General features: G+C 41.4%; 1 protein-coding gene across 1 annotated transcript; it reads left to right on the top strand.

Moving 5' to 3' along the window:
- Nucleotides 1-24,986: 24,986 nt before the first annotated feature.
- Nucleotides 24,987-137,031, top strand: LOC138265055 (receptor-type tyrosine-protein phosphatase eta-like). Its single transcript, XM_069212602.1, has 12 exons — nt 24,987-25,002; nt 26,163-26,417; nt 27,608-27,862; nt 29,045-29,299; nt 30,490-30,744; nt 31,925-32,179; nt 33,376-33,630; nt 43,521-43,775; nt 45,770-46,024; nt 90,137-90,391; nt 126,361-126,440; nt 135,341-137,031. Exons 1-12 carry the CDS (start codon nt 24,987-24,989, stop codon nt 135,413-135,415), a joined length of 2,466 nt encoding a protein of 821 aa, XP_069068703.1. The 3' UTR covers nt 135,416-137,031.
- The last annotated feature ends 7,148 nt before the right edge of the window (nt 137,032-144,179 follow it).

Here is a 144,179-nt window from a genome sequence, read left to right as displayed (position 1 = left end):
ATGTGTGACATTAGGGGTACATTGATTCAAGTTTATCTAGCAAATTGGTGATGATGTTTCACATTTGTGTAATGCTCATTCCATTTTAATGAGTCCCTGAATTTAGATTAGTCCACAATTTTGTGGCAGGCAGTAAATATACATTAATTTGTTGAGGGAATGCTATAACACACATTGTTGTGGTGAAAAAGGCACAACTTTACTTTTTCAAAATATAGTCATTAAGAAGCGATAGTCTCTAAAAAAAAGTAATTTGCTGCTGAGTAACTCTTGTTTTCTTTTTCTGTTTCAGTGCCCAATGTAACCAACCATCTTAAAGTCACAGATGTTTCAGTAGATTCAATTTCACTGAGCTGGTTACCACCAACTGGTACCAAAAGCTTCTATTTTGTGCAAGTGTTAGGAAATCCTGCCTTCAATTTGACATCTTACACTGAATTTGTGCTCATCACAAATTTAACACCTGGGAATCACTATGCACTCTTAGTCTCAGCTGTGGCTGGAAATAGTGTACTGGGGAACAGCAGTATCATAACAGAATACACAGGTGAGCTTGAACAGCTTGAGACTGAATCATTTTAAAGGATGATCTATTTTGCCATAGATGTGTGTTCTTCAAGCTTAAAATACTGTAATCTATGATGGTCTCCAAACCCTGAGTTTGATAGACAGATTACAATTTAAAAAACAGACCCCACACTATCCCAATATCCCAACACTTGGTATCAGCATTCACTACTTATTTCCTTTTACAAGAACATTTGAAATATCAGATGTTTCATGCCTAGCTAGAAATTCTGTTGAGTGTCTAAATATTAAATATATGCAGAGAAAACAAAGTATTTTCTGTATTGGCTTATTTTGTCCACAGATAGAAATGTGCAATCTGGGCTACTTAGACATTTAGGGCAGAGTTTGGACCCTTGAACAAAGACTGATGTGTTTTTAGATCAGAATTATAAGTTGAGTGATAGTTAACACAACCTCATTTTCTTCATCCAATACATTTTGGCAACCGAAGCTTGCTGAACTTTGTTAAGGTGAAGGCCCAGATATAAGCCAAAACTTGCATGTTTTTTTAAATGAAATATCAATTTGTGCTATTTCTTATTTGAATTTTGAATACCTGGAGTATGAGACATTTTTTACATACAGTAAATACATCAGTCAAGTGCAGCACTGCTATTTGGTGTGTTCAATAACAACAGAAATTGTTAAAGGTTCTTAGGCCTCAATTTACAAAGGCTATGAATGAAAATTCAGACCATTAATTATCTGATATAGTTTTATCTTTAGAGCCTATTTCTGACTTTTTAGTTGTTACAATTACTTCCTCTATTAGTACTGTGAAGTCAACAAAGATATGGTGTTTCAAGTTCTTTTCCTGATTACGTTTTATTGATGTAAAGTTTCCTGCACTCAGTTGCCTTCGCCCTTGATATGTGAGATTAGGGCAACATTGATGCAATTTTTTTCTCCCCAATTGGTGAGGATGTTTCACATTTGTGTAATGCTCTTCCATTTTAATGAGCGCCTACCTCTGAATTATCCCACAATTTCATGGTGAGCAATTAATAGGAATTAATTCCCTGAATAGATATTTGTAAACTTTATTAAAACAGATTGTTGAAGTCAAAAAGCCAAGGCTGTACTTTTTATCTAATAAGTCTGTTAAGGACCGATATTTACCATTAATATATAAACTAAATTGCTCTCTCCTTTTGCATTTCAGTGCCTAATGTAACCAACAATCTTAATATCACAGACGTTTCAGTAGATTCAATTTCACTGAGCTGGCTACCACCGACTGGCAACAAAAGCTTCTATTTTGTGCAAGTGTTAGGAAATCCTGCCTTCAATTTGACATCTTACACTGAATTTGTGCTCATCACAAATTTAACACCTGGGAATCACTATGCACTCTTGGTCTCAGCTGTGGCTGGAAATGGTGTACTGGGGAACAGCAGTATCATAACAGAATACACAGGTGAGCATGGACAGCTTGAGACTGAATCATTTTAGATGTGAACGTTTTTGACATACTTTTGCATTTTTGAAGCTTAAAATGCTGTGATCCATGATAGTCTCAAACCCTGCATTTGACCTGGACATTACAGTTTCAAAAAGCATATCCCACACTATCAAAACTCTTTTTCTGCATTCTCTACTTATTCCCTCTAGCAATACAATGTTAAATATCAGACTTTTGAAGCGTTGGTGGAATTTTTTCATTGAGTAGCTGTATACTAAATGTATGCAGAGGAAACAAAACGGAATGTGTGGTAGGTTCTTTTGTTGATGGATAGACAATGTGCACTGTGTGCTGGTTAAACATTTAGAGCTAAATTCTGATTCCTCAGCTGACATCTGTACGTGTATCAGAACACTGAGTTCAGTGATACTTAACACAACCTCACGTTGTTTACCCAATAGATTATAGAAACTCAAGCATGCTGAGCTTTCTTAGGGGGAAACCCCAGATTAAATGGAAGCCATCCATTCTCTTGTATTAAATCCAATGTGTGCTCTTCCCCATTTGAAATGTGAATGCCCAGAATAGGAGGTATTCTCAGTGCCAGTCACTAGAACTCTGCAGGGCAACACTACTATCTGGTGTTTTAAGTATTCTTTCTACTTTGCAGCATTTATCACTAGGGTCTTGGTCCTCAATTCACAAACACCCGGCAATTTAAATTAAGATAGTTAATTTTTGGAAATTGGTCCTTTATTTAACCCTTTATCTGACTTTTCAAGTTTTGACAACTATTTCCTAAACTACTGCGGTGAACTCTGCAAAAGGGATGGCATTTCAAGTTCCTTTCAGAATTATCTTTTATACTGTAAACTTTCCAGGAGTCAAGTTACTTTTGCCCATGATGTGTGACATTAGGGGTACATTGATTCAAGTTTATCTAGCAAATTGGTGATGATGTTTCACATTTGTGTAATGCTCATTCCATTTTAATGAGTCCCTGAATTTAGATTAGTCCACAATTTTGTGGCAGGCAGTAAGTAGACATTAATTTGTTGAGGGAATGCTATAACACACATTGTTGTGGTGAAAAAGGCACAACTTTACTTTTTCAAAATATAGTCATTAAGAAGCGATATTCTCTAAAAAAGTAGTTTGCTGCCAAGTAACTCTTGTTCTCTTTTTCTGTTTCAGTGCCCAATGTAACCAACCATCTTAAAGTCACAGATGTTTCAGTAGATTCAATTTCACTGAGCTGGCTACCACCAACTGGCAACAAAAGCTTCTATTTTGTGCAAGTGTTAGGAAATCCTGCCTTCAATTTGACATCTTACACTGAATTTGTGCTCATCACAAATTTAACACCTGGGAATCACTATGCACTCTTAGTCTCAGCTGTGGCTGGAAATAGTGTACTGGGGAACAGCAGTATCATAACAGAATACACAGGTGAGCTTGAACAGCTTGAGACTGAATCATTTTAAAGGATGATCTATTTTGCCATAGATGTGTGTTCTTCAAGCTTAAAATACTGTAATCTATGATGGTCTCCAAACCCTGAGTTTGATAGACAGATTACAATTTAAAAAACAGACCCCACACTATCCCAATATCCCAACACTTGGTATCAGCATTCACTACTTATTTCCTTTTACAAGAACATTTGAAATATCAGATGTTTCATGCCTAGCTAGAAATTCTGTTGAGTGTCTAAATATTAAATATATGCAGAGAAAACAAAGTATTTTCTGTATTGGCTTATTTTGTCCACAGATAGAAATGTGCAATCTGGGCTACTTAGACATTTAGGGCAGAGTTTGGACCCTTGAACAAAGACTGATGTGTTTTTAGATCAGAATTATAAGTTGAGTGATAGTTAACACAACCTCATGTTCTTCATCCAATACATTTTGGCAACCAAAGCTTGCTGAACTTTGTTAGGGTGGAGGCCCAGATATAAGCCAAAACTTGCATGTTTTTTTTAAATGAAATATCAATTTGTGCTATTTCTTATTTGAATTTTGAATACCTGGAGTATGAGACATTTTTTACATACAGTAAATACATCAATCAAGTGCAGCACTGCTATTTGGTGTGTTCAATAACAACAGAAATTGTTAAAGGTTCTTAGGCCTCAATTTACAAAGGCTATGAATGAAAATTCAGACCATTAATTATCTGTTATAGTTTTATCTCTAGAGCCTATTTCTGACTTTTTAGTTGTTACAATTACTTCCTCTATGAGTACTGTGAAGTCAACAAAGATATGGTGTTTCAAGTTCTTTTCCTGATTACGTTTTATTGATGTAAAGTTTCCAGCACTCAGTTGCTTTCGGCCTTGATATGTGAGATTAGGGCAACATTGATGCAATTTTTTTCTGCCCAATTGGTGAGGATGTTTCACATTTGTGTAATGCTCTTCCATTTTAATGAGCGCCTACCTCTGAATTATCCCACAATTTCATGGTGAGCAATTAATAGGAATGAATTCCCTGAATAGATAATTGTAAACTTTAATAAAACAGATTGTTGAAGTCAAAAAGCCAAGGCTGTACTTTTTATCTAGTAAGTCTGTTAAGGAGCGATATTTACCATTAATATATAAACTAAATTGCTCTCTCTTTTTGCATTTCAGTGCCTAATGTAACCAATAATCTTAATATCACAGACGTTTCAGTAGATTCAATTTCACTGAGCTGGCTACCACCGACTGGCAACATAAGCTTATATTTTGTGCACGTGTCAGGAAATCCTGCCTTCAATTTGACATCTTTCAGTGAATTTGTGCTCATCACAAATTTAACATCCGGGAATTACTATACATTCTTAGTCTCAGCTGTTGCTGGAAATGGTGTATTAGGGAACAGCAGTATTATAGCAGAATACACAGGTGAGTATTGATATTTTGAGACTTAATCATTTTAGAGGTGAACGTTTTTGGCTTACTTTTGCGTTTTTAACGCTTAAAATGCTGTGATCCATGATAGTCTCAAACCCTGCATTTGACCTGGACATTACAGTTTCAAAAAGCATATCCCACACTATCAAAACTCTTTTTCTGCATTCTCTACTTATTCCCTCTAGCAATACAATGTTAAATATCAGACTTTTAAAGCGTTGGTGGAATTTTTTCATTGAGTATCTGTATACTAAATGTATGCAGAGGAAACAAAACGGAATGTGTGGTAGGTTCTTTTGTTGATGGATAGACAATGTGCACTGTGTGCTGGTTAAACATTTAGAGCTAAATTCTGATTCCTCAGCTGACATCTGTGCGTCTATCAGAACACTGAGTTCAGTGATACTTAACACAACTTCACTTTGTTTACCCAATAGATTATAGAAACTCAAGCATGCTGAGCTTTCTTAGAGGGAAACCCCAGATTAAATCGAAGCCATCCATTCTCTTGTATTCAATCCAATGTGTGCTCTTCCCCATTTGAAATGTGAATGCCCAGAATAGGAGGTATTCTCAGTCCCAGTCACTACAACTCTGCAGGGCAACACTACTATCTGGTGTTTTAAGTATTCTTTGTACTTTGCAGAATATATCACTAGGGTCTTGGTCCTCAATTCACAAACGCCCGGCAATTTAAATTAAGATAGTTAATTTTTGGAAATTGGTCCTTTATTTAACCCTTTATCTTACTTTTCAAGTTTTGACAATTATTTCCTAAACTACTGCGGTGAACTCTGCAAAAGGGATTGCATTTCAAGTTCCTTTCGAAATTATCTTTTATACTGTTAACTTTCCAGGAGTCAAGTTACTTTTGCCCATGATGTGTGACATTAGGGGTACATTGATTCAAGTTTATCTAGCAAATTGGTGATGATGTTTCACATTTGTGTAATGCTCATTCCATTTTAATGAGTCCCTGAATTTAGATTAGTCCACAATTTTGTGGCAGGCAGTAAGTAGACATTAATTTGTTGAGGGAATGCTATAAAACTCTTATAAAACACATTGTTGTGGTGAAAAAGGCACAACTTTACTTTTTCAAAATATAGTCATTAAGAAGCGATATTCTCTAAAAAAGTAGTTTGCTGCTGAGTAACTCTTGTTCTCTTTTTCTGTTTCAGTGCCCAATGTAACCAACCATCTTAAAGTCACAGATGTTTCAGTAGATTCAATTTCACTGAGCTGGCTACCACCAACTGGCAACAAAAGCTTCTATTTTGTGCAAGTGTTAGGAAATCCTGCCTTCAATTTGACATCTTACACTGAATTTGTGCTCATCACAAATTTAACACCTGGGAATCACTATGCACTCTTAGTCTCAGCTGTGGCTGGAAATGGTGTACTGGGGAACAGCAGTATCATAACAGAATACACAGGTGAGCATGGACAGCTTGAGACTGAATCATTTTAAAGGATGATCTACTTTGCCATAGATGTGTGTTCTTCAAGCTTAAAATACTGTAATCTATGATGGTCTCCAAACCCTGAGTTTGATAGACAGATTACAATTTAAAAAACAGACCCCACACTATCCCAATATCCCAACACTTGGTATCAGCATTCACTACTTATTTCCTTTTACAAGAACATTTGAAATATCAGATGTTTCATGCCTAGCTAGAAATTCTGTTGAGTGTCTAAATATTAAATATATGCAGAGAAAACAAAGTATTTTCTGTATTGGCTTATTTTGTCCACAGATAGAAATGTGCAATCTGGGCTACTTAGACATTTAGGGCAGAGTTTGGACCCTTGAACAAAGACTGATGTGTTTTTAGATCAGAATTATAAGTTGAGTGATAGTTAACACAACCTCATGTTCTTCATCCAATACATTTTGGCAACCAAAGCTTGCTGAACTTTGTTAGGGTGAAGGCCCAGAGATAAGCCAAAACTTGCATGTTTTTTTAAATGAAATATCAATTTGTGCTATTTCTTATTTGAATTTTGAATACCTGGAGTATGAGACATTTTTTACATACAGTAAATACATCAGTCAAGTGCAGCACTGCTATTTGGTGTGTTCAATAACAACATAAATTGTTAAAGGTTCTTAGGCCTCAATTTACAAAGGCTATGAATGAAAATTCAGACCATTAATTATCTGATATAGTTTTATCTTTAAGCCTATTTCTGACATTTTAGTTGTTACAATTACTTCCTCTATTAGTACTGTGAAGTCAACAAAGATATGGTGTTTCAAATTCATTTCCTGATTACGTTTTATTGATGTAAAGTTTCCAGCACTCAGTTGCCTTCGCCCTTGATATGTGAGATTAGGGCAACATTGATGCAATTTTTTTCTGCCCAATTGGTGAGGATGTTTCACATTTGTGTAATGCTCTTCCATTTTAATGAGCGCCTACCTCTGAATTAACCCACAATTTCATGGTGAGCAATTAATAGGAATTAATTCCCTGAATAGATATTTGTAAACTTTATTAAAACAGATTGTTGAAGTCAAAAAGCCAAGGCTGTACTTTTTATCTAATAAGTCTGTTAAGGACCGATATTTACCATTAATATATAAACTAAATTGCTCTCTCCTTTTGCATTTCAGTGCCTAATGTAACCAACAATCTTAATATCACAGACGTTTCAGTAGATTCAATTTCACTGAGCTGGCTACCACCGACTGGCAACAAAAGCTTCTATTTTGTGCAAGTGTTAGGAAATCCTGCCTTCAATTTGACATCTTACACTGAATTTGTGCTCATCACAAATTTAACACCTGGGAATCACTATGCACTCTTAGTCTCAGCTGTGGCTGGAAATGGTGTACTGGGGAACAGCAGTATCATAACAGAATACACAGGTGAGCATGGACAGCTTGAGACTGAATCATTTTAGATGTGAACGTTTTTGACATACTTTTGCGTTTTTGAAGCTTAAAATGCTGTGATCCATGATAGTCTCAAACCCTGCATTTGACCTGGACATTACAGTTTCAAAAAGCATATCCCACTCTATCAAAACCCTTTTTCTGCATTCTCTACTTATTCCCTCTAGCAATACAATGTTAAATATCAGACTTTTGAAGCGTTGGTGGAATTGTTTCATTGAGTAGCTGTATACTAAATGTATGCAGAGGAAACAAAACGGAATGTGTGGTAGGTTCTTTTGTTGATGGATAGACAATGTGCACTGTGTGCTGGTTAAACATTTAGAGCTAAATTCTGATTCCTCAGCTGACATCTGTACGTGTATCAGAACACTGAGTTCAGTGATACTTAACACAACCTCACGTTGTTTACCCAATAGATTATAGAAACTCAAGCATTCTGAGCTTTCTTAGGGGGAAACCCCAGATTAAATGGAAGCCATCCATTCTCTTGTATTAAATCCAATGTGTGCTCTTCCCCATTTGAAATGTGAATGCCCAGAATAGGAGGTATTCTCAGTGCCAGTCACTAGAACTCTGCAGGGCAACACTACTATCTGGTGTTTTAAGTATTCTTTCTACTTTGCAGCATTTATCACTAGGGTCTTGGTCCTCAATTCACAAACACCCGGCAATTTAAATTAAGATAGTTAATTTTTGGAAATTGGTCCTTTATTTAACCCTTTATCTGACTTTTCAAGTTTTGACAACTATTTCCTAAACTACTGCGGTGAACTCTGCAAAAGGGATGGCATTTCAAGTTCCTTTCAGAATTATCTTTTATACTGTAAACTTTCCAGGAGTCAAGTTACTTTTGCCCATGATGTGTGACATTAGGGGTACATTGATTCAAGTTTATCTAGCAAATTGGTGATGATGTTTCACATTTGTGTAATGCTCATTCCATTTTAATGAGTCCCTGAATTTAGATTAGTCCACAATTTTGTGGCAGGCAGTAAGTATACATTAATTTGTTGAGGGAATGCTATAACACACATTGTTGTGGTGAAAAAGGCACAACTTTACTTTTTCAAAATATAGTCATTAAGAAGCGATAGTCTCTAAAAAAAAGTAATTTGCTGCTGAGTAACTCTTGTTTTCTTTTTCTGTTTCAGTGCCCAATGTAACCAACCATCTTAAAGTCACAGATGTTTCAGTAGATTCAATTTCACTGAGCTGGTTACCACCAACTGGTAACAAAAGCTTCTATTTTGTGCAAGTGTTAGGAAATCCTGCCTTCAATTTGACATCTTACACTGAATTTGTGCTCATCACAAATTTAACACCTGGGAATCACTATGCACTCTTAGTCTCAGCTGTGGCTAGAAATAGTGTACTGGGGAACAGCAGTATCATAACAGAATACACAGGTGAGCTTGAACAGCATGAGACTGAATCATTTTAAAGGATGATCTATTTTGCCATAGATGTGTGTTCTTCAAGCTTAAAATACTGTAATCTATGATGGTCTCCAAACCCTGAGTTTGATAGACAGATTACAATTTAAAAAACAGACCCCACACTATCCCAATATCCCAACACTTGGTATCAGCATTCACTACTTATTTCCTTTTAAAAGAGAACTTTTGAAATATCAGATGTTTCATGCCTAGCTAGAAATTCTGTTGAGTGTCTAAATATTAAATATATGCAGAGAAAACAAAGTATTTTCAGTATTGGCTTATTTTGTCCACAGATAGAAATGTGCAATCTGGGCTACTTAGACATTTAGGGCAGAGTTTGGACCCTTGAACAAAGACTGATGTGTTTTTAGATCAGAATTATAAGTTGAGTGATAGTTAACACAACCTCATGTTCTTCATCCAATACATTTTGGCAACCGAAGGTTGCTGAACTTTGTTAGGGTGAAGGCCCAGTTATAAGCCAAAACTTGCATGTTTTTTTAAATGAAATATCAATTTGTGCTATTTCTTATTTGAATTTTGAATACCTGGAGTATGAGACATTTTTTACATACAGTAAATACATCAGTCAAGTGCAGCACTGCTATTTGGTGTGTTCAATAACAACAGAAATTGTTAAAGGTTCTTAGGCCCAATTTACAAAGGCTATGAATGAAAATTCAGACCATTAATTATCTGATATAGTTTTATCTTTAGAGCCTATTTCTGACTTTTTAGTTGTTACAATTACTTCCTCTATTAGTACTGTGAAGTCAACAAAGATATGGTGTTTCAAGTTCTTTTCCTGATTACGTTTTATTGATGTAAAGTTTCCAGCACTCAGTTGCTTTCGCCCTTGATATGTGAGATTAGGGCAACATTGATGCAATTTTTTTCTGCCCAATTGGTGAGGATGTTTCACATTTGTGTAATGCTCTTCCGTTTTAATGAGCGCCTACCTCTGAATTATCCCACAATTTCATGGTGAGCAATTAATAGGAATTAATTCCCTGAATAGAGTTTGTAAACTTTAATAAAACAGATTGTTGAAGTCAAAAAGCCAAGGCTGTACTTTTTAACTAATAAGTCTGTTAAGGAGCGATATTTACCATTAATATATAAACTAAATTGCTCTCTCTTTTTGCATTTCAGTGCCTAATGTATCCAACAATCTTAATATCACAGACGTTTCAGTAGATTCGATTTCACTGAGCTGGCTACCACCGACTGGCAACAAAAGCTTATATTTTGTGCAAGTGTCAGGAAATCCTGCCTTCAATTTGACATCTTTCAGTGAATTTGTGCTCATCACAAATTTAACACCCGGGAATTACTATACATTCTTAGTCTCAGCTGTTGCTGGAAATGGTGTATTAGGGAACAGCAGTATCATAGCAGAATACACAGGTGAGTATTGATATTTTGAGACTGAATCATTTTAGATGTGAACGTTTTTGGCATACTTTTGCGTTTTTGAAGCTTAAAATGCTGTGATCCATGATAGTCTCAAACCCTGCATTTGACCTGGACATTACAGTTTCAAAAAGCATATCCCACACTATCAAAACTCTTTTTCTGCATTCTCTACTTATTCCCTCTAGCAATACAATGTTAAATATCAGATTTTTGAAGCGTTGGTGGAATTTTTTCATTGAGTATCTGTATACTAAATGTATGCAGAGGAAACAAAACGGAATGTGTGGTAGGTTCTTTTGTTGATGGATAGACAATGTGCACTGTGTGCTGGTTAAACATTTAGAGCTAAATTCTGATTCCTCAGCTGACATCTGTGCGTGTATCAGAACACTGAGTTCAGTGATACTTACACAACCTCACGTTGTTTACCCAATAGATTATAGAAACTCAAGCATGCTGAGCTTTCTTAGGGGGAAACCCCAGATTAAATGGAAGCCATACATTCTCTTGTATTAAATCCAATGTGTGCTCTTCCCCATTTGAAATGTGAATGCCCAGAATAGGAGGTATTCTCAGTCCCAGTCACTACAACTCTGCAGGGCAACACTACTATCTGGTGTTTTAAGTATTCTTTGAACTTTGCAGAATTTATCACTAGGGTCTTGGTCCTCAATTCACAAACGCCCGGCAATTTAAATTAAGATAGTTAATTTTTGGAAATTGGTCCTTTATTTAACCCTTTATCTGACTTTTCAAGTTTTGACAATTATTTCCTAAACTACTGCGGTGAACTCTGCAAAAGGGATGGCATTTCAAGTTCCTTTCAGAATTATCTTTTATACTGTAAACTTTCCAGGAGTCAAGTTACTTTTGCTCATGATGTGTGACATTAGGGGTACATTGATTCAAGTTTATCTAGCAAATTGGTGATGATGTTTCACATTTGTGTAATGCTCATTCCATTTTAATGAGTCCCTGAATTTAGATTAGTCCACAATTTTGTGGCAGGCAGTAAGTAGACATTAATTTGTTGAGGGAATGCTATAAAACTCTTATAAAACACATTGTTGTGGTGAAAAAGGCACAACTTTACTTTTTCAAAATATAGTCATTAAGAAGCGATATTCACTATAAATATTTTAAGTACTTTGCTGCCGAGTAACTCTTGTTCTCTTTTTCTGTTTCAGTGCCCAATGTAACCAACCATCTTAAAGTCACAGATGTTTCAGTAGATTCAATTTCACTGAGCTGGCTACCACCAACTGGCAACAAAAGCTTCTATTTTGTGCAAGTGTTAGGAAATCCTGCCTTCAATTTGACATCTTACACTGAATTTGTGCTCATCACAAATTTAACACCTGGGAATCACTATGCACTCTTAGTCTCAGCTGTGGCTGGAAATGGTGTACTGGGGAACAGCAGTATCATAACAGAATACACAGGTGAGCATGGACAGCTTGAGACTGAATCATTTTAAAGGATGATCTACTTTGCCATAGATGTGTGTTCTTCAAGCTTAAAATACTGTAATCTATGATGGTCTCCAAACCCTGAGTTTGATAGACAGATTACAATTTAAAAAACAGACCCCACACTATCCCAATATCCCAACACTTGGTATCAGCATTCACTACTTATTTCCTTTTACAAGAACATTTGAAATATCAGATGTTTCATGCCTAGCTAGAAATTCTGTTGAGTGTCTAAATATTAAATATATGCAGAGAAAACAAAGTATTTTCTGTATTGGCTTATTTTGTCCACAGATAGAAATGTGCAATCTGGGCTACTTAGACATTTAGGGCAGAGTTTGGACCCTTGAACAAAGACTGATGTGTTTTTAGATCAGAATTATAAGTTGAGTGATAGTTAACACAACCTCATGTTCTTCATCCAATACATTTTGGCAACCGAAGCTTGCTGAACTTTGTTAGGGTGAAGGCCCAGATATAAGCCAAAACTTGCATGTTTTTTTAAATGAAATATCAATTTGTGCTATTTCTTATTTGAATTTTGAATACCTGGAGTATGAGACATTTTTTACATACAGTAAATACATCAGTCAAGTGCAGCACTGCTATTTGGTGTGTTCAATAACAACATAAATTGTTAAAGGTTCTTAGGCCTCAATTTACAAAGGCTATGAATGAAAATTCAGACCATTAATTATCTGATATAGTTTTATCTTTAAGCCTATTTCTGACATTTTAGTTGTTACAATTACTTCCTCTATTAGTACTGTGAAGTCAACAAAGATATGGTGTTTCAAATTCATTTCCTGATTACGTTTTATTGATGTAAAGTTTCCAGCACTCAGTTGCCTTCGCCCTTGATATGTGAGATTAGGGCAACATTGATGCAATTTTTTTCTGCCCAATTGGTGAGGATGTTTCACATTTGTGTAATGCTCTTCCATTTTAATGAGCGCCTACCTCTGAATTATCCCACAATTTCATGGTGAGCAATTAATAGGAATTAATTCCCTGAATAGATATTTGTAAACTTTATTAAAACAGATTGTTGAAGTCAAAAAGCCAAGGCTGTATTTTTATCTAATAAGTCTGTTAAGGACCGATATTTACCATTAATATATAAACTAAATTGCTCTCTCCTTTTGCATTTCAGTGCCTAATGTAACCAACAATCTTAATATCACAGACGTTTCAGTAGATTCAATTTCACTGAGCTGGCTACCACCGACTGGCAACAAAAGCTTCTATTTTGTGCAAGTGTTAGGAAATCCTGCCTTCAATTTGACATCTTACACTGAATTTGTGCTCATCACAAATTTAACACCTGGGAATCACTATGCACTCTTAGTCTCAGCTGTGGCTGGAAATGGTGTACTGGGGAACAGCAGTATCATAACAGAATACACAGGTGAGCATGGACAGCTTGAGACTGAATCATTTTAGATGTGAACGTTTTTGACATACTTTTGCGTTTTTGAAGCTTAAAATGCTGTGATCCATGATAGTCTCAAACCCTGCATTTGACCTGGACATTACAGTTTCAAAAAGCATATCCCACACTATCAAAACCCTTTTTCTGCATTCTCTACTTATTCCCTCTAGCAATACAATGTTAAATATCAGACTTTTGAAGCGTTGGTGGAATTTTTTCATTGAGTAGCTATATACTAAATGTATGCAGAGGAAACAAAACGGAATGTGTGGTAGGTTCTTTTGTTGATGGATAGACAATGTGCACTGTGTGCTGGTTAAACATTTAGAGCTAAATTCTGATTCCTCAGCTGACATCTGTACGTGTATCAGAACACTGAGTTCAGTGATACTTAACACAACCTCACGTTGTTTACCCAATAGATTATAGAAACTCAAGCATGCTGAGCTTTCTTAGGGGGAAACCCCAGATTAAATGGAAGCCATCCATTCTCTTGTATTAAATCCAATGTGTGCTCTTCCCCATTTGAAATGTGAATGCCCAGAATAGGAGGTATTCTCAGTGCCAGTCACTAGAACTCTGCAGGGCAACACTACTATCTGGTGTTTTAAGTATTCTTTCTACTTTGCAGCATTTATCACTAGGGTCTTGGTCCTCAATTCACAAACACCCGGCAATTTAAATTAAGATAGTTAATTTTTGGAAATTGGTCCTTTATTTAACCCTTTATCTGACTTTTCAAGTTTTGACAACTATTTCCTAAACTACTGCGGTGAACTCTGCAAAAGGGATGGCATTTCAAGTTCCTTTCAGAATTATCTTTTATACTGTAAACTTTCCAGGAGTCAAGTTACTTTTGCCCATGATGTGTGACATTAGGGGTACATTGATTCAAGTTTATCTAGCCAAATTGGTGATGATGTTTCACATTTGTGTAATGCTCATTCCATTTTAATGAGTCCCTGAATTTAGATTAGTCCACAATTTTGTGGCAGGCAGTAAGTATACATTAATTTGTTGAGGGAATGCTATAACACACATTGTTGTGGTGAAAAAGGCACAACTTTACTTTTTCAAAATATAGTCATTAAGAAGCGATAGTCTCTAAAAAAAAGTAATTTGCTGCTGAGTAACTCTTGTTTTCTTTTTCTGTTTCAGTGCCCAATGTAACCAACCATCTTAAAGTCACAGATGTTTCAGTAGATTCAATTTCACTGAGCTGGTTACCACCAACTGGTAACAAAAGCTTCTATTTTGTGCAAGTGTTAGGAAATCCTGCCTTCAATTTGACATCTTACACTGAATTTGTGCTCATCACAAATTTAACACCTGGGAATCACTATGCACTCTTAGTCTCAGCTGTGGCTGGAAATAGTGTACTGGGGAACAGCAGTATCATAACAGAATACACAGGTGAGCTTGAACAGCATGAGACTGAATCATTTTAAAGGATGATCTATTTTGCCATAGATGTGTGTTCTTCAAGCTTAAAATACTGTAATCTATGATGGTCTCCAAACCCTGAGTTTGATAGACAGATTACAATTTAAAAAACAGACCCCACACTATCCCAATATCCCAACACTTGGTATCAGCATTCACTACTTATTTCCTTTTAAAAGAGAACTTTTGAAATATCAGGTGTTTCATGCCTAGCTAGAAATTCTGTTGAGTGTCTAAATATTAAATATATGCAGAGAAAACAAAGTATTTTCTGTATTGGCTTATTTTGTCCACAGATAGAAATGTGCAATCTGGGCTACTTAGACATTTAGGGCAGAGTTTGGACCCTTGAACAAAGACTGATGTGTTTTTAGATCAGAATTATAAGTTGAGTGATAGTTAACACAACCTCATGTTCTTCATCCAATACATTTTGGCAACCAAAGGTTGCTGAACTTTGTTAGGGTGAAGGCCCAGTTATAAGCCAAAACTTGCATGTTTTTTTAAATGAAATATCAATTTGTGCTATTTCTTATTTGAATTTTGAATACCTGGAGTATGAGACATTTTTTACATACAGTAAATACATCAGTCAAGTGCAGCACTGCTATTTGGTGTGTTCAATAACAACAGAAATTGTTAAAGGTTCTTAGGCCCAATTTACAAAGGCTATGAATGAAAATTCAGACCATTAATTATCTGATATAGTTTTATCTTTAGAGCCTATTTCTGACTTTTTAGTTGTTACAATTACTTCCTCTATTAGTACTGTGAAGTCAACAAAGATATGGTGTTTCAAGTTCTTTTCCTGATTACGTTTTATTGATGTAAAGTTTCCAGCACTCAGTTGCTTTCGCCCTTGATATGTGAGATTAGGGCAACATTGATGCAATTTTTTTCTGCCCAATTGGTGAGGATGTTTCACATTTGTGTAATGCTCTTCCGTTTTAATGAGCGCCTACCTCTGAATTATCCCACAATTTCATGGTGAGCAATTAATAGGAATTAATTCCCTGAATAGAATTTGTAAACTTTAATAAAACAGATTGTTGAAGTCAAAAAGCCAAGGCTGTACTTTTTAACTAATAAGTCTGTTAAGGAGCGATATTTACCATTAATATATAAACTAAATTGCTCTCTCTTTTTGCATTTCAGTGCCTAATGTAACCAACAATCTTAATATCACAGACGTTTCAGTAGATTCGATTTCACTGAGCTGGCTACCACCGACTGGCAACAAAAGCTTATATTTTGTGCAAGTGTCAGGAAATCCTGCCTTCAATTTGACATCTTTCAGTGAATTTGTGCTCATCACAAATTTAACACCCGGGAATTACTATACATTCTTAGTCTCAGCTGTTGCTGGAAATGGTGTATTAGGGAACAGCAGTATCATAGCAGAATACACAGGTGAGTATTGATATTTTGAGACTGAATCATTTTAGATGTGAACGTTTTTGGCCTACTTTTGCGTTTTTGAAGCTTAAAATGCTGTGATCCATGATAGTCTCAAACCCTGCATTTGACCTGGACATTACAGTTTCAAAAAGCATATCCCACACTATCAAAACTCTTTTTCTGCATTCTCTACTTATTCCCTCTAGCAATACAATGTTAAATATCAGATTTTTGAAGCGTTGGTGGAATTTTTTCATTGAGTATCTGTATACTAAATGTATGCAGAGGAAACAAAACGGAATGTGTGGTAGGTTCTTTTGTTGATGGATAGACAATGTGCACTGTGTGCTGGTTAAACATTTAGAGCTAAATTCTGATTCCTCAGCTGACATCTGTGCGTGTATTAGAACACTGAGTTCAGTGATACTTACACAACCTCACGTTGTTTACCCAATAGATTATAGAAACTCAAGCATGCTGAGCTTTCTTAGGGGGAAACCCCAGATTAAATGGAAGCCATCCATTCTCTTGTATTAAATCCAATGTGTGCTCTTCCCCATTTGAAATGTGAATGCCCAGAATAGGAGGTATTCTCAGTCCCAGTCACTACAACTCTGCAGGGCAACACTACTATCTGGTGTTTTAAGTATTCTTTGAACTTTGCAGAATTTATCACTAGGGTCTTGGTCCTCAATTCACAAACGCCCGGCAATTTAAATTAAGATAGTTAATTTTTGGAAATTGGTCCTTTATTTAACCCTTTATCTGACTTTTCAAGTTTTGACAATTATTTCCTAAACTACTGCGGTGAACTCTGCAAAAGGGATGGCATTTCAAGTTCCTTTCAGAATTATCTTTTATACTGTAAACTTTCCAGGAGTCAAGTTACTTTTGCCCATGATGTGTGACATTAGGGGTACATTGATTCAAGTTTATCTAGCAAATTGGTGATGATGTTTCACATTTGTGTAATGCTCATTCCATTTTAATGAGTCCCTGAATTTAGATTAGTCCACAATTTTGTGGCAGGCAGTAAGTAGACATTAATTTGTTGAGGGAATGCTATAAAACTCTTATAAAACACATTGTTGTGGTGAAAAAGGCACAACTTTACTTTTTCAAAATATAGTCATTAAGAAGCGATAGTCTCTAAAAAAAAAAAAGTAGGTTGCTGCCGAGTAACTCTTGTTCTCTTTTTCTGTTTCAGTGCCCAATGTAACCAACCATCTTAAAGTCACAGATGTTTCAGTAGATTCAATTTCACTGAGCTGGCTACCACCAACTGGTAACAAAAGCTTCTATTTTGTGCAAGTGTTAGGAAATCCTGCCTTCAATTTGACATCTTACACTGAATTTGTGCTCATCACAAACTTAACACCTGGGAATCACTATGCACTCTTAGTCTCAGCTGTGGCTGGAAATGGTGTACTGGGGAACAGCAGTATCATAACAGAATACACAGGTGAGCATGGACAGTTTGAGACTGAATCATTTTAAAGGATGATCTACTTTGCCGTAGATGTGTGTTCTTCAAGCTTAAAATACTGTAATCTATGATGGTCTCCAAACCCTGAGTTTGATAGACAGATTACAATTTAAAAAACAGACCCCACACTATCCCAATATCCCAACACTTGGTATCAGCATTCACTACTTATTTCCTTTTATAAGAACATTTGAAATATCAGATGTTTCATGCCTAGCTAGAAATTCTGTTGAGTGTCTAAATATTAAATATATGCAGAGAAAACAAAATATTTTCTGTATTGGCTTATTTTGTCCACAGATAGAAATGTGCAATCTGGGCTACTTAGACATTTAGGGCAGAGTTTGGACCCTTGAACAAAGACTGATGTGTTTTTAGATCAGAATTATAAGTTGAGTGATAGTTAACACAACCTCATGTTCTTCATCCAATACATTTTGCCAACCAAAGCTTGCTGAACTTTGTTAGGGTGGAGGCCCAGATATAAGCCAAAACTTGCATGTTTTTTTAAATGAAATATCAATTTGTGCTATTTCTTATTTGAATTTTGAATACCTGGAGTATGAGACATTTTTTACATACAGTAAATACATCAGTCAAGTGCAGCACTGCTATTTGGTGTGTTCAATAACAACATAAATTGTTAAAGGTTCTTAGGCCTCAATTTACAAAGGCTATGAATGAAAATTCAGACCATTAATTATCTGATATAGTTTTATCTTTAGAGCCTATTTCTGACTTTTTAGTTGTTACAATTACTTCCTCTATTAGTACTGTGAAGTCAACAAAGATATGGTGTTTCAAGTTCTTTTCCTGATTACATTTTATTGATGTAAAGTTTCCAGCACTCAGTTGCCTTCGCCCTTGATATGTGAGATTAGGGCAACATTGATGCAATTTTTTTCTGCCCAATTGTTGAGGATGTTTCACATTTGTGTAATGCTCTTCCATTTTAATGAGCGCCTACCTCTGAATTATCCCACAATTTCTTGGTGAGCAATTAATAGGAATTAATTCCCTGAATAGATATTTGTAAACTTTAATAAAACAGATTGTTGAAGTCAAAAAGCCAAGGCTGTACTTTTTTTTTTTTTTTTTATCTTGGAAAGGGATCATACAACAAATACATATGAAAAAACGACACAAGTTCAAACCCGAAGGGGAAAGACTTTTGGGAGAAAAATGTCCATCACTTAAATAGTGACATACTATTTTGTTTTAAACATTTAGTCATTATGAGCCAAAATCCAGTCCTGAAATGCCCCCCATATAAACTTCCCTTTCCTCCTAGCCTGTTTCCCTTTATGTTCATACAATGCTATCTCCAAATAATATACAGACAATAATCTGGCCAGCCATTGCTGCCAGGATGGAGGTCGTATGTTAAGCCAAGCAGATGATATACACAGTCGATATACCGCCATAGCCACAAAAATAAATGCTCTATGTAGATTATCCGTTTCACCGCTAACCCCTAAGACCATCGTCTCGGGGGTAAGAACTAGATCATATCCCAAAACTCCTTTCAATACAGATTGAATGCCCTCCCTCAAATCCTTTAATTCCCCGCATGTAGCCATCATGTGTACAATATCTGTTCCATACATCCCACATCTTGGACAGCTTGTTCCCGATAAGCTGCCCCATTTAGCAAGATGAGCTGGGGTATGATACAGATCAAACATGGTCTTATAATGTTGCGCTTGGAGGGAGGAGGAAAGTAGGATGGTATGCCCCAATTCTAATGACCTTAAAAAGATCTTACTCCCATCTTCCAGTTTCTTGTTCCACTTTTTCCTATTCTTCTCTAGGTCATCAGGCTGTTCTGCGATTAGTGATCGGTAGATTGACCTAATTTTTATATTAGGATTAGTCAAAATATCGTCCAGTAATTGATCACTTCTAAATCCCTGCACACCTCCTGTTTTCTTTACAAGAAAATCTCGTATCTGTAAGTATTTAAAAAAATCCCTACGCTCTAAACCATAGCACTTCTGTAAATCACCAAATGCTTTGACCCCAAAATTATCAAAGAAATTACCGAGCCTTACTATACCTACAGAGGCCCAGCTTGCCATACATTTATCCTTAAATATTTCAGGGAGCGCTGGGTTCTTTTCAATCATGGTGTAGCAATTATATCTGCCAAATCCTTTATTTTTATACCATGGCCGCCAGTACTTATAAGCTGCCTCCAATACCTTATATCGAGTTTTCTTGTAGTACCCGGGCTCGTGAAATGTTACCAGACACCCATTAGCTACTGCTCCTATCTGCAGTTCATATATGTTAGGACAATCCTCTTCCGGAATCCCTTCTTTCTTAGAACCCCATAAAGGGCGCATATATTGAAAAGCTGCTGCCATTTGTGATAATTTTACATTCGGTAAGGACCAACCCCCTCTTTCTCGAGAAAGAGACATGAATTTACTTGCTCTTCTACACTTGCCATATGCCCAGATGAATCTCATAACCACCCTATCTATCTCTTTGAATCTGGGATTAGTGAAACTCAGCGGTACAGCCCGAAACAAATACAGCAGCTTGGAGAGGAAAATCATTTTTACCATATTACACCTTCCCATAATAGTTAGATGTAGATTATTCCATCTGCACATATCTTGTCTTGCTTTAGCAAGTATGGGATCCAGATTTAATTTAACAATTTCTCCTACTTGCGGCGTAATATCTATACCCAGATATACTGCATGATCCACCCTTCGGGTATCCTGAGTGTTTGTATATTGATTAATCAATATCTGCGTTTTAGCTCTGTTTAGGAGATATCCAGAAAATCTTCCAAATATCATTGATACTTTTTCAACCTCTCTCAATGCCGGGTCAGGGGTGGGAGTTAATATAGCTATATCATCTGCATAGGCTAAAACTTTTGTATCCCATCCCTGCCTATGAATCAGTGGAATCTTATTATTTTCTTCGATCTGTCTGAGCAAGGGATCTATATATACAGCAAACAGGAGCAGAGAACATGGACATCCCTGTCTAGTACCTCTCTTAACCTGAACATTCTCCGATTGTCCCCCCATTAGTTGAATTTTCACTACCGGCGATCTATATAGGGCCCTTATTGCTGCGATAAATTTCTTCCCTAGCCCATAATGCTCCATTACATGCCATAGATACTTCCAGTTCACCCGATCGAATGCCTTTTCTGCATCTAATAATGCGACTGCCATCGGCTCCTCGGCCACTTCCGTAGCGTCCAAGAGTGCAATAACCCTTCGAATATGATCAGTGGGATCCCTTCCTGGCACAAACCCGTGCTGTCTAGGGAGGACTATCTTCCTAATCACCCGAGATAATCGAGTGGCTAATATCTTTGAATATATTTTAGTGTCGCTATTGATTAGTGTAATTGGCCGGTATGACGCCGGGTTTGATTGGGGTTTCCCTTTCTTCAAAAACATTACTACATTAGCCATATCCCACGACGGAGGGATTGCCCCTCCATTCTGCACCTGAATAAACAGCTCTATCATTGCCAGAAGCAATATAGCTTTAAACGTTTTATAAAACTCAAGGGAATTGAATCAGGGCCTGTGGCTTTTCCAGTGGCTAAATCACCCAGTGCTTTGTCGATTTCCGAGATATCTATCTGTTCCCCTAGATATAGAGTATCACTCTCCGGTAGTTTATCCCCTTTTATGGGGCTTAAAAATGTCAACATTTCTTCCTCTGAGTATATAGATGTGTCATCATACAATTCCGTATAATATCTGTGGAAAACCTTCCTAATTCCATCCACATCTACCACTGTTTGTCCTTGCCAATCTTTAATCTCTCTAATGATCCCGGATGCTATTTTCTGGCTTGCCCGTATTGCTAGTAAACGCCCAGATTTTTCTCCATACTCATACCCTTGTGAGCGTTGCGCTAGATATTTCTCCGCTATTCTTTGGGTCATAGTCTCGTTAATTGCTGCTTTAGCTATAACAACTTCCTCCTGGGCCCTTTTTATATCACCCCCAGTTTCTATTGCAATAACCAACTGTCTTTCTAGCACCCTTAGTTTCATTTGAAAATCTTTTATTCTGCTTTGGGTATTTTTTTGCTTTTTAATGCTGAAACTCAATGTTTCACCTCGTATTCTGGCTTTTAAAGTATCCCAAACCATCTCTACCGGAGCTGTCCCTTGGTTGAACCCCAAGAATTCAGCTATCCACTTGCTCATATATGTGCAATATTCCGGGTCCTTAAGAAGCCCTCTTTCAAATGTCCATCTCCTAACCTTTGGTTCTAATCCATCCAATTCCAATTCTAGTACTAAGGGATTATGATCTGATACAACCCGTGGATATAACTCAATCCTACCCTGGTTCAATAATACAGGAGAGATCAAAAAGTAGTCAAGTCATGCTAATTTCGCATGTGGGGACGAATAATAGGTATATCCAGGGTCTGGTTTGCATAATCTCACCCATGCATCCACTAATCCTAATTCTTTCTGAATAGCGACCATTGCATTATATACTCGAGGTTTACGCCCCTGGTACTTCTTTGTAGGCGCTAAAACATCTTGTAATCCCGCCCAAGAGCCATTAAAGTTGCAGTCACCACATAGAATATACGGGGGAGCCCATCCTGTTAATTCTATAGCGAGATTATCTAAAACTATAGGATCATCCGTAACTGCCCCATATACAGAGCATAGTGTAAAGCTACCATACCCATAACTACATTCTACAATTACCCATCTCCCTCCCCTGTCCGCCTTCTGCCTAGTAAAATTTAATTAATTAGTCCGATCTAATATCGCCACCCCTTTAGTTCTAGCCTCTTGTTCTGACCGAGCAATTACTTTCATACCGAGTATACCCAGAATTCCGGCATTTTTATATTCCACATGTGTCTCCTGTAAACAGTAGATGTCTGCCTTAAAAGTTTTTTGTTCCTCCGCTACTCTACTTCTTTTACGAGGGTCATTTAACCCACATATATTAATTGAAGCGATTCGAAATCTAGCCATTTACTATTTTTGGTTTCCTTTCTTTCTTCTTTTTACTCTCCCAGATTTTTATATCCAACTGCACTTTCTCTTGAATTTTCCTCTCAATTTGTTCCCCTCCTTCAATTTTACTCTGCCCCTGCTTCTGTTGCTTTCCTTGTTGCATTCCTACTTCCATTCCTTTCCATTTTACTCCCTCATTTTCTATCCCTTCCCCCCTTTCCTCCCCTCCTTCTCCATATCCCCAATCCCTCCCTCATTCCCCACCCCCCATCCTCTGCCCCTCCTCCCTCCCCTCCTCTTCCCTCCCCAGACCAGTCTCTTCCATCCCCCTCCCCTGTTACCTTAATAAACAGATTGTTGAAGTCAAAAAGCCAAGGCTGTACTTTTTAACTAATAAGTCTGTTAAGGAGCGATATTTACCATTAATATATAAACTAAATTGCTCTCTCTTTTTGCATTTCAGTGCCTAATGTAACCAACAATCTTAATATCACAGACGTTTCAGTAGATTCAATTTCACTGAGCTGGCTACCACCGACTGGCAACAAAAGCTTATATTTTGTGCAAGTGTCAGGAAATCCTGCCTTCAATTTGACATCTTTCAGTGAATTTGTGCTCATCACAAATTTAACACCCGGGAATTACTATACATTCTTAGTCTCAGCTGTTGCTGGAAATGGTGTATTAGGGAACAGCAGTATCATTGCAGAATACACAGGTGAGTATTGATATTTTGAGACTGAATCATTTTAGATGTGAACGTTTTTGGCATACTTTTGCCTTTTTTTGAAGCTTAAAATGCTGTGATCCATGATAGTCTCAAACCCTGCATTTGACCTGGACATTACAGTTTCAAAAAGCATATCCCACACTATCAAAACTCTTTTTCTGCATTCTCTACTTATTCCCTCTAGCAATACAATTTTAAATATCAGACTTTTGAAGCGTTGGTGGAATTTTTTCATTGAGTATCTGTATACTAAATCTATGCATGGAAAACAAAATGGAATGTGTGGTGGGTTCTTTTGTTCATGGATAGACAATGTGCACTGAGTGCTGGTTAAACATTTAGAGCTAAATTCTGATTCCTGAGCTGACATCTGTGCGTGTAGCAGAACACTGAGTTCAGTGATAGTTAACACAACCTCACGTTGTTCACCCAATAGATTTTAGAAACTCAAGCATGCTGAGCTTTCTTAGGGGGAAACCCCAGATTAAATGGAAGCCATCCATTCTCTTGTATTAAATGCAATGTGTGCTCTTCCCCATTTGAAATGTGAATGCCCAGAATAGGAGGTATTCTCAATCCCAGTCACTACAACTGAGCAGGGCAAAACTACTATCTGTTTTTTTAAGTATTCTTTGTACTTTGCAGAAATATCACTAGGGTCTTGGTCTTCAATTCACAAACTCACAGCAATTTAAATTAAGATAATTAATTTTTGGAAATTGGTCCTTTATTTGACCCTTTATCTGACTTTTCAAGTTTTGACAATAATTTCCTAAACTACTGCAGCGAACTCTGCAAAAGTGATGGCATTTTAAGTTCCTTCCAGAATTATCTTTTATACTTTAAACTTTCCAGGAGTCAAGTTACTTTTGCCCCTGATGTGCGACATTAGGGGTACATTCCTTCTAGTCTCTCTAGCAAATTGGTGATGACTTTTCACATTTGTGTAATGCTCATTCTATTTTAGTGAGTCCCTGAGTTTAGATTAGTCCACAGTTTTGTGGCAGGTAGTGGTAAGACATTACTTTGTTGAGGGAATTCCTTTAACTCTTATAAAACACATTGCTGTGGTGAAAAAGGCATGACTTTACTTTTTCAAAAATATATCCATTAAGAAGCGATATTCACTATAAATATTTTAAGTGCTTTGCTGCCGAGTCACTCTTCTTCTCTTTTTCCGTTTCAGTGCCCAATGTAACCAACAATCTTAAAGTAACAGATGTTTCAGTAGATTCAATTTCACTGAGCTGGCTACCACCAACTGGCAACAAAAGCTTCTATGTTGTGCAAGTGTTAGGAAATCCTGCCTTCAATTTGACATCTTACACTGAATTTGTGCTCATCACAAATTTAACACCTGGGAATCACTATACACTCTTAGTCTCAGCTGTTGTGGGAAATGGTGTACTGGGGAACAGCAGTATCATGACAGAATACACAGGTGAGTATGGACAGCTTCAGATTGAATCCTTTTAAAGTATGAACTACTTTGCCATAGATGTGTGTTATTCAAGCTTAAAATACTGTAATCTATGATGGTCTTAAAACGCTGAGTTTGATAGACAGATTACAATTTAGAAAACAGACTCCACACTATCCAAATATCCCAAAACCTGTTCTCAGTATTCACTACTTATTTCCTTTTACAAGAAAATCTTAAATATCAGATGTTTTAAGCCTAGCTAGAAATTCTATTGAGAGTAAGCAAAGCATTTTCGGTATTGGGTTATTTTGTCCACAGATAGAAATGTGCAATCTGGGATACTTAGTCATTTAGGGCAGAGTATGGACCCTTGAGCAAAGACTGATGTGTTTTTAGATCAGAATTCTAAGTTGAGTGATAGTTAACACCACCTCATGTTTTTCATCCAATACATTTTGGCAACTGAAGCCTGCTGAACTTTATTAGGGTAAAGGCCCTAATATAAGTCAAATGGTGCATGTTTTTTGTTATTGAATATCAATTTGTACTATTTCGTATTTAAATTTGGAATAGCTGGAATATGGGACATTTTTTACAGACAGTAAATACATCAGTCAAGTGCAGCACTGCTATTTGGTGTCTTCAATATCAACAGAAATTGTTGTAGGTTTTTAGGTCTCAATTTACAAAGGCTATGAATGAAAATTCAGACCATTAATTATCTGATATAGTTTAATCTTTAGAGCCTATTTCTGACTTTTTAGTTGTTACAATTACTTCCTCTATTATTACTGTGAAGTCAACAAAGATATGGTGTTGCAAGTTATTTTCCTGATTACATTTTATTGATGTAAAGTTTCCAGCACTCAGTTGCCTTTGCCCTTGATATGTGAGATTAGGGCAACATTGATGCAATTTTTTCTGTCCAATTGGTGAGGATGTTTCACATTTGTGTAATGCTCTTCCATTTTAATGAGCGCCTACCTCTGAATTATCCCACAATTTCATGGTGAGCAATTAATAGGAATTAATTCCCTAAATAGATATTTGTAAACTTTAATAAAACAGATTGTTGAAGTCAAAAAGCCAAGGCTGTACTTTTTAACTAATAACTCTGTTAAGGAGCGATATTTACCATTAATATATAAACTAAATTGCTCTCTCTTTTTGCATTTCAGTGCCTAATGTAACCAACAATCTTAATATCACAGACGTTTCAGTAGATTCAATTTCACTGAGCTGGCTACCACCAACTGGCAACAAAAGCTTCTATTTTGTGCAAGTGTCAGGAAATCCTGCCTTCAATTTGACATCTTTCAGTGAATTTCTGCTCATCACAAATTTAACACCCGGGAATCACTATGCATTCTTAGTCTCAGTTGTTGCTGGAAATGGTGTATTAGGGAACAGCAGTATCATAGAAGAATACACAGGTGAGTATTGATATTTTGAGACTGAATCATTTTAGAGATGAACGTTTTTGGCATACTTTTGCATTTTTTAAGCTTAAAATGCTGTGATCCATGATAGTCTCAAACCCTGCACTTGATGAGGACATTACAGTTTCAAAAAGCATATCCCACACTATCAAAACTTTTTTTCAGCATTCTCTACTAATTCCCTCTAGCAATACAATTTTAAATATAAGACTTTTGAAGCGTTGGTGGAATTGTTTGATTGAGTGTCTGTATACTAAATGTATGCAGAGAAAACAAAATGGAATGTGTGGTGGGTTCTTTTCTTCATGGATAGACAATGTGCATTGTGTGCTGGTTAAACATTTACCGCTAAATTCTGATTCCTGAGCTGACATATGTGCATGTATAAAAACACTAAGTTCAGTGATACTTAACACAACCTAATGTTGTTTACCCAATAGATTGTAGAAACTCAAGCATGCTGAGCTTTCTTAAGGGGAAACCCCAGATTAAATGGAAGCCATCCATTCCCTTGTATTAAATCCAATGTGTGCTCTTCCCCATTTGAAATGTGAATGCCCAGAATAGGAGGTATTCTCAGTCCCAGTCACTACAACTCTGCAGGGCAACACTACTATCTGGTGTTTTAAGTATTCTTTGTACTTTGCAGAATATATCACTAGGGTCTTGGTCCTCAATTCACAAACGCACAGCAATTTAAATTAAGATAGTTAATTTTTGGAAATTGGTCCTTAATTTAACCCTTTATCTGACTTTTCAAGTTTTGACAATTATTTCCTAAACTACTGCGGTGAACTCTGCAAAAGGGATGGCATTTCAAGTTCCTTTCAGAATTATCTTTTATACTGTAATCTTTCCAGGAGTCAAGTTACTTTTGCCCCTGATATGTGACATTAGGGGTACATTGATTCAAGTTTATCTAGCAAATTGGTGATGATGTTTCACATTTGTGTAATGCTCATTCCATTTTAATGAGCCCCTGAGTTTAGATTAGTCCACAATTTTGTGGCAGGCAGTAAGTAGACATTAATTTGTTGAGGGAATGCTATTAAACTCTTATAAAACACATTGTTGTGGTGAAAAAGCCACAACTTTACTTTTTCAAAATATAGTCAGTAAGAAGCGATATTCTCTAAAAAAGTAGTTTGCTGCCGAGTAACTCTTGTTCTCTTTTTCTGTTTCAGTGCCCAATGTAACCAACAATCTTAAAGTCACAGATGTTTCAGTAGATTCAGTTTCACTGCGCTGGCTACCACCAGCTGGCAACAAAAGCTTCTATTTTGTGCAAGTGTTAGGAAATCCTGCCTTCAATTTGACATCTTACACTGAATTTGTGCTCATCACAAATTTAATACCTGGGAATCACTATGCACTCTTAGTCTCAGCTGTTGCTGGAAATGGTGTACTGGGGAACAGCAGTATCATAACAGAATACACAGGTGAGCCTGGACAGCTTGAGACTGAATCATTTTAAAGGATGGTCTGCTTTGCCATAGATGTGTGTTCTTCAAGCTTAAAATACTGTAATCTATGATGGTCTCAAAACCCTGAGTTTGATTGATAGATTACAATTTAAAAAACAGACCCCACACTATCCCAATATCCCAACACTTGGTATCAGCATTCACTACTCATTTCATTTTACAGGAAAATTTGAAATATCAGATCTTTCATGCCTAGCTAGAAATTCTGTTGAGTGTCTACATATTAAATATATGCAGAGAAAACAAAGTATTTTCGGTATTGGCTTATTTTGTCCACAGATAGAAATGTGCAATCTGGGCTACTTAGACATTTAGGGCAGAGTTTGGACCCTTGAACAAAGACTGATGTGATTTTAGATCAGAATTATAAGTTGAGTGATAGTTAACACAACCTCATGTTCTTCATCCAATACATTTTTGCAACCGAAGCTTGCTGAACTTTGTTAGGGTGAAGGCCCAGATATAAGCCAAAACCTGCATATTTTTTTAAAAGAAATATCAATTTGTGTCCTTTCGTATTTGAATTTTGAATACCTGGAATATGAGACATTTTTTACATACAGTAAATACATCAGTCAAGTGCAGCACTGCTATTTGGTGTGTTCAATATCAAATTAAATTGTTATAGGTTCTTAGGTCTCAATTTACAAAGGCTATGGATGATAATTCAGACCATTAATTATCTGATATAGTTTAATCTTTATAGCCTATTTCTGACTTTTTAGTTGTTACAATTACTTCCTCTATTAGTACTGTGAAGTCAACAAAGATATGGTGTTTCAAGTTTTTTTCCTGATGACGTTTTATTGATGTAAAGTTTCCAGAACTCAGTTGCCTTCGCCCTTGATATGTGAGATTAGGGCAACATTGATGCAATTTTTTCTGTCCAATTGGTGAGGATGTTTCACATTTGTGTAATGCTCTTCCATTTCAATGAGCGCCTACCTCTGAATTATCCCACAATTTCATGGTGAGCAATTAATAGGAATTAATCTCCTGAATAGGTATTTTTAAAATGTAATAAAACAGATTGTTAAAGTCAAAAAGCCAAGACTGTACTTTTGAAATAATGTCTGTTAGGTAGCGATATTTAGCATTGATATGTAAACTAAATCGCACTATCTTTTTGCATTTCAGTGCCTAATGTAACCAACGATCTTAATGTCGCAGACGTTTCAGTAGATTCAGTTTCGCTGAGCTGGCTACCACCAACTGGCAACAAAAGCTTCTACTTTGTGCAAGTGTCAGGAAATCCTGCCTTCAATTTGACATCTTTCAGTGAATTTGTGCTCATCACAAATTTAACACCCGGGAATCACTATGCATTCTTAGTCTCAGTTGTTGCTGGAAATGGTGTATTAGGGAACAGCAGTATCATAGAAGAATACACAGGTGAGTATTGATATTTTGAGACTGAATCATTTTAGAGATGAACGTTTTTGGCATACTTTTGCATTTTTTAAGCTTAAAATGCTGTGATCCATGATAGTCTCAAACCCTGCACTTGATGAGGACATTACAGTTTCAAAAAGCATATCCCACACTATCAAAACTTTTTTTCAGCATTCTCTACTAATTCCCTCTAGCAATACAATTTTAAATATAAGACTTTTGAAGCGTTGGTGTAATTGTTTCATTGAGTGTCTGTATACTAAATGTATGCAGAGAAAACAAAATGGAATGTGTGGTGGGTTCTTTTCTTCATGGATAGACAATGTGCATTGTGTGCTGGTTAAACATTTACCGCTAAATTCTGATTCCTGAGCTGACATATGTGCATGTATAAAAACACTGAGTTCAGTGATACTTAACACAACCTAATGTTGTTTACCCAATAGATTGTAGAAACTCAAGCATGCTGAGCTTTCTTAAGGGGAAACCCCAGATTAAATGGAAGCCATCCATTCCCTTGTATTAAATCCAATGTGTGCTCTTCCCCATTTGAAATGTGAATGCCCAGAATAGGAGGTATTCTCAGTCCCAGTCACTACAACTCTGCAGGGCAACACTACTATCTGGTGTTTTAAGTATTCTTTGTACTTTGCAGAATATATCACTAGGGTCTTGGTCCTCAATTCACAAACGCACAGCAATTTAAATTAAGATAGTTAATTTTTGGAAATTGGTCCTTAATTTAACCCTTTATCTGACTTTTCAAGTTTTGACAATTATTTCCTAAACTACTGCGGTGAACTCTGCAAAAGGGATGGCATTTCAAGTTCCTTTCAGAATTATCTTTTATACTGTAATCTTTCCAGGAGTCAAGTTACTTTTGCCCCTGATATGTGACATTAGGGGTACATTGATTCAAGTTTATCTAGCAAATTGGTGATGATGTTTCACATTTGTGTAATGCTCATTCCATTTTAATGAGCCCCTGAGTTTAGATTAGTCCACAATTTTGTGGCAGGCAGTAAGTAGACATTAATTTGTTGAGGGAATGCTATTAAACTCTTATAAAACACATTGTTGTGGTGAAAAAGCCACAACTTTACTTTTTCAAAATATAGTCAGTAAGAAGCGATATTCTCTAAAAAAGTAGTTTGCTGCCGAGTAACTCTTGTTCTCTTTTTCTGTTTCAGTGCCCAATGTAACCAACAATCTTAAAGTCACAGATGTTTCAGTAGATTCAGTTTCACTGCGCTGGCTTCCACCAGCTGGCAACAAAAGCTTCTATTTTGTGCAAGTGTTAGGAAATCCTGCCTTCAATTTGACATCTTACACTGAATTTGTGCTCATCACAAATTTAACACCTGGGAATCACTATACATTCTTAGTCTCAGCTGTTGCTGGAAATGGTGTACTGGGGAACAGCAGTATCATAACAGAATACACAGGTGAGCCTGGACAGCTTGAGACTGAATCATTTTAAAGGATGGTCTGCTTTGCCATAGATGTGTGTTCTTCAAGCTTAAAATACTGTAATCTATGATGGTCTCAAAACCCTGAGTTTGATAGATAGATTACAATTTAAAAAACAGACCCCACACTATCCCAATATCCCAACACTTGGTATCAGCATTCACTACTCATTTCCTTTTACAGGAAAATTTGAAATATCAGATCTTTCATGCCTAGCTAGAAATTCTGTTGAGTGTCTACATATTAAATATATGCAGAGAAAACAAAGTATTTTCGGTATTGGCTTATTTTGTCCACAGATAGAAATGTGCAATCTGGGCTACTTAGACATTTAGGGCAGAGTTTGGACCCTTGAACAAAGACTGATGTGATTTTAGATCAGAATTATAAGTTGAGTGATAGTTAACACAACCTCATGTTCTTCATCCAATACATTTTTGCAACCGAAACTTGCTGAACTTTGTTAGGGTGAAGGCCCAGATATAAGCCAAAACCTGCATATTTTTTTAAAAGAAATATCAATTTGTGTCCTTTCGTATTTGAATTTTGAATACCTGGAATATGAGACATTTTTTACATACAGTAAATACATCAGTCAAGTGCAGCACTGCTATTTGGTGTGTTCAATATCAAATTAAATTGTTATAGGTTCTTAGGTCTCAATTTACAAAGGCTATGGATGATAATTCAGACAATTAATTATCTGATATAGTTTAATCTTTATAGCCTATTTCTGACTTTTTAGTTGTTACAATTACTTCCTCTATTAGTACTGTGAAGTCAACAAAGATATGGTGTTTCAAGTTTTTTTCCTGATGACGTTTTATTGATGTAAAGTTTCCAGAACTCAGTTGCCTTCGCCCTTGATATGTGAGATTAGGGCAACTGATGCAATTTTTTTCTGCCCAATTGGTGAGGATGTTTCACATTTGTGTAATGCTCTTCCATTTCAATGAGCGCCTACCTCTGAATTACCCACAATTTCATGGTGAGCAATTAATAGGAATTAATCTCCTGAATAGGTATTTTTAAAATGTAATAAAACAGACTGTTAAAGTCAAAAAGCCAAGACTGTACTTTTGAAATAATGTCTGTTAGGTAGCGATATTTAGCATTGATATGTAAACTAAATCGCACTATCTTTTTGCATTTCAGTGCCTAATGTAACCAACGATCTTAATGTCGCAGACGTTTCAGTAGATTCAGTTTCGCTGAGCTGGCTACCACCAACTGGCAACAAAAGCTTCTACTTTGTGCAAGTGTCAGGAAATCCTGCCTTCAATTTGACATCTTTCAGTGAATTTGTGCTCATCACAAATTTAACTCCCGGGAATCACTATACATTCTTAGTCTCAGCTGTTGCTGGAAATGGTGTATTAGGGAACTCCAGTATCATAGAAGAATACACAGGTGAGAATTGATATTTTGAGACTGAATCATTTTAGAGGTAAATGTTTTTGGCATAATTTTGCATTTTTGAAGCTTAAAATGGCGTGATCCATGATAGTCTCAAACCCTGCATTTGACGGGGACATTACAGTTTCAAAAAGCATATCACACAATATCAAAACTCTTTTTCAGCATTCTCCTCTTATTCCCTCTAGCAATACAATTTTAAATATCAGACTATTGAAGCGTTGGTGGAATTTTTTCATTGAGTATCTGTATAGTAAATGTATGCACAGAAAACTAAATGGAATGTGTGGTGGGTTAATTTGTTCATGGATAGACGATGTGCACTGTGTGCTGGTTAAACATTTAGACCTAAATTCTGATTCCTGAGCTGACATCTGTGCATGTATCAGAACACTGAGTTCAGTGATAGTTAACACAACCTCACGTTGTTCACCCATAGATTTTAGAAACTCAAGCATGCTGAGCTTTCTTAGAGGGAAACCCCAGATTAAATGGAAGCCATCCATTCTCTTGTATTAAATCCAATATGTGTTCTTCCCCTTTTGAAATGTGAATGCCCAGAATAGGAGGTATTCTCAATGCCAGTCACTACAACTGAGCAGGGCAAAACTATTATCTGGTGTTTAAATTATTCTTTGTACTTTGCAGAAATATCACTAGGGTCTTGGTCCTCAATTCACAAACTCCCAGCAATTTCAATTAAGATAATTAATTATTGGAAATTGGTCCTTTATTTGACCCTTTATCTGACTTTTCAAGTTTTGTCAATTATTTCCTAAACTACTGTGGTGAACTCTGCAAAAGGGATGGCATTTCAAGTTCCTTCCAGAATTATCTTTTATACTGTAAACTTTCCAGGAGTCACGTTACTTTTGCCCCTGATGTGCGACATTAGGGGTACATTCATTCTAGTCTCTCTGGCAAATTGGTGATGATTTTTCACATTTGTGTAGTGCTCATTCCATTTTAGTAAGTCCCTGAGTTTAGATTAGTCCACAGTTTTGTGTCAGGCAGTGAGAAGACATTACTTTGTTGAAGGAATGCTTTTAAACTCTTATAAAACACATTGCTGTGGTGAAAAAGGCATGACTTTACTTTTTCAAAAATATATCCATTAAGAAGTGATATTCACTATAAATATTTTAAGTGCTTTGCTGCTGAGTCAATCTTGTTCTTTTTTTCTGTTTCAGTGCCCAATGTAACCAACAATCTTAAAGTCACAGATGTTTCAGTAGATTCAATTTCACTGAGCTGGCTACCACCAACTGGCAACAAAAGCTTCTATTTTGTGCAAGTGTTAGGAAATCCTGCCTTCAATTTGACATCTTACACTGAATTTGTGCTCATCACAAATTTAACACCTGGTAATCACTATACACTCTTAGTCTCATCTGTGGCTGGAAATGTTGTATTGGGGAACAGCAGTATCATGACAGAATACACAGGTGAGCATGGACTGCATGAGACCGAATCCTTTTAAAGTATGAACTACTTTGCCATAGATGTGTGTTATTCAAGCTTAAAATGCTGTAATCTATGATGGCTTTAAAACGCTGAGTTTGATAGACAGATTACAATTTAAAAAACAGACCCCACACTATCACAATATCCCAAAACCCGTTATCAGCATTTACTACTTTTTTCGTTTTACAAGAAAATTTTAAATATCAGATGTTTCAAGCCTAGCTAGTAATTCTACTGAGTTTCTAAATAGAAAATATATGCTGAGAAAACATAGTATTTTCGGTATATGCTTATTTTTTCCACAGATAGAAATGTGCAAACAGGGATACTTAGAAATGTAGGGCAGAGTTTGGATGCTTGAGCAAAGAGTGATCTGTTTTTAGATCAGAATTCTAAGTTGAGTGTTAGTTAACACAACCTCATGTTTTTCAGCTGATAGACTTTGGCAACTGAAGCCTGCTGAGATTTATTAGGGTAAAGGCCCAGATATAAGCCAAACCATGCATGTTTTTAATTAAATATCAATTTGTACTATGTTTTTTATTTAAATTTTGAATACCTGGAATATGAGACATTGTCTACATACAGTTAATACATCATTCAAGTGCAGCACTGCTATTTGGTGTGTTCAATATCAATACTATTGTACAGAAATTGTTATAGGTTCTTAGGTCTCAATTCAGACCATTAATTATCTGATACAGTTTTATCTTTAAAGCCTATTTCTGACTTTTTAGTTGTTACAATTACTTCCTCTATTAGTACTGTGAAGTCAACAAAGATATGGTGTTTCAAGTTATTTTCCTGATTACCTTTTATTGATGTAAAGTTTCCAGCACTCAGTTGACTTTTGCCCTTGATATGTGAGATAAGGGCAACATTGATGCAATTTTCTCTGCTCAATCAGTGACGATGTTTAACATTGGTATAATGCTCTTCCATTTTAATGAGCCCCTACTTCTGAATTATCCCACAATTTTATGGCGAGCAATTAATAGGAATTAATTCCCTGAATAGATACTTTCAAACTCCAATACAGCAGATTAATGAAGTCAAAAAGCCAAGACTGTGCTTTTTAAATAATATGTCTGCTAGGGAGCGATATTTACCATAAATATGTAATGTAAATCGCACTTTTTTTTGCATTTTAGTGCCCAATGTAACCAAAAATCTTAATGCTACAGACATTTTAGTAGATTCAATTTCTCTGAGCTGGCTACCATCAACTCTCAATAGAAGTTTATATTTTGTGCAAATGTTTGCAAATCCTGCCTTTAATTTGACATCCTACTGTAAATTTGTGCTCGTAATACCTGGAAATCACTACATATTTTGAGTCTCAGGTGTTGCTGGAAATGGCGTATTGGGGACCAGCAGTAGTGTAGCAGAATACACAGGAGTGCATGGTCATTTTGAGACTTAATTATTTTAAATGATCTACTTTATCATAATTGTGTGATCTCGAAGCATAAAATACTGTAATCTACGATTGTATGAAAACCTGGGTTTGACAGAAATATTGCAATTTTTAAAAAATAGACTCCATCCAATTCCAGTATCGCTAGATTCTTTATCAGCATTCACTACTTATTTTCTCTTTTCAAGAAAAGTTAAAATATCAAACTATTTAAGCCTGGCAGAACTTTTTTGTTGAGTACTCGAATCCTAACAGTATGCAGAAAAAACAAAATGTATCTTGAGGTGTGTTTATTTGTCCATGGATGGAAATTGTGCATTCTTGACTGCTTGGACATTTTTGGCTAAATTAAGAACCCTCAGCAAACAGAGAACATAGATCAGAATTCTATATTGAGTGTTTGTTAACACAACCTCGAGTTGTTCACACAACAGACTTTGGCAACCAAAGCCTGCTGGGTGTTATTGGGGTAAAAGCCCCAGATAAAAAGCAAACCATACATTTTGATGTATTAAATACCAATGTGTATTATTCCTCATTTAATATTTGAATATCTGGAATCTGAGGCAGTTTTAGCATTCCAGTAAATACATCTCTCTGGGTCAACAGTACTATCGATTGTGTTGAATATCCATTCTGTTTTACGGAAATTGTGATAAGTTCAACTTTCTCATTTAACAAAGTCCAGCAATTTATATTCAGACAATTAGTTATCTGATATTGTTCCTTCATTGCACCTATTTGTGACATTTGCAGGTGTTGACAACTACTTCCTAAAGCATTGCTGTGAACTCTACAACATATATAGCATTTTAAGTTCCTTTCATTTTTACCTTTAATTGATGTAAAATTTCTAGCAGTCAGCTGACTTCTGCCCTTGCTGTTTGAAATCAGGGTGACATTGATGCAATGTTCTCTGCCCAATTGATGAAGATGTTGAACATTTGTCAATGGTCTTCTTATTTTAATAAAGCTATACCTATATATTAGCCCAAAGTTGTATGGCTTGCATTTAATCAGAATGAATACCATGTACAGATGCTTTTAAAGTCTTATAAAACATATTGCTGAAGACAAAAAACCATGACTGTACTTTTTCGATAATATATTTGTTAGGAAGTAATATTTATTATAATTATTTAAAGTTAATGGCACTCTCTTTTTGTATTTCAGTGCCTGTTGTATCCAGCAATCTTAATGTCCCAGGTGTTTCAGTAGATTCAATTTCTCTGAGCTGTCTACCACCAACTAGCATAAAAAATTCTATTTTGTGCAAGTTTTCAGAAAATCCTGCCTTCAATTTGAGATTTTACACTGCATTTGTGCTCATCACAAATTTAGAACCAGGGAAGCATCATACTTCTTAATCTTATCTGTTGCTAGAAATGGCATATTGGGGAATAGCTATATCATAGCAGACTACTGAGGTGATCATGATTTTGATACTGAATAATTTTAATAGCTGAACCATTTTAGCATAATTTTGCATAAGTGAACCTTAAAATACTGTGTTCCACTATAGTCTCAAAAACCTGGCGACACCACACTAAACGAATATCTCAAGATTCTTTATCAGCATTTTCTACATATTTCCTCCATCAAGAACATTTAACAAATCATACTATTCAACCCTAGGTAGAAATGTTTTGTTAAATATCAAAATAGTAAAGGTATGCAGTGAAAACAAAATGGAATCTGTGGTGGGTTCTTTGTTCATGGATGGAAAATGTGCAATTTGGCATAGTTAGACATTTTGGGCTCAATTCTGATACCCGAGCAAATAGAGATCTGCTCATAAATCAGAATTTTGAGTTGAGTGATAGTTAACACAACTTCATGTTTTTCACCTGATAGATTTTGACAACTCAAACCTGCTGAGCTTTATTTTGGGGAAAAAGCGGATTAAAGGCAAACCATGCCTTTTGGTGTGTGGAATTCCTCATTTTAAATATAAATACTCAGAATAGCAGGTATTTTCTACATCCTGAAATACAGCTCCCCAGTTGCGGAATTGCTATCTGGTGTTTTAATTATTCATACTATTTTACAGGTATTGTGATAGGGTTATAGGCCTCCATTCACAAAGACCTGCAATTTAAATTAAGACAGTTAGTTTTCTGATACTGGTCCTCTATTTGACCCCATATCGGATTTTTCAGGTGTTGACAATTATTTCCTAAAATACTGAGGTGAACTCTGCAAAAGATATGGCATTTCAAGTTAAGTTCCTTTCATGATTATCTTTTATTGATATAAAGTTTCTAGGAGTTGATTTACTTTTGCCATTACTGTATGAGATGCGGGGGGATGCTGATATAGGTCTCTCTCCCCCATTGGTGATGATATTTCAAATGTGTGTAATGCTCTTCCTATTTAGTGAGCCCCTTTGTTCATATTAACCCACAATTCTATGGCAAGCAATTAATAGATTTCAATCTCATAAACAAATTATTTTAAACTCTTATAAAAATTCATTTCTGAGGTGGAACAGTCATTAGTGCACTTTTTCAATACTATGCCCCTCATTACAACCCTGGCGGTTGGAGTTAAAGTGATGGTAATACCGCCAACAGGGCGGTGGTAATAAATGTGGGATTATGACCACGGCAGAAACAGCTCAGACACACAGCCACTTTAGCACACCGACCGCCAGGGCGGAATCAACAGGTACCATGGCGGTAACTGCCAACAGCCAGGCGGAAGACAATGTTCCGCCCACTGTATTATGACACACCTATCCGCCACCTTTTCCGGGGCGGTCCAACAACAACAAAAGCCTGGTGGAAACACTGCGCAGAAGGGAAACGTCTCACCTCTGGAGACTCAAGGAAGAACCACGCTGCCATGGAGCCCGAGTTGCATGCCTTCCCCATGCTCTTCTACGTACTGCTCCACTACGAACACCCATGCCGGCGAAGACGACCACGTGATTACTGATGCCTAGCACAGAGGGGAGGGGGAGAGGAAAAAGAGAGTGACACACACACGCAACACCCCCACCCCAACACCATACACACAAGCACATGCAGTTACATAACATATACATCCCGTATCCCACAGGAATAATGCAAGGACAACTACTATAGAGCAAAAAATAGTGTAATAAGACATAAATAGTAGAAATACGTGCATCCATATAAAAAAGTATATACATATTTACAATGCAAGGGACACTGCCCAGTCCTCAATGTCCGTGGGCCACAGGGCCACATCACAAAGTCCAAGGCTCCACCTCACTCCTGCAACAACACTGAGAGAACACTGCAGGGGCATCAGGACGACAGGGAATGGGGGGACACCTCAACCAGAAGATGGTACAACGCCGCTGGTCCTTGAGGGGGCAACATGCCCTCTGCTCGGTCCTGGGGAGTACAAGGCCACAGTCTCTCAAGTGGGTGACTTGCCCACTGACTTGTCCTGGGGAGTGCAAGGCCACAGTCTCTCAAGTGGGTGACTTGCCCAATGCCCTGGAGGGGGCAACATGCCCTGTGCGCTGTCCCGGGGAGTGCAAGTCCACAGTCTCTCGAGTGGATGGCTTATCCACTGGCTCTGGAGGGGGCATCCTGCCCAATGAGCTTCATCCTTGGGAGGATAGGGTGAGTGGATGGCTTCACCAATGGTTCTGGAGAGGGCATTGTGCCCTGTGTTGCAGATCTTGGGGAGTGCAAGGTCACAGTCTCTCAGCTGGGTGTCATACCCACACAATTCGCAGGGGCCAGGCCGCACCACAGCCCATGGACGCAGGACTACACACTGTCTGCTGGCGGTGACGGCTGCTCAGTGGTGGCAGTGGTGGTGCTGTTGCTGGCAGTGGTGGGGGAGGGTCCAGCCCATTCTCTGCAGCCTCGGACGGCTGCCCACTGGGGCTGCTGCTGCTGGTGGCTGTGCTGGTGGCGTTGCTGGCAGTGGTGGGTGGGAGGCTCCAGCCCATCCCCTGTAGCCTCAGACGGCTGTCCACTGGGGCTGCTGCTGCTGGTGGTGGTGCTAGCAGTGGTGTTGGTAGCAGAGCTGAGGCTCCAGCCCATCCCCTGCAGCCTCGGATGGTTGAATGTGTGGGCTTCGACTGAGTCCCAGCACCAGGTCTCTTGTCCTTTCTGCCTGCTGGTGCAGGCCCCTTGCCCTTCCTTTCAGCAGTTGGGGATTGCTCCTTGCCCTTCCTTTTAGAAGCTTGGGGTGCCTCTTTGCTCTTCCTTGCCACAGCTGGGGGTGCCTCCTTGCCCTTCCTTGCAGCCCTTGGTGCAGGCACCCTTTCAGTGTGGCTGCATGATGCCCGGGATCCTCTCCCACCTGGAGTAGCTGTGGACACTACTGTGCCCGTGGACTGGGTGGCTGAGGTGCTTGACTGGGTTTTTGTCACCCTGGCCTGACGTGAGGAATGGGGGGAGGAGGTCATTGGTGGAGAGGAAAAGCTTATTAGGGACATTTGGGCGGGAAGAGGGAGAAGGTCTGGGAGTGGAGGAACTGGAAGTGGTTGTAGGAGGTGTTGGTCTGCTGTGTTTGGGTGCACGTACATGGGCTGGATGGTGTTGTGAGGTGGATGGCTGTTGGGTGTCTGAGTGCCTATGTTTGTGTACTTTGGGAGGAGGGGGGCACAGACACAGTGGGTGAGGACACAGAGGACGTGTGCATGGATGTGGGGGTGGTGACTGCCAGTGAGGTTTGTGCTCTGATAAGTGTTGTGGTGATGGTGGTAGTGGATGAGGATGTAACGCATGCAGGTGTGAGTGGAGACGCAACTGGGAGGGAGATGGAGGAGGAGGGGGACACAGTGGAAATAGTGGATGTTGGTATGTCTGCATCTGGATTGTGTTTGTGTGAGTGCCTGTGGGATGATGTGTGGTGCTTGTGTTTGCCATGTCCCCTCTTGTGTGTTGTCCTAGGTGCATGGTCGTCTGCCTGTGTGCTTGGGATAGGTTGAAGTTGAGGGGAATGGGATTGGATAGAGGAAGTTGGAGGGGAATGGTGGAAACAGGGACAATGGCTGCCAGCAGAGAGGAGGCCAGAGCCTGGATTGATCTCTGTTGGCCCGCCAAGCCAGTGTGAATGCCCTCCAGAAATGCATTGGACGGTTGCATTTGGGCTTCCAGCCCCTGGATGGCCTTCACAATGCTTGACTGCCCAGTAGAGATGGATCGCAGGAGGTCAATAGCCTCCTCACTCAGGGCAGAGGGGCTAACTGGGGCAGGGCCTGAGGTGCCTGGGGCAAAGGAGATGCCCACCCTCCTGGATGAGCGGGTATGGGAACCTCGCTGAGGGGCTGCTGGGAGGGTGGTGCTTTTACGGGGGTGGCAGCTGCACCTGTAGCAGGGGTGGGCACAGAGCTGTCCACCACCACCATGGAGATTCCATCGAAGGAGGTATCCGTGTCGGAACTGTCCCCTCCATTCTCTCCGTGGTGCTCCCCTTGCCCTCCATCCCATTGGTGCCCTCAGCATCGGTGGTCTCTGCCTCCTGGGTCCTGTGGGATGCAGCTCCCTCTGTCGCCGGTGCCTCTGCTCCCCCACCAGATGATGCTAATGCACATAAGGACAGGGTGACAAAGCACACAGTGGGGGGAGACAAAGAATGCACTTGGTCAGTGGCGGCACCAACACCACAGTTGGCGTACACAGCACCCTCACACACAGGGAACAGCCCTACGCATTAGGCAATGCACTACCAGTCACAATGCTAGTCAGCAACCCATGGATAGGGACACCTAATGCCAATTGCAGCATACCTGAGACCCACAGAGCCGTGCCCAGAAGTGGATGCCTACTAGCTTGGTTGGAGGATTTTCACATCAGAACCCTGCCCAACATGGGAGCTACTTTGCAATGTCAGGCCTGGCCTAGGAGCACCCACAGGCCCACATCCCCAACCCAGATACCACCCCACCATGTGTAGGTAGTAATGAAGGGCACTGTACTCACCCCCTTGTAGCTGCTGTGATGCCCTCAAGTGCCCATCCAGCTCTGGATAGGTCACCGCCGGTATGCGGGCCATCTTCTGTGCCCAGCATCACAGGTCCTCCCACTGTTTGCGACAGTGGGTTCCATCTGCCGTCGACCCCCAGGGTCCGCACCTTCTTGGCGATGGCACCCCATATACCTTTCTTTTGATGGGCGCTGACCTGCACAGGAAATATATACAGGGAAAGGTATTAGTCTGACCGTCCTGCCTGTTACACTCATGGCCCACTGTGCCCCATCCCATCCCCATTATCACAGACATGGCCCAGCATACATGCTGCACACTGCTCAGGCCCCCCCACATGAGGCCTTCACACACAGCACTACATGCATACACACCACAAGCATCGTTCTCACGGTGTTCTCATCTGTTGGTCTGGAGGCCCATACAGCAGTCAGTACTGGGGTAGGACCCCATCCACCAATCGCTCCATCTCCGCCAAGGTGAAGGCAGGGGCCCTTTCCCCATTAAGACGAGCCATGGTCAGTTCCAGACACAGGTCACAACAGCACATGCAGTGTAGGTCCTCTCCTGTTGAAGGTCTGGTAGCAAATGAGTGAACAGATAGAAAATGGCTGTCACGTCCGCAGCGGTGTGTACCGTCACCGCCAGCATACATCAGTATTGGCCACTGTACCCCATAGGACCCAATATAAACCAATGAGGAGTTGCACGGCGGTTCTCGACCGCCTCCCTCAACGGCGCACAACGTCAGCGGAATTACCTCATTTCCATATGCCCCTTCATACAGGACAGGCGAATGCCATTATGGGGGGGGGGGGGGCAGGCCATGGATCCTACCTGCTTCACAATACACATATATAAATTATGGACATATCCCACCACAAAATTGAGACAATCACAAAATCCATTGCACTGTAGTGGTTAGAATGTACAGATAATGGTCAACTACTCACTCTTTTGCCCCATAGATTGCAACCGTTGCTGATGAATAGGAGATGGAGACACCCCCCAGGGTACAGACCCCTGGTGGACTTGGCAACAATGGAGGACAGGCACATTATCCTCTCCTATAGACTTGACAGGGCCGCAGTCACAGAGCTGTGTGCCCAACTGTAGCCTGACCTGTTATCTGGTTTCCATCACCCCACTGGGATCCCCCTCTTGTGCAAGTTCTATCAGTTCTCCATTTCCTGGCAACTTGTCCTTTCCAAGCGACAGTGAGCTCGGCAGCAGGAATGTCACAGCCAATGTTCTCAAACGTGCTGACCAGAGTGTTGTCTGCCCTGATTCAAAAACATGCATATGTCAGGCCTATTACATTAAAAAAAGAAGACCCCACAATATCCCCCCAAAAAAAAGAAAATATCAGTATATTCAAGCATAGGTGGATTTTTTGTTGATTATCTAAGTAGTAAGGCTATGCAGAGACACAAAATGGAATCTGTGGTGTTTTTTTTTTTTTGTTGATGGAAAGGAAATGTGCTCATTGGGCTAGTTGGACATATAGAGGTAAATTCTGATTCGTGAGTGAACAGAGATCTACGCCTATATCAGGATTCTGATATGAGTAATAGTTAACACAACTCCATGTTTTTCACCTGACAGATGTTAGGAACTCAAACCTTCTAAGCTTTATGTGGGGGAAAACCCCAGATTAAAAGGAAGCCACACATTTTTTTGTAATAAATACCACTGAGTTTTCTTTCTCATTTGAAATTTGAATTCCTGCAATAAGGGGTTCTCCCCACAGGCAATAAATGAAACTCTCGGGGGGAACAGAAACATTATTAGGATCTTCGGCCTCAATTCACAAAGGCCAGTAATTTAAATTCACAGAGTTAGTTTTCTGAAATTGGTCCTTTATTTGACCCTTTATCTGACATTTCAGGTATTGACAATTATTTCCCAAATGACTGTGGTGCAAGGATTTGGCATTTAAAAGCTCCTTTCAAGATTATCGTTTATTGATGTTCCAAGAGTCGGTTGACTTTTGCCCTTACTATGTGAGTTCAGGGGTACATAGATATACGTCTTTCTACCCATTTGGGGATTGTATTTCCCATTTTAGTAATGCTCTTTCCATTTTAATGAGCTCCTACATTTAGATTAGTCCACATGTTGACTATTATTTCCTAAATTAACGCAGTGAACTCTGCAAAAGATGTGATGTTTCAAATTCCATTCATTATTGTCTTTTTTTTATGTAAACTTTCCAGCGTGATTTTACTTTTGCCCTTGATGTGTGAGATTAGGGGTACATTGATACAGGTCTCTGTATCCAATTGGTGAGAATATTTCACATTTGTATAATGCTCCTCACATTTTAATGAATACCTACATTTAGATTAGTCCACAAATCTGAGGCAGGCAATGAGTTTTTCTTGAACAGATGCTTTTAAACTCTTATAAAACATACTGCTGAGGTCAAAAAGTCATGACTGTACTTTTTCAATTATAGATCTGTTTGGAAGTGATGTTTACTATAAATACTTATTGAATATACTGCAGAGTCACTCTTGTTCTCTTTTTCTGTTTCAGTGCCCAATGTAACCAACAATCTTCAAGTTACAGATGTTTCAGTAGATTCAATCTCACTGAGCTGGCTACCACCAACTGGCAACAAAAGCTTCTATTCTGTGCAAGTGTCAGGAAATCCTGCCTTCAATTTGACATCTTTCAGTGAATCTCTGCTTATCACAAATTTAATACCAGGAAACCGCTATACATTCTTAGTATCAGCGGTTGCTGGAAATGCTATATTGGGTAACAGCAGTATCATAACAGAATACACAGGTGAGCATGGGCAGTTTGAGGCTAAATCATTTTAAAAAATGAACTATTTTGGTATAACCGTGCGTTTTTGAAACTTGCAATACTGTGATTTACAATAGTCATAAAAACTGGTTTGACTGGCATGTTACAATAAAAAAAACTTTTAAAAAACTACACCACACTATCCAAATATCTCAAGACTCTATTGGCATTTTCTACTTATTTCCTCTTGAAATAAAATGCAAAATATCCAACTTTTTGGCTTAGTTAGACATTATTTTTTGAGTATCTGAATAGTAAAGCTATGAGAAAACCAAACGATTCTGTGATGGGTTATTTTGTTTATGTGCTGAAAAGCAAATTTTGTGCTACTTAGACACTTAGGGCAGAGTTCGGACCCTTGAGCAAACAGGGATCAGTTCATAGATCAGAATTCTGAGTTGAATGACAGTTAACACTACCTCATGTTTCTCATCCAATAGATTTTGGCAACTGAAGCCTACTGAGCTTTCTTGGGGAAACGGGCGAGATAAAAGGCAAACTGTGCATTTTGTTGTGTTAAATACCAATTTGGGCTATCATCATATAAAGTTTGAATACATGGAAGAGGAGGCTTTTTCCACATCCAGTTAATACGTTAATTAGGGGCAGCACTGTTATCTGGTGTGTCCATTAGCCATACCATTTTACAGAAATTACTATGATAAATTCTTAGGACTCAATTTACAAAGGCAAGCAATTAAAATTCAAACAGTTAATTATCTGATATGTTTTTTTAATAGAGCCTAAAATTGACTTTTCAGGTGCTGACAATTACTTACTAAAGTACTTATTTGAGCTCCACAAAAGATATGGTGCTTCAAGTTCCTTTCCTAATTACCTTTTATTGATGTAAAGTTGTTAGCAGTCAGTTGACTTTTTCCCTTGATTTGTGACATTAATGATTTGTGACATAGGGTGACATTATTGCAATTTTCTTTGCCCAGTTGGTGACCAGGTGTAACATTTGTTTAATTCTCTTCCATTTTAATAAGCCCCTACCGTTATATTAGTCCATAATTCTGTGGCAGGTAATTAATAGGAATTAATTCCATAAGCAGATGCTTTTAAACTTAAAAGATTGTTGAAGTCCAAAAGCCAAAACTGTACTTTTTAAATAATATAAGTTTTAGGAAGCAATATGTACTGCATATCTGCAAAGTAAATCACACGTTATTTTTGTATTTCAATGCCCAGTGTAACCAACACTCTTAATGTCACAGATGTTTCAGTAGATTCAGTTTCTCTGAGCTGGCTACCACCAACTGGCAACAAAAGTTTCTATTTTGTGCAAGTGTTTGGAAATCCTACCTTCAATTTGACATCTTACACTGAATTTGTGTTCGTAACAAATTTAACTCCAGGGAATCACTATATGTTCTTAGTCTCAGCTGTTGCTGGCAATGGCGTGTTTGGTACCAGCAGTTTTATAGCAGAATACACAGATGAGCATGGACATTTGGAGACTGAATCGTTTTAAAAGATGAACTACTTTAGCATAACTTTGTTCTTGAAGTGAATCAAGGCGTATGTAACAGGATAAGATGTTTACCACATATTTGACAAGCTAGGCTAATTATTTCTTGAGTGTATAATTGAATTGTATCTAAACACAGTACCAGTGATCAATTTTGGGAACTCTTCTCCAGTAATAAAGGGGATAATCTGCAGTTGCTCATTGCTGAGGGCTGAGAAAAAGTTATCATACCTCAAGTCATTTAATTGGAAACTTTTTTATTGCACTTTTGGGAAAATATGTTCTTGATTTAAAATCTCAATTCCCAATTATACAATTAAAGAGGCAATGAGTTAGGAAGCATCTCCCTCCATTGAGAGATCTGGCATACTTTACATTAATGTTGATGACATGTAACATTTGCTTTTTTTCTGTAGGTTATCTATTAAGAAAAATAAGTTCTGATAATTATGTAAATACTTTTATGAGTAGTATTTCACGTTCTCTGTTCTTATTTCAGCACCCAATGTAACTAATGACCTAAATGTGACAGACTTCACCATTGATTCGATTTCTCTAAGCTGGCTACCACCAACTGGCAACAAAAGCTTCTATTTAGTACAAGTTTTAGGAAATACAGCCTCAAATGTGACTACATTCAATGAAAATATGTCCATTACAAATTTAATACCTGGCAGTCAGTACACATTCAGAGTCTCTGCTGTGGGTGGAAATGGTTTACTGGGGAAAACCAGTATAATATCTGAATTCACAGGTGAGCACTTTCTATGTATTATTTCATGTAACTGCATGTTTTTCAAGTTTACAAAATGCTGTTTTACCTGCCTCTAACTGCAGGAAATATTACCACTTCAACAGGGAAAAACAATGCCAACTCACCTTCATAAAACCGGAACATGAAGATTTGCTATTTTCTACTTGCTTGCGCGATGGTTTGCAAGTGGTGAAGCTTATCCACAGGGAAATTTTGAGTTTATATTCCATAGAAAGGAGGTTCCCAGACCACAATTCTGTTTAGAGTTTGAATTTAAGCTGTTAGCTATTGGATATCATTTCATAAGAAAATATGTTGTGTGTTTGAGGCAGTTACTGATTTCGCAGGTATCCTTAAATAGTTCCTGTGGCAAACCTGCTTAATCTACATTAGCAATAGATTTTCAGGAGTACTCAAATAATAATATTTATGCATGAGGAAGGTTCACTATATTGGGGGTTTTACCAAAAAAATGAAAATAATGCTAAATTAAATATTTTTTTAATTTTAAAAATCTTATGCATCAACCAATTATATGATATCAATGCCTCTTTTCTCAAAACTATTGCAATCCCAATCATATCAGAAATGCAGTTTCATGCCTTGTGGTAATCTATCTTCCTAGCTTAATGAATGGCCGCAAATGTCAGGGAAGTAATAATGTTTTGCTGGATATCAGTAATACATACACCGCTTCCCTATAGGCATAGGTACATAAGTCAAATATTTCACATTTGCAAGTCTTATTTACCTTATGGCACTTCTCACCAGTTTTGGAGTTTGTATTTTAAAACAATTTTTTGATCTATCTTTGTTGTGTTAGAGAGATTTATTTATAGTTCTAAAATGAGTTTATCATGCTCATGGAAATACCACTTAATTCTTTAAAGTGCTAAACACTAAGTTGTGGGAGCAATTTGTATCTAGGTACATGCACCTATTAGAATCTTATAAAAATATGTTTTACTGAGCAGAAAAGAACACGATTCATAATAACAACAGAAAAACACTTTTGAAAAAGAAGCATTACGACATGTAGAAACAGTTAGACTTTCCCATCTCCAGTTAAGGCTAAAGCTCTGGTGAGCTCAAATTGTGCAAATTCAATTTAGCAACGTCAAAATATATGCCTCCAGTGCACTTTCCTTTTGTACAGAAGTCAAAGACGAAAAATTAAAATAAGATTCCCAACAATTAATGCCAGAGATCTAATAAAATGAGCGTGTGCTAAAGTGCAATCACCCTTCTGTGGCAATCTCCATGCAGGGATCCACTAGGTAAAGATACAATTTTAAAAGTTGACAAAGTGCAATTTTTATAGGAGTCAATAGAGTCCTGGTGGGGGAAAGTGTTAGCATATTTAACAGTTAAGTACACAACTTACAATTCCAGTCTTCAGGGGTTAGGGTGTCCACATTTCAAAGGTCAAGTTGACCCCAAAAGTGCACCACCAGCAACAGGAGGCTGGTGGAGAACAGGTGCAGGGGGCCACAGGGGGGGCCCTGTACTGCCCATGCACAAGGGATGGGCAGTGCAGGGGTCCCCCTGCCCAGCACCATTGCAATGTTCACTTTCTGCTTTGCTGGTGCACCCTGCTCACTACAGCATTGCTGTCGGCTCGATTACGAACTGGCGACAATGCTGTAGCCTGTTTCCTGCTAGGCCAGTGGGCAGAAATTGAGGTTTCCGCACGCCGACCTAACAAGAAACTCTTAATGACTCCGGCAAGGAGGTTGTGCATATGCAGCGACCACCCTGTTGGGAGTTTGACAGATTAAGTTTTCCATCAGCCAAAATCTCAATGAGGCCCAAAGTGTGTGCCATGGGAAGCTATATAGATTTTTAGTAGTACAAAAATTAAGAAAATAAGAAGAACAGTTTGAGGAATCTGCCTACCTGATTTGTAAAATTTCAGCATCTCCGAATTGTACATCAAGAATGAAATTATTATGTATGTATGCACATTTTAAGCAAGAAGATAAACTAATCTCTTGTTTACCACATATTTCCCAAGCCAGGATTATTATCTGCTGAGTGTATATTTGAATTTATTCAAGCACAGTACCAATGATCAATTTTGGGACGTTTCCTCCAGAACTAATGAGATTTATCTACAGTTGCTTATAGTTGAGGGTTGAGCAAATGTTACCATACCTGAAGGCATTTGATTGGAAACATTTTTATTGCTCTTTTGGGAATATATATTTGTTAGTTAAAATCTCAATTTCCAATTCTAAAATTGAAGAGGCAATGGCGTTAGGAAGTATCCGCTTCTATTGTGAATTCTGACATACTATACAATTAATGTCGATGACATGTAACATTTACACTTTTTTCTATAGGTTATCTATTAGGAACAATATGTTCTGACAATCATGTAAATAATTTTATGAGTAGTATTTCATATTCTATGTTCTTATTTCAGTACCTGATGTAACCAACAATCTAAATGTGACAGATATCCCCATTGATTCAAGGTCTCTGAGCTGGCTTCCACTGACTGGCAACAAAAGCTTCTATTTAGTACTAGCCTTGAAAGTGACAATTATGTAAATAGTTTTATGAGTAGTGTTGTGAACTGTCCTTTCTGGATGGTCACCGCTCCACTTTTTGCTGCTTGATACTGTCTTTATTGATCTGAAGGTGCACTGAGGCCTGCTAATCAGAACCCAATGTCAGTGCTCATTCCCATAAAGTGTCCCACTTCTAGAGGTCAGAATAAAGACTTGTGCCAGAAGGAGGTCGCACTTCTGCCCTGCCAGGATGGCTAGTGATTAGGCCCATCATGTTGGTGAACTTCAAAGGCTGCACCACTGCTGCTGTGCAAAGGAATTTGTCCTCCACTCGAAGACACAGCCTCCTCCTGCCCCAGGCACCTTTTCAGGTTGGCAGGCAGGAGAATTAGCTAGTACGTAGGCAGACACTTTCCTAAGGCTGACTACTTCTGCAAGCCTTCCCACTCGCACAGGTCAGCTGTGCTCTGAGCAACTCCATCAGTGGCATACTGTAGGTGTCTTAAAATTGGGGGATTTGTTTCTGGACAGCGAGCTACTAAATTTCAAAACCCTTGTGGCAGACTACCATTTTCACCCTGGTCAACTCCTTACTTACAACCACCTTAAACAATCATTAAATGCCCTTTGTCATGTCTGCCACCTATCACTAACCCTACATGAGGTGTGCCAGAAGCTCTATTCCAGAGGGACTGGTGACAAACTGGTAGAATGGGTGTACAGACCTTTCTTGCAACATGGAGACCATTCCAGGTCTTCTCGTCATACTACCTGGATGATTGATGTGGCCAAACCTCTGCCAGATACAGACTGGATTAAAGTAGTGGACTTTCCCCACAAAGTATCCCATGGCTGTCCCTTTAAGTACATTCATCCTTGGGAATGCATTCCGATTGTTGCTTGCCATTGGCTTTGTGGTTTGTAACTCACATTGCTTTGCTTTCAATTTGCTGGCTTTATTTGTTTTAGGGTATGCAGCATGAGTTCGTCCTTTCCCTTGCCAAAACCTTATTTATAGTATCCTTCCAAGTGCTCCCTTTCTGTAAACAGGCCGGTAAATCTTGTTCTTATCTCATCACATTTGCTGTGCATTCAAAGAACAAGTTCAAATGTCAGGCTTTGTCGTCAGTGGGATCTTAGTGTTTACTTTTCTCTCTCTGACTTCAAAGTGAGAGGATTTATTTAACAATCTTGCTGGAAACGGGAGTTAGGAAAGAGTTTTTTCTGTCACATGACAACATTTAAATAAAGTTTGGAATATATCAGAATTAGGAGTATAAATGAAGCAAATTTTTATTAATTCTGAACTGTGCTGGAAACAAATACCTTTGTTTGATTAAAACAAATCATTGCAATTTCCACACGTCATCGTCAGTGCAATGAATAGTTTTATTTGGAAAACTGTATGTCTGTGTTAATATAATGGTCATTTCAATCAAAAATGTGTTCTCTGTAATGGCAGTGTATTACCACACCATGCATAATCCACTCCACTCTGCTTTGCACCACTTCACCCTACTCTGCATCAATCCACCTTACACCAATCCGTGCCACTGCACTGTGGCACACTACACTCTTCTCCACTCCACTCTATGCCACTGCACTCTGTTACTTCACACTACACCTCTCTACTCGGTACCACTCTACTCAATGCCAATGCACTTTACGCCTCTCTACATCACTGTGCTCTGTGCCTGTGCACGCTATACCACTCCAGTCTAGGCAACACCAATATAGTCCGCACAACTCCACTCTATGCCACTCTGTAACACTGCACTGTACGCCACTGCACTTTATGCTAATACACCCTAGGATAATACACTCTATGCTAGTGCACTTTACTCTGTAACACTCAACTCTATGCCCCTGAACTCTATATCAATACACTGTACATTACTCTCATCTACTCCGCACCACTGCACTATATGCCATGGCACTCTACACCACTTTACTCTATGCCATCACACACTATGCCACTCTACACAACTCTACTCTACCCTGCACCTCTCCACTCTACGCCACTTCACTCTACTGTGAAACAATCCACTTTACACCACTGCACTCTGCCATTGCACCCTACCCAATCTGTGCCACTGCACTCTACTCTGAAACAATTTATTCTACGCCACTGCACTCTACACCACTCTGCCCCACTGCACTCCAAACCACGGCACTCTACGTCAATGCACTCTAAACAACTGCTTTTTACACTACTGCACTCTGACACTCTACTCTGCAACACTGCACTGGCCACCACTAGTACTCTGTACTACTGCATTCTGCACCAATATACTCTATTCCACTGCACTCTATACCAGTCTACTCTTCATAACTCCACTCTACACCACTGCACTTTACAGACTATACTCTGCTCTGCACTGCTTTACACTACTCCACTCTGTACCTCTCTACCTCACTGCACTCTATGCCACTGCACCACGCTACACTATTGCACTCTGCCACTCTATTGTATGCCACTCTACTCCACTGCACTCTATGCCACTCTACTCTGCCCCATGCCACTGCACTCTATGCCAATGCACTATAAACAACTGCACTGTACTCTAAGTCACTGCTCTCTGTACCACTGTACTCCACTCTACACCACTGCACTGACACTCTACACTGCAACATTGCACTCTCCACCATCGTACTCTACACTACTGCATTCTATGTCACTGCCGTCTATGCCACTCTACATCACTCCACTCTGCCACTGCACTCTACAGCACTATACTCTACACTGCACCACTCTACACTATTCCACTCTGCACCACTCGACGGCACTGCACTCTAAGCCACACAAGTCTACTCTGCACTCTATGCCACTGCACCACTCTACACTACTGCACTCTGCCATTCTATTGTATGCCACTCTCCTCCACTGCACTCTATTCCACTCTACTCTGCCCATGCCACCCCATGCCACTGCACTCTACCCCAATGCACTTCAAACAACCGCACTGTACCCCACTGCAGTCTACTCTGCACCACTGTGCTCTGTGCCATTGCTCCTATGCCACTCAACTCCACTCTACACTACTATGCCACTAACTTTTAGCCATGCAGAACAGCAGCCACTCTGGTGTACAATATGACTAAAACACATTGGCAAAGCCAATAACTTTTGCGTAGGCTAGACCTATTGGCTTTGCCAATGTTTGTTAGTACTATGAGGTACCGAGGTACCTGAAAGAACTGTGAATGTGTAAGTACTTATTTTAAACATGCATTACACACAATATAATTTAGGCTGCTAAAAATATGCAAATACATTTTGGTTAAATAAAAAAAGTCCTTCTAAAATACAGATTTGAATAATATACAGTTTAGACCTAGTACTAACATTTTTTACAACAGTCCATTAAAACCATACACTCCACAGCTCACCTTGGAATACCATTACAGTATCTCTTTGAAAGGAAATATCTTCAAATGTCATCGGAAAGCTTCAGGTGACTCCTTTGATTAAAGTCAATGCAGGTTTACAAGCCCCTTTGCATTTGCATATTTACCAGTTGTGCACATTTGCATTTCTTTAGGGAAGGAAACACCCTAGAAAGCAGGCCTGTTTCTTAACTGTCTGCCCCTCCCTCCATCAGAGCACAGGAGACTCCCTGGCTTTCAGCCCAGCTGGGAAAACTGATCTGTCCTCATTACATTTAGGTGAAAGGCTAAAATTATGGACAAATGCTATCCGTTAAGTCTTTCATCACAGACAACGGACGGCAGGGAGAAATTACGGGCAGTCTGTGAAAATAATGGATGGGTGGACACCCTAGCCTTTGGTGGAATAATGGATGGAGGAATAGATGGATGGATGGATGGGTCAAGGCAAAATGCTGAATTAAATAAAATGAGATAAAACATTTTTGTAAAAAATTAAAATCCTAAAAAAAAAAAAAAAAACAATCACAATAAAAACAGGAAATTAAAAATGAAAATAAAATCATTAAAATTAAAATATTTCAAAAAATGAATATTAAAATAAAAAGTTTAAAAAAAAAAATACAAAGTTAAAATATAAAGTCAAATTAAACTAATGATCACTAATTGCTGATGTTTGTATGCAAGCCTATGGCAAAGGGACACTGGCTGGATGCACAAGTTGGCCTCCAGCCACATGGCCAAACAACAACAATAAGGAGCAGGGAGGCTTTGCAAACAAAGAACGCATGCAAGCCTTTGGCAAAGGGACTCTGGCTGGGTGCACAAAATGGCCACCAGCCACATGTCCAAATAACAACAAGGAGGAGAGATGCAGGGCAAACAAAGACCAAATGCAAGCCTATGGACATAGACTATGCAAAATGGCCCCTGGCCACACAACATGGAGAACAAAGTCAAATGGTGGACAATGACAAACACACGTGCACACAGCCACACTCTGGCCATTACAGGAGGCATGGTGATAACACTGAAGAAAACAGTACCATTAATTCAGCAATGCAAAAACGAAAAGTAACTGAGCTATAGAAATTTCAATACACATCCTCCTATGTCATCAAATATTACCCCACCACACATATACACTTTTTGCAAAATAAAAAACATGAAATGCAAACAATAGCCAACATTTCTAATGTATTCTAATGCCATCCCTGCCCTAAATGAAGTTTTAAAACATATAGCACTGAAACATTTATTTCACACACTGATACTAGCACTGGGCTACTGGCTAGATGGCCCTTTGGAAATCTAGGCCACAAACTAAAATAATATAGCAAATGTTACAAACCTGTAGAAAAGGTAAGGATCTATGCAACATTTTTCCTTTAGAAAAGGTAAATAATCATTGAAATGCAAAATAAATTATAACTAGGCCCGTACTTAAACTCCAGGCCACCCATCACTTTAACTTTTTAAAAATCAAATTAAAGAAAAAGGAAATATTGGTGCATGCTGAAGGAGGCAAAAAACAACCTTATACAATATATTTTTTAAAGTAATTGAGTGATTTCACTAAAACAAAATCCTTAAATCCAAAGATATATCCAGGAGGCAAAGAGAGTGATCCTTCCACCTCGAAATCAAAGTGAAAAGTGACCAAGAGCTGGGCAAAGCACTGGGAGGAGCCTGCTGGACAGGAACAGAAATTTGGAGTCTCCGGTGAACTTTCTTCCTCTTTGGGAAAAAAAAGGTTTCTCACACTAAAAAACTATGTATTCAGTCCATTGGAGAAGAAAATCCACTCAAATTCCTCTTTTTTACTATATTTAGATGCATCTTGAGTAGAAAATCTACTCAAGATGCCTTCGCGCTCACGAGTTGGACTGTTTTGGACACCGTTGCGGCTGGAAGGAGCACAAATGAAACTGAAGTCATGCACTCGCTAGCAGCCCAAGAGTATTGCGGCGCGAATGCCAAAAACAAATCTTGTGCATGCCTACGATCTCCGCTGTGGATGGCGGAAATTGGGAACTCCGTGCTGCTCTGTGTAGCACAAAGTCCCCAAATTCCACATACTCCGCCAGCGCTGCAGAATTCAATGCCCGGGCCTAATATGTACCTAACTTCTCAAATAAAATCCCCACAATAGAGAATGGACAGTGCCTCGATTTGTCCATCCTGCTAGCACATTGGATAAGTGACCTGAGAGACTTGTGCAAAGTTAGGGGCATTAGCTTTAGAGCGACTGCCAAAACAGAAGACCTTGAGAAAGCCCTCACCTCTAATGAGAAAAACTAGCCTAGGGAAGATGCCCTGGTCCAGAAAATAAAGGGGAAGAAGAGGAGGTCCTTGACTCTCAACCCTTCCCCAGGCCTCCTTCACCAATGGGAAGTGACAGAAGTCACTCTAATAGCCCACCTACTGGCAGGGGAGCTAGGACTCTTCAGACCAAGCTGCAGCAAATCACCCTGGAGGAGAGGAAGCTTGAGCTGGAGGAGACTAGCCCTAGAGATGAGAAAAGTTAGATTGGGATTAGTTCCCAAGGGTGGTGGCAGAAATATAAATAGGGAAACAGAGGACCCTAAGATCCCCAAAGGGATTGTCCCTAAGTACAGTGATGGTGATGACATTGATAAATGGTTTGCAGCAATTGAGAGGGCTTCAAAATGAGGAGGATAGGTCACCTACACTGGGGCTCTCTACTTTGATATTTATTCTCAGTGAAGGGCAGACATAGACTTCTGACCCTTAATGAGGATGTGACTGAGTCCTATCAGCACATGAAGGAGACCCTCATAGAAGGGTGTGCACCCACCACAGAGGAGTACACAGTCAAGCTTAAGGATACCCATAAAGGCCAAAACCAAACTTGGGTAGACTTCGTTGACTCCTCAGTCAAGGCACTGGAGGGCTGGATAAAAGGCAATAAAGTGTATACATATGAAGGGCTCTATAATCTATTGATGAAAGAGCACATACTGAAAAATTGTTCCAGCAAAAAAATGCAGAAGCATCTGGTAGTTTGAGTTGTCTTCTCCCAGAGAGCTGGGGAAGTTAGCAGACATATGGGTCAGATTCAAAGTTACCCAGAACAAGACCCATAGTGGAGGTAACTCCAAGAAGGGTGCTCAAATTTCCCAGTACGGTAAAGAGGGGGGCACCAAGAAGGGTAAAAGGACAGCATCTTCTGCAGGACCCCTAAAGACATCTAAGGAGTGTGGACCCCCGAGACTCTTCCCTGTTCAAAGGTAAGGGGTATCAGGGTAAAAATTGGGATCACAAGTAGTCTGGGATGTGGTTTGACTGTCAGCAGACGGGGCACTAGAGAGGTGATGCAGTTTGTACCCAGAAGTCTCCCACTGAGGGACAGTCGAAGCGTATAGTTAGTGTTAAGATAGGAGTAGAAGTGTACTCTGGAAAGGCCATAGGTCACACTGAGACAACTTTGTTTTCCCTGAGAAAGGGTGGACAATTGAAACCGTGGCAGTCTTACCTCCAAGCCTGGAGAAATACAGACAAAGTCCAAGAATCAATGGGACTGTAGTAGAGACTCTGAGGGCTACATGTGCCACTGTCACCATGGTGACAGCAACACTGGTTTCCCCAGACCAAAAGATCCCTGGTGCCAGTCGCCTGATTGCCAACACTGATAATGAAACTAATATTTATCCAATGGCTTTGGTGAACTTAGAGTGGGGATGAGTTACTGGCCCAAAGAAGGTGATTGTGTTTCCTGCCATACCAGTGAAGTGTCTGTTAGGTAGTGATCTGGAGACTTCTGCATGGGCAGAAGTAGAAAGAAAGGCTCGTGCAGAAATGTTGGGTCTCCCTGTGTGTGTGTGTGTGTGTGACAACTAGAGTACAGGCTGCTCGGCAGAGTCAAGGTAAAGAGCTAAGACCTGAAACTATGGTCAAGCACTTTCAGAACAAGAGGAAGGGAAAGACGACTGCTGACACAGCTTCTGAGCCAAAACAATATCAGGGAGAGAACTCACCCCAGGGAGTGGCCCTGATGCCTAAGGAGGGAACTGCAATTGAAGAGGCCTGGTCTGACCTGGCAGAGTTTCTCAGTGCATGGGGACCATCCAGAGAGGAACGTTGCCAAGAGCAAAGAAGATGCCCAACTCTTGAGAGCCTCAGGCAGCAAGGTACCAGGCAAGAGGAGGGAGCTATCAGTGGCACTGACAGGGTCTACTGGGAAGATGGCTTTCTGTATGCTGAGGCTAGGGACTCCATACCAGACACAGCCAGGAGAATAGTGGTTCCCTAAGCATACAAGGAGTTCATTCTAACTGTAGCCCATGACATTCCCCTTGCTGGACATTTGGGACAGACAAAGTATTGGGACCGGTTGGTGGCCCATTTCTATTGGCCCCAGATGTCTTAGAAAGTAGAGGAGTTTTGTCGCTCACTTCTGCACAACTTGTCAGGCCAGTGGCAAGACAGGTTCACAAGCAAAACTTCCCTTAATTCCCCTACCTGTGGTTGGGACTCCCTTTGAGAGGGTAGGGATCAACATGGCTGGTCTCCATGATCCCCTTACTGCATCTGAAAACAGATTCATTCTAGTAGAAGTGGACCAGGTATTCAGAGGCAATCCCACTTAGGACTGCAACTGCCTCTGCACTAGCAAAGGCCGCCCTTGGTATTTTTACCAGATTTGGATTTCCTAAGAAAATGGTATCTGATAAAGGACCAAATTTCATGTCTGCATACCTAAAGGCTATGTGGGATGGATATGGTGCGAGTTACATATTCACCTTCCCCTATCACCCCCAGACTAATGGCTTGGTGGAGAGATTCTGCAATACCATTAAGGGCATGATCAAGGGACTCCCAAACTCAGAAGGAGACGGGATGTCCTACTGCCATGCCTCCTGTTTGCATACAGAGAGGTTCCTCAGATGGGGGTTGGATTCAGCCCCTTGGAACTTCTGTTTAGACACCCTGTAAGGGGTCCTCTTAGTCTAATAGGGGACGGTTTGGAGAAACCTTTCAAGCAATCCAAACAAGACATAGTGGACTATGTGATTGGCCTTCACTCAAACATATCTGAGTTCATAAAGACAGCAAACAAGAATTTACATCCCAGCCAGGAGCTTGTTAAGCACTGGTTTGCTTAGAAGGCAGCCTTGGTTGAGTATCAACCTGGTCATTTGGTGTGGGTGTTTGAGCCCGTGGCTCCCAGGGCCATTCAGGACAAACGGACTGGGCCATACCCCATTGTGGAGAAGAAGTCACCTATCTGGTTGACCTAGGCACCCCAGGAATCCTCGCAGAGTGATTCATGTAAATTGTATAAAGCCACACAAAGACAGGGCTGACATGACAATGCTCATGGTCACTGAGGGGATCAGGAGGGAGAGAGTGAACCTTTCCCTGATCTACTGTCCCCAAACCTCACACCGAAGGTGGTAAAATTGAGATGAGATTTGATGTAGATTGAAGAGGGTTGAATACAGTGACCAAGAGAGATCCACACCCCATACCAGGAGCAGATGAGTTTATTGATAAGCTAGGGGCAGCCAGGTTTCTCAGTACCTTTGATTTAACATCAAGGTACCAGCAGATGGGTCTGAAACAGAGAGCCAAGGAGAGATCTGCATTCTTCACCCCAGAGGGCCGCTTTCAGTTTAAGGTCATGCCCTATGGACTATAGAATGTAACTGACACTTTTCAAAAGTTGTAAATAGAATTTTTTCAGGTCTGGAAGACTTTAGTACAGCATTTCTGGACGATATAGCTGCCTTTAGCTCCACTTGGGAGGATCACCTGGTTCACCTGAGTTGTTTTGCAGGCCGTGCAACAGGTGGGCCTCACTATCAAATCCAGTAAGTGCCAGATAGGGCAGAGTTCTGTTGTCTACTTGGGTCAGCTGGTAGGTGGTGGCTAAGTTAGACCTCTTCAACCCAAAATCCAGACAATTCTGGATTGAGAGCCATCCAAGCACACCCAAGACAGAGACCCAAGTCAGGGCATTTCTTGCCTCACAGGGTACTACTAGAGCTTTGTGAAATGGTATGGTACGGTACAATTGTGGCCTCTTTCACTGAGTTAACCTCATACAAACATTCAAAAAAGGTCATTTGGACAACAACTTGGCAAAATGACTTTGACACATTGAAAGCAGCCATGAGCTCAGCGACTGTCATAAAAGCACCAGACTATGGGAAACAGTTCATTGTCCAGACAGGGGCTTTTCAACATGGGATTGGCTCAGTATTGTTACAAACTAACGATGAGGGTCTGGATCAGCCAGTACTTATATTAGCAGGCAACCTCTCCCTAGAGAACAGTGTTCAAGTGGCATTGAGAGGAAAGCAGCTGCTGTAGTTTGGTCCCTGAAAAAGCTGAGACCATACCTGTAGCGAACTCACCTCAGAGTTCAAACCAACCACAGGCCTCTCAGGTGGTTAATGCAGATGAGAGGAAAGAAGCCCACATTGTTGAGGCGGTCCATTTCCCTACAGGGGATAGACTTTGTACTGGAACACAGACCAGGGTCTGACCATGCCAATGCAGATGTCCTTTCCAGGTTCGCCCACATAGACGATGAGGGCTACCAAAAGGGAGGTTAGTTCTCATCCCCTTTTGTCTGTGGGGGCATGTTGTAAAGTGTCCTTTATGGATGCTCCCACCTCACACGTTTTGCTATTTGAAGCTGTTGTTTTTAATCTGAAAGTGTACTGAGGCCTGCTTGTCAGATGCCAGTGTCAGCGCTCATTTCCTTAAATTGTAACTATGATTGGTAATCTCAATTGGCAAGGACTTTACCACCCCCATAAGGCCCTAGTAAATGGCACCAGAGGTACTGAGGGCAGGGATGGTAAAGGGATCACCGGCGCTGCTGCACTGATTGTGCCACCCTGAATGACCTGAGTAAAAGCAAAGTCTGCAGAGCTTCCATGTCAGCATCCATGAACAGCTCCCCTGCTTGAGTTCGACTTTACCCACACCAGGTGCAGGCAGAGGCACCTCACTGCCCATAGCATAAGTTAGTCACCCCTAAGGTAGGTCTCCTATAGCTCAGGAGACAGAGTATATTCTGCTACAAGTGTGGACATATATGTGCAGGCATACAAGGCCCTGTGGTAGCATTTAAAATGTAATACTACTTGAAGTGACCAGTGGTCCATAGGATAACATGGACTGTCACTCTGGTAAACCCGAGATGTCTAGCTCAATGATGACCCAACTAAATCCCCACTTGTTTGGTGTCAAACACTGAGCTTTTTAACCCTGAACACAATTGTCATGCCAAGGTTTAACTAGCATGTACCCAGGTGGCATCCTCAGAGGATGCCCACTGGGTTGCCAGCTTTCCCCTACCTTGGCGGGCTTTCCCAAGTGAGTATCACTAAGATGAAGTTCTGACCACTTGCTGGGAAGTGTGTGCCACTCCCAGAGGTCAAAACAAAGACCTGTGGAAGAAGGAGGTTGCACCTCTGCTCTGCCAGGATGGCTAGTCATTAGACCCAATATTGAGGCGAGCTTCAAAGGCTTCACCACCGCTGCTGGACAAAGGAATTTGTCCCCCACTTGAGGAAAAAGCCTACCCCTGACCCAGGCACCTTTTGAGATGGGAAGGTGGGAAAAATAGCTAGTCAGGAGGCAGACGCTATCCTAAGGTTGACCACACTTCTAGGGTGGGGCAGCTGGAGTGTACCATGGAGATGACTGGTGCCATCTTGAAAAGGCTAAGAAATAGTGGGTTCTGGGTAGTTTAGTGACACACTCACACCAGATGTGATAATCTCAGACGGCGGATTAGCCACAGGACTAGATGCCCGTTGGCCATTGGTCCTCACAGCCCTTAACACCCCTAAAACTAGGAATTAAGGAGCACCCCTGACACCAGAACTTTAGATCTGATGGGAAACAAGAATAAACCAGACTCCACAACAAGGCAGAACTACACAAAGAAGAGATGCATTGCCTGCACACTGCTGGATTTCGACTTGCCCCGAACCAGAGAAAAGTTCCAAAAAGAAGGTGTACTCTTCAGCAACTGGGACCCCTTTACCAGGATTCCCTAGGATTAGAAGAACTAGTCCCCGGACAATGATGCTCCAGGCCCATGGAACAGTCCTCACTGTGCAACCATCCACCTCCCTTTATTGCCGGAGCTGACATACTATACATTAGTTTTGATGATGTGTAATATTTACACTTTGTTTCTGTAGGTTATCAATTAGGAAAAATAAGTTCTGAAAATTAGGTAAATAATTTTATGAGCAGTATTTCACATTATACATTCTTATTTGAGAATCCAATGTAACCAGCAATCTAAATGTGACAGACAGGACCACTGATTCAATTTCTCTGAGCTGGCAACCACCAGCTGACAACAAAAGTTTATATTTATTGAACATTTTAGAAAATAAAGCCTCAAATGTGACAACATTCAGTGAAAATGTGTCCATCACAAATTTAATACCTGGCAACCAGTACACATTCATAGTTTCGGCTGTGGGTGGAAATGGTTTACCGGGAAAAAGTAGTATATTATCAAAATTCACAGGTGAGCGATTTTTTATGTAAAATAGGAATCATTTCTACAGATATGCCATTATTTCATGTAATTACATGCTTCTCATGTTTACTAAATCCCCGTCTTAGCTGCCTACATACCTGTAACTGCTGGAAATAATACCACATCAACAAGTAGAAACAATGCCAGCTCACCTTCTTAGAACCAAAGCATGAAGGTTTGCAATTAGTGTGCTTGTTTTGGAAGTTTTCAAGTACTGAAGCCCATCTACAGATACATTTCTAGTTTAAATGCCAAAGAAGGGGGATTTCAAGGCCACAAACCTGTTTAAAGTTTAAATTTAAGCTATTAGGCACTATATATAACTTCACAAGAAAATATGCTGCGTGTTTGAGACAGTTAACTTATTTCTCAGGTATTCTTAATTAGTTCTTGAAGTACACCTGCATTAGGAATAGATTTTCAGGAGTATTCGAAATAATAATATATATGCATGAGAAATGTTCACTATATTGAGGGTTTTACCTGACGAATGTGAATAAAAGCTAACTTAAAAAAATGTATTTGTTAGTTGTAAAAGACTTATGTATCATTCAATTATACAAAGGGAAATTAAGCCAATCTCTCTTTTCTTGAAATTATAAGAATCCCAAAAATTTGCAATACATTTTCTTGCCTTGTGGGATTTTATCTTCCAAACTAAATGAATGGCTTCAATTGTCGGAGAAGTAGTAATATCTTGCTGGATTTCAAATATCTTAATAGATACACCTCTTCCCTTTAAGCATAGTTACATACAGTCAGGTATTTCACATTTGGGAACCTTATTTACCTCATGGCACTTCTCACAATCTTTGGAGTTTTTACTTTTAAATCAAGTTTTGGTCAAATTTTGTGAATTAGAGAGATGTATTCATAGTTAATTTTTCAGTAGAAATATCTAAAATGAATTTATCAACATCAGGCTCATGAAAATATCTCTTTATGCTTCAAAATGCTAAACACAAAGTTGTGAGAGCAATTTTTATCTAGGTATGTGCACCTATTTGAATCTAAACCCACATAGTATTAATTTAGTGCACATTTGAATTTCAATGGAAATGCACTGTTTACTGGTCTGGTCATTACATGTATAGATCATCCCGGAAAACACTTGGAAATGTGAGCATCTATTCTTGTAATAATGACAGATGACAAAATATTTATTTGACATTTGTAAATGGAGCAATGAATTTGCAGAACTTGGATTTGCATATTTGTAGCATATTCACGCTTCCAATTGAATGAATATAGTTGTTGCATGATGTCCAGAGAAATCAGTGAAACCGAACAATCATATAATTCCAATTTGGGAAAGAACATTAATCACTATCAATGTAATTTAAAGGAATACATTTATTTTTTGTTAAAAAGTAGTTAAAGGTGCTTTCACAACCTGAGAACAAATCTCTGTAAAATTAATCAATTCAGTTTGGATACCAAAATTAAAATATCAGTCAGATTGTGAAAATACATAAAATGTATTAACTCGCTATTCTGAGATTTCAGTGGATCAAATAGAAAAGCGGTAGAAAGTATATGCTGTGGTATCTATATAGGTTTTTAGTAGTATAAACATTAAGATAAGAATAAGAGCAGTTAGAGGAATCTGCCTTCTTTATTTGTAAAATTCCAGCATATCTGAATATCATGTGAATAATTAAATCATGTATGTGTACACATTTTAAGTAAGACGAAAAGCTAATCTATGATTTATCACATAATTTTCCAAGCCTGGCTAATTATCTGTTAAACGTATATTTGAATTCTACCTAAACACATTACCAGTGATCAATTTTGCGAAGTCTCTACATTGAGTAGCGGGAAGTTTCTGAATTCTACCATCCAGTGCAGTGCAAATTTTGTTTGCACCCACAAGATTTGTTTTTGGCACTCGCAAGCTAGTGCCATCATACTCTTGGGCAGCTAGCAAGCATGTGCAAGACTTTGCATTGCATCACGCTGCTTGTGGCAGCACGCACAAGACTTTGCGTTTGTTCGTGCTGCTTCAGGCGGCAGCCAAAACAGTCCCGCTTGCAAGTGCGAACGCACCTTGAGTAGATTTTCTACTCAAGATCCATCAACATCTTGTCAAAAAGAGTTTTTTGAGTGGATTGTCTTTTCCAATAGACCCCTCATGTTATTTTTAGTGTGAGAAGCCTTTTTTCTGTTTCAGAAGGCGAAGGAAGCACCCAAAAGACTCAAACTTCCTGTTCCTGTCCAGCAGGCTTCTCCTAATGCTTTGTCCGTCTTCTAATCACTTTTCACAGAAGGTTCGAGGTAGAAAGATCACTTGCTCCATCTCTTCGAAATACCTTTGGATTTAAGGACCTTGTTTTTGTGAAATCACACAAGTGAGTTAAAAAAAAACTATTCCATAAGGTTGCTGTTTGTTTGGGCATGCACTAGTATTTTTTTGTACTGCAAAGTTATTTTTAATTTTTATAGTGGTTGGAGGCCTGGAGTTTAAGTATGGGCCTTGGTATTATTTATTTTGCATTTAATTGATTTTTCATCTTTTGTAAAGGAAAATTGTCGCACAGCTCAGTACCTTTTCAACATGTTTGTAACATTTGCAATATTATTTTAATATGTGACCTAGATTTCCAAAGGTCCATCTAGCCAGTAGGCCCAGTACTAGTAGTCATCAGTGCTGGAAATAAATGATTCAGTCAAATAAGTTTTTAAAACATCATTTAGGACAGTGATAGAATTAGATTAATATTAAAATATTAGCTATTGTTTGCATTTCATTTTTTTGGCAAAAAGTGTATATGTTGTGGGGTAATATTTGATGGCATAGGAGGATGTGTGTTATGAACTTTTTATAGCTCAATTAATTGTCATGTTTTGCATAGCTGAATAAATGTTAGTGTTTTTTCAGAGTTACTACTATGCCTCCTCAAGGCCAGTGCGTATGTTTTTGTTTGTCATCGTCCACCATTTGTCTTTGTTATCCAAGCTGTGTGTGTCAAGGGCCATTGTAGGCTTGCATCTGTTCTTTGTTCTCCATGCCTCCTTGTTCACAGTTGTTGTTTAACCATGTGGCTGGCAGCTATTTTGTGCATCCAGCCAGTGTCCCTTTGCCAATAGGCTTGCATGTGTTATTTGTTTGCCATGCTTCTTTGCTCCTTGTTATTGTTTGACCATGTGGCTGACAGTCATATTGGGCATCCAACCAGGGTCTCCTTTCCATAGGCTTGCATGTGTGTATGCTTGCCATGCCTCCTTGTTCCTTGCTGTTCTTTTATCATGTGGCTGGCACTTGCAGCCATTTTGTAAGTCCAGCCATTGTCCCTTTGCCATAGGTTTGCATGTGTTCCTTGTTTGCCCTGTGTTCTTGAACCTTGTTGTTGTTTTACAATGTGGCTGGTGGCCATTTTGTGCATCCAGCCAGGGTCCCTTTGCCACGGACTTCCATGTATTCTTTGTTTGCCATGCTTCCTTACTTTTATTTCAATGTTTGATTGTAATTGTATATTTTATTTTATTTTTTTATTTTAATTTTAATTTTTTTTATTTTAATCTGCTATTTCTTTTTTTGTTAACTTTTATTTAATTCATTTTTATTTTAATGATTAATTGTATGAATGTTTATTTTTAATTGATTTTTTAAATTTCTTTATTATTTTAAAATTTGTTAATTTTTTTGTCTATTTTTAACATTTTTGAATTTTTATTTCTTTTTATTTAATTAAGCATTTTGCCTCACTCCATCCATCCGTCCACTGAAGGGTCATAGCTGTGCTACAGCATTTGGTTTCTTTAGGTGTGTAATAATTCCTTTTCCTCCTGGACACCCTGGTAGCAGTGCTCTGCAGACATATTAGGAGCATAATTTATTTTTTTAATGATTAACCCATTTCCACCAGACCACCTTGCCGCCATAGGTTTTAAAAAAATTATTCCATTTACCCATGCACCTCTCTCTGACTACCACAGGTGTCTCCTTTAAAACATATGGAGCAAAGTGCTGTATCTGTATATTGTGATGCCTGATTTGAAATTAAATTTTATATTGTGGTTTGACTTTAGAATGTATGATTAGATTGGTAATTATTGCATAAGTAATCTACTGCACTAATATTTTATTTGTCTGTACTGTTTCAACCCGCAACAATGCCATGCTTCGCTAACTACCTGTTTTTCTTGCTTGGTTGCTTTTAGGTGCAAAAAAGAATAGACATCACACCACCCACGGTACTGCCAAAGAGAAAGCCTGTACAGTTAAGTCCTCCAATCTCTTCCACTTGTGTAGCTTAGTGTCACTGCCAAGGGAGAGCTTTAAGATGGCCCCAAAGAAAGTTGTTCCCAAGAAAGTGGTCAGTGAGAAGAAGCATCTTTCCACAAGTGGCATGTTGACCACAACCTTTTTCAGGAGATGTGTGCCTGCCACACCAGCCTCCATGGGGGAACACCATGTCTGTCAGTGAGGCAGCCACTCCATTGATGGGGATGCTGACGAGCAGTGATGTTGAATTGGATGTGTCCCTTTCGCAAAGTAGTAGACAATTGTTTCAGGAAACAGAGCAAAGTGGACAGCAGCCACATCCAGCAATAGTAGATGTTCCAAAAGTTGGAGCAGAACAGGAAGTTGAGTTCCTGCTGAGCACAAACCTTCTCCTTTACAATCAATGGCTCCCAGATCTCCAGCAAGAAAAAAGGTTACTACTCAATCATCTTCTCCAAGCACCATGTCTGATATCGATGAGAGAGACATGGAGTGGGCCCTGGCAGAGTCCGTAAGGCGAGGCAAGGGAAAAGACAAGATCCAGAAAATCATAGAATCATGGACGGGGACCCTGCTTGCAGGTAGGTCGCTTTCCGCTCCGCCTTCCGCGCCACCTCCTTTCCCGTTCCCTCTTTGCTTTTCCCCGCCCCTGTGTCCCCTGCGGCCCCTCTCGCCTCCCCCTCCTTTTCTCACCGTTCTCCTCTTTGTCTTTCCCCGCCGCTATGTCCCCTGCAGCCCCACCCCCCAGCCTTCTCATTGGACAGGCCCTCCCGCCTCCTAGCTGCCACTCCCACCCTCCTCTCCTCTTATGGCAGCCGCGGCACGGCCCGCCGCTGGCGCGCCGAAGGCACGCCAAAGGCAAGCCCGTCTGCGCCTGGACCGCGCCCAGCGCCAGAACCCCTGGCCCGCTCAGACACACCTATTCCCTCCTCACCCTCCACTCTCTCAACCCAGGCCCCCGCCCCACATGCACCACATCTAGCCCCACACACACTCATGGCCCCTTCACCTGCTACACCTGCCACTTCTCCTGCTTTTCATCCCTCACACCACACACCAACCATAGCGACCCCACCTTCAACAAACACAACACCCCCAACAGAAGACTCACCCACCCTGCCCCCACCAACCAACCCCGCAGCACACCAGCCCACAACCAGAACACACCCCACAACAAAACCCTCACGCACCACACCACCACCCACCACAACCACCTGAACTGCCTGCTCCTCAACATCCGCTCCCTTCACAAACATGCCATAGAACTCTGGGACCTCATCACTTCATACTCACCTGACATCCCATTCCTCGCAGAAACCTGGACCAACCCTCCTCAGAACCCGACATAGCCATAGCCACCCCCAAGGGATAGAAACTCCAACGCAAAGACTGCCTCAACAGGCCAGGCGGGGGCATCGCCATCCTACACAGAGACACCATCAAAGTCACCACCAGCTCCCAAGACACTATCGGCAACACTGAACACATGCACTTCCTCATCCACATCAACAACAACTCCACCCTCAGAGGTACACTAATCTACAGACCACCCGGACCACGCCCCGCCTTCTGCGACACCATCGCCGACAGCATCAGCCTGTACGCCCTCACCTCCACAGACTACATCATCCTCGGTGATTTCAACTTTCACCTTGAAAACCCACACAACCACAACACCACCTCCCTCATAGACAACCTCAACAACCTCGGACACAAACAACTGGTCACCGCACCCACCCACTCAGCAGGACACACGCTGGACGCAATTTTCACCTCAAGCCAACACATAGCCTACACCCACACCACCGAACTCCTCTGGACTGACCACCGCTGTGTCCACTTCTCCTTCACCAAACCCCCCACACACTACCATCAACACACCACACCCTACTGCATGTGGGACAAGATCCCCACAGAACGACTAAACTCCCAACTGACCCACAACCCCCCCCACACCAACGACCCCAACGCAGGAGCACACAACCTCTCCAAATGGATCACTACCTTCGCAGACACACTAGCACCCCTCAGAAAACACATGACCACCCGCAACATCAAGAACGCCCCATGGTTCACCCCTGAACTCCAAGACTCTAAGCGCAAATGCCGCCAAGCTGAGAAAATATGGAGACTAGAACCCTCCTCAACCAACTTCTCCACCCTCAAAACCACCATTCGTACCCATCACCAACTCATACGCACTGCCAAAAGAGATCACTACAAGACACGCCTTGACAACTCCCAAAACAGCAAAGAACTCTTCACCATCATCAATGAACTTGCCAAACCCAAAGCCAGCAACATAGACCCTCCACACACACACAGCCCCTATGTGACGCCCTTTCCAACCACTTCCTCCACAAAATCCTGGGCATCCACAACAGCTTCATATCACACACACCCACCACACATACCTTTCACTCACCCAACTCAACCCCCACCTAAGACCTCCCCACCACACTATCCACATGAACCCCTACCACACACGAAGAAACCGAAAAAAACATGAACTCCATCCACTCCAGCTCCCCCTCCGACCCCTGTCCACACCTCATCTACAATAAAGCTAGCCCTACCATCGCCCCCATACTCTACAACATAATCAACTCCTCTTTCAACTCCGCCACCTACGCAGACCCCTGGGAGCACGCGGAAATCACAGCTCTCCTAAAAAGAAAAAAAAGAAGCCTACCCGGAGATCCTCTCCAACTACCGCCCCATCTCCCTTCCCCCTTTCCCGCCAAGGTTGCAGAGAAATTAGTCAACACCCCCCTATCCCACTTCCTCGAAGCAACTAAGACCCTTGACCCTTCACAATCAGGGTTCCGCAAGAACCACAGCACAGAAACCGCCCTCATCGCATGCACTGCTGACAACAGGACCAAAGTTGACAAAGGCGAGACCGTCGCACTCATCCTCCTAGATCTCTCTGCAGTTTTTGACACCGTCTGCCACCACACACTTCGCACATGCCTCCACAACATAGGAATCCACTACAAAGCCTTAGACTGACTCACCTCATTCCTCACTGACTGAACCCAGAGAGTCCACCTTCCACCCTTCCACTCCAACACTACCAAGATCACCTGCGGAGTCCCCCAAGGGTCCTTCCTCAGCCCCACACTCTTCAACAGCTACATGATCCCCCTAGCCAACATTCTCCGAGCACACGGAATCACTAGCCTCTCCTATGCAGATGACACCCAACTCATCCTCTCCCTCACCCGCAACCCCACCACCGCGAAAACCAACCTACACGCCGCTCTCCTAGACACCGCCAACTGGATGACCACTAACCACCTCAAGCTCAACTCAAACAAAACCGAAATCATCATCTTCGGCCCCAACAAAACCATGCGGGACGACTCCTGGTGGCCCACCGCCCTAGGTCCCGCACCCACCCCCGCAACCCACGCACGCAACCTCAGCATCATCCTCGACCCCTCCCTCTCCATGACACAGCAAATCAATGCTCTAACCTCTTCCTGCTTCCACACACTCCGCACTCTAAAAAAAAATCCTTCAAATGGATTCCCCCAGAAACCAGAAAGACAGTCACCCACGCACTCATCAGCAGCAGGCTAGACTACCGCAACGCCCTCTACGCCGGCACCACACTCAAACTCAAACGCAAACTCCAAAGAATCCAGAACAGAGCTGCATGCCTCGTCCTTGGCCTCCCCCGCCTCGAAGGAATGTCACCACACCTCAAATCACTTCACTGGCTCCCCATAGACAAGAGAATCACATTCAAGATCCTCATCCACGCACACAAATCCCTCCACAACACCGGCCCAACCTACCTCAATGAAAGGGTAAACTTCCACACTCCCACACACAACATCCGATCAGCCGACCTCGCCCTAGCCACAGTCCCCCGCATCCAGCACACCACCACACGAGGCAGGTCTTTCTCCTACCTCGCCCCCAAAACCTGGAACTCCCTCCCCACCGACCTTCGCAAAACCAAAGACCTACTGGTCTTCAGAAAGAACCTCAAGACTTGGCTGTTCGACCAGTGACCCTCCCTGCCCCCCCACCCCCCATTTTCTCCCCCCTCCCAGTTTCTCCCCCCCCAGCGCCTTGAGACCCTCATGGGTGAGTGGCACGCTCTACAAATTTCTTTGATTGATTGATTGGGAGGATGATGATGAAGATCCAGTCTTTGTGGAAGCTGGCACAGAGGATTCTACCAATACTATCCATCCTGCTCCAAGGGATGTGGCACAGGCAGCAACACCAGCTCCCATATTTGTAAGGCCCCAGGAGAGACCTGCCCCAACCCCTTTCTCAGTAGAAGTATGGACTGCAGAGAGGCAATCAACACACCCACCTATCTCGAGGTCTTCTTCAGACATTGACCCCCTAAGAAAATACTCTTCTCCAGTTTGGGATTTTTTTACTCTTAGCAAAAAAGAGGAGAACATTGCAATATGCTTCATTTGCCACATGAGTGTTCATTGAGGTAACCCTGATTCACATTAGGATACTGGAGGCCAAGTGACCCATGTGAAAAAACATCATGCAATTCAGTGGGAGGGGCACCTTAAAAAAATTGCTGACCATGGTTGCAGTGGTGTAGGTGAGGAGAGCTGGGAAACATAAACTACAACTGGTCAAATCAGGGTGGAAGGAGAGGAATAAGAGGTTGATATCCTCATGCAAAGCAGCTCTGTCCCCAGCAGTGCACCAGGATCACCCACCATAGTGACCTCACAATGGCACAGGAAGTTTGAGTCAGATGGAGACACCATGGTATACAGTGACGGAACCATTGAGTCTACCACCACCTACATCTCAAAAGTCACCTGCATCAGTGGCTCCAGAAAAGAAGAAAATCCAATCTACTATTACGGGCATGTTTAGGTAGGAGGGACCCTATTACTTCAACCACCCAATGGCATGTTTGTACAATGGGAAGCTTGCAAAAATATTTGCGCTGGACCTCCTCCCTTTTTCTTTTGTGGAAGGAGTGGGATTCTTAAAGTTTGTGGCAGCCATCTGCCCAAAATGGGAGGTTCCAATTTAGCCAGAGTTGCTGAGTTGCTGTTACAGCACTGCATCAAGATGTGCTGCAACTGGTTGGACAAGCTTTGCAGCAAAGTGCTTTCCACACTATCCATTGATTGACAGACATGGGAACCAGTTGTCAGGTTACAGATTACATGTGTATTACTGCATACTGGATCTTTTTTGCAGAGGTAAAAGCTAACTGCAGGCCTTGGAACTGAAGAAATGTTTAAAAACATTCGGCAGCATGCAACAGTAGCCATGTTTGCTATGGAATAATCACATACAGCTGCAAACATCTTTGAGGTGTCTGATTGACTGCGACCCAGTGGTCTCCAAATTGTATTTGTTGCCATGGACAAGTAACAGAGTCCAGGCCATGAAAGACAGTGGCTATTTCCTGTGTTTGGCGCACTGCATCAACCTAGTTGTGCAAGACTTACAAAAAAAAAAAGGCATAGTCAGCAACATACTGACCACCTGCAGATGACTCTGCACTCATTTCAGACATTCTTTAAAAGCCTGGAGGCAGTTGCGGATTATTCAGTGTGATAACAGAGTACCAGTTAAAGCTGTTAAACAGGAGGTACCAACATGTTGGCTCACAACCTATTATATGTTGCGACCTGTGTTTGAGCAGTACAGACAGATCAATGACTATGTTGTTCCTAGAGGAAGGGAAGAAATTGGGAAAGCTATGATCCTGGATGCGTACAATTGGGGCCTAGTGAAATTCCTAACACAGATGCTGCTCCCTTTTGAGGTTTTCACTTTTCACACAGGAAGTTAGTAAGGAGGACAGTATGATGGGCCAAGCTATCCCGTTGTTGCATCTGCTACAGGAGCAGCTAAAGAAAGTGTCTGTAAGGTTCGCACTCTGAGGTGTGAAAGAAAACCCAGAAGCGCATGCCTTAGTTGAGAGCTTAATACTTCGCTTGGCTTGTAATACAAGGCTGCAAAATGACATTCTCATCCAGATAGTACATCTGTGCCACCCTACTTGATCAACACTACAAAGAAATTCTTCCCATTGTCATTCTTTTTTCTGAAGGAGAAGTTTCAAAATATAAGAGTTGGATTGTTAAGCAAGCCGGAGAACTGGAAGAAGAACAGCTGGAACTTAGAGTCCCACTCCGTAATTCTGGGGTGACGCCTTCAGCTTCTAGAGAGGGAAGTCCTGTCTCACAGCAGCCAACACCAGCAACAAGAACACCGGCAACAAAAGCATCAGAAGAATCAGTCCCAGCTTATGCATTGGCTTGGTTTCAAGTGGCAGGTCTTACGTCCAGTGCAGAGGTGAAGGCAAAAGGAGTTGAGCAACTGACAGCACCAATGACACTTCAGAGGATGTTCCAGGAGTATCTAAATGACCCAAATGGGATGTATGTGGATCAAAACCAATGGGTGTATTGGTATGAGAAGATACGCCAATGGTCGGAGCTCAGCAGGCTGGCAATAAAGTATCTGGCTTATCCTGTAGCCAGTGTGCCTGCTGCACGTGTGTTCATTGCAGCTGGCACAGTTGTTACAGTGAGAAGGACCAGTCTGTCATCTCAAAACGTGGAAAGATTAACCATTATCAAAATGCACCAGCATTTTATACCACCTGATTACACTGTCCTCAAAACAGCACAAGAGCAGGAAAAGGATGATTGAGCAGAATCAAGTGTGTTTGCTGACCAATTTGTGGGTGAACCGCCTGAGTTTGAGGACAAACTCTGCTTCCCAGTGCCACCATATAACTTTTCAATTATTTCTCGCTGAACTTATTTCTTTCCTTGGAAAAAATAGCTAGTAGAACATTAGTTTGTGTCAGATTTAGGCTGCCCCAACATTTTTTAGTCTCGTATATGGCCGGATCGGAGTTGAACCCAAGTCGTGTGCAGTGAAGAAGCCCCCACATTCCCTTCAGGGCATTGGAGACCATGTCTGTCTCCCTCACATGCCATTACCTATTCTTTTTTTACCTCACCTAGCACAGTAGCCCCAGAAGATCATTGACTTAAATAATTCCAGTGCCAATCCCAACTTTCAGTGCGCTGCTCCCATCAAAGAAGAGATAATATTTTCTACCAACCACCATGACTGGATGGGAAGAAGTAACTACTAACTGTTGCACCAATGAGTGGTGATATATTGAGTGATTGTGAGTGATGATTGATGATGTATGTGGTGGCTGACGGTGAGGGAGGGTGTTCAACAAATTTGTAAACTTCCAATGATTTGCAATGTTTAGGGCCTGATGGGTGATCATTTTTTCCCTGAAACTTAGCAAACTTTACCTGCAGGGTCTACTCCTTCTTTTCTGGTTCCTCAGACCAGTCCGTTTAGTTACCAAGCACAAATCTACACAAAATACTCCAGTTCTGTTTCTCTATTTCTTCATCAACGGCAGTGCACTACACTGTCTACCTCGCTCAGTTTGGGACTGGGACAGAGCTACTCTGAATCAGGAAGAGGAGAATGGAAGGACTCCGGGTGGGACTACCTCAATACCTGGAAGAAGAAAGTTAGCGACTTCAAAGACAACCATGATGATGGCAAAGACTCTGAGGCCTGGTAGTCATTCAGCCGTGGACTTGAGAGGTGTGCTGATTTGGAAAATGCTGACGAGTATGTTTTTGCTGCATTGCTGGCTCAAACGTGAAACTCCTTTTATGTTCTTGCTCTGCCTCTGAGTCTTCCTGGCACACTCCTGACTCCTCATTAAGCTTACCTTCCTTCCTTCTCTTATACTCTATAATACAGTTACTTTCTTTTTCAATACGCAGGCAGAAGCCCAAAGAGAAGCTTTGTCATCTTCTGCATGAACTAAACTTGGTGAAAGCTCAACACTCCACCTTACCTACTGAACAGGTTCAGCCACGCAACCAAGAGTGACAGACATTCCATGAAGAATGGAGATGCACCGCCCAATTTGGCAAAAGCATAATTTTCCTTTGAACAATCATAATTTTTTAGAACTAGATGGGTTAACTTGATGATTTGTATTTTTCAAACCTAGAAGACAAACCATTCAGAGATATAATATCTTGGGTCTCACTGGGGCAGAAGGACTGTTTGCAATGCATTTAACTGAACTGTGTCATACTTTTCCCTTTATAGTTTCCTTCCACAACAGATTGATGAAGGTGTGCTGCTCTGTGCCCCAAAGAATATTGTTGTGGTTTCTTTTGTGTAATCTTTGTCTTTGTCACCCGAAATTCCCCTTCCTATCTATTCATCAAGCCCCTAGCACTCTTCCCCTGGGCTGTGTGATTTATTGAGGTGTGACTTAATTTTACACCATCAATAGATCACATACTTGCTGGGGTGGATATGGTGAAAGCAACACCAACTCACTGCATGACTTCTATTACCTGAGGAATATTCCACACTGGGGCCACATCAACATCATCAAGGCCTTGTGTTGCATGTTTCGTAAACACTTAGCCTTGCCCAACCACTCTTGACTCTGAGCCCACTTCTCCTGATTCCATGATTTCATTTCTTAAGTTTAGAATTTAAATACAAGCTCCCCACCATTGCTCAGAAGAAGTAGATACTGCTAGTTTTTATTATCATATCATGTCTTCTTTGTTGTGTGTCAAATACTGTCATAGTGGTAGTCTGGCCTCAGTCGTCCTAAAGTTATGATATAATAGGACCTACTAACTCTGTTTTCTTTCAATCTAGTTGACAGTAATGGATAACTGTTAGACTTTTCATCCTTGGCGTGGTCTCCCTTAACTTTTTGCCTCTGTTCACCAGGTTGTTGATGTGTGCTGGACTCTGATTTTACTGTTTTTGTTACTCTGGGCACTTAACCACTGCTAACCAGTGCTAAAGTGCAAGTGCTCCTGTTTAAAATGTGTACGTAATTGGTTTTCCATGATTGACATATTTGTTTTACTGTTAAGTCCCTAGTAAAGTGCACTAGAGGTGCTCAGGGCCTGTAAATCAAATGTTACTAGTGGGCCTGCAGCACTGGTTGTGCCACCCACACAAGTAACCCTGTAATCATGTCTCAGACCTGCTGCTGCAGTGTCTGTAAGTGTATTTTTACACTGTAAATTCGACTTTGCAAGTGTGCCCACTTGCCAGGCCTAAACATTCCCTTTTCTTACATGTAAGGCACCCCTAAGGTAGGCCCTAGGTAGCCCCAAGGGCAGGGTGCAGTGTATGGATAAGGTAGGACATATAGTACTGTGGTTTATATGTCCTGACAGTGAAATACTGCCAATTTCGTTTTTCACTGTTGCAAGGCCTGTCTCTCTCATAGGATAATATGGGGGCTACCTTTAAATATGATTAAAGTGTAGATTCCCCTAGAGAGTAGATGGACATGTGGAGTTTGGGGTCCCTGAACTCACAATTAAAAAATACATCTTTTAGTAAATTTGATTTTAAGATTGTGCGTTTGAAAATGCCACTTTTAGAAAGTGAGCATTTTCTTGCTTAAACCATTCTGTGACTCTGCCTTGTTTGTGGATTCCCTGTCTGGGTCAGTTTGACAGTTGGGTTGTTTTTCACCTCGCACTAGACAGTGACACAAAGGGGGCTGAGGTGTAACCTGCATTTCCTGATTAGCCATCTCTGCTAGGAGGGAGGGGTGGAGTGGTCACTCTCATCTGAAAGGACTGTGCCTGCCACTGACAATGCCGTCTCCAACTCCCTGCTGTGTGTCTGATGCCTTGCCTGGGCAAGGCAGGATTTAACAAGTAGGTGTGAGTCCCCTTTGAAGAAAGGTGACTTCAAAGACTAAAATGGATATAAGAAGGGCACCCAAATCTACAGACTTTAGAAACACTTATGGAACCAAGAGGAACCTCTGCCTGGAGAAGAGCTGATAGCTGAGGAAGAAGTGCTGCCCTGCCTGTGACTGTGCTTTGTGGAGCTTTCCTGCAGTGCTGCTTCTGCCAGAGTAAGAGGGCAAAGACTGGACTTTGTGTGCCTTCCATCTTGTGAAGAAATCTCCAAGGGTTTGATTTAGAGCTTGCCTCCTGTTGTTTGAAGTCTCAGGGACAGTAAAGACTTCTCTCTGCCAGCACCTGGAGTCTCTGGAGAGACTCCTGCCCCGACAAGTGGTGCCCTACCCAGTCCCTGGGCCCTTGAAAGGAAAGCAGGGTGGAAATCCAAGGAAATCGACTTCGGATGACTTCGGACCGACGCCGCTGCTGAATCCGGTAACGCCGCCTGCACCTGACGCCGTGACCTTTTGCTGGAACGCGACGCTCTTCGCAGGCCCGACGCTGCAGCAGCCCCGCTGAAGTTCGCGACTCCGTGGAAGTCGCCGCACCACGTCGTGACTGACGCCGCTCGAACTGCGCAGATTCAACGTTTCGCACAGACGCCGCGATCCCTGACTTCGTGCATCGGCTTGTTTTCACTCTTCACCAAAGGTACTGTACTTGGGGGTCTACACGACTCCGTGTCCGGCGCCACTGGTGTCGGCTTGTTGGGAACGACTCCGTCACGACGCCGTGTTAACATCTCATCTAAGCATTTTTGTTTCTAAGCGCTATTTTTTTAGTTTAATCTCTAAAAATTCATAACTTGACTTGTGTATGTCATATTTTTGTCGTTTTGGTCTTGTTTTGTTTAGATAAATATTTCCTATTTTTCTAAACTGGTGTTGTGTCATTTTGTAGTGTTTTCATTAAGTTACTGTGTGTGTTGGTACAAATACTTTACACTTAGCGCTCTGAAGTTAAGCCTACTGCTCTGCCAAGCTACCAAGGGGGTAAGCAGGGGTTAGCTGAGGGTGATTCTCTTTTACCCTAACTAGAGTGAGGGTCCTTGCTTGAACAGGGGGGTAACCTGACTGTCAACCAAAGACCCCATTTCTAACAATAACCCTTTGATTAATCTTGCAGTTGGGGTTCACATAGGTGGGAGTTGAATCCTTCTCTCTTCCCTGTTAGCCTGATAGCCTGCTACTACTACCTCCTTAGGATGCCACCTTGGGAAAAGCCTTGCAGTAAGAAGACTCCCTCACTCCTCTAGTCACTTTGAGAAGAACTAAGGATTGAAGTGAACTTGTTTAGTTAGCAATTAACTTCTACTGAAGAAGATGTTGTTTCTCTGTGTCTAAGTTTTTATAGGCAATGCCAATCATCCCCTAGAGGTCAATAAAGGTGCAGAGAGCAGTAAAATAAGGACATAAGTAAATTACATATGCTTTTTTCCCGCACATTTGAAAAAAACAGGCTACACTAAAAAACAACAGTGCAAACTAAATCACCAAAATGAACATCTGAGGCATAAATCAAGAAAAATAAATGATCCTTTTTTATTTTTAACAAATACAAAACCCCAACCTTTTTACCAACAACAGACCCTCCCTTCTCCCCAAACAAATAGCCTCATCCCCAAAATGTCTAACGAAAGTCCAAAGTAAAATCCAGTCCCAACTCCCTCCCCACCCTATCCACCAACAACAAGTCCCTCCCTTCAAAACAAAAAAATAAAAAAGGTCGTAGAAGAGGACATTGTCTATTTGGCTTGTTCAGGCTCTGCTAGATCCTGGCAAACCAGCTCTCCACACAGTCCATCCACAATGCCCTGTTAGAGTGGGAGGTGGCAGCAGCAGCTGCAATCAGTGAACCTGACAGCTAGCAGCAGCACCGCTGATGTAGTGGCCGGGAGGCTAAGGCTGTTTCCCCCTCTTCCTCCTCCAGGACCACCAGCCACTGGCATTTGGCCTGTATGTTCTCCAGCCTCTGCCACCTCAGACAGGCCGCTATCTCCTGCCTGGTGGATGGTGCTGGTTGACCAGTAGGAGTAGCTATATTGTGAAAAACTAAAATAAAAAAGACAAATTGTAAACAATGCTCTAAGCAAACACTTCTTCAAAAGTAGGTAGTGGGTGGCACAGTAGAAGTATATATCTGGTACCCTAGGGACATTGGAATTTGATGTGATTATGATTAGGAGAGTCACAGGGCCGATTTTATTTGTTTACCCACACATGCCTCACATATAAAGACTGTCTGGTAGAAAATAATTAAGGCAGAATAATACAGAATTTAAAAAATAGTGATTTTCTTTTAAAGGCTTTTCTAGTAACTGGGCAGACACTTTTAGAAGAAAAATAAAAATGAGTTGCCTCTCATTTATGAGTAAGGCATTATGCACTATGGAGTAGTTGTTGTGCCCTATTAATGGAGAATGCTAGCCAGTGCTTTAAGTACTTTGCTACTGTCTGCAGCTGGGCAGCTGTAGTTGACAATCAGCTATCGTTAATTCTAATGGCCCTGCTCTTCACCAAATGTCTTTCACTTAGTTTCTACCCTGCCTTCAAAGAGGCAGATGAATAATAAATAAGATATGTCACACATGTCATGCATAAAATATGGATATACCTGTCTGCCGTAAGTAGACGGTGGAGAATATGATGCACTGCACTAAAGGGAAAGGAACTTGCTATATTGATTGAGTGTGGCTCCTTCGTCACAGAGTATCCCTTACGCCAAACTTGAAATCAAATCGGGCACTTACTAGTCCCACTTAACCCACTGTCCTCTCCCACCACCACAAAATCTTTCCAACAAATTAATTCGCTGGGCAGTAAGGAAAGGAAACTTGACTTACTCTACTGCAGGGTAAGGCAGAGGGATTAGGCGGGTAGGTAGAGCTTTTGCTATAGAATAGGGAGGTGTCACTTATCATCGATTCATCACGTACCTAAACTTTGGGTCATTCAGTCACTGTATAGCCGAAAGTCTAAAGGGAAAAATCTGAACAGGCGTAAAAAATCTGTATGAAAACCATAAAATATATTTTGGAAACACTTCACATGCCGGTTTTTAATAGGGGACGCGTAAAGTACTATGTTGCTCTAAGGGAGTACACAGCAGCTAAATTTAGAGATGTTCGCTGGCCCAGACGATCTCTCTTGCATTTACAAGAACCACTGTTACTGCTGTAAATGCCACAAAAGGTTGGCGGAAGGCTCTGTCAACATGACAGAGCTGGATGTCAAACTTTCAAGTTTTTTTGGAAGGAAAATCCCAAGGCCAGGTTTTTAACAAATATTTCATAAAAGGTACTTTTAAAAAGTTAACTTTCATCTGTCTAAATCCTCTGCGAGCCCATTTGCATGAGCTTCCAAACTGGCACTCAGTAGCTGGCACCTTTATGAGGTGTTAATTGGCAACCAGAGCTAAGAAATTGGGCTTCAGGTGGTGTTCTGATCCTGTGGCTGCATGGCCATCTGGGCAATGGTCTTCAAAGGATGCTGACCAGCCACAGGTAGATGTAGCTCACACCTAAGCCTGCCCCCTTTATTATTATAATCAGCCTGCCATAAAGGCTAGTGGGGAGGAGCTACCCCAGAACCATTGTTAAGTGACCACAGGGAAGGTTTTGCTCATTTCTCCGGCCATGGCTCTAAAGTGTAGCATAGCAGCTCTGTACAAAGGAGGAAAAGTGCTGCCATGTTGGATTTAGGTAGAAGGGGCATTGTAGTAGGCATTTTCAGTAGGGCACAGGAACTGCTCCAAAAGTGGTGTAAAGTTACCCTTGGAACTTTCTTTGCAATTGGTTAGGGAGGGATGACCTCCTGTTAATCTGAAGGGACACAGAAGCTGCCCAAAGCCCACTTACCAAGAAAATCCCAGCAGACCACTTCCAACTGGACCTGCTGTGGATCCTGCTGGCAACTTCTGTTAGAGTGAATCCTGACCATCAAATGCTGTTCCTAGCGTTCTGGACCCTGGCTGGTGTCAGAGTGTACTCCTCCTGCCTAACTGTAAAACCTGGGCTTAATAAACCTTTTCAAGTCCTTTTGCATGGAAAACCAACAGAAGACCGCGATAAGCCTGCCAAGTCAAGCAGACGAAGGTGCATTGCCAGTGGGCCAAAGATTAAGGTTGCTCCCGCTTAGATTTTTTTCTGCAGCAGCAAATCCATTTCAGTCAGACATTGCAGAGAAGGTAAAGGCCTTGTAGAGCCCTGTTCACCTGCGTCTTTAAACCTTGCCCACTGGAGGAGTCTGAGCATATGTAAGTAGAAACCTTTAAAAGGCAGAGTTGTCAAAAGTTTCCTTCCTTGGCCTCTCATTTTGATCTTTTCCCACTGAGTGATTTCCAGCAAAAAATCAATGGCCTTATCAGGACTTCACTAGAAGGCTGTACTATTTTGGCCACAGCCTGCTGCCATGCCACACTAAGAATTTTTGACTTCCATTTCAGTGCCTTAGCCAGAACGTAAAACTTCCAACTGGGACAAACTTGATCCATGTATTTGACCCATGCTCCATCTCTGTAGGCCTTAAATTGTGCCTAGGTACCAGTCAAGTACAACCAGATGACTATGGTTGTCCATTAATACTTTTTAGTTGTATTCTTATTCAAACTTTAAAATAACATATCTCTGGTTTCCACTATTAGATTTTCTTATTTTTGTGTGAATTCCTTCAGTAAAATATTCTTTATTTTTAAAGATTGGAGTGGGCTTTTACTGAGTTGGCTTTCAACTTTTTAACTATTGTTGGTGCTTCTTAATGCTTTACACATTTTCTTTTGATAGGCCTGTCTGCTGTGTGCCAAGGCTCAGGTTTAATTATTACAGCAACCTTTGTTGGACCTAACAGTAATAGGGACATTATTGCTTGTGATGAACATCCATCCACCCCAAACTATAATCTACTTTCTCATGTAATTATAGTGGGGACTCACCCCAGCCAGCAAGTACCCCAATTTCTTGCACCAATGTAACCAGAAATCGAAATGTAGCAAACATTACAATCAATTCAATTTATCTGAGCTGGTCACCACAACTATTCAGTGCAAGTGTTAAGACATCCAGCCTTGAATGTTATGACATTCACAGAAATTGTGTTCATGACAAACGTAATACCTGGCAATTAGTAAATATTCTTAGTCTCTGATGTGGGTGGAAATGGTGTACTGGGAAAAATCAGTATAATATCAGAATTCAGAAGAGTGTTTCCATGTAAACCCGGAATAATTTTGATAGATGTGCCACTTTTTGAGTAATTGAACTCTTTTCAAGTTTAAAAAATGCCAGTCTGCACAGTGAATATACCTGCTGTTGATGAAGATAATCCAACTGCAACAAGCAAAACTAAAAAAAAGAAAAGCCCAGTTTTCTGCTTGTTTTAGCTTGTTTAACGGTGAAGTTTTCCATTTAAATTCCATATAAGGAAGCATTCCATACCACATCAACATGGGTTTTGCAGGAAAGTTCTATGTAGGTTTGGAACTTAAGCTATTAGATGTCATTTCACAAGAAAATACCTTGTATATTTTAGAAAATTACTTATTTCTGAGGTTATTCTGAACGAGTCCCTATAGTAAACCTGGGTAACCTCCACTAGTCCTAGATTTCCAGGACTACACAAATGCCTAAACTTTATGATGAGAAAAGTTCAACTTATTGGGACTTGTGCCTAAAGAAATGTGAATAAATCTGAAAAAACAGGTTTTATGTTTTTGAAAATATTAGGTTTAAGATAGTATCCATAAATCTGTCCTGGAAAATCAAGGTCCGCCAAACATTTCATGAATATTGAGTGCCCCAGACACAACAGCAGATATGTGTATTTGTGAAGGTCACAAGCAATGTGTCAGTTATGCCAAATACTCATTGACCAATCTAAATGCTTGCTGGAAGTACAAAAATACTCATGAGCTATCATTGTTGGTAAACCCGTTAGGATGAAGATTGGAGCAGAATTCTGAATGTTACCCCTGGAGTTTCTAGGACCGCTCTTTTTAACTTGATATCCCACAAAACATACATTACACCTATGAAAATTAATAAAATATATTCTACTGTCACCACACAAAGCCCTAGATGTGTGGGGCAACTAAAGGGATTTCTGCATGATCTGGGACTTCAGCAACTTTGAAACATATTGGCAAGAGTTGATCTGAGCCTTCATTGAAGCCTCAACAGAATGACCATATGAGCCCCTGCTTACTGAGTCTCCTCCTATTGACCAAAAACAAAAAAGGCATCCTATAGAAATGCTGACCTCTACCGAGGCAACAATTACCAATAAGCCAGAAGGTAACAAAGGTACCAAGTCTTATGTGAAACTAGGATATGGGCTGAGTTTGAGAGTATTTTGCTTCATAATGGACAGTATCACAGACCTCAGCACCTCTTGTTTTATGCTTTTGTGATGTATAAAATGCATGCATATAAATAACAAAATCTGAGTTAATGCATGAAGTGGCAACAGGACAGGTTGGAAATAGTAGACGGAGACTATCTCTTTGTTTCTGATTGGTTCTGTCTAAAGTTCATACGTTAACTTGTAGAAATTCTCAAATATATGTCTGAATATTAGATCACACACACACAGAAGAATAGGTGCACTGCAGGTCTCTAAGCTAGCACAGCAATCCATACACTAGCCCCGTAGACTAAGAGAGGGCTGAGGAATCATGACTTGATTCGAGCAATGGACCATGTAGGACCCAACCATTCTGGGATAACACTCTCAAATCCCCCATTCAAAATAAAAAGTTTGAAAGTTCGGCATTCGGTTGACAGAGCTATCTGTCAAACTTTCAACGCTCTGGTAAATACAAGAGATGTCAGCTGTGCCACTAGATGTCTCAAAATTTGGAGGGCGGGTAATCCCTCAGGTAAATTCCCCTCTGCAAACTCAAAATAAGGCCCTTTGTCATTTTCTTAGACAAAATCCTCTTCTACAAAGTTGGTGTTGGCAATCCAAAGAAGGGCTCAACAATGGGGGTTGGCTGCAGGGTAGGACACCAATAGGAGCTCAGCATTGGTGAGAGGTTTGAGGCTCTTGAATTCAGAGGTGGGAAAACTCTGAGCTGCTGAAGTCTGAAGTTCAGGCAAAGGAGGGTGGTTCTATCTGTGAGGTGCTGCTCAGCAGTGGTCCCAGTGAAGTCCTCCACATTCGAACAAAAGTTTTTTGGATGTGAGAATCCTCTTAGCTGGGCAAACCATCAAGATAACATGAACCAGCATTTCAACACTGGTGTCTGTGGCAATGAATAAACCAAAAGTGGCTCTAGCAGGATAGATCAAAGCAACTTTCCTCAGCATAAATAACACGGACATTTTTATTGGCCACATTATCACTCAACATGAGTACTTTCATACTTTCTTAAAATATAGATATTGCTTTCTATGCACTCGGTCATATCAGACACAAAGCTTATTGATGCAAGTTATTTACCCATACAAATATCAGAGAAATCATATATGTTTAATGACGTATAGTCCTTGCAAAAACCTAATTTCCAATGGTGACCGTCATTACCAATTTTTCAACTATTAACTGTCAAAAAATAGTTTGCTTAAGGTCAGGGCCTACTATAAGGATTATGGCCCTCATTTCAACCTCAGCGGTCTTTTTTAGAGACTGCCAAGGTACCGCCATGCTGAAGACTGCCAGTGCAGGCGGGTTTCCGTGCAGCGTATTATAACTGCTGGCAGCCCTCCATCCTTTTTCGGACGGAGAGCTGCCAGTAGCCATACTGGCGGTCGGCGGGGAAGTGGAGGCTGCTCCACCGCCATGTCGTCAGAACACTGCCCACCGAATCACGTCCCATGATTCAGTGTGGCGGTGTTCTGGTGATGGGGTGCTGCCGGCAGAGCAGCCCCCATGAATCCCGTTCCCTCCCGGAGGATCACCGGACCAGGTAAGGTGATCGTCCGTAAGGGGAGGGGGGTGTTGTGTGTTGTGTGCGTGCATGGGGGTGTGAGTGTGTGTGTGTGTGTAGAGGAGGTGTGTGAGTGCGTGTATGCATGCGGTGGGGTGTTGTGTTTTTGAAAATGTATGCATGTCTGTTTGTATGTCTGTGAGAATGTGTGTGTGTATGTCTGTATGTATGTGTGCGTGTATGACTGTGTCTGTTGGAATGTTTGTTAGTATGTGTGCGGGTATGTGTAGTGGTAGTGTCTGTGTGCGTGTAGGGGGGTATGTCGATGTTGGGGGGTGGGGAAGGGGGGTCCTGCCACCTTTGGGGATGGTAGGGGGGGTCGGGGTTCTGGGAAGACTCAGGGGAGGGAGGTGGGGGAGACCCCTATAATTGCCAGGGAAGGAATTCCCTGGCACTGATAGTGCCTACCGCCATGGATTTAGTGGCGGTACAGAACCCCACAAAATCCATGGCGGTATGCAGGGTCGTGGTCGCGGTATGTAGCCGCTGGTCTGGAGACCGAAGTCTCCAGCCCAGCGGTCATTACCACCGTGGCGGTCAGAGTGGAGAAGTGGCGGTTTAGCATGGCGGGCACCGGCATGCTTGTAATGCCATTTATTTTCCCGCCGGCCTGTTGGCGGTTTTACCGCCATTTCTCCGCCGACCGCCAGGGTTGTAATGAGGGCCTATGTGTCCAGCACCACTAGAAATTGAAAGCAGTGGCCCTCAATCCAAATTATTCTTTTGAGCCTTTTACAGAAGGCTTCCTATGGTCTGAATGGCCGACACATTTTGCCATATTTATTCAAGGCCTTTTCAGGACAGAAAAAAGGTAAGTCCAGTGGCTTTAAAACAAATAGTAAAACCAGAATGATCAAAAGGTCTTAATGACCTGATTTAAGGACATTGTATCATTTATACAAAAGTTAATTGAAGGGTGCATACCACCAGTGCACAGTCACAGCAAGAAATCCTAAGCTTTATCACTTAAATTCACCCTAAGATATACATATGTACAAAAACATGTGGAAGCCCTGAGGTTCAAGGAAAAAAACATCTGCACCAAGTGTTATAAAATCTCACAGGCTGATATAAGTCACCGCTAGTGAGCCCCACTTTAACCCCCTTGAGTGTTGGTACTGTTATTTAACATCATAGCTACGGGACCCCATGATTATCAAAGGAAACCCAGGCAGCCATTGCCATGCGAGGTATCTGCCTGCCTCCGATCTGATTGCAGCAGCCCTTAAGGTTACCAGTTTCAGATACAATAAACAAAAGGTGGAATATAAAAAAAAAAAACTAATTGAAAAGGTACACAAAAAACTTTTGTAACTGGTAGGCTCAAAGTAAAACTAACCTACCAAGAGTAAGGCCAGTCGGTCCTTACAACTTCAGAGTGGAATCAATGCAATCATAGAGCCTTGTTGGAGAATCAGCTAGGGCAGGACATTCACACAAACCTAGCTTGACTGGGTGTGTCTGTGTGTAAGAAATCGGAACATGGCCGAGAGCAACAGTCACATGATGATATGCTGGTAATCCTCCGCCGTTTTTGGGGGGGAAGAGGAAGCCTCAATGTGCATCAGAGGCCCATGAAAAAAGTATACATTTATAACTTTTTACCTCTAATCTCAATGTATCTATTAGCATTCCATATCGGCATAGTAGTGCGGGCCAGTGGTTACAAAGGCCAGACTTAGCTTGGCATATCCACGTATAGCGAATAGAAAGTTGTACTCCGTGGAATTCTATGGAGTCAAATAAAACCTCCATGCCATTCTGCCAAGTTTTGCTCACCCGTAGATTTTCCACAGTGACACAGGGTTGCAGCTAATGGAGGCTGTGCATAAATTTGGTAGGTCAACAGCCATTCTTTTTCAATCTGGCACCAGGTAACAAATGGAACAACTGACATCGCTGCTAGCAGCATTTGTCCTTGCACCAAAACCTGAATTTAGAAACATCAGTTTGCTTACCCAGCTTTCCCATTGTCTCACTAAAATAACACCAAGAACCACCAATGGATTCTGCTTTCATCTTAAGTAACAGGTTACCTGCACTCTAACAGAGAAGTTGAACAGAATGTTAAGAGCAATGTAAGGGTGCTTCTGCTGATTCCAAATTGATGTTTGTCCTATTAGGCTTTGACTCCCCATTTGTCACAAATGCAAGGCCGGTAGACTGGAGGTCCAGTCTCTAAAACCCAAGTGATTTATTTGAGGGTAAATACCACAACTGCTATTGCCTGACCGTGTATAACAGACCAAATCTGATTGGAATGCAAGGTATGTGCAGAGCTGCAGGAGCTGAGGCAGCAGCGAGCCCAGCCAACGCCGCATGCACATCCTGGAAACTAATGAAGCAGATGCATTCACAAATGATATACTTGCGGGCAGTTTAGGCTTTACATGCATGTAAGAATGTTTTTTAACAATCATAAAATGTCATACACAAACAGTAGTGTTTCCATCTCTGTTTACCAGAAAATGAAAAGCTTTCTTTGAGGTTTGCCTCAAAGTTGGCAGCACCAGTACATTGAGATTGAGTGCTTTGCAGGAATAGGGCTGCATGCCTGCAGTCCAACAGGAGCACTTACCTGAGGCCGGGGAGAGTAGCAGCAAAAGCAGCAGACACTGGGGTAGGAACAGTGAACAATGAAGAGAGGGTCACCAGACAAGAAGAACCTGCAGTAGTTAAAGCTTACCCAGAGGCTCTGGAGCAGCCTGTGCAGATAGAAGAGAGCCATGGTTATTCTGGGAAGTCACGTCTGGTGTAAGGCTTTTTCATTGGTGCCTTCCTGACATCACAGCTCATTCTCCTACTTTCCTTCATTCATCAAACTAAAGACACATATTTACTTTGAAGATGCTTCTTGGTACTGCATGAGGGATACAGAAGAGAATTTACAACTTTTTGATAGTTTGTAAACTCTTTGTTTCTTTAAATTGCAGTATTTGAAATGATTTCATTACCTTTGAGTGGTGGGGTTTATTTGGAGATTAGATGGATTGAGCATTAATTTAAAGTTAATCCAATTCATCTGAAGTTAATAATTTTAAATTTAAAACAATAATTAGAATTTCAAGTATTGAATTCATATTTTTAGGTATAAAACAGGCACTTGGGTTCAATTGAGTGATTGGGTATTTCGAACCATATTTATGGATTTTGCCACAAAAATGTGCTAATGCAGTTTTGTGGTAAAATCCATAGCGCCAGCTAGGCGCCATATTTATGGAATGACGTACGGTTGCACATAGGACAGGCTAGCATCTAAAGAAAAGAAGCTAGCAGGGGGGCGGATGGAGAGAGGGGAAAAGGTGTGAGTGCATCAGAAAATGATGCTAGGCTGGTTAGTGGCAATAAATATGACGCTAACCAGCCTAGCGTCATTTTCTGACGTACTACCACCCAAAAGTGACTCCTGCCTTCGCAAAGACAGGAGTCATGCCCACCACCCCAATGGCCAACCCAGGGTGGACCAGTGTCCACGGGGCAAGGCCATAATACCCAGTGCCCATGTAAGGGGTCCCCAATGGCACCCAAAAAAATATATATATATATATATACTTAACAATACTTATCCAGGATGGGGTCCCCCATCCTATGGCGTCCCTCTGGTGTGGGTGGGGGTGTTCCTGGGGATTGTCATTATTTGGGTCCGCATCCCACCCGTGCGTTATTTTTGCACAGGCTATAAATATGGCGCTAAGGGCTTAGCGTCATTATTTCGATGGGAACACCTACCTTGCATCTCATTGACGCAAGGTGGATTCACACGTCCAGAAAATGACGCAAATTCCAATATTCTGACGTTAGACGGGGCTAGCATCAAAATATAAATATGGGGTTAAGATTGTGCCATTTTCTCGTAAAAAAAAAAAAAAACTGATGCTAAAATGGCGCAAACCAAGTATAAATATGCCCCTTTCTGTTTTAGTATTAGGATGGTTACTTTAACTAAATATTGGGGGTTTAACACGTTAATAATATGTTTCATGAGTATTAATTTAAATGTATTTTTTAAAACAAAATCTAATGTAAATAATAACATGGTTCAATAATTAGATTTTACGTTAAAGTGCTGATGGGGGATGTTACGGCCCAGCTATCAGAGTAGACTGGGACAATGTGCCTGTGCCAAACAAAAATATATCTCCTGGGCCTCCTCATGAGATACAAGGCAGGTAGGTCTGTTGCCATGATCATAGACCTTGCCCTTGCTAAGTGAAAAATATCCTTGAGATGGAGAGCTTTCTCCTCACCCAACCTCACCTGACCTAGGATGTTGGCGTTGTAGGTAAATATGCTAAGGGTAATTCTGACCCATCTTCCTGCCTGGTTAACACTGCAGCCAGGCCTACACTGATACTCGATTGGGAACCATAAGTGTAGGCCCTACATCCTAACCCTGATTAAATGTCCCCTAGAGAATTAACCCCACAACTCCAATGATACAGTGAGTGACATCCACATATTTGTCAATGATTGACCTTTAGTGCTGACTGGAAATAAATATATGCATTTCTGTTTCCAGATAAATGCTGTCAATTTTTTATTTACTTGTGTTTTTTGTGTCTCAACTCTTTAGGGATGAGAAATGTTTTAGTATTTATAGGCTGGTGATGTCCCACAGGGAGGGAGAAATCAGGAGTGGGGATCAATAAGGATTTGTTCTTGCTGACTTACATGATTTGTTTTATGTAAAATGCCAATAAAGATTGAAAGTTTGAAAACAAAAAGTTACATTTTAAGTTTTATAATGAGAGTTTCAGAAATTAAACAATATATTTATTGGTGTTTTCATTTATGCATTTTTGTGGATTTATATTTTTCTTTCACATTTTATTTAAGCTACAAATACCTGCGTTCTTCAATACTGGTAAAAAAAAATTACATTGATTATTAATTTCAGATAACATTTTTAACCAAAAATAGGGGGTAATTTCAAAATGTTTTTTTAACAAATAATATTTGTAATATCATTATAAATTATATTTTTAAAAATGTTTGATTGAGGTCTGAACCGTAAATCTGAGTCCTCCAAAATATGCTTTCCCATTGTTTGTGGCACATGCCACAGAACAGCAGAAAATTGAAAGTAAATTTTAACATCACACACACCACTGATATTTGACACCCCCTGTGTTTGGAACTTGGCATAATGTCTGTTTTGAACTTGGCATAATATCTATAGCTAATGTTACTGCACTTGGTGCTATATTGCATTCGGATAAACTGCTTAGGAAAGTCCGCAACCTTAGGTCCATGATGCTTATGACAGTTAATGATGGATCTACTGAAATTGGTGGTTATCATATTTAGAACAACCACAGGAAACTGTGATTTAGCTGGTTTTGGGTAAATTTAATTCATAATAATATATTCCTACTTGGGCAATTAGGAAGAATTTGGTCTTTCAAATTATACGAGAGATAGCCAAGGTCTGATATACGATTCCTTGATTCCAAATGTCTTTCCTAAAATGTATTTATATTGGATCCAACCTAAAGAACAACACACTCTGTATCATGAATGTATGCTTGGTACTTTTCCAGCAAGTGTCTGTAAGGCCAAATGGGATTACCTAGAATCTAGCGACAGTGTATCAAGGATTTAATCGCTCATTGCTATGGTGCCTTAGGAGATCCTGGATTTTTCTACTGTGCCACATGCTCAACCAAACAACAAACGAGTTGTTATATTTTGTGTGGATGGCTGTCATAAAGACAAAAAAGAAGCAGAAGTAATTATTCTTCCAAAGATAAATATAAATCCTGTAGTACAGTTGTGCGTGTAAGCTGTACATGGTGTATTATACTATGGTATGGGCTGGTGGTGGATCTTAAGTCTCGTGTCATACAACTGTGTCCCAGAGTACTTATATTTGCATTATTTAGTGGAAGAAATAGCAGCATCATTCTCTCCAATCATTACTTTATAAAATATCAATATAAATGTGCTATTTTTATTGATTTTCTATCAATTTTAACTATTCATATTTGAATTGTTGTGGAGTAAGAAAGTAAAGTAGTGACCTCTCTTGCATATTCTGTGAGAAATATTCCAATATGTTTCAAATGTATGTGTGCATTTGTCAGACAATTAAGGTCAGATATATGTAAATAGCATCTGAGATACAGTGTAGGTGACATGAGGCAGACAGAGTGAGTGTTGTTTTGCGTGCTGTATCATATAGTTCTCAGAAAAATCAGTACAAATCCCCATTCATATAGCTCTGAATTGAAAATTAACATAGTATGTTGAACATGTCTAGAGTCCTATCTATTTCTGTCTTCAGAACTACTTAAATATGTGCTTATGAGGAAATAACTCCAGTTTTTAAAATCAAAATGACACACAAACTGTCAAAACAGAGATCAGGTGTAACACCACTTCCTGCAGTTGCAGCATGTTGGGAAACTGAAATATGTAATCAGGATCAATTAATTAAAATGTAATTTAATTATCATAAAAAAAGAAATCACACAATAATGACTATTAGGAATGTGTCAGCTTTGATAGTAGATTTACGGTGTTTTGGAGTTTTACTCTACATGAAAAAATTGGGAGGGCCTTGTATTTTGTTAAAAAACACAGAAGACCCCGCCCGCCACATAATGTACATTCAGCTGGGCAGGCGGGCGGAAAGAGTGTTTCTGCCCGCAGGCCCAGCTGAATGCAGGGCCTGTACATAGACACCGGCTCCACTTGGAGCCGGTGGCAATGTAACAGTGCAGCGGGTGCAGCAGCACCCGTCGTGCATTTCACTGCCCGTAAATCGGGCAGTGAAATGCGCAACGGGGATGTGCACAGGGCCCCTGCACTGCCCATGCCAAGTGCATGGCAGTGCAGGGGCACCCAGGGGGGCCCCGAGACACCCATTCTGCCAGCTTTTCCCTGGCGGGGTAAACCACCAGGGAAAGGCTGGTGGAACCAGGAACATTATCTGGCGGGCAGTGCTGCTTGCAGCGCTGCCCTGTCGGATATGTAACTCCGCCATCGCCAGGCTGCCTGGCGGTGGAAGCCTGGCGGTGGTGGAGTTACAATAGTGGCAGTTCTGCCACGTATATTATATGGTGGTCTGGGCCGTCATGCCGGTGGGGGTAATTACCACCGGCATGGCAGCCCAGACTGCCATGTTCATAATGAGGGCCTAAGTGTGCTCTCAGTTTCAGCATAGATAATTTTGTGATAAGTTATCATTTCAACCACCTTTTCAATCATTGACAAATTAATTCAAAGAGTTGTCAGAAATAATGGCTGAATGCTTGCATGCTTATAAGCTAGAATTTGAGAATAGTAATTCATCACAGATGGTACTTCATTAGTTTATTTTGACTTCTCTATATCACTTTAAAACAGTTATGCCCTGGACCAAAAAAATTGTTTGGTCACGGAGGTTCAAGAGACAGTGGTTGCAGAAAATTATTAATTCTATTGCAATGCCTTTTATATTGTAAATTTGTGTTAGTTTTCTGACCATGGGAAATTAATGGTCTTGACATAGCGATGTGGAAGTGAAATATAGTAATATTGGAGCGCTGCATGCAATAATAACACAAAAGAACTTGACTACCTTCTTCTGGGAGGAATTTTGTAATATGTGTCAGTTTTTCAGATGTGAGTCAATTACAGAGGCTCTTTATTTTGGGGCAAGATTTAACAATGCTTTGTACCACTTCAAAATGTGTTAAAGTATATTACCACCCTGAGCAGAGAAAAATACTTTTTTTTTATTGTTTCTAGTATTTCATTTGGGAAAAACATTTCACTTGAAGAGTAACACTTCTTTTTTTATTTCAGTACCCAATGTAACCAACAATTTAATTATCACTGACATCTCCATCAATTCAATTTCTCTGAGATGGCTACCACCAACTGGCAACAAAAGCTTCTATTTAGTGCAAGTTTTAGGAAATCCTGCCTCAAGTGTGAGAACATTCAGTGAATCTGTGTCCATCATAAATTTAATACCCGGGAATCCCTACACATTCTTAGTCTCAGCTGTGGCTGGAAATGGCATATTGGGGAACAGCAGCACAATATCAGAATTCACAGGTGAGCATTTTCAATGGAACTGTGGAATAATTTTGAAAAACTTACTATTTTAGCTACGATACCACTATGCCTGAAGTTTAAAAGTAACATATTGTTAGCACCTCACACACCAAGAACAGAGAGAGAGATTTTGACTTGACAACTTATTCTCATTGTCTTCTAATTTCATAATCATTATATACTATTTGTTTTAGATTTTTTTAGATTTCCCGAGCCTTAAAGTCCATCTCATATGGACATTTATTTTGAAATTTTTACATGGGAATATTTTGATGACCAAGAAAATCTGGATTCTTAGGGCCAGATGTAGCAAGCCGTTTGCATGTCGCAAACTGCGAAAAACGCAGTTTGCGCCATGCAAACGGCCTCCCGCGATGCTCATTCTCAAATTGCGAGTCGGTACCGACTCGCAATTTGGGAATGCGACTCGCAAATAGGAAGGGGTGTTCCCTTCCTATTTGCGACTCGCATCGCAATTCAGACTTGCTTTGTGACCGCGAATGCTGTCACAAAGCAACTCGCAGTTACCACCAGTGTGACACTGGTGGTAACTCATTCGCAAAAGGGAAGGGGTCCCCTTTGAGAATGTCGACAAAAATATTTTTTCAGAGCAGGCAGTGGTCTAATGGACCACTGCCTACTCTGAAAAAACGAAACCAAATGGTTCCGGTATTTTTTTCATTTTGCAACTCGTTTTCCTTTAAGGAAAACGGGCTGCAAAATGAAGAAAAAAAACTGCTTTATTTAAAAAGCAGTCACTGACATGGAGGTCTGCTGACTTCAGCAGGCCACCATCCCTGTGAGTGCAGGGACTCGCTATGGGGTTGCAAAAAGCGACCCACCTCATTAGTGTTAATGAGGTGGGTCTTTGCGACCCCATAACGAGTCGCAGAAGGTGTCTGAGACACCATTCTGCATATGCGAGTCTGAAATTGCGAGTTGCACCGACTCGCAATTTCAGACTCGCAAAAGCATATCTTGCTACATCTGGCCCTTAGTTTTCAATATAGATTTGGAAAATATGCACTAATATTTTGATTCACAACAAATAAGAAGGACAGTGCAGAGATTTGCTCCTTTAATAATTTTCTGTTTGACTAAATTAAAAAAATCATGTGTCCTTGGAGTACTAATGGAAAACCTAAAGTCTTCATAGATTTTCACCAGCACCCACAAGAATATGTAATATTCAGGTGGAATTCCAACCAATGTAGATTTCCACATAATGAAATGTGAGTAAAATGTGCATTTGGAAAAGATCCATTTGTACCTTTGTATCCATCTCACCACACACTTAATAAAATGTCTGTATCTCTCAACAGTCCCAACATGAAAACTCATTTACTCTAGACATGAATAAATCTGCAGGCATTTACAGGATATAAACCGTCCTGCAGGCACTACATTAATTCCCATAAAGGCTCCAGAGTATTTGCTGGTTGGTTGTCTAAAAAACACCCGCAAACCAATTCCTTCTATTGCATTTGCTTGATGGAAGATAAATCAAATTTACAAATCGCATATTGTGTGGTAAAAAAAATGCTAATCCTGATAATATAAATCACAGTAAGAAATTTGTGTTGCACATTGATTTTTTTTGTGAATCTCCACAGGCCTGAATTGCTTATATTAGGTCTGCAGTGTCTACAATTGTGCCTTCCTGCACAACTGGAGGAAATGGGTTTTATTTTGTCAAGTGAAGCATCAGATGGTATTTTGAATGCCATTTTGTTTCTTGTAAATGCATGGCCTTTGTGATTTCCAACCCATTGCAAACATTCTTAAAGTACGTTTTCTCTTCTTTATGTAAGAAGAGTGGACTAAACTACTTTGCAAATAGGTGATTTGACCTTCAGCATAGTGTATCTAAAACCTCACTTGCCGTATTGGAACAGTAATGGAAATATCATGTCCTATTTCAAATAATATCTGAAATAGCTATTTAGATACATATTGGATTAACTAATACAACAATCCTTTCCTGTTTACATATAGTTTACTGTTCAGGACAATAATGATTGTTAACATTTCTCTGCCCTCTTGTTGAATTCCTGTTTATTACAGGCAATTCCTTGTAAGTTGGTCCTATGAGATTTGCTTTTGATTTAGGAATAAAAAGGGAAAAATCCCAAAATGGGCAAATCAAAACAGTTATGGGATAGAAAAAAAAAAGTATGCAATGGTGAGTTAATCGAAAAGGACACCATGGAAATTGAAGGTAGAGAAAAGAACAATTATATTTGATGCTAAAGAAAGGAGGATAAAATCAAGGTTTGGGATTATAAAGGCATCTATGCGTTAAATGATTTTTTCCTTCTTTTGTCTTTAGCTAACCCCCTTCAGACTTCACCGATATTCTGTTTGCACATAGCATGTTTATTTATCTATTTATCTTTTGGTTTATATATTTATAGTATGATAGAGCACATCACAAGCCTCTGGTGCACCAGGGTGCCTTACATATGACAATATAGATGCAATAAACATAAGCATTAAATATCAAAAGGGAAATAGCATATATATCTAGATCAAACTCAGTGGAAGCTATAAAGGATAGAATGTGTGGAGTTGGTACAGAAGGAAAGTAGGTTAGAAATAGGTAAGTAGGTTAGGAATATTTCTTATGTCTTCAGGAATTTGGTTTTATAGTTTAAGGGCTAGGCACAAAATGCTCTCTGATGATGAACTATTCACTCCTATGTTAGACTAACAAACACCAATAATCCCAATCTGAAGGGAGGAGTTTACCTGCATATAGGAATGATGAATAATTTTCTATGCATCAGATGGCATGCTTGGCCACAGAAAATTAGATAGTGCATCCAGTCTTTACAGTATGAGACAAGTGCCACTGTCACCCAGGCAGCCTATGGTGGATGGACCGCTGAGTCAAGATTTACCACTGGTGGAACCAATAGAGAATCTGACGGAGACTACCCAGAGGTTTCTGGTCCGTAAATAGAGCAGAAATCTATAGGATGGGAAGAATGTGATTTCACAGCATTCCTCCTTCTCTGCCAAAACCTAAATATGCCCCTAAGCCTACCAGTTGTTAAAAACAGTGTGTTATATGGTATGTACAAGTGACCAAGGAGTTTAATGACCAATCTTCTTTATGCCAACTTTACACAATAGTCTGTTTTTGCCAATCTGGCCATTGGAAGGTACTACCTAGCACCTGGTTGTGTTTTGCCTGTATTACACTAACCTCATTAACATTTGTACACCCAAAATATTCATTGTGGTACTGAAAAGATTATACTGCTAGGCAGCCAGAATCCGCCCTAATTTTCCCAAGTTGAACCATATAAAGTCTGGCCAGAGAGCATTTCACTAGTTAACACTTAAACAGCACATGCAGATCTTTTTCTGTTTTTCAACAGGTCCAGATTCTTCTGAAGAAGGTGCCTTGGGTGTCACATATATTCCTGTCACTAGCTAGTGGGCAGAGGTGACTCCAGGTCCCTCCCTAACCAAAGCGGTCAACGTTCCCAAGGGTAACCCTACCGAGTTCTGCAGTCGTTCCTATTTGCTCTAACACAAATGAGCCCAAAGTGCCTCTCACTCCCAAAATCCAAGATGGATGAACCCTTCTCCGCATGTGCAGAGCCAGTGTTTACCCACTCAGAAATGTGGCTATGCTAATAAGCAGCGTTCTCCTTCTTGGGCTTTTCAAACCAATGCTGGGGGAAATCTTCGCCACAGGATTCGGTGCCTTCTTTGACTTATAATACAAAAGAAATGGCCTGGTCAGGTGTTAGATAACATTTGTTTGTTATAGAAAAAGCCCCATAGAAGTAAAATAATTTCTTGAATCAATTCCAAATGGCTTTCTTGCCAGAGGAGCAAAACACCTCCCCACACCCAGGCCATTGTCTCTGCTCTAGAAGCAGTTTTCACACCTCATCAGGGATAATGAGTCGCAGGGATACAGCTGGAGAGCTAGTACAAACTCACCTCCAGGAGCTTCAGGCAAGCACAAAGTAACTTTTGGAAGGTTACTTTTCCTTAATGTTTAATAAATATTCAACTTCACCATTTAGTTGGGTTTTTAATAAGTATTAAAATTGTTGTACAATCATTTTATATCTGATCCCTGACTGGAGATAGCAGAATAAAAGTTTAGTATCACTTCCCAGCGTTTCTCTGTGGGCCAGCCAGTGACTATACTTGTTGGGTGCTAGTTACTGTAAAGATAAGTTAACTTCACATTTCTTCATGTCCTTCTCTTAAATAACATGCACTGTGCCTTTTAAGCTACAGGATCTATACAGCAGTGACAATAATATTTAAAAGAAAGGTTTTCTCCTGTCAAAAGGGGTCCTTTGACAGTTAGGACTGCAGCTGTGAAACTGAAGCAGATAGGCTGCAGTGATAGGCATTACGTCATGTTTGCTTTGCCACACTTTTGGATGGCACATTTGTAATGTATTCTGTGGGTGAGATTCAACAACAGAGGATATGTACAAGGGGAGAAGGGTTTCACCATTTTGTTTTTTAAGAGTAAGGGGCACTGTGGGATTGTTCTCAGTAGGGCAGGCAGGTACTACTGGAAAATGGGCAAGTTTATTGTGGGAACTTTTACTTCATTTGCTAGGAAGGCATCAGAAGTTACCCCACCCACAAGCTAGTGCCAAACATAAATATGGCATCCCCGGACATCCTCTTCAGTACATTTTTAGCTCCTAAGGAAGAACAGAAGAAGACTGGACCTGCTGTCTGTGATCTGAGGAAAGCTCAGAATGATGGACCTACTCCCACTTCTACGCAGGACAGAGAAGGGGACTCCAAGGATCATAAGGCTGACCTCCTGTTTAAGCTACAGGAATACGCCAAGGTATAACACGCTTTTGCTGCAACTGCCCACCTGACCATTTCCACCTCAACTTGCCATGGACATTGCTGCTAGCCTTTCCTGGGGACATGAAGCTCTTGGTTGTGTATGGCTATAATCTTCCTACCATCCCTGAAGTTTGAGACCTTTTGAGGTCTGGGACGAAACTGCCAAGCCAGACTGATTAAAGTGTGTTGCTATTGGGCTGAAGATTCAGGTTTCTCAAGCTGGTGGCACCTTCGTGGCAGCAAAGCTGATTCACCTGGCCATGGCAGAGAAGGTATCCAGGCTTGCGGAGCCCTTTTCAGCTAAGGGTTGCAGCCTTGTCCTGCTAAAGGATTCCTAGCTCTGAATAAGTGAAGAAGTGCAAAAGTAGACATCTTGACCAGGCGAAAGCGACAAAAGTATCCTGTTGATGAGTGAGTTTCTCTATTTGTGGAATTCAAATATTTCCCACTCTGAGCTTTCCAGCTAAAAGAACAGCATCTTCACCATGAGCGTGTTCAGCAGAAATCCAACCTTTGGAGTCTACCTCGGCTATAGCCTGCTACCTTACCCCATTGAAGATTTTGAACTTTCATTTTTGAGACCCAAGGTAAAACCTCTGATCAAGATGTACCTATTTCTGGTATGCAATCTGTGCTTCATTGTGGTAGGCATCAAATCGCACCTTTGTCCCAGTCTACCATGACCAATTGACCGTGGTTAGCACTTACCACTTTATGGCACTATTTTTTAAACAAATATATATAAATTCACATGTCTGGTTCTGTTATTGGATTTTTGTCATTTCCATGTGATTTTCTTTATTAGAATGTACTCAATATTTCTAATTGCCGTTGGGAGTGTTATTGTGTTGTGTTTAGACTTTATTACTTGTTTGATACTGCATAAATAATTTACACAGTTCCCCAAGTTAACCTTGTCTTGTTTGTACTATAGCTATCATAGTGTTGAGTTCAGGGTAATTTAGTGACTTTGAGTGTTTACTCCAGTAAGGATTGTGATTATTACTTATGGTGGGTAGTCACCCCCCCTGACTAATAACCTAATTTCTTAACTTTAAAACTCTGAAATCAATTGTTTGTGATTATGGATAATGTTTTCTTTCTATTCTGCTATAAAATCATGTACCCGAAAGCCAGCCATATGATAAAAATTTGAAGCCAAGGTTAGACATTTATGCTTCCAGAAAGAGTACACTAGCCTTCTCTCAACAACCTCTTCTTTTGTTTAAAGCATGTCTATTACCTGTTCAATATACCTGATATTAGCTTGCATAAGCTCCCTTGAAGTTGATTAATTAATTTTACAGCCCTGTGCAGTCTTTGGCATAAGTATCGATTGCATCTTTGTCTGAATGACATTTAACAAGCTGTCAACTCAGGAAAGAAATATTTTCCACTGTCCACACACAGTGCTAAGGTAAAGACCAATATCAATATGTCCCTCTCAACAACACAATCATTAACATTTTACTGAATAAATTTTGTTTGTAGCATCAAATTATACTTCCGCAATTCTATCAGGTTAGAACACTTTTCACATTCCTACATGGAAGGTAAAGAACTAACACATAGTTTTTTTTTTCTAATTTCATTTTCCTGTGTCTAGTATAGATTATTGGTACACAAGGGGTTGCAAAACATGTTCATTATTATCAAACGTACTTGTAATCTTAGGATATTAGTGAATCCCTAAGGGGATAATATGCCTTAGAAGACTGTATAATGTATGTAATGTGATCCAAGTATAGAACATGAAACACCCCCGAACTCTTGTTCATTCAGATGAATGGATCCTGTATCAGCATTGTTGCAATTGGGTTCCACAAAGGACAAAGGATCTCTGCTTCAGAGGAGAGATTGGTGCAGGATGTTGGAGACGTTGGAGCGCAACACGCGCCAGTGCCAGTGGTTCGCGGCAGGACAGGGCGGGACGTGAGCCCGAGAGCCCAAGAGCGGAGCGGAGCAGAGAGTGGTGATTCAGGCCGCAAAATCTTCAATAGGGGCAGCAGATCGACTGGACTGGACGGCGCCATGGTAGTAGCAGTAGCTGCGGCAGTAGCTGGTTGAGGCTAGCTGGCTGGCAGAAAATAAGTTAGAAGTGCTGGTAAGCACCGCAAGGTGTGAGGGAGGGGCAAGGGGGAGCACGGGGAGTTGCTGCTCTCCTGGTCGCGATCGCCCCACCTTCTGTTGTGCCTCTAGCCCCTGCTTTTGCCCCCAGTTGCCCTTCGTCGAGCTATCAGCAGTGCCATCTGCCCCCCCACCTCCCCAGTCTTGTTGGAACTTCATATAGGGGCCAGAGAGGGACAGAGTGATAGAGACGGAGAGGGATCAGAGGGACCATAGGTCCAGACGTCGTAAACATCATAATAACAAGCGCAGGCTCAGGCATGCAGGCTCTCAGAGGAGTGAAAGACACTTCCAGGCTTCAAGGCTCCAAGGCGCCTCCAGGTTGCACAGTTAAGATCCCTCGGGCAAAAGAACAAAGAACATAGAGCATAGAGCATTGCAATGCAGAGCCTTGGAGACTCAGAAACTAAGCAGGAAACAGCACAGAAACTGGTGGCAATTCCTTAAAATACTTGGCTGTAGGCACCCCTCTCAGCAGAAGTAGCCAGCAATAGTTTGACGCATTGCACAAATTTAAGCGTCTCTCATCTGGGAAAGAGTTGGCTAGAACATTCAGACCCAGGGGCGGCAGCAGGATGACATTAACACGTGGAAGGAAAAAAGCTGCAAAGAGGCAAAGGCAAGGCTCCCTAGGGGAGGGCTGGAACGAGTCAAAAAGCGAATCCATAGAAAGGAAAATGCCTCCAAACCCGGCACAATCAAAGGATTCACTGTACAAATCTCCAAGCCGAAAGGCAGGATAAAAAATCACGGATATCCTGCTTACTAAGAGGGAGTCAAATTCCATTATTGCCTCAAAAGGTTTGGATTTTTCCAACGATACTGAGATAATAAACACGGTTGTTGTAGAGACAGCGCAGGAAGTGGAAAGTTCTTGTGCTGATCTGGAAACAACAAATACACCAAACACTCTGCCTAATAAAACTGGCTTAACGATCAACGCAGAAATTCACAAATGCTACCAAAATGACACCTTTTCCACTTTAAATCTGGGCATCTGGAACAATTGGGGGAGAGTTTGTGCTGCACCTCATATCCCAAACAACCTCCGCAAGAAGATAATGATACTGGCTGCATTATAATAGAGGAGTATCCGCTAATAGATCTCTCAGATATCTGTCCAGACATACCACCAGACACTCATATCGTAAATAACAAAGCAAAAACGAGTCCCATCTGCAGCTCAATCTCACCAAGGAAAGATTACTCACTTTGCAAAACAATAACCCAAACGCCACCTGACACGCACGTAACTCAAGTAGTTGTGGTAAAGGAGCGACAACAGGAAACCGATGCCCTAGGGTCCACAAAATGGGGACCAAATCAAATGCAGATCCATTAACATCAGGAGATTCGTGGAAGGCTCTGTTATCAACAATGGACGCAAAGTCGGCAGCCATTCAATTTCAAGCCGCCAAACAAGATACTCAGGTAGACTTACTTAATATCCTGGCTGTCCACACTGAGTATTGACAACAAGCTTCAAACATTGAACGATCTGATAAAGAGGGCTCAAACTCACTCATATACCCAGCAGGTGACATGTCAGTGTGACACTATAAGTGACAACTCACAAAGAACCCTGGAAATTTTAAATGACATCTTGAAAGAGGTAAAAGTCTAGACCCTTAGACCTCAAGATCACTTTAGCAGTAATGGTGATAAGGCCCTCGGAACCCAAGTGAACAAGGAAAGCACACAAAATATGGATGATCCCCCATATGAAAGAAATAATTTCAGAGAAAGCTGTCCTCCCGGACAGGAAAGGACTCAGAGTAATATAGAGGGAAGATCACGCCTCAGCACACAAACAATAAGCCCAGCCATGGGTGAATTGAAGGAATTGGCTGTTGATAATTCTACAGTAGAGGAAACCACCCTTACGTTAAGGTAAAAGAAACGCCAAAGGGAAGCACGGTAAAAATTTAAGGGGGTCCAGCAATGTAATATATGGAAATCATTTGCTAAATTGAATGGCTTGCAGAGTAAGGAATCAGGAGGAACGGACAATAGTAATAAAACAGTAAGCAGGTCAAAATCTAGACAGATGAAGGAAGAACAGCCGGCCAGCAAGGATAATCCTATGTGAGAACCATGCTCTCCTGGATATCAGCAAACATCTCAGCAACAGCCACCTAAAAACTCCTGCCTCCAGCGGTGAGCAGGGCGGTAGCCCCGCTTATGGTGAGGTGGCCTCAAGAGAACCACAGGGAAAAAAAAAATGATCTGTCAGTGCCCACAACAGGGAACTCAGTGGGTTAATGGCAGGATGGAAACTGTCAAAATTGGAGAGTATAACCCACAATGTGCAAGCACTGAACACAACACGATCACAATAAACCAGTCTGTGGGAAACAACAAACAGATTTCAGACCAAATTCAATATCATTGGTCAGAAGAGTGTTTAAACAGTGCAGCACAAAAAAGAATTCCGGAACACCAGACATTGCACGATAAAGTGGTTTTAGAGGATAATAAACTACTTTTAATCCCTTGCTATGACTTGAAGGGGGCATTTGATATTCTAAATAGAGGTACCATACTGAAGTTAACAAAAGCAATTCAGCCCCTGGCTCATATTTCTACAACAGAATTGATGACCGTCGAGTTTACGCCACATCCCAAAAATAAAGATAAAGAGGCAACGCTGACATCTTGGGCTACGTCCGCCATTATTGACCAAATTTTAGTACAACAAGAAACGTTTAGTGCATGGAGCATCGTCTTGCAAAAATTAGAACTGCTTCGATATCCCAATCTTTTGATACCGGATCAAAAGAAGACCGGCTCGATTTTAAAAGGGGCCATGGGAGTAGAAACTTCCCTAAGCAGACGGGAACATCTAACAATAGTAAAGCACCAAAGTCTGCTTCAACAAGGCACGTACCAACAGGTTTTTATTGGTATGCCCTCAACAGTCAAATGAGTTGGAAGGCAACACTCAAACAACAATAATCATAATTGGTCCTGATGGAAATCCAGAAAACATCCTTATATGTTCATGGAATACTCATGGTCTAAAAAGTCTGGTCACTGATGAGGTGGCTCTAAGTTTCCTACAGCAGTTTGTAATCATCATATTGCAGGAAACATGGTGTATGGAGCCGATACAAATTCCCGGATTTACTGGAATGGATGTCTCCCCAAAACAACCTCATAAATATGGACACCCTAAGGGGGGGACTTACAACATACTGCTCCACAAATTCAACTGGGTGATAAAACAGATTGACTTGGGAATTGATTGGCTACTACCAATAATGTTGGAACATCGGGTTTCAACAAGTAACAATAGAACATTGCTACTGATCAACGTATACATTCACCCAAATAAAACCCAAAACAGTGAAAATATTAAAACATTGATAAGCATTATAAAAATGTTACGGAAGCAAAACAAGAACACAATTTTTATTGTGTCCGGCAATTTCAATCTAGATTTGAGAAAGGGCAGCACAAAACACTTCAACTGAATATATGCGAATACAAAGTTTGATAACCCGGGTTTGTGCTGCCTGGTGCCTCTATCCGAGGATGCTACATCCACACAAGTAACCTTCTCAAGTGGTACCAAAAAATCTAATATCCACTTCACATTAATAAACAAAACCGCACTGTCATTGGTCTTAGCATACAGGATTCAACAACGCACGGAGAGCAATCATTTTCCACAACTTATTACATTTAGGAATGAATGGAATCGGCTCCCCTCAGCAAATATCATAATTTCTGCTCCATTGTCTTATGATATAAAAAGAAATTAAATGGAAGGGACATGGCCTAGGTAAAGTAATGGAAGAAGTGCACCGGAAAGCAGGCACACTTGAAGAGCTTAAAGAAACATTAAGAAAGCGGGAACAAAAAGACCATCTATCAGGAGAACGAGTGACAGCTTGGAAACATTTGTACGATTCCCTAATTAACAAATTTTCCATCAAAAAACATCCTCCCTGGTCATAGAGGAAAACAACAAAGTTAAGAGTGGCGGAACAGAAAAGCCATGGTATAACAATGCACTGCGGTATCGGAAAAATCAAGTCTCAAGAGAATCAAAAAACGTCCAAACAATGGGGCAGGAAATCTGATAACACAAGGCTATCTGAACTAAGAGCCAAATACAAAATAAATTGCTGTATTGCATAACAGAGATACCATGAGGACTTGTGGACCAAGCTACTTATGTCTAACAGAAAAATAACAAAAAGTTCTGGGAACTGATAAACGATTAAATCAAGGAAAAAATCGACACATGAATGCAGGTATTGATGCAGCTACATGGGAAGCCCACGTACAAACAATGTTCTCACTTTCAGAGCACCATGTGAAGGAGGAGGCCATTCAGACAGTAGGTAACCTGGGCAAGACAAACTTTGGCTTCAAAGTGACAATGCAGACTGATCTATCTCTATCTGAATATGAACAAAAATATGCGCTAATGAATATAGACATTGAAAAGCTGATTAGTCTTATTAAGAAACTAAGGCCCGTATTTATACTTTTTTAGCACCGCATGTGCCTCACTTTTTGACACAAAAGCGGTGCAAACTTACACCGCTCTAAAACTGGAAGGGGCAGCTGGCCAAAACGGGACCCATCATATTGGGCTCACTATCTGATGCTGCTTTTAATGACCTCCAGGGCAGTATGGAGCTACCAGAAGCATGGAAAGGTAGCATTATTCATCCAATATACAAAACAGGAAATCCAGCAATTCCCTCAAATTATAGGCTAATAGCCCTGATAGATGTGGAAGCAAAACTCTATGCAGCCTGTCTACTGCAACAATTTGCGGAATGGATTTATGATAGACATCTAATTCCACAATGCCAGACAGGCTTCAGAGCAGGCATGGGAGCTATCACCAACTTGGCTCCCCTGGCCAAGTTGGGAAACAAAGCCAGACTAAAGAACAAAAGGTTATTTGTGTGTTTTATTGACCTGAAGGCAGCTTTTGATTGTGTACCAAGACTCCATTTATGGGAGAAACTGAAAGGCTGGGGCTTACCCTGCAACCTTTTCAATAGAATGATTAATCTGTATACGGGCACTTGGGTGCAAGTAAAAATCAGAGAGAGCGGCCACCTTACCAACAGAATACCAACAGCAAAAGGATGATAACAAGGGTGTGTACTAGCTCCCACACAGTTCAATTTATATCTTGCAGACCTAGCTGAGGCCCTCGCACCCGTAAATAGTCATCCACCAATACTGGCCAGGAAAGGAATAGCATGATTACAGTATGCAGACGACATAGTATTACTCAGCCAAACACCAGTCGGATTACAGCATAGTATGGATGCATTTCACACATATATAACAAAGCAAGGTCTGGAACTGAATTTGAGTAAAACAAAGGTTGTCCGCCTGGTCGATAAGAAGTTTAAATCTGTTTCATGGTTCTTAAACGGAACCCACGTGGAGGTCGCCCCCACATATAAATACTTGGGATTTACTATGGATCACCTCCTGTCTTTCAAATCACAGCTTGCTGTCGCTCAGGCCAAAGCCCACTCATTGACCTAAGGCTTCAAAGTATTAAAACAAAAATGTATCTGCCCGTCATACACTCACCTACTTTCGTCATGGCAGCAAGGCTAATGTCTACCGTCACCTATGGAGCTGAAATTATGGTGGGGAAGGAGGCAGTTTGAGTACAGACGAAGGCCTATAAAATGTTTTTTCGGATTCCACGTCTAGCATCTCCAGCCCAGGTCCGCTTAGAATTGGGTTTAAAAAACTACCAACATCAGTGTAAATGTGCCTTCATCAAATTATGCTGGAGAATGCGCGCAGCAGAGACTAATACCATTAATAATCTATGTTGGATTGAAATCGAGGAGCAACCGCGTTACAACAATAAAGACACTTGGGGTTATCACTTAAACAATTGAATTAATGTGCTAGGCTTGCGAGATGCTTGGGAGCAGAACCTGGGCAAAGGGGAGTTTTGTCGGAAGACAAATGCTGTCGCTAAAATTAAGTCTTTAATTTCTGATAAACATAAACTGTCAAGAAGACAGCATGCATGGACTGTTTTAACATCATACTAAACGTTACGGGCTCAGGAATATCTAGCAGCATCCTTCAACCAGTCATTGAAACATCAGTTTATGCTTTTTTGATTCGGGTTGATGGCAATAAAAGACATGGTCCCTTCATGGAGACAGCAAGTACAGACACACTTTTGCCGACTGTGTGGGTATACATTAGAGTCATTAGAACACATTTTTTGCTTGTGCCTGGCTTTGTTAGGCCTCAGGACATTGTATCTTAAAAACATCCTCAAGTCATTAAAAATACGCTCATGTAGGCCGGCCATTATTAGTTGGCTTAGCGGTTTCTCAATCCCATTTTCCAGTCGAGGGGCCAAATTTATGGTACGGGCCCAAAAAGAACTAGAGAATAAACTCCAGTATGCCAAGAGTGCATGGTGTATTAATTGATGTTAGAAGAGTTTTAAACAGTTAACTGCAGCCAAAAATGTGTTATAGGTATGATTTAGTGTTAATTATTTAAGGATACTCCCTGAAATTTATTTTTAGCAATTAACTATGCAGCTGTTATATGGGAGTAAGAAAATCCCGATTAAGAACAAGATTGAAATTAGCAGAGCAGGTTTTAATTACGTATTACGTATTACGTATAATTTAACATCATGATATGAATTAGTTTCCAATTAGCAAATCATGTTTTTAAGAGCTTCTAATTTATCCAGTGAATTTGTTAAGTATTTATATTGGACGTATGCTTAAAATTGTGATGGTTTTAATTAACCATGTCAATAAACTTCTTCTTCTCCTTCTTCTGGGTTCCACCATTTAGGGCACACAGATTATTTTTCCTTTTTTTGTTGTTTTTTGGCTCATCTGGTTTTCTACTTTTTACTGTGGTTGAGTCTCACTCCACCACTTAATCCCATGGCAAATGGGATGCATGTGTTTGCTGTCAATGTCTGCCTTATAAGATAAGGCCGCTGCAGTGCAGCTAGGGTAAGGGGCACTAGGTTGATTACACCTGAACACGTGTGCACACAGATGGTCACACGTGTGAGGGCTGCACATGTAAGACTGTCATGCGCAGCCTGGTAAATGCACACAGATTGCCTGGTGCACAAGGGACTCCGCTGTATTAAGTACTGACCTGAGTAGGCCTTATAATGTTAGTGTACACTCATAGAGAAAGTCAGTGTGATTTACTGTGTTGTCTGTAGTGACACTTTTATACACATACAGTAAACCTTTCTTGGAGTGCAGTTTCACTTCCCTTTGGCTTACCTAGTCCAGTGGCATATCCAAATGGGGTGGACCCAGTACAAAAAAGCCAAATCTGAGCATGCCAAGAGGATATCTGTACAACTTACGGAGCATCCAGAAATGTCATATTTCTCTGGCTCAGCTCAAGATCAGAGCCCATTCCTTTTGTCACCCTGCTGGGCTAAGTTACTTACATTTCTCTCCAGTGGCAGAAACAAAGGCTATCCCACACAAAGGGACTAGTTACCAGTGCTACCCTCAGGTCCTGTGCAGGAAAGAGTGGGGATAAAATTCTGCATTTATTATTTGCCACGCTGCACTAGGGCTGGGCACAGCACAGTCCAGCTGAACAAAGGAGGAAACCCAGACAACTGGTGCCAACACAGGATGGGACTCCTCTTTGATAGGTTTGAAGGAAAGGTCCTGGCATTCACGTCAGCAAGAAGCAGAGCTGAGACCCCAGTAGCAGATGTAAATAGCAACTCCTGGATGATACCATGTTGAATTGACTCAGCAAGCTGTGTAGGAGGGTTGGGATAGAGGTGTAGAGCACTTATATGGCAGCCCAGGACTGGCCAGGAGTGCCTGGCTTCTAGAAAGTGCCACCTCCCTTTAAAAACTCTTGCACAAGAGGGAGAATTATTTGGTTGGTGCTGTTTGTTCTTCGTGCTGCAGGACCCCGGGACTGCAAAACCCATAGGCAAGGGAGAACCTCTGATTCCTTAAAAGGACTAAGGACTCTGCTCTAGTTGTCCCCAGACCAATGGATCTCCCCAATGGCCAGTGAGGCTTGTTCCCATACTGTCCTGAGTGCCAGTTGGGGAAAAAACCCTGGACTTCTGCGCCCAGAGATGAAGACCAAGAGGAATGGTGGCTCAGAGAGTCAGTAGAACTAGTTCCCTGTAGATTACCACACTTTGGCGGTAAGAAGGTCTGCTAAAACTGCACTTGTCGGGTAGAGTCCACCACCAGGAGTAAAAAAATTAACCCATGATCAACCAGATCGACCCATCAAGGCCGAGCTATAGAATTTTTAAGACATTTTATGAAAAATCAGAGCGTGTAGTTCCACAGTATTTTCTCACTTTATCCCCGGTTTGGGTCAGGACTCAGAGCAAGATTGAATGAGTAATTTTTTCCAGGGAGGGGGCATGCATACGGCCCCCTCCCCAGACCCTTTATTGGCCCAGGAACCCATTCCTCCAGGATGTATATACTGTAAAGTGGGTCGGAATGCCATTTCTAACAGCATAAAGCCAAGGAGACAGGGGAGTTCCATCACAACCCCCACTAGTGGTGTGATCACCCCAGTTCACCAGGCCCCGGTCTGGGATGAGTGGGGCTGCCACCAGGAAGCAACACCATGCCTGCACGAGCAGGCAGGGGAGAAAAGAAGGAAGAAGGAGCAGAAGAGAGACTGCAGCTCCAAGTCTGAGAAGGGTTGGGGGGGCTATAGGAGCCTTCAGCAGCCCCCCAGCGGGAATGTTTTTACAACTGACTCTACGTTTGCGAGGTCAAAGAATCCATGACCTTCTGTAATTTTCAAATAATTTTTTTAAAACACTCCCACTGCTGGATCTTTTCCTCTACAACTGGCAGTGCAGCACCCTCTAGGGTTTTATGGTACCATTTAATGTAGCCTGAAGATATATAAGGAAGGTACGTGTTGTGGAGCACCATCTAGGGGCCGGGTTTATGGTTGCATTTTATGTGGCCAGAAAGTGGTGCCCTCTAGGCGCTATTTGTCTAGTTGCATTCTATGTAACCTAAAAGTATTTAAAGAAGCACAACACAGTTCATTTTAAAATACTTTATTGATATAATAATGTTGATAGTGATTACTGATCATGGGTGATATCCTTCATTAACATTAATAATTGCATTTAAATGCCAAGTCAACATGGAAGTCTAATACTGCATTCAGACTGCAATTGCATGCCTGGGACATGTTTTAGAGTGCTGCTTAAGTGAGTGGCACAATAAGTGCTGCAGATCCTCCAGTATCATGTAATTTACAAGCCCTTGGTATATGTTGGAAACTGGATATCTATATAGAGTACCAATGTAAGGGGATACTATGCAGATAGTCCAGGACAACCCTATTAGTTGATAGGGTTAAAATATTAACCCTTAAAGCTCCCTTTTGTGGTAGTGTGGGAGAGCAGTTAGGCTTATCACAGAATAGTGTTAAGCATTTATTGCATATACAGTCAGTAAGCGAGACACACACTCAATAAAGAAATCTAACACCAATTTATAGAAATAACACAGATGTTTATATTAATTTAGACACAAAGATCACTATAAACATGTAAGCAATTCTCGAGTTATCAATTTTTAAGTCACAGAAAAGTACACAGACTGTGGGTTTCAAGCGGTAATGTTATCTTAAGGGGAATAAACATATACTGCAATCGGAGACTTAGCTATGACTTACAAGACTGGCCTTCGGGAATTAAGGTGAGTATGAGGCAAGGTCCGAGGCAGCACTAACAGGTCACTTCATGGGGCACTTGGGCATCTAGGTGCAGAGGTACAGTGTTGGGTGCCCCATTCATTTTAATCGGAAACAGTCCTGTGGAAAAGAGGCTGCAAGTGGTAACTGGGTGACCAATCCCACTGAACCCAAAGTGGGGCTCCGGTCTTGAGGGTCTGGGGAACGCAGAGACACCGTCAGTACACTTGAACTCAGGCTTTGAGACTCATGTGCAGTTTGGCTTTTAGGTGTCGGGTCGCGCTTCTGAAGATCCTCATGGTGTTAAGTTCCTGCAGACAGAGGCTGCAGGTGGCAATTGTTGGACCAGTCTGGCCAAACCCAACGGTGGGCTCAGTTTCAGAGGGTCTCAGGACTCTGTGAGCAACATCAATTCCCCCTCACTCAGGCTGTGGAGCTTGGGTGCAGAGATGCTTTGAGGTGTTGGGTCACAGCGGTTTGAGACTCTGTTTTTAGGTTCTGCAGAAGGGGGTCAAAACAGGACAGCTGGGCTACTCTTGCTGTGAAGTCCCATGATGTGCAGGTCGGTATTGGTGCTGTGGGGCTCCTGGAGGGGTCAGCGTCTGGAAACTCACTGGGGAGACAAGGCTGACCTCCTAGAGCCTCAGTGACCTCTTCCTGGTAGCTTGCTTTTTCAGTGGACCAGATGGTCAGCAACAAGGTGGACCAGACAGCTGCTTGCTGTGCCTGCAGATGCAGGGGAGTATCTCCTCTACTCCAAGGGAGACATTTAAGTTTTTGAGGCTCTGGGCAGTCCTCTAAGGGTCTTCAGGAGGTTGTCCAGCTCTTGGTGAATTTGGTCCAGCCATTGTCTAAGCACAAGCAGCCAGTCAGGATTTTGTGCCAATCTTTGGTGCACTTCTTCATTCCGTCTTCTTTCTTCCTTAGTTCCCAGTAGTCAAAATCTTGACTTGATCTTGATCCCAGACTTGATCTGCTTTCCTGGTGTCAGGAGGTCCCCTAAATGCTCAATTTAGGGGTGTTTAAGGGACTGAAGGGTAGTAGCCAATGGGCTACTCATCCTTGGGGTCACTACACTCCCTAGATGACCACTTCCTGTGGGGAGTGGGCATTAACCTGTCCCAAAATTCCTAATTCCACCACACACAAGATGTTGGAATTCTCCTTTTCATGTTTACTTCAGCCTGCGCCCTCTAGGGGTGTGTCTAGCCTGCAAGTGCAACACGCCTCCTGTCCTGGTGCCTGATGGGCCTCCGGTCAGGGGTTTGCCTCTCCCAGGTCTGGGGGAAGTTGGGGTCATATATCAAGGATGGCAGGGACTTTGAAGTCTACTAACCATCCTGTTAGTGGAGGTAATAATACCACATGCCAAAACAGGCATTGTTACTGACCTCTGAGAGCGGAGACTCTCACCTTCAAGGGGACAGGAACTCATCTGTGGTGGCAAGCTGGTTGATACCAGGCTTCCAGACTACTAGCGGACTAGTAGGTTTCAGGGGGCACATCTAGGGTACATCATAATAAATCCAATACTGGCATCAGAATTGAGTTATTATAATGAGGTGTTTGATACCAAACACAGTTTTTTAAAATCTTTTTTTTTTATATGTTTACTAAATAGACTTGAAGGGTTAACACCAATACTGGTAGCCATAGTAATGAGCATGACAAAGTGACATATCTTGATTGTAGTATCTTCCTACATATGTTATACAAAGGCTACAAGACCGTTAGAACATTTACATATGCATCACCAATCACAGCTAATGAGTTTTGGGTCTTTTACAGATTATAGGGTGCTAAAGAGCTCTGATCTACAGGATCTATGGCAAAACGTCAGTGAGTATTGTGTGTGTGATCTACATCTTGTAGCATTGGTGAATAACACTGGGAAATTAAATTAACAATCCCTTTATAAAAGGGTAATAAAAGGACTAAAAAAAAAGGGAGGGGGCGAACCAAACCAACTTGGATAATCCTAGCTCCTCCACTGCTCTTCTTCCCGTAAGAACATCAATATAGACTATGGCTACAAATTGCAATTGTAGGAGAGTTTTAGATGAGTGAGGGGGCAAATACATTAAAAGCTGTTTGTGTACCATTTGAGTAATATTGTCTTAAGGTGTTGCGGGTGCTGGACCTGGTATGTTCTCCAGTTCCAAACTCACTGTGTCTGGGCGCAACTCTTGTTGGAAGTCATGCAGGATGGCGTCCCAGTTGGCTGCTATAGGGAATTTGTGAAGACCCCATAAGTCTTCCCTATGCAGCGCTACACTTTCTGATTGGGCCCAAACTTGCAGAGATTGTCTCCAGGCTGCTAGGGACAGAGGCATGGATAGTTTCCAATGCTTTGTGATCATTTACTCAGCGGTCGGAAGACCTAAATCAAGAAAGCAGGAAGTGACTTTGTAACTTTTACTCCTGTGAAAGAGCCCTAAAACACATGCTTCCCAGGTGGTTGAAAAGTGCGTCATGTACAGGCTGTCAACTTCCCCATTAGGCCACCACGATAGAGTGTCAGAAATGGACAGGCCCATAGCATATTCAGGAGATCGGCACTTAATAAATTACATCTGGGACACTGAGCGTGAGTACGATGAAAGTAGCAATTTATCTTATCAGGGGTGAGATAGGCTCTTTGGGTGATATAGTATTATATGAGGCAGAAACTGGCATTGCAAGGAATACATGTAAGCATTTCCAAAATGGCAGCCCATTCTTTATCACACAAGGTTTCGTCAGATCAGTCTCGCAGCGTTGCTTGAGGGGTACAAGTGATACTGCTGTGTTGGTGTAGTGATGCTGCAAACCACTTTGTGAGGTGTCTGCCCTTCCCCATAACATTCAAATATTGGACTGTAAGGTGTATCCAGTGCTCGTTTGTCATGTCTCCCCATCTGTCACACAACAACGCTACTAGTGAAGAGTGTAAAAGAAATTGGACTGCAGGTATGCCCCCTTTCTCAATGAGTGTGGCAAAAGGCGGAAGTGATCCCTGCGGATACAGGTCCCCTAGTGTATGAAGGTCTGCATTGTGCCAGGCTGAAAGCTCTGTGGATGAGGTGATGTTGTTACCTCTAGTTGTACCTAGCAGAGGTAAAGTTGGCATGCATGGTGGTGCGTGTGAGGTTATTTTAGTAGCTTTTATGGACACATTATTTTAGCCATAGGCCTGCAGCTTGTGCCCTTTAGCCTACTAACTATTCATTTTATTTTTTGAGCAGAAGCTATCTTCTGTGTTGGTGTTTTATTTTCCTTTATCTCGTACGTTTTTAGCACAGACACTGTTTTTATTCCTTTTACTTAGACATTCTTGTTCTGTGCTTTGGCCAAGGCTGTCTCCAATATGTTGTCAGTGCAAAGTGGAATACCACAATCTTTGTCTCTTCAGGAAAACATATGTGTTATTATGTTAGGGCAGGTTTCTCAGAACACCAACTGTTTTATTATAAAACATCCCCCTGCCCCCTATACGTTAGAGGGAGAGTTCCATTCAGAAAATTGCCACTGAATACTTTTGCTTCACTGCAGCTCTGCACTGAGACTTGGCATCTTTCCATTTACAAGAGAGAGCACTCCCAGTAGAACAACAGCCCTCTTCACTACTATCATATTCAGGTGTGGGGGATGGTGTCTTCCTAGGGAACCTTAAGGGTGGATTAGGGCTTACACTGCTGTGCTCTAGTAGTACCTTAGTGGCGTAGGTAGGAATTGTAACCCATAGCATTCTGACACTATGGTGGGACTATTCTTATGTTTCACTTTCCTTGTCACTACATTGCCATTCTTCTGTTTTATTATCCTAATCATTGCAGTACATGCTATTTTATCTAGAACGCAGTTGATTCAATAAAATATATTGAACCGATTTCTGCTTCTTTTTGTCTTTGCATGTGTGAGACAAATGTAACTGAGAGAAAAGGATGAGATCTGTTGCACCACGGTTTCCCTGAGAAATCAGAATGTCATGTGCATGACTGCCACAAATCACTGCCACTTTTAGGTGCTGGTGAGGTACTACTAACTGGCCGGAAGGGTTAGGCCAACAGTTGTCACACCGAGTGGAATTGGACTCAGTTCCCCAAAGCCTGGTGGTGCTGCTGCCGAAATCCAGCAGCCTTATTTAGTATAATGAGAGCCAAACATGACAATATATAGGCTGTGGTGATAGCACTGCTATGCGACTTCCGGTAGTAGAAGTTCTGGCTGTTTTTGTCCAGCAAGAGGGGTGAAAAAGGTGAAGTAGGGATGGATGGGTCCAGGCCGGGGATGATGCAATGGTGTCTGCAACGTGCAACCCAGCCATCCATTTCGCTGCTCAATCATGCTGGGCAGCGAGGTAATATTGTTCCATGTTCACCACCGGAAGCCTGCGCTGGTCTGTGGTTAAAAATAGTTTAGATACTGCCCCTCTGCAACAGTATGAGTTCCAGATAAATTCTCTCACTGTACACTCAAAAGAACCCAAAAAGAGGAACTAATATATAAGGGTATATTGGTGAAGAAATAGAGCAGTCGGGGGGGAGGACCACCATGTTGAGAAGCACTATGCGGCCCAAAACTGTCAATGGCAGTGTGCGTCAGAAGGACATCTGAGATCGTATTGCTGTTAGTGCTTTCCCCAGGTTGCCATCTAACAAGTCAATTGATTGTTAGCACATTCTGGTTCATTATGACTTTGGCAGACGGCAAAGGCTGTCCGCCGAAGTCCCGATGGTTAGGTTGCCGTCAGTGCCAGTTCCCGCTGGCCCCATTAGGGGTGTTTCCTGATGGGTCAGGGGGTGGAAACATTGGCCCAGTGGGAAACACCCTACAACATTGGTGCCGGCTCATAAGAGAGCCAGCAGCAATGCTATAGTGCTTAGGGTGCACCAACCCCCGTCGCGATTTTCACTGTCTGCAAAGCAGACAGTGAAGATCGCAATGTGGCTGGCCATGGGAGCCCATGCACTGCCTATGCCAAGTGCATAGGCAGTGCAGGGCCCCACCTGGGGCACCATGCACCCCGTCTCTGCCACCAGTTAGACGGCGGTGCTACCGTCATGTAACCGCCGGCCGAGAAGGGACTCGTAATCCCATGCAGCACTGCCCTGGTGGATTAGGACTGCCAGCACCTCCAGACCAACGAAAAGTCGTGATGTGGTGGTGCTGTCGGTCCGAATGTGGCGCGACCGCCACGGTCGTAATGTGGCTCCCAGACAGCCACATTGGTGGCGGACTCATGAGGTTGTAATGCTCAGATTGGGGTAGGATGCGACAAAGAGGTAGAGGCGTAGAGTTTACTCATAGTCCTGAAAGGGTGGCAAAGTTGGTGAGTATTTGAGCAAGTGGAGACGGAACTGAGCAGATATTACGAATGTCTAGCAGTAAATCATCAACATATAGAGAGATCGTGTGTGTTTCTTCCCCCAAGGTAATACTCAAATCTACGATGTTGGCCCGGATAGCTGTGGCTAGGGGTTTTATGACTAAATAGAAAAGGGACATCCTTGGTGGGTGACTGTGGATCGGTATGGGATCCAAGATGTAGGAGCCAGTCTTAACTCCAGCAGATGGTGCTGTGTATAGCAGCCGGATCAGGCAAAGAAAGCAGGCCCCAAAACCATATTTGGACAAGATGTTGAGCAGGTAACCCCAGCAAATCAAATGCATTTTTAATATCTAGTACCAAGCACCCAGAGTGGGGCCAGCGCAGTGCTGAATATTTGGAGACTCGGAAGAAGCGGCGCAGATTCAGTGAGGTGCTGCACTCCGGGACGAACCTGTTTTGGTCAGCATGGATAAAAGAAGGGACCAAGGTTGCCAGTCTGTCTGCAAGTATTTTAGTCAATATTTTGTAATCAGTATTAAGTAAGGCTAAAAAGCGGTAGGAACTTAACATCTTCGGGTCTTTGTCGGGCTTGGGTAGGGAGATAAGCAAAGCGGAAAGGGCTGCATCATACAGGGCGAGAAGTTAGGGGACCAAAACAGGGGCATAGGCTTTATAATATTCGGCTGTATACCATCTGGCCCTGGGATCTTGCCTGTGGTCAGGGCTCTGATGGACTCCCATATTTCCAGAATAATAATAGGTTCATCCAGTTCCGCGTGTTGCTGTTGTGTGATAACTAATAGTTGGATCGTAGAATGAAATGTCTTGAGGGAGTCTGAGCTGGTGCCTGTGACCGACTGATATAGTGAGGTGTAGTGGCTTGTTAATTCTGCATGTATTTAATGTTGGGTATGTTCGAGGTGTCATGTCGAAGAGCGCAGCGAATTGATGGGTCACCTAGAATAGCCTTGACATATCAGGCACATCAAGAGGCAACCTGCGTGATCCGTAGTTGTGTGTGCATGGGATGAGTGTGCAGTATAATTCAGAGAGTGTAGCCATTCCAGCAGTGAGCAATGTTTGCGGCATGTCGTTGCTAGCTGTGGGGTGCACTCTGGGTCCATGACTGAGAGTGTCTCTAGATGCAGAAGATTCAGTTCAATGTGTCTAATCTATTCATCTAATTGTTTGCAAATGTTCCAGCTTAACCCTATACAGTGCCCTGATGGTTACCTTGAGGGCTTCCCATTCTATTAGCCTATAAGTGGCAGATTTGTTGTTTAACACAAAGTATTCTGCCTTGGCGGTACCAATTGGGTCACGAAATACTGCGCCTTTCAGATGGGTATGGCAGGTGTGTCAACCTCCCATGCAAGTTGCAGGAGGAGCGGGTTGTGGTTCCAGTGTGTGCATCCTAGATAATCTGTATTTTGGATTGCTGGGAACAGGTTGGGCACAACTACGATATGGTCAAGTCTGACATGTAAGTTCTGTGGCTCGCAGTAGAAAGAGTAGACAAGTGTGGGGTTGCGGTCGTGCCATATGTCCACAAGTTGCCAGTGCAGTAACCATTCGCTGAGCACATGGGCATTGATATTGCTAATGTGCATGGGAGTGTGGGAAAGGATTGGTCTAAGTCTTTGTCTAAGACAGAGTTTTTCTCCTCCTAGGAGCCATGTGGACAGTTTGTTGGACAAGGCATTATTGTCCCTCGTTTGGGGGGGTTGTGTAGGAAAGTACCATCTTGCCTAGCATGTTACCCCCATTTTTACTTGTGTGTCAATTTGTTTTTGTCTGCATCACTGGGATCCTGCTAGCCCGGACCCCAGTGCTCATAGTTTGTGGCCTCCTAGGAGCCATGTGGACAGTTTGCTGGACAAGGCATGCAAGAATAAGGTTTGGTCAGTGTTAGGGGCATATAGTGTCCCTAGCATTAATTGGCAGCTCTCTAAGTGACCACGTAGTATGTATTGACCATTTGGGTCTGTTATGACCTCATCTGCTGTGAATGGGGTCCCTGGTTTTACCCAAATTAACACCCCTCTAACATAGGAGGAGCAGTTGCTGGTAAACACACCATTTTCGCTAGAGTCTGGAGGCTTCCATCAGTGTGAGGTGGGTTTCTTGTAATAGTGATATGTGTGTTTGAGATAGGAGTATACAGAATAGTGGCGCATGGGTGTATACATGCCCTCATGTTCCAGGTGACAATGTTAGTGTGGATCATACAGAAATTGCATCACTGTTCTGTCTGCAGTTGACGCCCGTAAGGTTGAGGCGTTCGCATAGCATAATAATTGTGCTGGGTGAGGGACCTCAGGAGGGCTGGGAATTTCTGGGCAAACAGCAGTAACCAGGAAAAGAGGGGAAAAGTAAACATGTAATATGAGAGCGAGGGACAACAGGTATCCGCCCAAGCTGCCAAACTGTGTGTGGCTTATTCCAGACGTGGGAACTGGTGAAGAAGAAGTCCCGCAAGGAGTTTTGTAGGAGACCAATGACACAGTATCCCCTATGTTAAGGATGTAAGGATACCATTGTTACAACACGTATGTGAGCAATACTGTTTATTGCATTATAGAGATTAATACTACTGTCATTGTCCTGAGCCTCTCCCCTAGACCATGCCATCGACTGCCATAATCAGGAGGGGAGGGGAGGGGAGCTTTCAACCTTTGTATAATCAATGTGCTGTATAGGAAAAGGAAATGGCAAAGTGTGAGGCAGAGTTCCAGGAGCAACAGTTATTAAGAAGTCATATGATGATCAGTTTGGGGGGTTACCACAGGGAAGGCTAGCGAGTCCGCCCCACAGGGCCATGTGTTGGAGGAATCATCATCACTGATAGATTTCAGTGAACTTGTGTCTGGGCCCGGGCTTTGGGCATGCTTGCGTATCTTGGATGCCATCTTTATGGCTTTGCGTCTCTCTGAAATGACTTGCTCCAGATTTGGTGTGGAGTCTGGTTGTGGGTGATGTAGTTCCTGTTTATGTTGCCCACAGCAATCCCTGTAGAAGTCAAAACAGAAAGGGCCTGGGGTTAGCACCAGATGGCGGTCGGTGCACCTGTACATGGTGCGCCCATTCAAAAGCAAAGAATGGGGAGAGCGTTGCATTGGGGAGCAGGGTACTCAACCAGGTCTCGGTGGCCACATCATCTAAACCTTCGACTCCTTCCAGGAGACCAACCACTCGTACACTGTTGAGTCGGGAGCGGCCTTCCGCATCTTCCACTCTGTTCTCTAATGTGCTCAAACTGTGCATTAGGGTTTGCACTAGCAATGTAAACTCACAAGTTGCTGGTTGAAGTTCTTCCAGCGTGTGCTCAATGCTATGCACTGTAACGCCCAATTTACGGTGGTCGGCGTGTAATAGGGTAAATTCTGAGGACTCTTTATCTATTCTGCTCTTGAGGGACGCACGCTTCTGTTCAAGATTGGCACCGATCTTCTCTGCTTGTATTACAGTGCCCAGCTTAGAGCTGAGGGACTCAGCTGGTTCAGGCGCCTCTCTTCTGCATTCTCCAGTAGTATGGGGCATAGTGGATGTCTGTCTCTGTGTCACTGCATGGGTTCCTGAACGCAGGCATCCCGTGACCAGTGGTTGGGCACTCTGCATTAGTGAAATCGGGACTATCGCGGTACACCTGATGTGTGACGCTGCACCCAGTTATTTGGCACGTAGAAGGAGCTGGCCATTTGATGTCTGGAGTCACTTAGTAATCAGTGTCCTATCTTTCATCTTGTGCCTAACAGGATTATCAGAATCCAAGTGTGCGATCTACTAGATAGGGCCCACTTGCCTATGCCCTGAGGAGTGAAGGGGCATCGGAGCATGAGCAGCACTCAAAGGAGCACATGTATGACCCAGGAGCATGGAGCCCACTTGCTAACACCAGACAGAATACACCAGCGCTGCAGCATGAGCAGTTCCAAGCCAGTGGACAGCTAAGGCTGTGGGATTGAGGTCTTGTGAAGGAGTCCCAGCAGTATAGCTGTGCAGCCACTTTATCTGTCCACCCGCGAGTCTTCCTCCCCCTGTCTGTGAAAGGTTTTCACATATCTCACCAGGTGGGCAGCAGCATAACAAGGACGGACGGGTGCATGGCATCCTCCATCAGCACGTTCAGGGTTAATCCAAGTTCCTAGCACCGCGTTTTGGCACAATTGTTGTATGGGTGATGCACCAGCTTGAGAGAGGGTGGAATAAGAGCCACTTATGTGTTGTTAGTGTTGCCAGAAAAAGTAGCGCAGTCTGAGTTTGTTTGCCAAGTGTCTTTGAAATAATGCAATTCGTAGTTATTGCTTAATCCTGTATTTTGCTGTACTTTTCTCAATGCGTGGTCTTGGCTGAGTGGCAATACCGCTGCTATTATCCGACCTGCTTGCCATGCGCATCTTGGCCCCGGTTCTATTATTGCAGGTGAGCGGGGCCGTCACAGACCCTCATAGACTGTGCAGTCACTGAGGGAGGCGAGGTCACTGTCTCGTTTTCTCATGCGCTTCACATGGCCTGCCGGAGCTTCCCGGGGGCACAATCCGTGGTGTCGGTGATCTCCTTCCCCCCCTCACGGCCTGTGACCCGTGTAAGGTATCGAACGTAGGGGCCTCGGCAGCGGTGGTGCGCCACTCCCTGGCTTTCCACGCTCAGCGTGTCTCAGTGACGATGTGTTGCTCTGCTTTAAGGCAGGGCATCAGTCGAAGCGCGCAAGCAAGCACATCAGCTCTGGTGTGGCAGTCGCCTCTACAGTACGCTGCCTCACAGATGCAGGCCTCGGTTAGGCCTGGAGTAGGTTTCCTGTTATCTGCCTCCCTTTTACATCTTGGTCACAGTGGCAGGTTCAGGGTGGCCACAAGAGCAGGGAAGTGTGTTTCAATGCTGTGGATGGGGACAAATTCAAAAATTAGTGCAGGATAAAAGGGTAGTACTGCAGAGCCTCCTCAAGACGCATCAACCATCTTGACCCCGTTGGTCACGCTCTTTGATACCAAATACAGTTATTTTCCATGCAGCTATCATGTAGCTGGGATACTCGTGATGGCCATTGTCCAGTACATGTAATAAGATAGCTTCCTGCTCACTTATCTTGTAACAGAACTGGACATCAAAGGGGCATAACTGCTCATGCAAACATGCCCTCACATTTATTATAATGCAACCTGCATTAGGGTTCTCAAATGCTGCTGGAGGGGTGATGTACATATAGTGCATGGAGTGACTTTGGCATGGCACACAATGAGTGTGCCATGTCGTGTTTTTGCTCAGGGTTTGCACCCTGACATGCAGTCTGCAATGGCAGGCTATGTGCAATTTTTGTTTGGTCCCTTAGGGTGGCATAACTTATGCTGCACTCCTTAGGGACCCTCTTTAGTACCCAGTCCCTAGTTACCAGGGGTACCATTTACTATGGACTTACAGTGGTTCTAAAGTCATGTGCCAATTGTGGAACAATCAGCCGTACTTTGGTTTAAGAAAAGAGCACCTGCACTGAGGTCTGGTTAGCACTTAGTGCACTGTCAGAGTCAAAAACCAACATCTAGTAGTTCTAAAAGGTGGCAAAAATTAGGGGGGCTCTGCAAAGAAGCCCGGTTTACTACAGTTAACCACTTAACAAGGGACTTATAAGTAAATTAGGCATATGCCAATCAAACCCTGTTTGGAGGAGTGAGCACAAGCACTTTAGCACTGGATAGCAGTGGTAACGTGCAGAGTCTTAGGCCAACATTAACACATTTCAGGAAAAATTAGAGGTAAGTAGGCAAACAGTTTGGGGTAAGACCACCTTAAAGCTGACAGGTTTAACTTCAAGAATTTGCAAATAAATTAAAAAAAAGCTTTGTAAGTAAGATCTTTCCCTAGGTTTAGGACCCTGGCTGGCATTAGGGCCTCTGTTTTTGGGGTTAGACATCACTATAGTGCACTTTATATTTTCTTTGTAGGAAGAAACACGTTGCTCACTGGAAATGGTTTTTAGCTTTATTTAAGTGTTTTGTTGTAAAACATTACACCAAAGCCTTTGTGTTTCATTATAGAATTAATGAAAATGTAATTTTATTTTCAGTAGTAGCTTGTATATTGTCTGCTTAGTTTATTCTGGAAAGGAATTCATAGATGCGTTAATGTTATGACTATTGTTAAAATGTGGTTTATTAAATTATATCTGTTTATTGAAACAGTACTCATGGGATCAGTTGGACCTGGCCTGTTTTGCAGGGTCACCCACAGAATTTTGCCTTCTGTTTCTGATCCCTTTTTTTGTTGACATTAGGAGTGTGGGCACTTTCCCTGCTAACCAATGGTAAAGCCCTTGTGTTCACTTCCTAAAACGTAGTACAATTGGTGTATGTGGATGGTATCATTAATTTACTTGTAACTCCCTAGTAAATGGTACTTCATACACCCAGGGTCTATAAATTTGAGGCTACTAGTGGGCCTGCAGCTCTCATTGTGTCATCCACTGAGCTAGTACTTTACAACATGTAACAGACCTGCCACTGCACCCTGTGCCGCAGTTTTAAACTGTCATCTCAACCTGGCAAAATAAATCTTTTTGCCCGACCTAAACTTTCTTTTTAAATATATATGTCAGCCCAAAGGCAGGCTGTAAATGCTCAAAGGGTGCAGGGTGCATTGTATTTGAAATGAAGGACATGTTATGTTTTACATGTACTGACAGTGAAAAAAAAACATAGATGGTCATTACAACCTCAGCGGTCTTTTAATAAGACCGCTGAGGGACCGACGTGCGGAAGACCGGCAGTAGTGGCGGTTTGCCGCTCGGCGTATTATGACCGTTGGCTGCCCTCCATCGTTTTTCCGACGGAGAGCCGCCAACAGCCATACTTGCAGGCGGCGGGGAAGTGGAGGTTGCTCCACCTCCACGCCAACAGAACACCGCCGAGCTAATCACGTCCTGTGATTCTGCGCGGCGGTGTTCTGTTGGCGGTGTGGTGTTGGCGGAGCTGCCCCCATGGCTCCCGTCCCCTCCCGGAGGATCGACTGAACAGGTAAGTCGATCGTCCGTTAGGGGAGGGGTATGGGGGGTGTTGTGTGGGTGCATGGGGGTGTGCGTTTGTGTATGTAGGGGGTGTGTGTGAGTGCGTATATGCTTGTGGGGGTGTTGCGTGTTAGGGAAATGTGTGCGTGTCTGTCTGTATGTATGTCTGTATGAATGTGTGTGTGAATGTGGGTGTACGTGTCTGAGTGTGTGTGTGGATGTTGGCATGTATGTCGGTGTGTGTGCGTGTATGTGTGTTGGTGGTGCCTGCGTGCGTGTCGGGTGTGAGTCAGTAATGTTATGTTGGGGGTCGGGGTGGGGAGGGGGGCCCTGCCACCTTTGGGGGTGGCAGGGGTGGTGGGGGGTGTAGGGGAGGGAGTCTGGGTGGGGGAGACCCCTATCAGTGCCAGGGAAGGAATTCCCTGGCACTGATAGTGCTTACCGCCATGGATTTCATGGCGGTTCCTACCGCTGGAAATCCACGGCGGTAAGCAGGGTCACAATACCGGTGACGGTATTGTCACGGCCGCCGGGCTGGAGACCCAGGTTTCGAGGCCAGCGGTGGTCTCCACCCTGGCGGGCGGAATGGGGAAGCAGCAGATGACCATGGTGGTAACCGCCATAGTCATAATACTAAAAAAAAGACCGCCAGCCTGTTGACGGTCTTACCGCCGCTTTAACACCGTCCGCCAGGGTTGTAATGACCCCCATAGTCTTTTTTCACTACTGTAAGGACTAGCTCTCCTATAGCCTAACACTGGGTTTCCTTATTACTTGTAATAAATACTAAGTTTAAATTGGGAGCAGATAGAATAATACTGATTACACTCAAATGAATAGATATTTAAAATCTTCGGATATACGGTCATAATTATGAAAATGCCACTTTTAGAAAGTTGGCATTTTCTTGCCCCAGCAAACTGCTTTTCTGCCAGTATCCTGGGTCACAGACTGAGAATGGTTCAGCTGTTGGGGTTTGTGTTTTGGTTGGGATGGGATTGGCCATCCTGATAGTATGGCTGTGAAGGGGCTATAGCCAGCCTCACTAACATTTCAAAGGTCTTTGCCTACAGCGCACACAAAGGAACCTGACACCTGGCCTGCACTGCCTTTTGCCACTTCACACAGTTTGGATCCTGGACCAAGCAAATGGGAAGAACTGACCAGAACCAGTTTTGGGGGGAGGTCAGGGGATTTACTCACACATAGGTTGACACCAGGAATAAAAGTGGGACACCCAGAACCACCCTCGGAAAACTCCTGGATCTGTGGATGATTTAGAAGGAAATGTCTTCCACCAGAAGGACTGCCCTGCTGCTTGAAGGACAGTCTTGCTGTCTATAGAAGACAGATTGTACCTGCTTGCCTTGACACAAGGCTTCCCAGAGTGACACCAAGGGTCAGTTGTATTGTGGCACAACAAGCTTCCTGAGACCCCGCAACTGCCCAGCTGCAACTAGACCTAGTGGAGTGAGTCCTGATCTCCAAGAGGTGCCCTCCTCATGCTCTGGACCCTTGGCTGGTATCATTGAGAGCTGCTCTGTTGTGTAAACTGTGTCTGTAGCTCAGCTCTACAAGGTTTGTATTATGCACACGGGTGACACAAGTGAGCTTAGTTAAAGGCACCAGTATTGAATGTGAAAGGCAGATTATTGTAGCCCCGCAGAACCTCAACTACTACATAAATAAGGTGGTATTGATGCTTTTGGATTACTAACAGGGAGCAGTGTTAAGCCAAACTATCGGTCATTAATGAGTTTCATTCTCAAGATCACTAGAAATAGAATATATATTTCAAAATACTTATTTTAAAATAGTTATTGTAAAATGGCGGGATCTAGTGAGCATAATATTGGTAACATCTCAGAAGATAATAAAAAGCAGCAAATGTTTTCAATAACAGTGAGAGCAGTGATAATTTGCAACCATAATTTATAGTCCTTAAATCCTCACTGTGCTGTCACAAAGTGATATGCTAGTTTTAGCAGATGAATAAATAAAAAGCCTGAGTTTTAGGGATTTAGGGATGGTGTGGATAACTGGACAACAGGGCTTGTTGCCTGTTTGGAACAGCTTGAGCTATGGAAAAAGCTATTTTGAGCACCGGGCCAAGAGCTCGGAGATTCCATCTGTGAGAGAACACAATCCTGGCACCGGTTCTTGAAGGCAGAATGGAATGCTTTGTGGGGCCTCTGCAAGTGTTCAAATAGAAGTCATTTTAAATAGTAACTTATTTAAGATAGAATTTGCAATGCCATGTTAGGAATGTTCTGACCTTACCTTATACAACAGTGGATGTATATGTAAGGTAAATGGGTCAATATAGACTATTTTGTTTGGATTATGGTTGTTATTTAACCTTGAAAAAGGCACTAATCCCAGACTGATTTCACACCGGGGTTTTTTGCCAGGTCATTGGTAAGAGAATATGGCACATTTAAAAGTCAATATGATGTGACATATTTCATCAGAAAGATATAGGCCATCATGTTTTTGACCTATTAAAATTAAAGACGTCAATTTGCTAGAGGGAGTGGCCAATAAAATAAATGGAGTCTTGGCCTGCACAAAATGGAATCTGCATTTATGTGCTGAAGAAACTAAGAGTAAAATAATGAAACCAAAGAACAAGTGATTAAAACAGATTAAATATTAGAATTTCGGCACGAAACAGTCATATGGTTTATGACATTCCTGAAATAATTTCTAAACTAAATAGTCACTTAATTATTACTGATTATGTTTTTGATTGATCTCGCTTATCAGACAAATTCATTATTATATATATATATATATATATATATATATGTGTATATATATATATATATATATACAGAGAAAAAGCACATGAACAAAACGTGCATTTGATAAAATTGCAATACATCACTTATTACATGTTCAAAAACATGTCTTCAAAGTAAAATGAAAAAGAGGCCTCTGCGCTGGAAGACATGATCCTTACAACAGATCCTAAATTAAAAAGGTGAAAACCCTGAAGTGTAGGCTACTCATGACTGTGGACAGTCCTGTTTGTGCCAAAACTCTGCCACTAATGACAACTGTAGCTCTGGTGGGACCTACTTTTCATGCTGATATCCACCATCCATGACAATCAGCCTAGTGAGACCTTAACTTCACACTATAGCAACAACAACCTGTGACAACAGCCAATGCAAATCACTGGTGAGGTGATGCTTGCCTCTTAGAGCTACAGCAACAACCATCTAAGATGCTCAATCTGCTCCTAGCATTGAAAATCTTCTCTGCGCTGTCTTATCCAATGTAAATGGAACTTTTCGAGCCAGACTTGAGAAGGTAATTCTACAAACTATAGGAAAGACAGCCCGTGATGACAGCCAATGCAAATTGCTGGTGACACTCAGCTCTTTGCCCTACAGAAACAACCCTCTGAGATGCTCGACCTGCTCCTAGCATTGAAAATCTCCTCTGCGCTGTCTCATCCAATGTAAATGAAACTGTTTGCACCAGACTTGAGAAGGTAACTCTTCAGTGGACATACCTGGTCACTTTACCCCACCTGCGCCTCACCGTAGTCAGCCTGAATTTGCAACTTTCTTCCTAGAGTGACCAGATGACCAGGAGTGGTGCTTTCTGCCTCTAGGCACTATTTTCACTAAAACCTTTATTTGGGCTACGACCTTTCTGCAGGGTCATCCCCAAACGTCTTACCTTTAACCTCAGTTTTTGTTGGCTTTTATGACTCTGTACACCTTACAAATGCTAACCAGTGCTAAAGTCCTTGAGCTCTCTCCTTTTAACAATGTAAAATTGACTTACACTCAATTGACACAGTTACTTTACTTACAAGTCCCTAGTAAGGTTGTACTATATGTAATTAGGGTCTGTAAATTAAATGCTACTATGAGGCCTGCAGCACTAATTGTGCCACCCACATTAGTAGCCTTTTCAAACATGCCTCAGCCCTGTCAGAGCCTGTGTGTGCAGTTTAAACTGCCATTTCAAACTTACAAATTAAAGCTCTTTCCAGGCCCAAACCTCCCTTTTTTATACACCTAAGTCACCAATAGTATTGGCCCTACACACCCTAGAGGGCAGAGTGCAGAGGATTTAAAATAAATACATTGGACATATATTTTTTAACTTTTACATGTCCTGGAAGTGAAACACCCTTACATTTGTTTATCATTACCTTGAGGCCTACCTTTTTTCATACAATAACATTAGGTTGCCTTATTACATTTACTAAGTGCAAACTTTTGATTGAGAACAGGTAAACAATTTGTGTTTTGTGTCTGAGAAACTGTAAATAAAAATGTTCTGTAATGGTAAAGCAGGATTTTAGAAAGTTGGCATTTTCTTGTGCCAACTATTTGCTGTCTGTACCCTATATCCTTGGTCACATGACTAGGTGTAGGTGGCAGTTGGTCTTTGTGTATTGTTTCCCGACAGTGACACCATAGAGGGGTTTTCCTAAATTGGTGTGGGATTTTTCTTCTTTTGTGTTTCAATGTATTACTGTTTGAAGTGGTGCATAAATACTTTTCACATTGCTTCTAAGTTTTGTCTGACTGCTGTTGTGCCTAGCTACCAGAGAGTTAATCACAGGCTAATATGGAGTTTGTTTGTGTTTTGCTCTGACATGAAATGTGGGTGCTGCTTGAGTAAACATTCAGTGTCTCCTGTTCTCCTGACTGAATTTTTGTCATTCTGACATGATGTTATTTGATAACATTTACTATATTTTTCTAAATTGGTTTGGAATTTTTCTATGTTGTGTTTCACTTGTTTACTGATTGTGTGTGGCAATGATACTTCACACATTGCCTCTAAGGTAGGTCTGGCTCATTTGGGGCTAATCCACCAGAGTGCTAAGCACAGGTTAATATTTGTGACTTTTGTGGGTCACTGTGACAAGGATTGTGGTTGTTCGATGAGTGGGGCTTCCACCTCCCTCAACTGATAACCCAATTTCTCACAATAATTCTGTGTAATTTTAAGACTAATATATATGTTGTGTGTGTGTTTTTGTGTGCATGTATTAATATGTTCTTCTCTAAACCTCACCTTACATTTCCCTGAAACCCTCCCCTTTCGCAATTGGTGTGCAACTACTACCACCTGTGGGTAAATAGTCCTGAATGTGTGAATGAAACCTAGGCTGGGTACCTGTCTAGACGGTGTTCCCCTTGGTGTTTATTTTTTTCATTAAGCTTGTTTCAAAGTGCACGCATATTGTCAGACCAGTAGACAGAGGCACAGGGAGAGTATGATTTGCACAAAGTCAATCAGTCTGTTATAGTAGTAGTCCTGAGACTGCAGTACACTGCTTTTGCCGTAAAGGTTATACGTTTATAACCACATTGCCTTTTGTCAAATATACCATGAGACTGGGCACCTCTCTGCTCCACCAGGGACAACACCACCCATTTTTAACCACACACTTATTAACAGCTTTTACAGTGATTCTAAAGACTCTCAATTGTATCAAAATGGAACAGACAAATACAACCAAAAAGTAATTGGCCTAGTGATTGACACACTTAGACCAAATGGGAAGCCAGGATTTAAAACTATGTCTCCTGGTGCCATATTTCCAACTAGATCACAGCTGGAGTACCAGTCACTTTGATTGCAAGGAGCACCTTTTGCATGGACCCTTCCCAGCTTTGGAATACAGCTTTGATTGTCAGCATTTAGGTAAATTGGTAAAGCTTAGATTAGATGACACATATCATGCTTTTATGGTGAAAACATACCTAGAGGACCGTAGATAAAACACATCCAGTGGATCAGGGTCACCTCTTTTGATAAAGTGAGAAAACAGAATTTGAGATTCAGTCATGTCACAAAGCCACTTACAAGCTTGAAAATTACTGCTTCTGCATTGCTATTTCAGGCACACCTAAAACCTCACACATTAGTGTGTTAATGTAAGCACCAGAACTGCTTCTTTCTTGTATGCATAATATTAAACTGCATATAAAGAGTTATGTCTACATGTAAACATTCTACCGACCAGTAAATGTGGCATTGGCAAGGAAGAAATATCGCCACTAAAATGGGAGGAGCAAAGGAGACACAGGTAGGGTTAGGCAAATACAAGATTGCCTTTAAAGTGTACGTTGAAGTCACATTTTTAAAGATTACATCTCCATTACCTACAATAGCCCAACTAGGCTCAAATATATTCCAACCCTGCCTTGAAACAATTCACACTTTTAAGCATGCTATACACAGGAACTGTACATATCTTTATTGTCACAATTATAGCAACAAAAATGTGTATTGGATACACACTGGGCCTCATTACGAACCTGACAGTCTCATGACCGCCAAGTTTGCGGATGGGGGTCTGACCACCAACAATGCGGCGGTCCGGTCGGACTGCCAGCACCACCAGGATTAGTCGTCCTGGTGATCCTAATCCATCAGGGCAGTGCTACAAGCAGTGCCGCCCTGGGGATTACGACTTCATTCTCCGACAGAGATACCATGGCAGTAACACCGCCATGAAAAGGCTGGTGAAGAATGGGTGCAGGGGGCCCCAGGGGGGCCTCCTCCACTGCCCATGCACTTGGCATGGGCAGTGCAGGCCCCCCGCCTGGCTAGCACTGTTTCAATGTCCACTGTCTGCTGTGCAGACAATGAACATTGCGAGGGTGCTGGTGCACCCTGAATCCTACAGCATTGCCGCTGGCTCGATTACGAGCCAGAGACAATGCTGTAGGGTGTTTCCCTCTCAGCGGTGGGAAATTCAGGTTTTTGCCCACCAACCCAGCGGGAAACTCATAATGGGTCCGGCGGGGAGGTAGCCACAATGGTGTCAAACTCCCCGTCGGAAGTTCGGCTGACTGGTAAAACCATCCACTGAATTCATAATCATGCCGCCGTGTCCTCACGGTGTCCAAATCAATAGGCCATATTATTGTTCATGTGTTATGGCTTCAGTGGCTTAAGAATTTAAATGAAGTAAATCAATTAATATTTATTCTTTCCTTTCAGGTAACGGACGGCTCTCTCTATCTTTGCAATTTTCAACAAATCTCCCTGAAACCGAAAGAAAAGCATACATTTTATCACAGGTAAGAAACTATTATGCGGTATGTACATTTAGAGAGTAGGTCAGCCCCAATGAAGGGACAGAGTGTTTCAGAATGGTTACCTTATAGTACCATTTCAGACAAACTTTGTTGGTGTTTTTTGAAGGCCAAGTGCCTAATCATGAAGCTCTGCGCTGGTGCAATGCTGAGCCGAGCACCTGTTTTTATGCACTTGCAGTATGTATAGTGAACTCATTTAACCCAATATTTTTCTAAGTTAGTGCTTTATTTTATACAGCACAGAAAAGGAAAACCTCTGCTCCCTGTTTGAAGAATGTACTGGCTAATAATAAAGCCCACACTCAGAGAAATTTCTAGTTAAATGAACCTACTTTACGCACTGCAGGCGCATAACAATAGGAGCTCAGCCCCATCAGGATTCTGGCTCTTAACCCAAACCCGGGAACAGATTTACCATATAGTCAGGCAGCGCAGTGCAACAGCGAAACATGCTGCGCTGCCTGAGAAGGAGAGAGCATGAGGGTGCCATATAGAAATATGTCCCTCTCCTCCCTGCTCCTGAGCACCAGCAGTGATTTTATCTGTTTTGCACTACACACACCCCTTTGTGCCATAGATCAATGCTGTGTGTGTGAGTCTAGCATAGGTTCTGTTCTGGAAGGCTACCCTTCCCATACAAAATACTATGCGTGGATAACTTTAAACCTTTTCCTACTTTGTATATGTGCTGCACAGTGCATCACCCATGCAAAGTCAGAAAAGAAAAGAAAAGAGAAATTAAAAAATTTCTACTTAAAAAACCCTGCTTTCACATGGTGTAAACGTTTGCCACAAAACCATGTCTAGTGTTGTTTATAGATAGGGATTTGTGTCAAAAGGCATGGGTAGTTGCATGGGAGCACCCATGCACCAAGTAATTCAAAGCAGTGCTTTGTGTTAATAATAACAAGTTTGTGCTGAAAGTAAATAGGTAAAAAAAGATTTTGCGTCCATTTGCATAATGTTTGTGAATATACCCCCGTTCAGTATTTGGGGTATAAACAAATTGTTCACATGAGAAACATATTTTCCCGGTGGAAGGAGGGAAGCATATGGTAATGCAGAATAGAAACTTGTGATTAAAAGAAAGCTACATTAAATGATAAAAGATAAAAATAATACAGAGGTTGTAGGTAGGGTCCAGCAGCATTCATCTTTATGGACCATAACTTACTTTACATCATCAGACTTTGTCCCAGAGCAAGAAAGAGAAAGAAAGAAAACTGGGAAAGAAAAAGGAAAAAGAACCTGACAGAGAGATAAAGGGCAAGGAGTGTATGATGGAGGAAAGAGAAATGATGTAAAATTAAGACCAGGTAGCTTCGGTATTCAGCAACCCTAACATTTAGCTTTTGGTGGACCCGGCACTTATTTTTCACAAATTTAGCACTGCTCCTGGGCCCTTTCATGGAGCTCTAATGGGATTCAGGTGCCAAACTGATACTCTTGTTGCTATTATTTTGAATACAATCTTAGTTCAAAAAAGCTACTTAATTGACATTTGTCTTAATTTGCTTTCAACTTAAATCCTAGCATTAGAGCTGAGTCTGAGGGCATCTGACACCTTATTTTAAGCATTCCTCCAATGCATGCATTTAATAGCTCAATGCAATTAATGTGCTTTTCTGCCAACTAATGAATTGCTCCATCAGTGAAGTTCACACCATCCTTTCTAAAAACAGTAATTTCAGTTCAACCTTCTGTAATCAATTAATGATTTGTGATCTGCTATAACGTTGCATTGCCAGGAAGGGGTGAGAGTGCTTTATAAACAACCATGAAGATGCAATATAAAAGAGAAGTGAAAGTACCTGAGGATATAAAATATAGCAGGAGGCACAGCAAGCAAGACAGCCAGCAGTAACTGGAGTAGTCAGTTTAGCTGAATAGGGAACAAATGGATTTTAGAAGTTTCTGAAGATGAGTAGTTATCTCAGAACATTGTTTCCCCTTTCTCTGCATCAAATAAACACCTTTCTCACCATCATTAAGCATTCAAAAGTCATGATTCACTAAACTGATCTACATTTTTAATCTGAGCAAGATTATTCGGATGCAGTTCCATCTGATTCCGCGTTATAGTCCCCACAAGAGCCCTGGAGGGCCATTCTCTATATTGAAAGTGAAAACCAGCAGATGAAGTTCAACATCTCACTCCAGTAGTACTTTGATGAAGGGCCAAGGACATGCCTGCAACTCATATATTGGTGCAGAGGGGTTTATAATCGCATTTTAGCAAGGAAGTAGTAATACTTGAACGAATAAAGACATGATTTCAGGAATCTGAGCAATGGTTGAGAGCTGCTCAGTAGGGAGCTCTGTAGCACTGGTAAGTTGGTCCCAAATCTAACAGTTAACTAAAGTGGGTGTAAAGCAGGTTATACCACCATGTGCAATGCCCACTCCGCTGCATAAATTACCTCATAGGATCCGGAGGTGCAGACAGCAGAGGAAATTTGTAATCATTGAGAGTAGATGTCAAAGGATACATATGCAGGGAGGCAACTGTCTGACCTTGATGGTTCTTCCTCTGCATTTGTGATGCCCTCAGAGCCTCCTCTTCAGTTTGGTCAAAGTTTCCAAAATATGTGTAGTTTATTTCTCTGAAGTCTCAGTCGGGGTAGGAGTCATTTCTGTGCACGCTAATATGATATTTCTTGGGGCATTGCACTTAAGGGCTAATTTTGAGTTTGGAGGATGGGTTACTCCATCGCAAACATGATGGATGTCCCACCTGCCTTTATACGAGTGCTTTATTGCCTAAGGACATTTAGAAAACATCTCTCCAATTGAAATAAGGTTTTTTTGTTTCAGTGTCTCTGCGCTTGGATCTCCATACAGCAACCCTTGAGGACTTTTAGCAGTGCATGAGCTACATGGACAAAGCTGTTGCAGATGATGGAATGGCATGGATTATTGCTAATGGGGCAGAATATTGTTCAATTGCTATAGGGGCTTTTGTTACAATTGGCAGTAATTAGTTGAAGTTCCTGCCAAGTCTACATTAATCAGATTCCATTTACTCACTAATGGAGATAACATCTTGACTAAAAGTGACACAAGGATGGTGTCATTGGGCACAATGCTTCAAGAGGCACATCACAAAAAATGGTTGCAGATTGCACACTGACGTTTTGTGATCTGTTTCTGATTTTGTAATGGGCCTTGTGAACTAATAGGTTCAATCAAAAACTCTCTAGTCACAGAAAGACATGCTGAATGAGCAATAATTAGACATGTCGCTATTTGTAACCACTGTGATTGGCTACAAACACTGGGATTGTGTCCCAAAAGAAGCGGCAGAGCACCAGGCCAGCGTTTGCATTCCAAAGTATGAATGGTTTTTTTTCAAAGCAGTCCATCTTCCTTAAATGATTGGGCTTCTATCATGGTGCAGAGCCAAGCACCTTCTTTTGTGCACCTATAGTGCCTGAAGTAATTGTTTTAAACTAATATTTCTCAGACAGTGAGAGCAAGGTTTGTCTCTTTCTGTTTCTGAGCTGTGCTGTCCAAAATAATGCACTAATTTGGGTTAAAATGACTTTATAAACTGCAGGCTCATAACAATAACTGGTGTTGCTTAAAAAAACATATATGCTTGAGAAATTGTGTCTCAAAGTTGCCTGCCTCAATACGTAAAAGGGAAAGATGTTCAAAGAGGACACCTTCCCCTCTACAAATCAGGTATCACAACCTTTATAATGTTCATAAATGATCAATGATTTGTGCCTTCAATTGCATAAACCATTGATACATACCATTGTAACTCACAATTAGGAAGAAATGCCCCTTTCGTTTTCCTCCTAATTAGAATTCAGAAAGGATTGAAAAACCTGTTTTGTGAGTTGGAAAGGCTTTACTGATTTACAAAATGGGTTTAATACACTGCACATAAGTCTTCTGTGCTTGCAAACCCTATGATTTCGCAAGTTGTAAGTCTTGTGACTGCAAAGTGCTTAGTACATGGTTATTTACGACACATGATATCAAGCAAAAGTCATTTGCAGTAGCCCAATGCAAAATACTGACAAGTTCCCAATCCGTTTTGCTGCTAGCCCTGGGATTATAGAGCATGAAACCCGCTAGCCAGGGTTTCTGATTGAATTGTTATTAATGTTTTCAGACTTTCTATCAAACATACACCCACCAACTATATCAAAAGGAGAATCATACTTCATCATACAGATCATCCATTGTGCTTTTCGTTAATATGTATGGAACCAACACCTGGATTGCTCTTGATGATTGGATAGCTGGTTTATGAAGCCACTGGCCATGATTACTTTGGTCAATTGTTGCTGTGTCAGCCCTTTGGGCACCTAACCTGGAGTCATGCCTGGCCCACTCCAGGTTATACATGGTTAGGGCCCTGAGCTATTAATGCCAGTCCAGAGGACATTCTGCCAGTCCAGAGGACATTGTGATTACCATTATCTACCTGGTGAATAATCCTACCTAAGGCCTGTTCCTATTGCCCTTGAGCACTGTAGTATAATATGATCTGTATGCTTGTTTGAAAATTTGCTCCAGCTGTCACATCTCCTGAAAACAGGTGCTCAGCAATAAATGTCTGGCAATCCTCACACCACAACCTACATTCCAAGAAAGACATTACCAGCCTTTTACTGAAATCATGGCAAAGCTATCCCATGGGTTAAATAGACCTTATATACTTAAACAGTTGAGCTGCCACCTAGGGTAGGGACCGCATAGGTTCAGAAAGCAGTCTTATTCCTTGAGTCTCAAACCTTGAACAGTACTTTAATAAAACAATAACAATGACATAAAAAGTTACCATCCAGGTCATGCAATTTCCCAACATGTGCCATGAAATAATGTCCATTGCATTGAGAAAGTATCCTCGGGTACCAACATACACGAGTGGAAGTATGGTTCAACTCATAGTTAACTATCATTCATCCTTATCAGCATTAATGTATTTTGGAAAGGCTCATTTGTCTCTAGACAACAGTCTATTGTGTCCTGAACATGCATGAACATAGGCGGCACATTTACAGATTGGCACAAGTACAAATGACACATGAAATGTCTTTCATACGTGAGCAGCTTGAAAATGACCACAGAATGTCACAACCACCCCAAGGAAACTGAGATTGCCACAACATCCTAGTAGTACCACTGGATTTTGTGTGACAGACTAAGAATTCCAATGAATATTTGTACATTTCTGCCTACTTTAGAGAATATGGTCATTGTTAGTGCATTTGAACCTAGTGCTGCAGAGTATATCTTTTTATCAAGGTCCTTCAAATGAGTGTTGAATTCTAGAGTGACTCCCCTCATATCTTGAATAATAATAATAATAACAGTAATAATAATAGTAATCATAATACTAATAGTAATAATAAAAGTAATGATGATAGTCGTAGTAATAATAGTAATAATAATAATAATAGTAACAGTAATTGTAGTAATAATAATAGCAGTAATAATAAAATTAATAATAATAGTAATAATAAAAGTAATAATAATAGTTGTAGTAATAATAGTAATAGTAATAATAATAGTAATAATAAGAAAAATACTGATAGTAATAATACTAACAATAATTATAATTCTCATAATAAAAATAATAATTGTGATCATTGTTAATATTAATGTTATTACTATTACTGTTATTATCATCATCATTATTATTATTGGTATTAATATTATTCATTCTGTTAGTATTTTGCCTGAAATGGCAAAGTGAAGTAACAGTTTGGATAATACTAACACTAACAAGGACAAAACAGCAAAATAATAATAATAAAAATATTAATATGAATAACAATAATAATATTGTTATTGGCCATATTTTTAATATTGTGAATAATAGTAGTTAAAGTAGTAGTAGTTGTAGTGATATTATTTTAACCTCGTTAATACTACTAATTATAGTAATAACACCAACACTAACAGAAGTGATGCAATGTACAGGTCCCCATAGGAAGTGTTGCCATTCAAAGATGGTTGTCATCTAGCGTTTAGTAAAAATGTGCTGTTGTGCCTTCCAAGTTGCCCATTCTTCACTAATCTTGGCTTTCAATTTCTGTACGCAAGGGTTGCCTTTTGATATCTGGATCAAATGTGAGTTATTTAAAAGGTTTTATAAAATAATGTCCAACTGCTGCAAGCATAGTTCTTTACTATAAATTTAGGCCTTTTAATTTCTCTGAATTACTGTGAATTTCTCCAAGATGTCAGAAATATCCTGAATTGACAGAGACCAATTTAGCAACTGAGGCTCTTGAATTGAGTGAAGCACAATGAGTTTGCAAGAGGCTCACAAGACTAGTGTTAATGACACAGAGGTACCTATAAGTGGCAAGCACAACAATAAGGGCCTGACTCACAAAGCTAAACTTACACTTTGTGTACGTTTACTATTTGTTATAGGTAATTTTATAGGTATTCACAAACTACATGCTTAATTTTACTAACAGTAATTTGATGACTGCAGACGCCCCACAGTTGTGGCAGAGAACTCCGCACATAAAAAAAATTGGACAACCCATATTTCCTCTTAAATGAAATCACATTGTGCAACAGTAAATGTTTCAATAAAGATGTGCAGATGTGGTATTCATTTACAAATGTATTGATCATGGGCTAATCACAGGCTGTATCAACAAGTCTTTCATCAAGGCAATTAAATCAGATCCAACCTGAACCTTCCTGAAATGTAATAAAAGTCATCAAAAGTTGGATGGATTTTTAAAATGTAGATGTGGGTCATGAAAACATGCCTCATCTTTCATTTTTTCAATTTAAATAAATGCACTCATGCTTTGAGAAACACTTCTGTTAGAAAAATTACAAAATTATAAAGCCTGATCTACAGAAATGTCAGAAAGAATTTAAAAATGTGCTTCATCTTTTTTAATTGTAGCTCTTTTATTTATAGTAACTCTCTGATCAGTAATCTCACCGGCTGATTACCTCCAATGGAAAAGAAAGAAACCAAAAACAAACAAACAAAGAATTTTCCCCACCACTCTGAGTTTATTTGCCCAGGAATGACAATGATGTGCCAGTCCAACCATAACACACACATCAATCGTTGCTTACTTAGCAACAGATTTACCATTCTTTCATGCAACACAACACGGCAAGGCCACCTGATGCACTGCATTGCATGAAGTTGGTAGGGCCGTATACTTTATATGTGCATAGATAGGGAGCATTTCTGCTCTCTCCTTGCACAGGTGCACTGTGTGTTGCCTAGTGCCAATGCAGGTATTTGTGCACCATAGTGCATTCATATCTGTGTTATGGGAAGGATAGTTTTTGTGCTTGAAGGGACATAGAATGAAAAATAACTTTAAAAGACATACCTCTTCCCGTTGTCGCGTGGGCTCTCATTATCCTAAATGAGACTACTGGATTTCTAGGCAGCAGGATCGATAACGGTGTGGGGGACTGAGTCTGACCCACGTGTAAGGAACTCTGTCACCCTAAATCCGGTTTTTGCTCCGGATAACTAGCAGTGCCTCATTTCTCCCACGGGGAAGAGATGATTGGGCAGCCGAGCGCATGACATCTTTGGAACTTCTCAGGGAAGTCGTGGTCACTCAGATCCAAACCAACTCTCTCATTTACAATATGATCTCATATACAAATGACAAAGACAGTATAAGTTTTATATAATGATTTAATAAAACAACTGTATTTTAGATAATAAGGCCGCAATAACCAGAACCATACAACACAGTAGGATTGAAATAGTTACCAGGAGAGTAAAACATAAGAACAAAGCGATCATTGTGTATTATAGTTTCTACTCTCCATCTGCTTGTTCTATTTCGAGCACAGCATGTTAAGCTTCTAGCTTGCCTTTCTGTATCACTGGGGAGACATCAGCCCTCATACCTGAGCAAAGGCCTGTGATCTTGGTTCAGCATCTGCAACGAGGCAGACAGCATCTAGTTGTGGTTTCCTGGTCGTAATCTCCCTCTTGCGTGTATTGGGACAAGAAAGTTATTTTATAACTAACATGTCAGCGTGATCACAAAATGTCCCTACGCAGGAATGCCAAGTCTAAACTCCTACCACGTCTATCGGCAATGTACCAGACTGTATCCTTGACTGAAGCACAGAGTGAATATGTTATGGAGAACTCCAGTGCTGAAGTAGGCAAAACAGTGTGATATGAATAGAAAAACAACACCGTAGAACTGGCTATTTGAAAAATAACAGTACGAAGCCTAATAAAAAGCATTTAGAGCAAAGTGCACAGAAGCTCTAAGCTACTAGCAAATGAATAAAATACATCCAGGGCAAAGTGCACAAGGGCCTAAAGCCTAAAGCTAACGCGCAAAGGATATGTAAAACCAACCACACTACACCGTCGCTGCTGCTGCCGCTACCTGCCACCTCAATCCTCTTCTGGTATCCCAGCATTCAATGGGACATGAGCAAAGGCTCCCCAGCAATCCTGGCACTGCTTTCATGCTAAACCTAGCATGTAAGCAGTGTTAGGATTGGTCTGGGTGGCTTGGACTGCTCTCAGACACAACCTTGTGGTCTGTGCAGTTTCTCCAGCCTGGCTGTTCAACACAGCCGGGTTGGAGTAACCTAAGTGCACATGTGTGTTTGGCTGGCTTGAGATGGCCGGCCAAACATGCATGCACACTTAGGTGCACTCTCTCCTCCTTTGCCCTCCCACTCCTGTTGCCCAGCCTGCCCCTCCCTTCACATGCTGCTGCATGAGCCATCAGATGAAAGATAAAACAATAAAGAAATATTGTTTCATCTTTCAGATCCTGGCTTAGCCAAGGGCATGACGCTCCTTTGCCATTGCGAAGGAGCCGTCCCTTGTTAGACTTCAATAAACAGATATGTTCCTAAGAGTAAAATGTCACTTTTCTTTTTCTTTTCAGCTGCAACAGAAGATAAAAGATCGATTTCCACATGAGAAATTGAGGTTGCTCTGGAACAGAGAGAATAAGAAGTAACAAGATACGTCACATGGATGCATAACAAAATATGAAGGGCCGAGCTCATGGCTTTGCACTGTTACTTACTTGATCTGTGCTTGACTGGAAGGAGATGTTCCTATGAGGGCACCAGCCACATGAAGTGTTATACAAACACTTTTAGAGGGGCTTCCACCTTCATCCACTTCCCTTCTGTCCTCATGCTGCAACCAACAGGACTGCACGCTCAGGCAAAAATCACAAAGAGCACCAGAGGTGGAAACGCCCACTCTCAAGATAATGGATGGAGAATGAAAAAAGGGAACATTGTTATTAAGCACTGCACAAACGCTGGTGGTTTCCAGGATGCGTTGGATTTAGAGATATTGTGCAGGGATCCTGCACTGACCAAAGAGAAGCTTATGTTATCCCAAGAGCCCAGCCGGAAGGAGGCACCTCAACTGAAATCAATTAGCCCTTGGCAGCAAAAGACACTGAAACTCTGTGTTCACAAAGCAAGGAACCTGCTAACTATGTGTGTCATTTGGTGCAATGTGGTTATAAAACCCCAGTTGCTGATGGAACGAATCTCAGCATCTCTGTCAAGTGGGCAGATTGGTGCTGATGTTGTAGGAAAATGCCTTTGTTAATGATAATCCAGTCTTGCCTCCTCTGGAGGCTGGATTTATTTAGTCTTATGTAAAGTGTGTCTGTGGTTAGTTGGCCCGTGTGGACTGGATATGCATTGGTCCTTTTGAGCTTCCCCCTCCAAAAAAAACCCAGAAAGCTATGCCTTGAGATATGAAGCAATTACTGTACTCTGTAGGAGGTGCAGCAATTATTCTTCCAGACATGTTTTATGTTAGGCATTGACCCTTACCTAAGAGTTTGCAAATAATTTCTTGAACACTAACAATAATTTATACACAAACTAGTCACCACAGGTTTTGTAAACCTCACTCTGTTGTGCCTGCCCAGTCCTGTTGCCTCTGGCCCATAATTTAACCCCATCCCTTAAAACCAGCACCTCTCATTTGTGTAAAAACAATATGGCCCAGAAATAGTGATACTGACACCTGGAAGTTGTGTTCCTAAGTCTTCCAATGCCAGTCTTTCAGAGGCCTCTTCAGAGTACTGCCTAGCAATGGTGAGTAGTGCCCTGTGTATCATGTCAAGTACTGCCTAGCAAGGATGAGTAGTGCCCTGTGCATCATGTCAAAGTACAATGCACAAGTTATGTTATCCACACCGACTTCGGCTAGACTCTAATGCTGTATGTATAATCCTTAATATCCTCCAGGCAAACTGCAGTATATGACATCAGGATAATCTACTGAACTGCACGGGGCACAGGGCGAGCATACTAAGTTGGCAGCCAGAGGAGACTGATTTTACCCTACACGTGGACTGTGAGTGCAGCAATTGTTTCACCGACTAAGAGGCAAACTATTCACTTAAGTATTGCTAGGAAGATAGCTCAGTAGGTTGATTGCTGTTTTTTGAGATATTAGTGTTATATATGGTTGTAGGTTTAAGTCCTGGTAGGGACAGCTCAGCCTCTCACCCCTCCAAGGTTAATAAATTGACCACCAATTTTGAGTAAGCAATAATATTCATACAGAACCATGTTGTGTGCAAAGTAATTTGGTTTAAAGTGCTACATAAAATGAGTTTTTTTGCAATTGCTATGGCTTGTTTATTTGTTCAGTGTTTGGTCATAAATTATATTACTGTAATCCTACAAAACATCTGCAGTTCGTGGGCAGCACACAAGGTATATTTTTGTTAATTTTCAAACAAAAAGTCTGTTTTTTCCAGGATTACAGTGTACACTCTCGAAAACAGTAATTTCTAATACTCGCCTTTTAATTGACCGGCTTTACCATGAAATTCCTTTGCATATATGTATCCCTTCTAAGGTTAGTTGCCTAGTGGAACATTATACAAAGAAAATACCCTAAACACACCGGAGTAACCCAGCCTGAACCTTGCAGAGTATGCTATTTGGCTTTAAATGACAGGTGGCAAGGGGTGGGGAATGCCATAGGTAAGACACTTGTTTCTGTTGTACAGCACACACTGAACAACATTCTCCCATCTCTTTCACTTGCAACAACCTTCATGTTTTTCTAATGTTTTGAACAATCATTGGTAGACTTTTGTAGAGCTGACAATTTTAGCAATATCCTACATTACTAATTTTATCAGTTTTCTGTTTTAGGTAGAAAAGTAGGCCTGGGCAGAGATCGGGGAGTTCCTCTACTGCGTGAAGTGACCAAAAAACACTGCTCCAGAGTTCCACAAAGGGGCAGAGTGTGTTCGTTCTGCCGTTTGTGCTGACTTTTAGCACCGGGTGTTTGTCCCGCGTTGTAAAATCAGAGCAAACGGCACCTCACGCTGCACGAGGGGCGCTGCTTCTTTTCTGCTGGTGAGTAGATTTTCCACTTGAGCGGCACCTTCCTCAGCGCTAATGGAAGGTTTTTCAACACAAGGATTAATGACCGTCCATGAACGCTTGTGTAGAGAAATCTCGCCGGGAGGTGGTCTGGAGTAAGATTTTCCTCATTTACTAACTTAATGCTGGCGACAGAGAGAGGATAAAACTTTGCTCTGCTCCACTGAGTTTTCGGGACTCTGATCACTAAGCAGAGCGCTGAGTGGGGAAAACTGCCAGCGGAGCGGAGTTCACTCCCATCCCTATAGAAAAGCAAGCATTAACATTACACAATATTTTTGGTATGGGTGTCTTAGGTAAATTAAAGTATGTTAAAGCATGATTACTAAGATGGACATTTATGTAGAGGGCAAATTCTTTGAAAAATGATCAGTAAAGGTGTACCGTACCCATAAAAATAGTTATTGCAACCAAGTAAGAGAGAAAAAACATGACCTGGCATGGAGAGAGGTGTGATTAAATGGGTGGGCTTGCATATGTAGATAGCATCCAGTGAATTGTATTCTCGCACCTATGGCATATCTGAAAGTAATGCCTGGTACATACACAGTTTGCAGGTGTATCCAGATGATACAAAAAGGAAAAATAGCTTAAAAGTATCAAAAACACCCTGGGCCATTTTTAGCAAAGATTTTTAGGCATGCTATATTGCATCGTGTCTGCCGTGCAGCATGGCTAAACATATTAATAATAAAGAAGGACCATGATTCATCCAGCACCATTGTACTTAAAAAGTGCATTAGCAATGCATGCGTAAAGATTTCACTCCTCGGTGAGTGATACCTCCTCACGACTTGATTACTGGGTGAGTTCCGGGGAGGCGGTGGGTTGGACAAAAGATGTGCGACACCTACCCCAAGCTCTATCTGATCACTCCATGTTGATCTTACAATTGACCTTGCCTACTGCCTAGATGCAAGTGCTGCTCCAACCTAAGACACTGCTAGATGCAGCATTGGGGAAGAAATCCATTCCACAATTATGAACTATATCACTTTAAACAAGGGCTCTATCACTATTGTTGCTGCGTTCTGAGAGGTCTTAAAGGCTGTTATCCTGGGTGAATGCAGTGGAAAGGGGCAAGGAATCCTTACATCATTCAGTTAGAAACTTACACAGCTTGAAAAGGAACTTCATACTTTGGACCTACATTACAATGCTCTCCAAAGACCAAAGTCATTAGGAACCACTGAGGACATTCTTACTGGGGTTGCAGGATGAGACGGATAGAGAGGTGAAATTTCTAAGTAAATACTCACAGGCCAGGAAATATGGGGAGGGAGACGGTTCGGGACACACACTTGCCATGTTACTAAAGCCCCAGTGGACTGCTAACTATGTTCATACTGCTGACATTTCTGGAGGACACTCCCTGCATGACCCAGTGAAGATAATGCAGGAATGTGTTACCTTTTATCATGAGCTGTACACCTCTCACTCGCACCTTTGAAGCCCAACATGGTTGGACCGGACCAGTCCGACTTTATCCCGGGCCGCTCCACAGCAGATAATCTTCGATCCCTGTCTGCCGTCACACACCAGCTGAACCCAGTTTGTGAAGTGGGTGCAGTGGTTATATACGGGCCCATCATCTTGTTTATGCTTGAATGATGGTCTGTCAGAGCCAATTGAGATAGGCCGTGGTGCGCAACAGGGATATCCCCTGTCAGCCCTTTTTTTGCCCTTACTGTAGAACTGATGGCCTGTGCCTTAGGTGAATTTCTTCACCAACGGGGGTGCAATTATAGTGTTCTGTTATATTCCACTTGTCATGTATGCTGATTATGCGATGCTGGGGATCAGGAATCCAGCTGTCAACTTGATTCCCATTATACAGGAGATAATTGACTTTGGGCAGTGGTCTGGACTTGAGATCAATTGGTCCAAATTAATAATGGTCCCCTTGACTGTAGCCACTACTAAACCTGACACCCCTCATCACTTGCAATGGCAGACTTACCTTGTCAAATATTTAGGCATTTTTTACCACACAGATATTCCCACCATTATAGGGCAAACTATAGGATTTATATAGAGATCCTACAAGCTTACGTTGCTAAATGGAAGTCCTTCCCAAAATGCTCTATTTATTCCAGAACATTCTAGTACTTTTAAACAAAGCTTTCTTTGCCCAGCTGTGCTGCCTCATGATTAAACTAGCATGAACGGGCAGGCAACTCTGTATTGGGTGACACTTCATAAGAGTGGGTATGCAGCCCCCAGTTTTGAAGTTTATTTCTGAGTGGCACAAGTACAATACATCCATCACTGGTTTCATAACAGTAGGCACCCTTGTGGTTATTGAAAAGGGCCTCATGAGTCCCACCCTTCTCCCAGCAGTCCCCTTTATTCAGCTCCCCAGACCAACTCAGGAAATTCAGAGTGCACTACACTGTTTGGGCTTGGTATAGATTAGCCTCATTGTGCAATATATCATTACCATGTTCTCAGCAAATACCCATCAGGCCCTACCAAAGTTTGAAATTGGATACTGCTCCTAAGGTTCTACAATTGCTGCTAAAGAGACATCTTCTTACACTGGGGAATGTATTTAATGCGCACAAATTTATAACCTATCAAGAATATGTGTGAGACTCGCAAGCCAGTCTGGTAGGTGTGCTAACTTATGCTAAACTTGCACATGAAGCCCGATGTCTTTTCTGTGTGTTCTGGAGGAACTCCCATAATGGTTGATTCCGACCATCCTACTTACTAACCCACAGTCTTCTAAACTAATATCGCAATTGTATACCGTAGCACTGGGCCCAGGAATTTCATAGGACACACCAGGCATCCAAGGGTAATTCGGGACAGGATATAACTGATGAGCAATGCCAATTCTGTTGGCAACAAACCAGGGAGGTGTCCTCCAATGGCAGGTACAGATTGATACATTAGAAATATCTACACAGAGCGTATCTTTCCCCAGTAGACCTTGCGCAGTACTATCATGATACTGATACAAAATGTGCTTGTTGTGGTATGTTGGGAGCAAATGTTCTTCATTTAGCATGGACATGCCAGGGGGTGGCCTAATTCTGGTCTCAAATTATGTCGGCATTACTCGATATGACCGATCATAGTTGCTAACTCACCCCCCTCGTGGTTCTACTGGGTTATGTTAAGGAGATCCCAAAAACATTTCGGAAATGTACTGCTCCTGCCCTGATGCTGGGGAAACGTAGAGTGGGGATGAGAGGCTCGCTCCAAGGTTTCAAGATTGGCTGAAAGAGATGTCACTTTGTGAGGAATTGTAAGGGCTATGTGCAGAAACACTGCTGTCCTCCCACCCACATGTCTTTTGGGATCCACTGAGGTCATACTTGTAAAAATTAGACCAGGTCTGAATGGACACCTCACACCCGTGGATGTGTGGGATGTGGGTTCCTATTTTCGGGGCCCCACATTTATTCACTACCTGCCGTGGTGTTGTTGTACATCTGTTTGGAGAGATATTATGCTGTAATTCTATGCTGGAAATTACTCAAATTGTATTCAAGGAATTACCATTGATGACCTTGTGCTTGGATAATTTCAATCGCTCAGCTTGTTTTGCCTTCTCATTGGGTCATGCTTTGCCGTATTGGTATGCTCACTCTGTTGCCAAAGTTATCAACATGTGAAAATGAAAAAAATAAAAAAATAAAAATAGGACAGTTCATTTCAAAGTAAAAAAAACAAGCATTTGCAATGCAATGGGTCTCGCATTTGCTCGAGGTAAAGCTATTTACGTTGTAAACTCCTAACCGGACTTTTCTTGCACATAAACTGAAAATGAAAAGATAAACAGTTTCACATAAGTGAGCCGACGGCCACCATGAGTGCGAAGCAAACACACAAAAGGAAACAGAGGTTAGCTCACAGTGAAACGTATCAGCAAAAGTGCAATTATCCCTGTTACCGGTGAAAGTGCAATTATTCATGTAACCGGCAAAAGTGCAATTATCTATGGAACAGGATCGCTGTCATGCAAAGGGTGTGACTACTGCCCAGGGAGATTGCACTGCCTACGAAACAAAAAGAAAAAGTAGTCCAGAAACCATACGGAAAACATGGAACATTGTATGTTTTCAGTAGTTGACCGGTGCACTCGAGTAGGGCTAACCACCGGAAAAGGCATGACATGTGCATGCGTGTCACTAATCAAATCAAGTGAATTTTAAAAGGCAAACCCATGAACCAAACAAACTGATGGGCACGGCTATAAGCCCTTCCCACAAACCACGTAAAACGTTGGTGCGTAGCTCTTTCATATGATGGAGCGAGCATGTTTGCAAACATGAAGAATAAAAATAAAATCTCTGGTTCTCCAATATTATACACATCAAAAACCTGCTGTATATGTGTTGCAATCAGATAGGAGAAACAGTTCGATAGAAGTCAGTTTTACAAAAAAAACTGCAGTCGCTTGGAACGTGTAGAAAGTGGAAACATACAGAAAGATTCTGCTTTTCTCTAAGGAGTGCAAAAACTAAACAGTCTCTCTGCGTGTTTTTGTAAACTATTAAATTAGAGCAGAAGAAAGAAAAGCAAAAGCTGTAATCTGCTGCTCTGGATGGACTTGTTGCAGCTAAGCAAAAATAAGTTCATGGCTCACCGTCATCTTTGCCTGGGAGAGGTGTGAAGAGTTATTTATGGGACACACATCCGAGACTATCTCAGGAAAATAGACCTCCTCAGAGATGGCTCTCTTCTAGTTTACACCAATGAATAAAAGGGAGCCAACAATAGAAAATATCAGCCTAGGATCACACAAATTGGCTAAACAGGTAAGCTGGCAATAATCCCAGGTTTTCGATTTTCACTGCAATTCAGCCACCAGCCGGACATGCTTTTCTGACATCAAAGGGTAACGTTTTGTCCTAAAAGATGAGATTATAGCAAAGGAAACAGGCAGAATTCCTTTTCTTTTTGATGGGCATACAAGCTCTTCAGGAAAGACAGATACCAGTGCTTAATTTGTAAGTAAAAACGTGCCGGTGCCCAAAGCTCTCCTCTTAAACATGCGGCTGCTGCAATTAAATGTGGGAACACGGAAAATTGAGTCGGCCTAATCATGAAGCCATCTCGGGCCTCTTCAATCAATTTACAGCCACTCCCTGCCCCTTCAGCTCACTCTAGCAGCTTTCTACTTTCTCCCTTTGTGACGCTTTTTCATTTTTCCCTTCCCCCGTCTTGCTCATATGTGTCTTTTGATCGTAGTGAATGCTTGAGGCAGAAGAATAAGCCCCGGCCCTCAAAAATAAGTGCCGGTGCTCTGCACCAGGAACAGCAAGCACAGATTAAGCACTGACAGAGACTGAACACTTTGTTGCCGTTTTACAGCATCATGCTGGACCCTTTGCACCCAACCTTCCTGGCCGGCCTGACTGATCATCAGGTGTAAGTCTGGACTCTCCACTGACCTGCCGAGGTGACATATTTACGCATGCTGACTGTGGGAACATGAAGGGCGCTCCTTTCGTTCGTCTTGATCTTTGACATATGAGCGCGTAGTCTCTGGCACCACTTTGCAGGTGGTCACGGCAAGTCAGATAGTTCCCACACGACTCTGCAAGCAGTCTCCCCGGGATGAAAATGAGATTAATCCAATGCACAAAAATTAATTTGAGATGTTTTTGTTACAAAATGTTACTTTTCATATAGTAAATGAACAAAAAACTGTGATTTGACATGTAGCGATTTCAATGTGGTAAATGCTTTATTTCGTGAAGGGGTCAGGTGGCTCCCTGCTGCCAACACATCATCAAATGAAACAACCACATCAAAGCCGGTGCCAAAGGCCAATAGGGGCTTCAATCAACAAATAACTGAATGCCATCTCACAAGAAGGCCCACTTCCTGTAAATAAAACGCTGCCCTTGTGAGCACGGGTCACCTTTCAAGCCAAGCTGCAGTCACTGCAGGAGTACCTGCTGAAAGGTAAGACGGGGCCAGTGCAGGGGCTCGTACATGAAGTCTCAGCTCCACACTTCAGTCGTCTCATTGTGTGATCTTCTGCCTAGCGCATGTGCCCTCCCAGCAGCTTTGGGAAATGATCGCACTGTATTTGCTTGTGTACACAGGTCAAGTTTTGCGAAAGATGTTTGGGTCCCCTAGGGGTTATTTATAATCTTGCTGATAGTGCCACCGATAGTGCCCGTCATTATCCACAGATAAACTTAAATAAGTTTTCCCAAGCCCTGGGCTGAGCGCAGCAAAGTGACAAAAACAATAGTGTGTCTTCCTATAAACCCCTGGGAACTAATCGGGGTCTCAAAAGAGGTACCTGGGATGTTTAATCGAGTTAAAGCTATTAACTTTGTAAACTCCTAACTGGACTTTTCTTACCACATTAAATGGAAAAGA

This window comes from Pleurodeles waltl, chromosome 11, assembly GCF_031143425.1.
Source record: "Pleurodeles waltl isolate 20211129_DDA chromosome 11, aPleWal1.hap1.20221129, whole genome shotgun sequence".
Lineage (NCBI taxonomy): Eukaryota > Metazoa > Chordata > Amphibia > Caudata > Salamandridae > Pleurodeles > Pleurodeles waltl.
The sequence above is the reverse complement of the archived record's forward strand: the minus strand, read 5'-3'. Positions and strand labels throughout refer to the sequence as shown.

What these genes read in the sequence shown, in the direction of transcription:
- LOC138265055 (XM_069212602.1), top strand. An exon ending in TATCATAGAAGAATACACAG is followed by an intron (nt 26,418 to 27,607) that starts GTGAGTATTGAT and finishes TTTCTGTTTCAG; the next exon opens with TGCCCAATGTAACCAACAAT. An exon ending in TATCATAGAAGAATACACAG is followed by an intron (nt 32,180 to 33,375) that starts GTGAGAATTGAT and finishes TTTCTGTTTCAG; the next exon opens with TGCCCAATGTAACCAACAAT.